Below are 115,729 nucleotides of genomic sequence, written 5' to 3'. Positions count from 1 at the left end.
ACGGGTGCCTTGGTGGCAACGGTACCTGAACACAAATTGCGTACGGGCTTTGGCTGGACCAAAACGTCACGAAACCGGGGAGAGCTGGGGAAAAAATAATTGCTTCAAAGAAAGATTTGGCCCCAGAGATGGAAGAAAAGCTTTTTAAATGGTGTGGAAATGAAAGCCAGTCGCTGGTGTGGGGAGCCAGGCTTAAGCGCCGGAGCTGCCGCACCCACGGGCCGCAGCTGAAGCGGGTCCAGGGCCGGCAGCGTCGGCGGGGCCCTTGGGCGAAGCCTCGGCGATGGCGCAGCAGCAGAAGGCAGGCGGGCGTCCCCTCGAGCAGAGGTGCTGAGCCCCAGAGGGAGCTGGAGCAGCCCCAGGAAACCACGGGAGCAGCCGGAGCTTGGGGAGCCCCAAGGATGCCCCAGGGAAACCGGGACGGGAGCAGGCAGATCTGCTCCTCGAGCGCCTTCCACGGCACCGGAGGCGGGGGGCGGCCGGCTCTCCTGCGCCCTGCCGAGCGCGGGCCAGCCGTCACCCTCCGGTTCCGTGGAAAGATCACCGGGCGCAGCTTCCAGCCGCCCACCCAGGGCTCACAGACGGCGAGACGGCTGCGGGTGCCACGGCAGCACGCCCTGGGGCCAGGCGGACGTGTGCTTCTCTTTATTACCCCAGAGCCGACGGTGGCTCCCTGGGAGCGGCCGACCCCCGGGGCGGCGCACACCAGCCTGGCACCTCTGCACCGCGCTACCACACCCGAGGGCTAAGTCAATCCTTCGCTTTCGGGCATCCAGAACAACCTCGAAAGACAAAGAAGAAACCAGCGGCTCCTGAGGAGCTCCCGGCTGCCGCAGCGCGACCGAGGTGCGGGATCCCCGGCAGCACCTGCAGATGGGAGAGACGCAAGGGCCTCCAGGTCGGCCTCGGCGTCCCCCGCGCCGCCCCGAGGCTGCCTACCGACAAAGGCGGCCTGGCAGCTTGGGAACCGCTGCGAAACGCCTCCCTGGAAGATCTTTGGGCTTTTCTTGTACCCGCAGCCCCCAGGAAACCCAAACAAACGCCGGGTGAATCTTTCAATACACCCAGTGCCGGCGTCCGACGCGTTCTGGACCATGAACCAAAGCACAGAAAGAGAACTTTCATGCGGGCTTACCTGGGGAGAAGGCAACGCAGAACTGAAAACAGGAAGACTGGATTTATTTGAAATGCCTTGATAAGATTTATTAAAAAATATCCCTTGGCAGTTGACAATCACCACGATCTACAATAGAAACCCGGCTGGGTAACACCGGAACGGTTTTCCCCTACAACAGAAGGCGATCACCCAGGAGCATGGCTTACGCACACTATTGGCATTCAGAACCTGGGGTGGCATCGAGGAACGCGGTGCAACCGCTGGCTGCGGGGCCAACCGCACCGCGACACGTGTGCTCTGATACTTACCTTGTCTTTGGGAAAAAGAAACCTCTTTAAAATATGGGGGAAAGCAATAAATCGGCACCTTTGGAGAATCCAGCCTCCACCTCTCCGCGGTTGCAGGAGGACAAAGCTCCGGGTGTGCCGCGGCCCGCGGGGAGAGCAGGGGAAAGGGAAACGTCCGGCTGGACCGGGAGAAAAGCTGCGGGGCGCAGGGCCCCGGCGTCGGCACGCGCGGAGAGGAGAGGTTTGGTGCTGCCGGAGGCGGTGGCTGCGGGTCTCTGGCCGGCAGCGGGCAGGAGGAGCAGAGCGCCGGGGCACGGATCCAGAGGAAACCTTCAAATCTTCCAGGTCAAAACCTCACTTTGCAAGGCCTCGGGGCTTCGCTAGGGATTTCCCCCCCCCCCCCCAGTGAAACCCAACGAACGTACAAGGGGGTGCTTAAAGGGGGGGGGGCGCGTGTGAGAGAGCGAGGCAGAGCCCAGGGCTCTGCCGCTGAGCCGCCTGCAGCAGTCCGACGCCTTCGGCTCCGTCGGCCGGACAGGTTCGGCTTTGGAAAGCATTAAGGCTCCTCTTCTCAGGCTCCTACTGCAGAATAACAATGCCTCACTCCACTTCCCGAGTGGATTAAGAGAATCTGAATAAGGCACTGGTATTCCAGAATAAACCATCCACGCTCTCCGCTAAAGAAAAAAATAACTATTTAAAATTCATCCCCACTTTTTTGGGAAAAGCTCTCTGCCGAGCCCTCCCGCCGGAGCCGGCGGGGACGCCGCGACGGCTGCAGGGGTGCTGCCGGCCGGGCTGCCGCACGGCCCCTTCCCAACGCTTTAGAGCAGTATGAAAATGAGGAAAAATTAGGAAGGAGTCGTCTTCTCAACTTGGCGTTGGGCAGCTGAAGATCATTTACCGCCAAACCAACACATCAAAGCGCAGCGGGTCTACGTGGCAAACTCCCTGTGCATTTAAAACGCCTTCTAAATACGCACCTCATCAAAAACTGACTCGGTGGTTTCGTGATTTATCAAAGAAACGTTGGGAAAAGCCCGATCCAAAACAAAGGGCTGAAAAAACTTCCGTTCCACACAATTATTCTTCGAAACAATGTGCAAACGGCATGGGCCTGCGTTTGAAGTCGTGCTGGAGCAAAAATAAAAAAGCAAACCCATTTTAAGTTGACATAGTGTATTGTGAATTACTTTCTCAGCTTTTCTACATCTAAGATAGCGTGAAATGATCTGCCATACAGTAAAACAGTTTAATATACAATTGATTACAGAGCCGTAGTAACGAGTCAGAGATAATACACGTTTTATCTATATACATATATAGCTTAATATTTCACAGATACAACTTTTTTTCCATTTCGGTTTTCTCCACGAAGCGTAGGCAGAATATTTACAGTGAAGCCGCCGCGAGGGAGCCCCGTCCCCGGGCAAAGCCCCGGCGGGAGCCGCCAGCTTCCCCAGCGGTGCGTGTAAACAGGCCGGTTCTCTCTCGTTTTGCAAGGGAGGGGAGAAGGTAGCGGGGACACGGGCTTGGCTGGGGCGGGAAGAGAAAGAAAACAGAGACGTCACGAAGAAACAATTTCCAGCTAACCTGGAGACTTTAAAATGTTCTAATTTGCCCTTTTTTTTCTTCTTTTCCTTCTTTTTAACTGGAAACTGTTCTCAATTAATGTTTCGATTCATAATTCAATAACGTTTCAATAACGTTCTCACAATTAACGCTTTCTGTACGATCTCCACGTGTGCTTCTGCAAGGCCAGGCAGCGCCGACCTCCCCGGTAATACTGCGGCAGCAGCTTTTAAAGAAAGCAGGGGATGGGCGGGAGGCCGCGCCGGCCCCCGGGCCGCCCCGCTGCCCGCTGACAGCGACTCGGTAAAGCAAAGCCAACCCTGACTTGAGTTTCTCGCTTCGAGAAGAATTTCTCGCAGGCCGTTTGTAATCGGGTACCGCAGCTCTTTACGCACAGCGATTGCGTAGACAGGGTCGCGCGTAGGTGCAATGCCGTAGAAACCGAGGCGGGACGGACCCGACCCCAACCCAACCCAACCCAACCCAACCCAACCCGCCGCGCGGCCCGGCCGTGGTCAAACAGCAGCGCCTCCGTTTCTAGTGCACGTTTTTTTAATAACCGGCTGAAATTTGCTCACCCGTAAACGTGAAACGAAACCACCAGGCCAGGAGGGAAGACTTATTTCCAAAGGCATCCGGCAGCCGTCGAGCTGGCCATGGACCAGCTCAAACCTCCGCCGCCTCACCAGCTGAGGGGGGACCGACCGGCCAGCCGGCGGCTGCCGAAGCCCGCTGCTGCCCGGGCACCGCTGCGGGACCGACACGGCGGCTCCTCCGCGCCGGCTCTCTGCCGGGTCCGGCTCCAGGGGCACGTCCAGCTCCTTCCCAGCTTTCCCACCATCTACATCTCTGCCTTCTCCTTCATCCCAATGCCGCAGGCCAGAAAGAGCCCGGGGGGTGGGAAAGGAGGAATCCAGCCCCTGCCACCAGCAAAGACAGCTTTTTACACTAAGTTAAAAATACTGTTTCACGGGAAGATTTTCCGAGCAATGCGATGTATAAAGCCACCACACCAGCCCTGGGGAGCGAGGTGACATTCCTGAGAGCCTGCCTGCCTGTTCCGCTGTAATTCGGTGAGGGTGGCCAAGGTCCGTATCATCTTTGGATACTGCCGCTGCCTCCTCGCAAAGAGGAGACGCCCGCCATCGAGCAGAAAAATTCCCAAGCATTCAGCGCCAGCTTGAAATGGTGTTTTGTCTCTCAGCAGATGTTTGGAATTGTTAAGGCTCTTGGCTTTAAAGAGTTTATTACTTTGGAAGTTTAAAGCTGTACTCGCAGTAGGGTATAACAAATCTCTGCCTCAGCATACATCTCTCTCTCTCTCAACATGGTCTCTGAAAACTAGAAGAAATTAAATGGGGGAGAAGGTTACTCTGGTAACTGTGGACTCCTGAACTACTACACATGAAGAGAAACGTCTGTGGTGCCGGCGGGACCGTGCCGATACCTGCACGCTGGCCAAAGCCTGGTTCAGGCGGCGATGTAGAGCAGAGCACTGCCATGCCGCAAAGCCCCTCCTTTGGACAACGCCTAGGGGCAACAGCGAGGTGGAGTCATACAGCCGATATTAGACATGATCACAAATGAAGCTCTGGTCTCACTCGAATAAAGGCGAAGTTTCAAAGATGCTAAAGAGGCATTTTCCCTCTGGGCATACCCGCAGATGTACCACACGCGGCATTTTCCCTGCCCTGAGCTTAAATCTTTCAACAACAAATCGATACAAACCATCTTTCAATTGCAAACTAATACTTAGCCAATGCATTAAGTTAGAAAGAAGCAAAGACACGAGCGACTAAGGGAGAAAAGAAGGAAAAACTCAAGAAAGTCGCTTTGTTTTGCCTCATCTGAAGGAGGATTTGAGAATCGACGCTCACGTCGGGGACGTGCGGGCAGCGGCGCTGGCAGCGGTCGCCCGCTGGGACGCTCGGCTCCGACTTTCACTGCGCGTGGCTGGATGACGAATTGGTTAGAGCAGCACCGGTTAGAGCTGAAACTGAAAATTTTAGCAAGTCTTCCCAGCCATGACCTTTCTCTGCAGTTCTTCAGATTCAGTGAACGCTGCAACTTCCAGAGATTAAAATACGTGTTGTTGCAGTGAGCCAGAAAAGAGGGAGAGAACAGAACAACCCACGTAAAGGCTAAGACGCGAGAAGCCGACCCAGCGGCCCCGGGGCCTTTCCAGAAGTGTAAAACATGAGCGACTGCTTCCTCGCCACCGATTCCCGACTTGGAGGCGCGCGCGCGGAACAGCTGCTAAAACGATGTTAAACGTCTTGCGTCTGGAAAAACACCGGGCGCCTGCCTCCTGCTCCTCGGGCTGGGCGGCTTGGTGAGGCCAGCAAATGTTTAGCAGCTACAATAAAGTACCAAGGGGAAAAAAAGCTTTAAATTATCTTCTACCGATCTATTTTTTCCAAAATAATCTTCTTTCTCAAAAGCTAACGTTGACTCTCGAAGGTAAGCAGCAAACACTTCTATATGCATCGTACAGCCCAGCCGCTTAGCTGGGCTGAAACCAGAAGTTTAGCTCGCCTGATAGACTTGAAAAAGGTTTTATACAGAAAACTTGCATTATTTTTTTTTCTACCAGAGCTTTACCCAGTGTCTCTGAAGCACCTCGAAACTCTTCCCCACAGCACCGCTCGAACTGAGCCGGTTAGGACAGAATATATTTCACCCCTATTTTATTTTCTACTTGAACCTCTTCAGAGCCTGACGTTTGATTTTAAATGAAGCCTAATAAGACAAAGAAAATAAACTCCTGGTGTCCGATTTTCACCGACAAAACTCCTTCTAATCACTCTGGACAGAGTTCAGAGGGTGGCGTTAAAGCAGATTTTAAAAAAATACGCCCATTTTAAGACTCCCTGATCCCACCGCACCCGAGAAACCTTCCCCTACGGCAGCCAGCAAAGGCATCACACCTGGAAACGAAAGATCAGCCTTAAAACCAACCCAACGCCGCGTTTCGCTTTCACCTTCTCCTTTTCTCACCGGTTTCGGACCTGGGAGCAGCCGTTGTCGTACAGAGCATCCCTCACGCCACGTACGTTCGCACGGCGAGCCAAAGCCCCAGCGTTGCGCTGTATCCTACGCGGCTGACGCTGCGTTTCTGCAGACCGTCGTCTTCCACCTCACCAGTTTCCTTTACATTATTTTGGTGTACTTTAGCAGAAAACGGTCCACGGTTTCACAGCTCGTGCCTGAAAAATCTTCGGACCACTGTACCGCTCAAACTAAATACTGGAGGAGCACGGCGTCTGCAGGAATTAGTGTGGAATGGTTACAATTTCCAGCTTTTTTACAGGACTTTGCAGAATCCTACCGCTGCTGCCTCGGAGGATAGTTTCAGCAACAGCAAACAGTAATTCGGGTTTATTCCCTTTAAACGTTGCTCCCCTAGAAATCAAAGCAAGGACTGCTACAGCCTGTATAGACAACTCGGAAGGAAAAAAATGCTGGAATGACTTCCCTGCCCAAACTGTTCCACACCCAGCCAGCCAAGGCTCGGGGTTACTCCGAGATCCCGGCTGGGTTTGGGCAGCTGCCGGGCATCGGGACGGAAGCACTGGGGGATCCCTGCATCTCTGCCTCGACTCCTCTTTCTACATGAAAATCATTCTGTATTTACAGTCAAACCACCCCTGAGACATTTCAGCCATTGGGAAAGCCACATCAATAAATAATTACTGCATTTTTAGAAGCTTTGTAACATTTAACTAAAAGAGGACTTAAAGGAACACTGCTTCAGCGAATCCCAACACTGACAGCAAACACTGGGATTTTATTTCTTACCCTCTTCTGCTTTTGCTTGCTAAAACTCAGGATAATAAAACTTTTTTTCCACTTTTGGTGTGATGAAAAAAATGTATTTTTTCACAGAATTCTTAAATTGAACTACTGGGATGTGCCTGCTGCTCTTCTGCATCTTCTGTCAAGCAGCTTAACACCACCACAAGGAGAAAGCTCCAGCTGCGACCGCTGGACCAAGATACCGGATCAGACGTGCTCTTCCCCTTTACACTGGGAAACAGAGAGGCGAACAGCAGTGAAAGCAGCACCTGAAGCCACGACCTGGCAGCAGCAGGGTTCAAACGCTGCCGCGCAAGGCGGAAGACGCAGTTTAGCAAAGGTGAGGAGCAGGGAGGCAAGAACCACTCGCGCGTCCCATCCAGACCGGGCAAACCAGACCACAGCAGGGAATAAGGGAGAAAACAGACAGAGTCTTTAAATTTGGCAAAAAAACCCACCCCGAGCTGCACCCTTAAATAGCTGATCGCATTATAACCAACCTCAGGCGCTCTCAGACTCTTGTGACGTTGCAAAATAAAGCCATGAAGTTAATAACTGCTCCCTTGCAACATTTTTTTTTGTTGTATTCAGAATTAAAGTTTTAGAAACAGGTTAGAGTTAGCAATTTTAAAATGCTAGATACCCTAAAAGCTTGGCTCTTTAATCAAGAATAAGCTCTTCTTTACCTGGTAAAGGTACCGGGTACCTGTTCTTTACCTGGTACAGGTACAGGGTTTGGTTTACAGCTCCTTTCATTTTTGCTCTGGGCGCCTCCTTTCTGTGTTTTAGCCCTGAAGTAAGAGTATCCAAATACTTATTTTTTTTATAAAGCCCTTGGGGAGTCCATCCTCTCCCCCCCCCCTCATTTTATCATGTCAAAAATCCTCCTGCGCTTTGTATCAGGACACAGCGGGAGCCGCAGCCGGGCAGCGGCACCGTCCCGCCCCGCTCGCAGCACTCGCGTTACCTCCAGCAAAGGGGAACGGCCCCAAATCCTGGGAAATAACAGGCAAATCTGTTCCTCTCAAAAATCATAAATGCCAGAAGGAAATCAATGGGAAGGCCATTTACTTGTTTTTGAGTGAGAAATCCGTCTCACAGAAGTAGCTGGGAGAAAAATAAGCATTTTTGTGTCTTAGCAGCAGATTAAGACGACACCGCAGAAAATATTCAGCCTATTCCTCGTTACTCTACGCTCTAAAGCGGCTCCCGCAAGCGAAGTGTGGCAGAAGGCAACACAGGGCTAGCAAATATTCAGCAATCTTCCCCCCCTCCCCTGGATGACTTTAAAATTATCGCCATTAAAACACCCTAAAAATAGGAAGCGCAGCAACGCACCGCCTATTCTTGCAGAATACGCCTCCAGCTACCTGGCCAACTCCTCAACTTTTACACCGTGTTCGACTTGTGCTGGCACTAACAGAACAAGCACAACAGATATTTTAATGAAATGAACTTTGATCAAGGCCTGCTGCAAGCGCGCACGTGTCGCGACGGCAGAACCGCACGACGCCATTAAAAATGCCACTAAAAACGCCTCCAGAGGAATTTTGGCGAGTATTGGGACATCGTTTCGAAGGGAAGGTGTAAAGCTTCCGCTCCCGCTGTTTTACAACAAACACTAAGCATCTCCTCGCTCCTTGCGCCTGGGAAAAACCTCCCTATCCGAACCGTACGGCGAGAGCTTCGCTTCTTGATTTCGTTACTACGCTGCGCGAAAGAGAAGATTTAAAACCTCCGAAAGAAGACCTGCCGTCTCTGTTGTTGAATGCTTGCTGCCGTCCTGGTGGCAATAAGCACACCGGGGTACCGCTCGTTACTCGACTTTTCACGACTGTTTTTCCAGCTTCAGAGTTAAGGCAGAGTAACGTCGCCGGCAGTTCCCAGAGCAGACAACAGCCCTCGATTTCAGCGTCCACTAATACCTCTGTCCTCAGTCATTTTATTTGCTTAGTGCCAACTAAGAAAAGAGGCCCTGGTATTTTTTTTTTTGGTATTCTAATCTTACCAGAAAACCAACAGTACGCCCGCAGCGCCATACCACGACGGCATGGGAGCGTTATTTACTTTCTAGGCTGGAGGATGAGGCTTTTGTATTCTGCAGTGCATTGCTCGAAGGAGAAGGAAGGCGCCCCGGGTCCGGGGCCCTACTCCAGCACCTTCTCCTTTCAGGTTTAATCACAGGGTGCAAACCTCTCACTGGATGCAGGGCTGTTGCTGGTGGAGGTTTAATTATTGTGCAGTGTCTCGCATGAGAGAGAAGCCGGCACGTCTCGACTCAACTCTGCCATTGCAAACAGCTGATCAATGAGAGAGAAATGCTGGGTAGGAGTCATCTCTAAAATTGGGAGAAAGAAGTGAAAGGGAGAAAGGTTTCAACGACTTCGAGACACTAATATAACACTAGAAGGCATGTAAACAATTCTGGACACATTAAATCCTCTCTACTGTAAGAAAAGAAATACTGACGCGCGCTTAACTGAAACGAGAACCCTAAAAATGGTTTCAAGAATACATTCGTCGGATACAAGAGGTATTTGCAGAGTTATACTACCTGAAAGTTGGAAGTACGGGGAGGGGGGCAGAAGGGGACGAGTTTTAATCTATGGAGAAGGAAGGCTGCTGTAAAACTGTGCATTAATAAAACCTTTGTGTTGTTGCTCGTCAGGAATAGCCCCCAAACAGGCTACAGCATCTGTGGCAGAAGGGCGGAGGGATGAGTACCCCCTGGTTTTTTTGTGTGCTGGCAGACTGAGCAAGTAAGATTAATTTTAAATAGCTTTCCTAGCAAACGCAATTTAGACGCGCATAAACAGCAGCTTTTGCGAGAACGGTGTGCAGAGTCTTGTTTAACTAACCGAGATCCAGAAATCTCACAGATTTGCATTTGACAAAGGCTTCAAGGGCTCCGTGCTGGCCGTGGAGTGTAGATGGGTCTCAAATAGCTGAATAGGAACTTCACCACATAGATATTTATTACTCAAACTCCAAAAATCACATAGGGAATAAAAAGAAGTATCAATATATTCTGACTTTAGTTCTGATGGAAAGAAAGAATTAAAACCCACACCAATACGCAGACAACACAGCATTGCGTTTCACCAGCTCTTCCCTGGCTAACGAACTTGTTTCAGGCATAAAAATTCTCTCCTTTTATTCGGTGTCGCAAGGAGTTAGCTGAACTGGAACAGGTGAATACTTAATATTATCCAAAGCGGGGCATCAAATGTAAGTGAAGGAGGTGATGGAAGCATGCAGAGGGCAAACTGGTATAGCCTACGGCCCCCGTCCTGCAGCTCCCTCTGCGCAAGCAGGTTCCTGCGCTCCCGCAGGTCTCCGGTCCCAGGGACCTGCACAGAGTCATCGGCAGGACTGGGAAATTATTGTGCTTCTCAGCTCACCAGAAAGGACATTTTTCCCTATTCCTGCTTTCAGCGGCACGCAGGGAGCATGCTGTTCTATTCCCTGCTGCAAAAGCACAGTGTAGGGGGGGGGGAAATCCTGAAAAATATTGTGCAGCACCATTGATTCAGTACAGAGGGAAGCTGGGATACTCAATTGCATTTGGTGGCTTCGGAAGTTTCACCAGCTTTGAAACAAATATTGCCTAGGTAACGTCCTCACAGTGGTTGGTAGTTCAAAGAGGCTGAAACACCATCGTATTACTCTTATCAAACCAATTAACAATTCATCTCTCCTGATCCCTTCCGCCCACGCACACAAAAACCCCCAAACAAAATAAAAACAGGAATAAAATAAATAAATAAATAAAGGCATTCCCAAAACATTTATTTCGCTTCTCTCTCTCTCTCTCTCTCTCTCAAATCAGACCAGCTTAGAGATACCAACTTCACCTACCTTCGCAAATTCAGCTAGGGTATGGAGTCACATGAAACTGCTTTAGACTGGTAAGACCTGAATTGTCACGCTCTCGCGGTCACTCGTTTGCTTCTGGAAACCTGTCCTGAGAGCTGGTGAAGTCCGAACCCTTATTCCATTCCCACATATCAGTAACTCATTGGCTATATGGAAAAGAAGTGTATCCAAAGCACACAATGGCACATGAAGGTTGGAGAAAGCATTGGTAAAGGAGAATAAAACTACAGCAGTTGTTCAGCCTACTCTAACTAAATGTTGAGCCACTGCAGAACTCCTCCTCCAGCCCAACACAAAGTCAAATTGTGTCACCCCCTCGCCAAGACATTCTTTTGTGGTACGTTACTGGCACTTTATGTCAGTCTCATATGGTAGATACATGCACATTTGTCTGTGTGTTTACATACAAAAGGTCTGATAACAGTAAAACATTGTTCAGAGAGATATAAAAAACCCAAGGAGTTGCATTAGCCAAAAAAAGTGTTTTGTGAGAAACAACAATAAAAATGATATAACCACAGCTTTTCTTTTCTTTAAAATTAGATAAATACCCAAAGCTATGATTTCACTTGGGGCCTCTGTACCTTGACAGGGAGTCCAATGGAGTATATCTGAAGGCACTTAATATCCTCTACTCAGCTGTAAGATGGTTGCACAGGGAGCTGGGGAGCTTGGGATGTGATTTGGGGCATGGAGGAGAGAGATGGATGAAAACAAGCCCTGAAGAGCTGTGATCCACACAGCGTCAGGCGCTGAAATGAAAACAAACGTACAACCCAGGTGTTGAGAAGGTCTCTCTTGAAAAAGAAAACTGCCAATTGCAAATGTCTTTATGTTTCTATTGACAGAGCACTTCATGCAACTCTGACAGTGCATCATACACTCTTAGAGATATTTAGCTTTGTCAGTTCATTGACCTCCTCAGCTCCCGCTTCCTCACAGCCAGTCTTCTCCGCGGCTTTGCCAAACCTGCACCTCTCCTCTGCTCTCACCGCATCTTTCTGGAGCTTCTTGGCGGAAGGAAGGATGTCCTTGGTTTCTGAGTTATCTGTGCCATGGGCTATCTTATCAGAATTCTGTACAGAAGGCACCAGGCTGGCAATCTCATCCGTCGGAGATCGCCCAATGCTGCCATCCACTTGAACCCGAATGTCTGGAGATATAGACAACTGGTGATGTGGCACGATCCCATTGTCCATGCATTTTGGGTAAAGGTAGGTCTTCATCTGACCTTTCCCCTTCACATTGACTGTCCCCCTATAGTCAAAGTCATACCCCATCTTGTTTAGGATGCGGTAGCTCTCCTCACTCACCTGTATACGACACTCGACGCCAGTGGTGTCCATTCTGCTAGCAATGTTCACAGTGTCACCCCAAATGTCGTACAACAACTTGGTGGTGCCAATGACCCCAGCAGTGAGGGGGCCGTGGTTAAAGCCAATCCTAAGTTTAAAATTAAACCACAGCATGTTGTTGTTGAAGTCATCCACCACTCGCATCATTTCTTTGGCAAATTCAAAAAGGGTCTGCAAATGCCCATGGGGATGGTTGTTGTCCTGACACTGCGAGGTGTTCAGTCCTGAAGCGGCCATGTAGGTTGCCCCAATTGTTTTGATTTTCTCAATGCTGCTGTAATGCGGTTTGCTGAGCAGCTCATCAAAATCCCCAATCAATTCATTCAGGACTCTGTAGCACTCTTTGCCTCCTTCGTAGTTCTCTTCGTAGAACTCGCTGAAGTTCACAATACTTGCAAAGATTACTCCGCCGCTGTCGTGGTTTTTGGAATAGCTCTGGGAAACCTTCAACTGCTCAGCCACGTGGTACGGAATAATATTCCTCAGCAACCAGTCAGCTTGATCCCTCATGCTCTGAATTTTGGTGCGGTGAAGATCAGCCTCCACATCTCCATGGTAGTGGAGGCGGTAACTGACCTCAAACTCTCGATTCAGAAACCAGACCAGGAGGAGCAGAAGGAAGGAAACCAAAATCACTTCCTGACCGATCAGGTCTGCTGGCCTCTTCGTGTCGTTTGGCACCGAACTGTTGCACGGACTTCTTCTGGAGCTGGAAGCAGAAGAAAGGGAAGAACATGAAAGGTGCATCTGAAAACACAGTTAGGGCACTGCCATTTCTGCTCCGTAGGAGAAATCCTTTTCTAGAAAGAAGTGTAGGGAGGGTACGTTACATACTAAATTATAAAATAGGCTTCGATAACTTTATCTGCTGTTAAGCATGCTAAAGAATTAACTTCATTCTTAAACTCACTGTGTACTTCCTTAAAGGGATATCATCAGGTTCAGCAACACAGAAACTGCCCAGCCTTTACGGCAGTCCTATTTTAAGGACTTCACCAAGGAAACAGTCATCGTTTTATCTAAATATGTAACTAAAAGCACCACATGTAAATATGTATATAAAAATGCCTAATAATGCCTGCGTGTGTGCTTAGATGTATACGCGCACATGTACATATGTATAGGAGGGGCGTGTGTAAGTTTTGTGGAATTTATCCTTTTTTTGTATTACCTCCGATATTCAGAAACATCTCCTTTACATAATCCCAGCGCTTTTCCCTTGTCTCCTCCTCCAAGACCAGTAACCTTTGCAGTGTGCCTTTAATGTTAACACATGAAGGTTTTGGAAGAAGAAAACCCTGTACAAGACACTTCATGGAGAACTGCATGTCTCCTGCATGAAAGCAGAGAGTATGGAGCTCTGGGTTGACATCTTTTGCACATTATAAGCGCTGAAGCTTTTTATGGTGGAGACAGAAAGTTTCTCAAAGTGCCAAGATGGAGGGAAAAAAAAAAAAAAAAAAAAGTCATGTCTCACATAGATCGAGAGTAATATTTCAAATCCTTTTGACAATTTGTCGACTGCCTGTGCAGATTATGAAGCACTGACGGAGGATGCTTCCAGTGCCAAACCGCCCTTAACAAGGAGACATCTGCAGTCTACAATCTCAACTTTCTGGAGAGATGCAAAGACACCGATTTAATATGAGAAGACACCACCTATGCGATCCTAGAAACTAAGTCTAAACCCAGACAGATTGGCATGCAGCGATTTCTGGAGTCATTTCACTGCAATTTTTTCTAGAAAATTATGCCAAAGCTTGAGGTTTGATATGAGCAGACACATGCTGAAGTTTTTCAAGTTAAGAGATGGCTTGATAAGGGAAAGCATCACATCAACCTTTCTCCCTGAAAAACAGAAAGGCAATCCGTACCTCAGTGGCTGTCTGCATTTCTCTTACGAAGGTACGTTATGAAGGGTCGGTCTCTGCTCCCCAGGAACAAGCGATGGGACGAGAGGGAACGGCCTCAAGCTGCGCCAGGGCAGGTTTGGGTTGGGTATGGGGAAAAACATCTTCCCCCAAAGGGCTGTCAGGGCCTGGCCCAGGCTGCCCAGGGCAGGGGCTGAGTCCCCATCCCTGGGGGGATTTAAAAGCCGGGGAGATGTGGTGCTGAGGGACATGGGTTAGTGGTGGGCTTGGCAGTGCTGGGTTAACGGTTGGACTCGATGATCTTAAGGGTCTTTTCCAACCTTAACGATTCTGTGATTCTGTGATACGTTAGCAAAAGAGATGAAAAGTCAAAGCACAACTGTAGCAACAGCTCAAGAAGACTAAATTTGTTTCTTTTTGTCCACGGGGGACACGCTTCCACTTCTGAAATCGAAGCAGACATTTTAGCAATTGAGCTCTATTACGGACCCAATTTCTTTTTCTGAACATTCATTCTCAAATATTTGACGGACAGAAAAGCTTGATGAAGCAAAAACATAGCACAGTTGTGAAACAGATGAATGTGCACAATCTCTGAAAACACTTGCACGCGCTATGGTCTTCGTTTATCTATTAGCTTTTATCATGGCAAGCCTATAGGAGAAAAAAGTTTCCCGTAAGTAAAATATTTACAATAGAGAGCTTGCAGGTTGAATTTCAGATTAAAGCTAAGACCGCATATTATGTTGGAAATCACTCCTTTTGTTTTCAACCATAAATATACTTCTCCCAGGAGAAGTGAAGGTATATTCGTTTTCTTGGTTTGATATTAAAAAAAAACCATGAGGGAAGAATGAAAGGAGGAGACTAGTCCCAACTCACAGAATAGGTCCCTACGATCAGGTTCCCGTAATTGCTGGCGCGTTGCTGTACTAAGACTCCTTCCTTTCTCCCTTACAACTACTTTTCTCAACAGAACCTCTCTTATCAACCTATTCATTTTCTCCCTAGAAAGACAAGTCAGAGACTTAAGACAAAGGCTAAATTATTAACTAAGACAAAGGCTATGTTATTATTAATGGTTGGACTTCATGATCTTAAGGGTCTTTCCCAACCTTAACGATTCTATGATTCTATTAATGACTAGAATGGTAACAATTCCTGAAATACAATACTTCCTACCTGTTTTGCAGATGGCAGAACGTTTGATGGGCTCACGAAACAAAACGAGGGGAGAATAAGTAAGAGAAAAGATCTTAGAGAACAAATAAGGCGGGAGAAGGTGAGGAATGAATCTCGGTTGAGGAGCACAATTCAGGTTCTTCTCAGAACGGTTCATTATTTTCCGTTATCTTGTGGGAAGAGATCTGCTAGAGGATCTGAGCAATGACATGTTACTCCTTTGAGAGGACGAGTTTGATCCAGATAATCTGCTCTAACATCAGACATCCCTGCCACAGGGATTTAAGTCATTAAAGGCTTTTTATTTACAGTTTATTGTACAAAATACTCCTCAAAGTACTTTAATTCCTCTTAAATGAATTAGGCAAGCACCACAAATTTTACGTTACAGAGAGCGGCTCGTGTTGAATGCAAGATCTGCCTCTTAAGAAAAACCTGCTGCCTCCCATTCACCACTCCTGAAGCACCGGCATCTGCGAGCTCTCAATCATCTCCTCGAGCGCTGGCTTGACCTTGTTTCCCACGTGGGCGTACAACCTTAGAGATCTGCATGTGAAATGAGTGACTCGCTTGTAAGCTGACCTGATTTCATGAATAAGGTAATGGGTTAGTATCTCAAAAAAGAAGGTGCAATATCTTTTCCAGAGCAGGCATTTTTGATCACGATGCGACTGCTACAAGCATTGGTACGAAAAGCCACGATGCCAGCCTGAAGGAGGGAGCAATTACATCTCACTCATTTGGAAATCAAATTTCTGGGCGTTGCAGTGACCAGGTTTCAGGACCTACAGGACTATAAATCATCTTACACAGCCGGTTATCAAAGACAACCTGAAGCTACCATTTAGAATGAAAAGAAAAAAAAAAAAAAACCCCACACCTATAACAGAAAGGATCACACGCCCCCAAATCTTTTTAAGCTCTACTTTTTATGAAGTGCTGCAGCAGAAAACTAATTTTAAAAATCATTCAAATTGAAATCTTAAGCCGACAATGTTCCTTTAACTCAAAGTGGTGAAGTGCTTCCTGGCACAGACACCCAACTATTAACTTGGCATCTTCATCCAGGCTGTGTGTTGAATATGGAACAAGTGAGAGCTCCGGAGATAGAATCTCCTTTGGCTTGATCGCAAATCATAAAGATAATGGCTTTCCACTTATAAAGATTTTTGGAAAGCCATTTTGCTTCTGAGCCAGTAACCTATGTTTGGATTTCGATATCTCGCTATATTTAAAGAGGATGCATGCCTGCTAAATCTTAAAAAAGAATGCAATGGCGGAACAGCGCAGAAAGGGGAAATCAAACAGCTGCTTTCGATGAAGAACATATAGTGGATGCATCTAAAAAACCCCCCTACCATCAAGCGATTTTAGTCTTCCACCTCAAGTGGCCTATCACCGTCCCTCCTCGAGCAGTCACAAAGTGGAAAACGATACACCTTACCTGCTCTGAGATAAGAAAGGAATGAAAACGGGAAATATTTCCTGCTTAAAAGACAAAGTTTATGGTCGTATCTCTTTTGGGCTGAAGAACTGGTCTGTCTGGAAAACAACGCAAATTCCATATTTTGATTTATTGAGCATAGCGTGGAAAGTCCAGAGATGAACTTCGTGCCAAGACTTCATTACCGTTACCAGTAACTCTCTTCCCATGGAACATTATTAATAATCTCAGTTCTTGATCAAGAAAAGGGAATAACCTCATTAGAGGCATGCAAAACAAATAAGTTTGCTTGGCTCTCTTAGAACACAGGAAAAGCTTTTGTGCTGACTGGGGTGAGCAAGAACCTTCTTTCTTTATTTATTTCAGTGAGAAAGGAACAGCAAAAAAGTTTGTTAGGATAAGGGAGTTTCAACTTTTTGTTAGTCCATCACCAGGAGAAAGGGGAAATTCTGTTTGCTCAGAACTCCAGATCTGTGGTATTCAATAATGTACATTAAAAGAGCCCTGAAAAGAGAAGCCAAATCCTGTTGCAAATTAATGGTAGAAACAGAATAGGATTAACTCTCTTTTAACTTCCAACACGTAGAAGCATTGTGTCAATTCATGAGTTTGTACAGCTTCAGATCAGTGGAGTCTGGACTGTTAACAGAGATCACGCTGGACTGATAGCGTTCCTGCAATAAGATGGAGACAGTGACCAACTAACCCGACAAAACTGCTGCCGACAGGCAGAACAGGCAGCGCTACATGGTGCTGACACACGCACGACATACAGGCAACTGGAAGAATGACAGTCAACGTGCAAATCTACTACATGTCATAATAAAAAGTTTAAAAAGAAGTTTCAAAATGTTTAGTGAGCCAGGCATTTTGGTCACGGCCTTATTTGGTATTGAAATCACAAGCTAGGATTTGCAAAGCAGGCTGAGAGCGCTCCACGCCTGCTTGCCATAACGCCTTCTGCATGGTTGGGTTTCTCATCCACTCTTACCTTTACTTGTCCTGAGTTAGAAGTTATACGATATATTTATGGAAGAAAAATATTTGCATGTGAACAATGCTTGATAGATAATATTTTTCCAGATTTCTAATAAATGATGATGTAGAAATAGTCACTGAACGGAAGACTGGGTTGTCAATTATTTGAGGCAGAATGAATTATTTATTAGTGATTTGCAGCTGCTCAGGAGCCTGCTAAGCTGTTGTCAGCGCTGGGCAAGACATTTGTAATTCTGAGTAACACAAAAGGTTCAGCAATTTCACAAACTAATAATAAGCCACTAAGGATCCAAACTGAGGCTAATCCTAAGACACACTTCCAGTGATCACCATGCTTCAATATTTCGTACGTCGCCTTTTCAGCAAATTCCCTTCAGTGTTCTAGTTCACAAAAAAATCGAGCCACCTCTGTGCTTTTGGCTTTAACTTTCCATTTAGCGAACTGGAATTCTGTTATGAAAATAAAGTTATCTTTCATGAATCAAAGCCATACAAAAAGGAAAACCTATGTTAAAAAAAAAAACAAAACCAAACAAACCAACACTGTAGTAAGTGCTAACTTCTTGGTGGATAAGTATCTAACATGAAAGTACAGTTACCATCTCTCTGTACTTAAAAACCACGCATTTTCTAAACTACCATTGCATTCATGTAGATGACATTTTTAAAGTAATTTTGTTTTGCTACATATTCCCAGTAAAAGCAACATGCTCCTGAATCCACATTTGTTTAGATGAATTACTGAGTCACGTATTCACAGGGTCATGAGTTCAATCAAGTACAACATCGCGCCAGTATTACTCCCAAATTTGTAATTAGCAAGCACATACTTTTCTGATACCAAAGACCAATAAAAACACTTAAAAATGGTATTGCAAAACTGGCAATAAAACCATGAGAAATTCAACACTGAAATAATCAGAGTGAATCTTTAACATGTTTATTTATAAGGGGCTAATAATAACCCAGGAAAAGATTTTTGTTTAGAAGTCTGGGGGCTAAAATTTCATTTGCTCTCAGTGATATGACTTGCTATTCCGCCTAAGTGAGCTCAGGGTGGCAGACAGCACCCAGGCTGTCATCGCCAGCATGTCTCCATCCCGGTGAAGGCAGCCGACTTCACAGCCAGCTTTTTCAGCTGAAGCTTCTCTACCACAGGGAATTCTCACCTGGCCAGCTGTGGATAGCATCCAACTCAGCACGCTTCTGAATGGTGCCAATCAACCAAGGAAATCAAATAATTAGCTCCTGATGTACAGATAATGCTTTAAAAACTGCTACTACTAGAAAAACAGGTGCTATTTTATATAGCTCATCCGTAATTCTATTTCCCAGAAATCAAATTTAAAAAGAAAATAGCATTACACAACTCAGTGACTGCAGCATCAGCTCTCTGATGATTTTTGGTCATACTTAAGTCCTCTGTAAAGGAAATTACGTACACAAGGAGCTTAAACACAACTTGCTGAACCAATTTGTTGAATTCCCAAGTGTATTACTGCATGTATTACTGCACTTTGGACGCAAAGTTTTGCTACATATCATTAACTGAAGATGTTTCTATCCCTAAACGTAAAGATAGTAATTTTATATAAAGCTTACCTGAAGTTCTGTGCCAAATCTAGATGCAAAGTTTCCACGGAGCTGAAATAAAAAAGCATTGATATCAGAAGGAAAGTTAAAGCATTCTGCCACAATTTCAATTAGCATTTTGAAGTTTTCTATTACGGAGACCGTAGGACCAATAATTGCATTGCACACTCGATCAGCTTCAGCCAAACTTTGTTTGAACACGACTTATCTGCACTTTTTGCTTGGAAGAAGCAACCACAGTCGGACACAGAGATGCAAAGATCTCTCAAGGGTAACTGATGATAACGCACTCAAGGTGACTCCTGGAATTGTTAAACAATCCAATCTTACCTTGGAAACAGGGAAAAGCAATTTCAGAACTCTAAAACCCAGTTACGCCTTCATCTTATCTGACCACACAATACAAAGACTTAAATAAAAAAAACAACCAAAAAACCAAACCCCACCCCCCAAAAACAAACAAAAAACCCCCAAACAAATATAAATCCTATTTTTGAAAATGCCATTACAGAAAATAAGTCAGTAGTTCAAGCAATTTTTGTGTTTACTTGCATTACAATTTCTCTACCACAATCAAGTATTACGACTTTCGGGATGAGTTACTTTTGGAAAAAGAAGTAAAGAAATCTGCAGGATGGATTTGCCTGTGATGCATACAAAGCTGCAATTACCACTGTGACAAAAAAATATTATCCAGACTAATGATAAGAGAGGAACAAAAAAGTTATTCTTAACAAACAAAAGTTATGGGTCTCACTAAATTTGACCTGTATTATTTTTGCTTGTGACCAATTCTATAAATCACTTTTTCAGATCTGCAGTTGAACAGCTCGGTCTATTACTTTAAATATTTATTTTTAAAAGATGAAATAACAACGTATTCCCTGACTTCTGTACTTTGCCCATTAACGGTCACTGCTATTCAAACCACAGGGGAAAATATGCTATCATTAGCAAAATTTCTTAAGATAATGTTTCTTTAACATTCATACCACCCCTTTAGTAGTCGGCAAAAGTTGATGCTATGAACCGATACAACAGCAAGGCCTCCACCTCTCTGCTTGGGAACGGCCTTCCCCAGTTGAAATACAGGGAAAATCCAAGTTTTGTGTCTGTCTTTCTGCTCAAAGTCTTAATAGGGAGCTTACGCACAAGCTGATTTAGTAATCACACGTGTAATTTGTTCTAAAATTTTGTCTTTGAATAAGGAATTAGGAGTTACAATTATGGCACCAAACCTTCAGGTTTTCTTCTGCGACAAAATGCCGTTGACATGGATGCCCAGAGGTCTGTTCAAACAATCACTCGAGGGAACGTCAATCACTACGATACCTTTTTCACGCTTTGGCTTCACTGCCTGCCTTTGTATGAAGACTTTTGGCACTACAAATACATTGTATTACCCTATTTTGAAAGGCTCTGCTGTGAAACAGCATCTACTTCTGCCACGCTAGCTCCATGCAGACACGCTAGCACGTGTGGGGCTGAATGAGCTGCAAGACCCCCTGCTTGGGGGGAATTATGGAAGAGTAGCCAGGGAGTCAAGAAACAGCATCAAAGGTTTGCTCTTCGCTGACTTCCCTGAGAAACCAAACCTGGGGCTAACTTCTCAGTGAAGCTGGTGCTGGGACAGTGAGTGTCAGTGCTGGAAGGGAAAAAGCCAACGGGTGGGAAGCCAGCTTTCTTAGAATCATGGAATTGTTAAGGTTGGAAAAGACCCTTAAGATCATCGAGTCCAACCGTTAACCCAGCACTGCCAAGCCCACCACTAACCCATGTCCCTCAGCACCACATCTCCCCGGCTTTTAAATCCCCCCAGGGATGGGGACTCAGCCCCTGCCCTGGGCAGCCTGGGCCAGGCCCTGACAGCCCTTTGGGGGAAGAAGTTTTTCCCAATACCCAACCCAACCCTGCCCTGGCGCAGCTTGAGGCCGTTCCCTCTCGTCCCATCGCTTGTTCCTGGGGAGCAGAGACCGACCCCCACCTCACTACAACCTCCTTTCAGAAGGTACAACCTCCTTTCTTACTGGGAGAAGGTCACTTCGTGTGCTGGAGGAGAGACGACGTGAGGTAAGCTGGACAATGAAAACCAACGGGACAAATCAAAGATGAGAAAGGGGAAGTGCACCCAGAAACTAAACACTACATCCCTCTGCTGAAGCTAGAAAGAACTGGCCCGCACGCCTTGCCCGAGTGCCCTGCAGAGAGACAAGAAAGGGATTTTTTAGTCTAATATGATTTAGAAACCATTTGTCAGCTGACTCCAGTTCCAAGTTATTTTTTTCCAAGGAAATACTTTCTTCCTACAACCCTTACAGCCAGTTCCAAATTACAGGTGTGAACAGGCGTTAAGGGGTGACTTTTATTCTCCCTGGTTTTTTTAATATAAATTAGACCAAGATTAAGAGAGACCACTGAAGATACCTGAAGAGGGGATTAAAAGCTAAATACTAAAACATGTATCTGCAAACTCTTTTTGGTTTGTTTGGGGTTTTTTTCATGTTTTTCACCATTACGACTCAACAGGCCTCCGAAGAAGGGTGAAAGGAAGGGCTTTGGAGAGGAACTAGAACAGTCTAGCCTAAGAAGTCCTTGCAAAGTCCACACTATGGTAAGAGTGCCAAAGGCTAAGATATTTCTTAGGCTTAAGAGCACCAAAGGCGAAGATATTTCTTAAGCCACTGAGAAATGCAAGTTGATTATAAAATTTTGATAATAGGAGTGGATGGCTGGAAGGACTCCCTTGACTCTCTGGGCAAGCAAATAGAAGGAGAGTACGGCAAACGAGTCCTCCTCTAGGGAAAATTGCTTATCAGAGGAAAAACTGAAAAGCCTTAAGGTTATTGCACAGAAACTGCATCAACTTGATTCCTCTGGTTACTGCCTTGCAGCGTCCTCTGAAAAGGCAGGAAAGTGAGAAAGGAAACGGGGTGTTAGAATCCTATTAAATCTAAGCACCCACCTTCCACAGTGGAAAACTCCTTGAGGAAAGACGGGGAACAAAGATATATGGTTCCTAAGGGCAGAAATAAATCCAGAGGGGTGTGGGGGAAACAACTGGGCTCTCTGGCACCATCAAATGCCTCAGAAATTTCTTAATAAAACAGATTTTCAAACAAACGGTGAAAGGTAATTCTATGGGTCTGATACGAATAAGTGTGCCCTAGAAACACATCGGTTGAGGACAGTGTCATTTCAAAACAGATTACAGGAAAGGGCCCCTCAGATATCGTCCTGAAATCCTGAATGCAGAACTCTTCCCAAATAAAATTATTATGTTTGAGATGCTGGAGAAATTCATGGCAGATACTAAAATCCCAGGCATTAGACCTTCACTTCACTGGCAGAGAAAACCAAATTTGTTCATCCAAACCACGGTCTGTGAGTGCTAAGGCATGATGCTCACCTGTCTGGACACAAGGAGACGTAGAGCAGAATGAGAAGCACTGCTCCTACTACGGTTGCCAACAGAGATCTCATCCAGGAGCTAAGCTGGCAGAAGTTACAGTACTGCACAATGGTGATCAGAATCGCGCAACACATAAACATGGTGTACTGCAACAGAGAGAGAGAGCGCGAGTTAGCTTCTTCTTGCTGGCTGGAGCCCTTCTGCACATAAACGCCAGCGTAAATTAAAGAATTTGTGATATGAAAGAGAAGGATCTAATTTCGTCCGTATTATATGCACAGTAAGTAATCGCTCACAGTGTCTGTATCAGGAGACAGCACTTGAAGATGGAGGTCTTCCCTTCAAAGAGCAAGAAAACTTTTAGCACAGGTAGTTTGTCACAATTTTCCCTAAATGGAGTTTTGTATTACTGCATTACACAACCGTTATTTCAGTAACTTCAGCTTACCTTTGCAAAAAGCTCAGTGCCTCTTATTAAAAGAAAAAAAAAAAAAAAAAAAAGGAAGAAAAAGGGAAGAAAAAGAAAGAGAAAAAAAGAAAAGAGAAAAAGAAAAGAGAAAAAAAGAAGAAAAGAGAAAAAAAAAGGTAAACATTCATGATAATCTCCTCTCAATTGCTGGGGTTAGACCCTGTCTGTTTTAAACTGAATGTTAAAATTCCACTGCATTGAAAATGTGGAACGCATTCACCCTCAAAAACATCACCCAGCTGCCTACCTTTAAAAACACGTCTTAGAGGACTTTATCGTACTGGCCAGCAGCAGGTGAATTCAAATAAGAAAAAAATCTGTTTGGATAACAAAAGGCAAGTATCGGTCATTGCCGACTGATGCTCAGTAACACCACCGCTTGTGCCAATTTGAAAGGACAATTTTGGATTTTCTGTTCCAAATGCCCTATCTCAAAAATCTTTCCCTTTCCACGTCTTTACTGGATAAAGAAAAGGGCGGGCAGGATGGATATATTGCCCAGAATGTCTTCATTTCCCTGAGATACAATCTTACGGTGGTTAAAACGCTCAAGCTGATGCGCAAATTTTGGTTTTATCAGGAATATTCATGACCATCCAAGCCAAAACAGAGACTCCACAACTGCATTACGGAGTTCTGTTTTAGCTATATACTGCATTTTACAGCATCAATGATCATTCTCTCCCTTTCTCTCTCATTTTACATTTCCTTTACAGCCAAAGTGCAGACTGCAGATTAGCAATACGGTAGCATAACAAATTAGCATGTGATTCAGAAGTAGACAGAGTGTATGGGAAAAAACCTTACATAATTTACCATTTTTAAACCACAAGCACAGTTGTTGTTTTTTTAAATGACTCAAGAATGGATAAAAGGAATTTCAGAAGAAGTGTCCATAAAAAAAACATAATTCAAACTTACTTTTTTTCCCCCATTTCAGGTCTCCTAAAGTGGCAGAGCACTGGTTCTCACTCCAAGTGATGCCCCAGCATGAAGCCAGCCTATAGAGGGTCAGTAAGTGCTGTGTTTTACTATGTATGCATGGCTTTGGAAAGTTTTTTTTTTCATTGCTGTTTTTGTTAATTTTGATTTTAATTATTTTATATCCAGGGAGGGTATAAAATGCTATGAATAAAAAAAAACTTCGCAAAACCATGTCATAGTAAAATATGACACTTACCTGACCCTCTATAGATTGACGCCATTTCCTAGAGCTCCATGACTGTTGAAACACTGAGCACAAGACGAGTTGGGACATCTCTTGGAGAGTGAGCCAACAGCCCCACGACTCTGGAGGACCTGCAAGAGGAAAGAAAGCAGAGTTCATTCTCAGTTTGGTGATGAACACCACCGTCTTACTGCTGCTGCCCGAAGCACTCGGACTAACAACCTGATCTGAACAGGTATCGAGAAGACACTGATAAAGTGGTTCTTCCAATGTTATTTTTAAACGTTTGGAGAGATGATCAAGGATGGTGATGAATGGGATGATATAAAAAAAAAAAAATCAGTGGACAGATTTGAGAGATTTGACAGTTTTCAGCTCCCTTCCGTGTGAGGAAAACATTCCTACAATTAGTTTACGGGTAGTCATGAGGGAGGAAGAACATCATTAAACACACACACAAAAATTTACAGCTTGAAAATAGTTAGTAAAATTCACGAAAGGTAAAAGCTGCAGAAGGATTTTAAACATGGGATGTGAAAGAATATCAAATACACTCTTCTGTGACTGTGATAACCATGAAACATACGTTTAAATCAGGAAGGACCAAAAAACGTCTGGTCCACACATTCCCATGGCACAAACACTTCCCAACAGCCAGTAATAAACTGTGATAGGAAGAAGGAAGAGGATCTGGTTGTTACCTACACCCAGAGCACTGAAATAGTAAGAGATTTGTGAAACAGGATTCCCTGAAGATCCCGGAAAGGAAGGATCGTACACTGTGCTACCTAAGAGAAACTTGCAGAGAAACAAACTTTCATCTCCGGTTCCAGTCCATTTTATTCACAAACAGTTTTTAGGCATTGATTTCATGCCACACTTAGCCTTCAAACTAAATATTCTTCCCCCTTCTCAATGTTTAACCCCTTGTTCCCCCCTTCTGAATGTTTTTATTAAAGGAGACACCAAATCCCCCGTGGACCTTTCTGTGGCTGGGCTAAATGTGCCAATTTCTTTCCGTTCCTTTTCAGAAGACGGCTATTGCGTTCCTTTAACCATCCCCGCAGCCCCTGCACTGCAATAATTTTTACGGACTGAGAGCTCTCTCCTTTGCGTTTCTCCATCTAACTCTGCAAAGAAAAAACATCCACTGCTAATACTGTTCTCGCTGTCGAGATTCGCTAATGTGCATGCAAAGTTTTAAGTATACAGAGCATCTCTGACGATAAACTCTAAATCAAAACCAGAATGAATGCAACGAAAAGTCTGAGATACACTACTTGCATTATCTAGAATAAACACTTGCAGAAGGGTTCGGTCTAAGAAAAAAAAAGTGTGTACGTAGGCAGGCATTTGTAGGTATCCCTTTCCTCTTTTGTATGAGGGTTTTAAAATAAGAAGTGACTGTATTTCCATAACAAACCAGGCATTTCATCATACACAAAAGCCCTATCCCTCTAAGGGATCTGTATCAAACAGATGTAAAGCACGAGGGAGGTGAAGGAAGACGGCAGGCAAGCAACAAGCTTTGTTAGATCCAAAACGTCAGATTATGAAACAGAGTTCGACAACTTACATGTATATTTGTTTCAAAATCAGAGGTGAAGTGTGAAAAAACTGCAAGAGCTGGGAGAGAAACCAGGATTGCACCAAAAAAATGTCGAGGCAGCCAGCCAGATATCACCTCCAGGAGACGCTTGGTGCAAGTCATCACCTCCTCCAGGAAGAACGCCATTCTGGAACAAATGAAATCACAGATCGAGGCATTAATTTCAGCACATCACTTCATACAGTTTACCTGTAATAATATCGCTTCAAATCCTTCACTTCAGACACTAGGAGCAATCACAGCACGTTACATGCCATAGCACCCGTTGGTAATTTTAGGAAATAATCCACCTTTGCTGAAAGATGACTTTTTTTTTTTGCTCCGGCAAGGGGTGTCAGCAAAGGGAGGGAGAGCAAGTGGAACGGTGGGCTTTGAGAAAACAAACCGAAACCCCAAATTTCACTTACTTGGAAGGTAAGCATAGGAAAGCATAAGCTTTTACCAGTTAAAAAAATTACTTAACACCAGAAATGTTTGAAAAGGAGGGCTGTATACCCTGCTAACAGATCAGTCACCCAGAGGCCGTACAAATCCACGCCATCTTAACATTATACTGCAATCAAAACCAGTTCTCCCAGTTACAACCACCCGGACAGAAGTTCCCGTCTGCAATCGGCCTCCATTCCCTCTCATTAGGGAAGGGAAAGAGGAGTGTGGGCAGAGAGCTGGCAGGCTCGGCAGGCAGCGGAGCCCGAGAAGCAGTTGCGACGAGCGGCGCGGAGGCCAGCTGGCAGCTGACGCGCTCCTCCGCTCGCCTGTTGGTATCTATCACAGCAACCCAGTTGGCTCCGCGCAAGGCACGCGGGAAGGAACGGTTCTTGCCTCAAGCTGCTGATAAAACGACGGCCCAAACCTGTGAAGCGCTGAAGGAGCCAGCTGGAAGAGCTCTGGAGAGCAGCTTCACGGAGATACTTCTTAAGTGAGAGCATTTCTAATTGTTAAAATGAATAAGGAAAGGTAAAAGGATGCTTAATGCTCGAGGACACTGCATAGAAAACTCTTATTTATCTACAGAAACAAATCCTCGGGATAACTTGCTGCTTAAGTGGTGGAGTCTCCATCCCTGGAGGTGTTTAAAAGAAGGGCAGACGTGGTGCTCGAGGACATGGTTTAGTGGTGGGCTTGGCAGTGCTGGGTTAACGGTTGGACTCGATCTTAAGGGTCTTTTCCAACCTTAACGATTCTATGATTCTATGATTAAAGCTTCAAAACATTAGCCACTCCAGAAAAATCGCGACTGCTGTTCAAGTTTCTAATTATTTTTATGAAGGCACGTTAGCTTCATTCAAAGCCATTTCATTGTAGGTATATGTAATTATCAGCATCAGTTTGGGCAGGTAATTCTGCTATCGTAACAGTGGAGTACAGCAGAGCCCAAACAGCAAATAATTACTATTTTTTGGAACAGAGATGCTCACAGCTAGTAAAAAAAAAAAAAAAAAAAGGTATAAATACAACATACACTAAATATGAAATTCACAATCTCCAAAGTTACACAGATTATTCCATATTACCAGTATCTTTTAAAAGAGAAAAGCTATCCACTGATTTTTTAACACTGTTGTCTAAAATACAAGTATTATGCTGGATAAAAGCCTGATACAAAACAGGACTAAATGTAAAGTTCTTTGTGTGAATTTGACGCTTATTCCACACCTTTAAATATGTATTGTTTTTTGAATGATATTTTAATTCTCTAGACTTTTGTGACTTTTTTGACCTCAAGCATTTTTTTGAAGCTTCACGAGCTCTCCTCTAATTTAATATATTAAAATCTGGAAATTATACTTAAATGCACAGAAAAAGAGAAATTTGAGGTAAGAGGATGGAAGACGCTGTAATACATCAGGACCCCACGAGAGGGTGCTCACAGATTTGTTAGTTCCTAGTTTAATGGACTTCCATTCACCCCAAAAACTACAGCTATATTCCATCATAGAAAAGAATTTCCAACAAAGCACAGAAATTAAAAAAATGTATAGAAAGCAAAATAAAATTAAAAAAAAAAAGAGCTCTATAGAGTAAGAACTGGGTTTTCTGAAGTGTTACATACTGTCCTAACTCAGTTGCCTCTCAGATCAACGGTAGACCTATCCTTGTCTCCAGCGGCGGCCAAGTTAGCCCAGTATCGAGTACTTCTGAAAATGCCACCCAAGTTCATGCCTCTAAAAATAAAGGTCGATTCTCCCAAAGCCTACGAATTTGGATTAACATTTACGAGGCTGAACCGTGAGAAAGGAAACCGAAGCGGGCTCCCCCCGGGCTCCCCCGTGGCAGGCGGGTGGAGAGCCAGGAGAAGCCAGATCTCCGCAGGCGGATCAGCGACACCTCTGCCCACGCTCTGCGTGATCTGCCGTGTCGCTCCCGTGTAGGCTGGTGCAGAAACCAGCTCCGTGGCATGCAAAGCCATGTCTCTCATGTCTCGCGTCTCTCACCCCAACCCACGCAACCGGGACTCCATGGTGCAGAAAGCTTTTTAATTTTTTTTTTTTTTTTTTTTTGCCAAGCCTCCATGCCAGGACAAATTCTTATGGGAACTATAGCAACAAATCCATCAGCGAACCCGATCAGTTAATCCTGTGATGAGGACACTTCTTTATTTAGGCAGCTGCGTGTTTCAAAAAAGCTAGTGCAAATTCCAGGACAACACTGATAATGTTTACTTTCTTTGATTTTTTTTTTTTTTACTTACTTTTTTTACTTTCATTGATTTTTTTTTTTTTTTTTGGTCCGGTATTTATCGCAATGCTCCGCACTCTGGAATTAAAACGATTGCGATCTCATCCTTCACAAAACGGCAAAAGCTTGTGAATACAGCCCAACCCTCCCATCGCAGGAAGAAGCGCATTAAATCCAGACAGCAATGAGAGCTGCAGACAGATTTAATGGCTACGGGGCAGTATCAGTAAATAATGCAGTGTCAGTGGGTAGCTCAACAGGGCTTAAATGTTAAAGCATCCAAGATGTTTACACAAGCTGGAGTTCAAATTAGTAACTTTGACATAAATGATTAATGGGGAATGGAGAATGTTACTATCATTTCTGTATTTACTGGCAGTTTAAAATCAATTCCCATAGTTCAAATCAAAAGCTTCTGGCACAGCAGCAATTTGGTGGGATATTAAATACCAAAGTCACAGATGTTAGAAATAAATAAAGGCAAACAGAATACATTGTTTTCCCTTGCATCAATACTCCGTTATCAGTCATGTTGTTAACAGAACCGGTTCATTAAGCTCTAGTTGCAGCAAACAATTTCTGTTCCTGGTCATTAGGAATTTAAGAAGATCCAACTGGTTGGCCACGGGGTCTCGGCTGGGGACAGACTGTGGGTGTCACTTCAGCAAGCCCTGGGAAGGTGAAGTAGCAGGCAAAGGGCAGTTTTAATTAGTCAGACAACAGCAGTTTCTACTGTTTTGATTGTACTTGCTTGCTTTCTCCATCCAGAAAATATTTCTTTGCCCTCTAGAAAGGCCCTTCTGAATTCATGAAGCAACTTAGCAAATGCTCCCACCTCTCGCTCTTTCGACCAGGGTTGAAATAGCCACTATTCTGCCCTCACCTCTTCGCTCAGCAGTCTTCCCTGAAGGATGCTATCAAAAGCAACTTATCTTTTTAAACCAACTTATTTATAACAAGTTTTACTCGAGAACAAGAACTAGGCGTCGAAAGTATCTAGTTAACAAAAATCCTGTATTTACAGCTGAAATAGCGGGCAGATGTCTTTCACCTGTATTCCTGAAGAAGCACTCCTAAGAATCCCAAGTGGAATCTCACACACTGCTCTATGTTCAATGACATTTCCCAAGGTATTTTTATAAAATAGCAGAACTTCAGGACCTCTTACACTTCAACTGAACTGATGAAAGTCAAAGTAGTCACATTTCAAGTGGGCAGAAGGACATTCTTTGCGCTACGTTGACAGAACAGGAGATGACATCTTCCACGCACTTACAAATGAAGCACCGTTTTTTGCGTGCAGCATTATACAATTAATTTTAGAGTGGCACTTGTGATAACAGTGGCATCCTCATTTATAGATACTCCAATAATTTATTATCAGACACTTCAGAGGAATCAAAACATCCTTCTCCCGTGTAAGCCTTGCTCCGTGAGGACTTCTGCTCTTCTAGAACTTAAAAGTTTTAACTCGTTTCTCACTGTACAGGCAGCGATTGTGCTCTCCTCTCCCACTCCTGCAGCTGGACTAAAGGCCTTAGCCACAAGAGCTGTAGCGAGGACGTCTTAGGCCGAGTTCTGGATTCAATTAAAAGTTAGACTGATTTAAAGGCAGGGTGTTTCGCATCACGATAATGACAATACAATGAGAAACTTAGGCAAGAATTTTCTGGTCCTAAAATAATCCCTTTTCCTGAAATTCTGGGATTGTGCCCAGCATTGTAGTCCAATCTCCTCCCTTAAGATATCTCGGTGGTATTCTGCGATTGTCATTTGGGATGACATTTCTGCACAGGAAGCTCTGCGCACAAGTTGCTGCGCGTAACGAGCGGTCAGAGCGAGCAGCCCTCGCTTTGAAGAGGATCTGAAGAGGAAAAAGATGATTTTCTTCTTTCTGCTCAAGGGAACCGTACAGAAGTGTCTGCCTCAGGTTGAGGAGACCACACTGGCCCAAAAGCGTATTTTAAAAATGAAATGTTTATAAATATTATAAATTAAAACCAACACCCCCCCCTCCAAGCCAAAACAGATACCTTTTCCTACAAATGTCCCCCCCCCAAATACGCCATTGCCATGACATTTAAAACTGAAAACCTACCAGAAAGCTTCTGAGATTTTCATCTACACAGACTGCTCTTTTTTGGTCTACAGTATGAGGTTATTTTCAAGAAGGTACCCTGGGTAAGATCCACTCAGATCTGAGATGATCCTGCTTTGTACTTCAAGAGATTCACTGAAGTGTTACCTTAGATGCAATGATCAGAGGTTAAGACAAAAAAATTATACCTCATTAGTAGAGGAAAGATCACGAATGTGAGCCCATGGTAGCAAGTTCCTGAGAATCAGTTACTTGTAACTGTGGAGTAAATACAGAGTGATTTGCAGACACTTCCCTCCCGCCAAAAGAAAGGAGCAGATATTTTTTATCCCATCTCTCACTTGCACAACAGGGGCTCCGGTAGCAAGGGCTACCTGGCGACTTGATTCCTATGCCCCTAGTCCTCAATGGCCACCTTGACGAAGGGCAGCAATCGCTTATCCCGTCCGGCGATTCCCGTTTCCCAAACTAACCATGAGAATTTCTGGGGGCTTGAGATTCACGGTCATCTTGACTCCAATGAATGCAGCAAGTGCTAGCGACCACCCATCATCTCTACCCATAGTAGCTGTGGGGGAATTGCAATATTCCCTGAAATATTCCACAATTTAGGGAAAATCTGGTATTGCTAGGCCAGGTGGGACTATGTGAGTTTTGACAGCTGGCTACAGGTGTTCTCCACAATGTGAGATGTTTCTCAACCTGTTTTTCAAATCAGAATCAAGCACAAAAGAATGATTAATATTAAAATATATGTATTTCTAAGACTTAGGAGTCATCCTGAAACACTTCCTTTTTAAATCTCACTGACTTTAAATGAGGCATCCGAGCCAGCTTAGAAAGTAAAATTTGGGCTTTAAGCCAACATAGTCTCATGAAAATATTAGAAATGTCAGTGGCAAAACCAAATAGTGTTAAGAAAACATTATAAAGCCACTTGAACTCACCTCGGTAACGGCCCAGGCTCACTACCAGAGGGCACGGCCCTCAATATAGCGCTGCAAGGAAGCTAAACCTCTGCGCAGCCGTACGCGGCTCAGAAAGACAAAACCACTTTGCAAATTCCTGACTATATAGATAGCATATTGAAAACAATTTTCCTTCTCCTTAAGAAACCTCAAAACCACCAATTACAAAACAGGACTGAAATAAAACCTTACGTACCTATATATAAAAATTTCTAAGATTATAGCAATATTTTTTTCTAAATGTACAAAATAAGAAAAGGCAAATGCAACGTAGCATTGGAAAAACAGTAACGAATTGAAAAATACTAAAATAGAGTATTTTGATAAGGTACCTGCGAGGTGAATGAACACAAATTTTCTCCAAATATATCTGCGTAGCAGAAACCAGCTCTTCTGCAAAGCAGTGGTTGAGTTGTTCAGAGCTGAACAAATACAATTATACAATGCCATGGCCACCAAACCCGGACTACCTGCTCACTGCTGCCTTCCTCCTCTCCCGCCCGGTGCGATGAAAGAGCTGCCTGCGCACCTTAAACTGCCAAAAAACCTCCCCCCCTCCCCCAAGAGCGAGTACAGAAACTGTTCTGCAAATGGAAAAATGCATTTCTGGTGCAAGAGAGAGGACAGAGCAACAGCTAATCCAGTTTAGGATGCACTGGAATGACAGCCCTACCAGTTCAACCATCTCCCAGTACAGGTCTTAACACTTTCTGGATTTCTAGATCTTCTAAAAACTCCAGAACTACACCACTATTCAAATCGCAACAATCAAATACACCTGCTAAGAAATACTATCCTTAAAAGCATTTCCACTGTTCATAAATTATAGCTCTACTCCTAAATGCCAGCTTCCACGTAAACACGCTTGCATGCATTTATACGCACGCGGAGTTACAAGCTTGCTTCAGCGACTAAAGGAGTAATTTTGTATTTTTTACCTTGACCCTGATAACTCAAAATAAGAGCGCAAACTGCAATTTCTTCTTTCTTTTGAAACAACAGCAGAATTGCTTCTAACTTGTAATTACAAAAGCGTTTTAGCTTACACGTACCTGATAGCTTTGCAGAAGTACGGGCGAGGCCACGCGTTTCCACACACCACCCTTATAACATGCTCTTGTATCAGAAGGAAGTGCCGTGAAAACGGGGGATGAGGAGGGCAGAATAAACGTGCTCTCACAAGTACAGACAAAGAAACAACTTCTTATTGGGTCTATCAGCTGGGTTAATAACAGATTACACGTGGTATCTGTATAAATCAGACAACACACCCAGGAGAGCATGAGCTTTACTGAATGTATTGAACAACGGGAGTCTTCTGCTGCACTTGAATGTGTTAGTTGCTCCAGCGTGCCTGGGGAAACCCCACGTTATGTAGGAACCGCACAGTAACGGCTCGCCAACTCGTTACAAACACCAGGGTAAGGCCCACAAGTGTCCTAGAAGTCCAGGACACACATCCTCTGGGGGACTCGGTACAAACCAGGAATGAGGAGTCACCGTTTTAACAAATATCGGGTATCTGCGGCCAAGCCTCACCTCCAAGGGCACAGGAGAGGTTGAGCCGCAGGGGTTGCAGGGACGGATTTAAGAATTCAGGGACTGGGGGTTCTTTGGTGTGGGCTGTGAAGAGGCAGTGTGGGCAGAGTCCTGCGAAGCCGCCCTTTCTGCAGAGACAAACCAGTGCCCCTTCCCTCCTCGAGCAGCTGCTGACTGTCACACAGCCCAGGGCCCGGGGGAAACGCCGAACACCAATTATGTGTCAAACAGAGAAAACACAAACTATTTGAATATTAAACCCATGAGACTTGAAAGAGGGATCATTAAGAAAACTAATTCTGTACAGATGCAATGTGACTTCAGCAGTTTTTTTCTTTTTCTTTTTGAGAAAAGGACTGCTTTTTGCATTTCTGATAAATTATTTCAGTTTTAACACCAGAATGGCGTACTTTTATCTAGGAATTTAAAGGCAGGGATTTTTTTTTGAAGGACAGATAAGAGTTTTCTGTTTGAAATCCCTCACTCTGATGGCCCTGTGAGGGGCAAAGATACCCAGTTGCGTGCGGCACCCCAAGGAACAATACGCGGGGGCAGGCATGGCGTGCAGCTTCTGTTTCCTTAAGTGGCCTCTATCAGAGTCACCTTTCTCTCCTCCAATTTCTGGAGCTAGATCTCTTTGCACAAGATCTGCCGCAAGCCGCCTTGGCTTCGCTAACACCGTTCTCCAAATATCACAGACCGTCCAAGTCAGTTCCTGGGATGCTGTCAAACAAAATGTTCCCCAGCCAGCCACCATTTCAGTTCTCACTGCTATTTCAAGACTTTCTTAGGCTTTATTTACCTAATTGAGATGACAAGGGACAGGACCTCTATCAGGATGGCGATGATGAACACCACGACTGCTGCAGGTGGTGGAGGGGATGCGACCATCCCGTGTTTCAGGAAACACGTGATAGAGAGTATGAGGAAGACTGTGGTGGAGAGGAACACGTCCAGGAGCGAGCTGAAGGTAGCGCTGGCAAACGTCTTCACTGGAGCGTTCCTTATAACCTGTGGGGAATACAGGGATTGAGGGAAGGGATGAAAATAAATAAATGCTATTTTGCTGAATTCAACTGTACCATAAACAGCGGCTCACAAAAACAAATAAAGGAAGACAGAACTTTTTGCCACTGCATTAATCCAATGTAAGTACTGTTTTGAAACAAGAAAGAGCAGAGGTAGTTCAATGGCTATCACAGTGCCCTGAGAATAACTCTGGGTTGAAAAAAAAGCACTGGCAGCATGGTCCGTGGGTATGGGGTGATTTTTACAGAGTATTATGACACAGAAATATACCATATGTAATTTGCCTATTCTATGCAAAGAAGCATAAAACCCATAATTACTAGCAGATAAAGCTATAAGAAGTTTACTTCAAGGATTTTCATTGAAAATAATAATAGATTTTACAATAAACCTTTTAGCTCCAGGGGTTCTTTAAGAAAACCCTCCAAACACTGCTCTACAGAAACAGTTACTTGCCTGTAGCAGAGTTCGTATCTCCCTTCCAGACGGGATTAAAAGCGGCAATTGGGACGCTATGTAATCGGAATTGATCAGAGCCCAGGACACCAAGTTCTGTTCTTCCGTCACCCTTTACCACACATTCCCACCCCATCTCGTCCTGGCCCCAGTGCTTGTGCAGCTGTGCTGCGTGCTGCTTTGGCCAGTCCAGCTGAAAACTCGATCAGGAGCTCCACGTCCCGGCTTACTCAGATGAGCCTGGCTTTATGAGTGTTTAGATCTGCCCAAGGGACCACAGGAAGCAAGTTCCAAAGAAGAACAAAAAGTATGTTATCGATATCGCCATGGAGTAGCCCAGTTGGAGTATTCTGGTTTAACTTGGAAATGTCGTTTGCTCCTCAGAACATGACCTGCATTCAGCAATACTGGGAAATGAACTTGTTCCTCATTTGTACCTCTCTGCAACCTAATAAATTCACCTAGCACCATTTCAGTGCCAAAATTACCTTTTAATCTGAACTGTAGCAGAATCCTGCTAGTCCACACAGAAAGTCACATCGATTGAATTAAGAAGAGCGGCACTGTATCCTAAAGTGACAGTGTTAAGGATGCCCTAACAGCATTAAATAGTGCCTTAATTTCCAAACAAGAACAGGTTAAGCAAGCTCTTGGGAAGTGGAGCCACTTACAGGGAACGATCACAAACCGAGCGTGCAGCTGGCACTGTGTAATTAGTGGTGAATTCAGCGGTGTTGGAAGTTACTTTCAGCAACAGTTTACTGCCAGGCAATTAAAGAACCAGCAGTGCTGACACATCATTTCACTCTCCAAGAGAAGATTGTTGTTGTTGTTGTTGTTTCGGACCAGTACCATGCTCATATTAAGGCTTTAACAGGTTTCTGCCCCAACACTAGGGATGCAGATTCACTTAGAGGGTGAAAAATCCCATTTACAGGGAGGTTTACATAATAATTTTCAAATTAATAGCTTGCCACTAACAAAACGCACAGACCACGTTCCTGCTCCTTCTATGAATTTCCTACATACCCACATTAATAGGTCAATCTGCATATGCTTGACTATCACTGCTTCACTTCTCTTGCCAATCTTTCCATTGGAAAGAATTTGATTGACTATTTTCTGTATAGCTTGTGCAAATTTTGCAGGCTGTATCCCACGGGAAGTTTCTCCCTGTTGTTCCTACGTGAGCTTTATTCAGAGAGATACCACCAGAATACAGCGCTGCAGGATGAGCACGGAGCTCCTGAACAAAGTGAACAAACTGAATTGCAACACAACTATGCTTCCCTTTGTTAAAAATAATAATAATAAAAAAGGTAGGTCTCATTTGTAAACATTGGAAAAGAAGCAAATAGGGGCTATTGCCAAGGACAATGTAATAACGCTGCCCGGAGCAGAGAGCAGCACAAGGAGAAATCCTACCTGCGCTCAGATGTAGGGCGTAGCGGGAAGAAAAGAAATCAACACCTACATTTATCACGATGCAATTCTGCCAGATGGATGACCCAAAATAATAGCTCAACGCTACTGGAAGGGAAGGGCCCATTCCCCTTTCTGCTGCCGGACACTTATCTTGCACTGGCTCTGGCACTTGCCAGCCTCTCTGTGAGCTGCTGGTTCAATGCAGCAGAAAACAAACCCAGATGGAAAAAGAAAAAGCCCCAAACAGAAAAACAAAAACATGACTATTTTATGCTAGGTTAGTAAAATGAACTGGCTCACAGCAGGGAAGCCTGATAAGTACCGGAGCCATTAGAAGGAGCAAGGAGGAGTAGGAACGAGGAGGGGAGAGCAATTGCCCTCTTCTGGCAGCAGCCTTTCAGCTACAGGGGAGAGGCAGCCCCACTTAGTACTGACACCTAACGTCTCCACCTGTAAACTTAAAATATCTTGCTAGTTCCTATCAACCAGGCAGGAATACTGACATGGAAAGCCTGCAATACTAATAGCCCCTAAGGGGATTAAGGACTTCTTACGGTCAGTGCAGAATCCTGAAGAAGGCACCAGGTTACTCACAATTTACTCGCTGTTCCTTACAATCACACAGTGTTTTGAACTGCCTGTTTCCGAATGCAGCACACTTACAGAACTTAGGACATTTGAGTTCAGAGCAGTTTTGGGTTCCACAGGGATAACCATGAGGCTGTGACATGAACAAGAATCACATTCAAAGTTATCATTCTCAAAGTTAGGATATTCGATGAGAAGGCAAGCAGCATTTGGTCCTTTACTTTCATTTTAGCGTGGTTCTCTGGCCTGCCTAAAGCCTTAAAACATTAACCTGAAAATGGAGAAAAGGCAGGTGAGAAGTAATTAGCCTATCTTGGTGGATTGTGGAAATGTATTTCCAGCCTAAATGTTGGACTAGACTCAGGGCATGGCACAAGACAGGTAAACCGAAAGGAGGCTGTTTTCAGAGGCAGCAATACCAAGCAGTAAATCACATGCAACGTTTCATGACGCTTGTCATCAACTGCAATGAAATGCGTTAAAAACAATGACAGACAGTTGCTTAGACAGACTACAGGAGGAAATTAACACCAGGAGTAACACACCTCTTCCTGATAGCTCGTCCTGTAGGCCATCTCCAAATCCTGATCCAAGAAGTTCAGGCTCAGCTTGTTAATAGGCGGTTTAAAGAAGTAGTCTTTCATGAGGCTAAAGAGAAAAGAAAGGATCAACCTCAGTTTACTCAGCTCCAACTCTCTCAGAGCCCCCCCGTTCTGTGCTTTCTGTATCTAGGGATGCTGGCTCTGAAGTTGCCGTTGCTTTTCTTCGCTCTCGGTCACCGAGGCACCCCCGTATCCACATTACTCGCTTAGTCAGAGGAAGTATTTTACAAAAAAATGAGAGAGCAAACATTCATATTTTTAGGAAGAGACTAACAAGTCCTTCCAGAAACTTAACAGCTACAAGCGCAGATGACTACAGATAACTGTAATATAAACCAGCAAATAGTAAAGGTTAATTGCTGTTACAGAGGCACAACCTTAGGAGATGCGTGGCTGTGGGATATTTGTGTCTTAGGTGGAATTCTGTCCTTCGGAGCAAGCCAAGGATGACAAAGGTGACAAATGGTTAGAAAAAAAATGTTGCCCATTTTAGAAAACAGCACTTTGTTATTTCAAAGTCACTAAAATAACTCAGTAATTCAACTGGGAACATTCCCTTAATGATCCGGGCTGCAGAGAAAGGGAACCTGAGGAGACAGATTGCTTAAATTTACTTCTGAAACAGAAGATTTGAAATCACCAGAATCATCAACAAAGGCACTGACAAAAAATGAAACGAGCTCCCTAGGACTAACGAACCGGGAGGCAGCATCTACCAGAGGGTGTTTATGCACTCCTTCACCTTATCTTCCAGTGTCAGGTGCAGAGAAAAAGCCCCAAACAAACCCAAACATAAGAGAGGCCTCAATCATGAAAAAGTTGTTTCTGTTCCCCACCCTCCGGAGCAAAAATAGAACATTTTTTGAGTTTTCTATTAGTTGTAAGACGTTTATGAAAGAAGTTTTCTACCGACATCTATGGCACTTGATCTGCAAACCTTTTCTTTCTCTAGGAGGTGTCAAAGAGCTGAAAGGACTCGACTTCCAGAGCACCGAGTGCTTTGTGCCCGATGGTCGCTGCAGAATGTGCAACGGGGCAGCTTCTTTCCGAGTGCTATTCCTACCTTGAAAACTGCACCACTGAAACAACAATTAGATTGGACTACTTTGCAGTTGATAAGTCTTAAGCAAAACCCACAGAGATGCACATGAGATCAAATTCGAAGCAGATGAAGAACTGAAAGGTCTTACAGAGCTCATCTGTGCCTGAATCCTTTTTGGTTGGTTGGTTGGTTGGTTTGGTTTTGTGTTGGTGGTGGGTTGTTGGTAGGACCCCTGGCAAAGAGGTTTTTTTGGAAGTACAAGCTCCCCAGCATGTGGGAAGCATTTTTTTCTTGAGATGCAAGACCAACCAAACACACACTCCTAGATTGAAGCTCAAGAAGACAAAAGACTTCAACCATGACCACGGCAGATACTTTATAACCTTTAAATGTTCTGAACTTGGCCAATATATTAAAAACATCAGAATACTCTGAAGGAATGACAGGACACGTTCACTTGAGTCCCCCTTCTCTATCATTCTTCCTTGTCTTCTGCCCCTCACCTCTCTTAGATGTTTCTAAGAACACCTTATAATACAGATTTTGCAAGGTTGTTTTTTTTATTTTTTTTTTTTTTTAAATATTGGTGAATTCACTTTCTTCCTCCAGGGAAGCTCAACAGAGTACGGTGATGTTGTGCTGGAGCTGCGATGGTCTAAGGACGTAGGAAGAACAATCCAGTTTGCCAGCACGGAACAGAAGGTATAACACGATGAAACCAGGGCGAAGGCAGCATTTCTGACGTCAGCCAGCCGTACCGCGTCAGACCAGCTCCATGTCAATAGTCGTCTGTCTCAAAGAGGAAGATCCCAGTTTAGTTGACCAAACACAGTCAAGTACATAATCTGCTTCCCAGGAGGTGCCGTGCCTCCCCAGCTCAAGTGATTTCTGTTTTCCCTGAATCAAGCAAGACTGGGAAGTGGGAGATGAAAGAAAGAAACAAATTTTAGAAGTATTTAAAGAGGAAGCTGACCCAAGGGGGGGATGAAGGCCTGCACAGACCCTGGCTTCTGCAGGGAGCTCCACATTTCCCTGGGACTCTGCTCTCCAAGTCTAAAGAGATCATTTCTAAGTATTGTCCTGATTAGCGCGCGAGTACTTCTTTCTTGTACTTCAAAAGGTTTACAACCTAAGGAATATCTAATTTTTCTTGGAAACAAAAATCTAAAAAGCAAGAATCCTTTGAGGGTATCCCCAATGAAATTAAGTTTAAACATTTTGTACTCATACACTACCGTTTTCTTTTAAAATACACCGTAACATGCAGATTACAACGAAGAAAGCAATGGTATTTTTATAGCGGTTGTAGTAAAGCCAGACTCAAAGCTCAAACTATGCGCTGTTTGCCAAATAGATATAATCAAGTTGTAAGAAGATGCAAACTGATAACTTCTATGAAAAAGATTCTTGTATAATGCAATAATACAAACATGCCACACTAACACTGGTTTTATTATTATTATTTTTGAAGACGACTGGAACTGTGCTGAGCTATCAGCTCCAAGGCACGCAGAGAGGCCACTCGTGAAACTCTCAGCCACACACCTAAACCCTAGAAAGAGGCTGGGAAATGAAAAATATCACCAGTGCCCAGCCTCTCCTCCAGGCCAGCCCCGGGCAGCTCCCTAACGCAGCGTACAGGCTCCTGAATCCGCCCCAGGATATGTTTAGCTCTTCCCAGCTGTGCGGGAAGCCTGCGTGATTAATTTATGGACCTTATCACCATATCTGGGTTAGGTACTTTCTGTTAATACGAATTTCTATCACAGAGCAGAACACCGGCGGCCTGCACCACAGTGGAAATCGCTGCCCAGTGCTAGGGGAAGCTCACGCTTTGCTGCTGCTGGGTTTGCAGTAAGATAAAACCAAAGCAGCAAAACTCCAGGATTATTATTGCGAATGGGGTTTCATGTAAGATGACAAAGGGGAAGAATCCTCCCTGAGAAAATTCAAATTTCCTATTCAAACATCCTCGGAGATACTACATTTGTCAAGACCAACAATATATTATGTTTTACAGTAGGGGATCAAGAATGTTTTTAAAATTACTTATTACATATAACTTCACGTTGAGGAACATTAGAAAGGATTAATGTAAAACGGTAGGCTTAAACCATTTTGCATAGACCTAATTAATCAGAAGATTATTTTTGGAAAGTTATGTTTACATGAACTGAACTCAGTAGAGAAGTTTCCCAGGCAACAAGAAATGGCCCACTTAATATGGTAATGATGATATTTAATTGAGACCAAAAAAAAGCTAGGCTTTGACTGATATCAAATCACGGTCCTACTTTTTCTTTTTTCCGAATCAGAAAGAATTATCCGTTTTTTAAGTGGATGAGGAAAGCACCAGGAACACAAGAGCTTGAGCGAGGTATCTTCAGCAAACCAATGGCATAAATTAAGCTACTTCTATAACTTAAAATTTGCAGCGTGCTAGTTACATTTTAAACAAAAATCCAATTTGTTCTTGCTGATTTCTGCCAACATTTGGACTTCCCCAATCCTTCTGTCTTCTAATATTTGAAAATATCAGCTAAACACCTATTCTCAGCCACTAATGACAGAACACACATAGAGGGGGCAAAAAAAAAAAAAAAAAAAGGAACCTAAATTTTAACTGAAGGTGGCCACAAGAGAAAAGTAATCTGAAAAAAATCTAGAGATGAGACTGGAGAGGAACTGGTGTCCCTCCCTCTCACTTCTCCCTGCTTTAGTCATGTTTTCAGTTAAGATGACAGTGTCCCTGCTCCAAGCAGCCTGGAGTCTCTAGGAGCATACAGTTTCAAGGATATTTAGATAAAATACCCCTAATCTGAGTGGAAGCAGCAAAGCAAAAATAAGAATAGCCATCAATAATAACAAACCCGAGTTATCTGGTTAGCTGATCCAGTCAAGTCACTGCCATAATAAGGGAGATACGGTTGTGTGTTTACAAAAATCACACAACACCGACATTTAGAGAACATATTTTCCTCTGCCCAAAATACAGGTTTTTTGCTTGAAAGAGAGAAAGAATCTAACTTTACAAAATGCTGTAGGTAGGCAGTAGGTCCATGAGAATTCACTCCTATTAATTCTGCTTCCAAGCCCAGTACGATTTCTAGGCATTAGTTAGTCACACAATGTCATCAGATGTTGTTCTTTTGCTACACAAAAATGCGAGGTTTGGGGTTCAGATTTTGTTACACTTTTAATTGCAGAGGAAGGAACATACTATGTGCATTAAGAGGACTTTTGAATGTAAAGATAAGAGTTCAACTTCATGACAAGTCATTTAAAGAGCATTTCTCCTTTTCAAAGACTCGACCACGGAAATGATGAAAAACCTGGCTTTACATATTCCTGAGCAGAATGCTTCTGACATCAAGTTCCTACTGTAGTTTAGAATATAGACCAAGATCAGAAAATATACAACATGTTATATGTTAACAATAATTATCGACATTAGACAAAAAGCACACAAATAAAGATTAAAGATACGGGACCCCTGCTACCACCTTCTCTGCTTTATACAATTTTACATTGTACAGCTCGATTTTCCTTACCTGTCTTCTTTAATCACATCCACAAAGTGAGCATCTGTCTTTTCTCTGATGTTTTTGAACCTCAAAGGAAGGAGAGCTGATTGATCCAGGCTCACTCCACCCCATCTTCCTTTCTCCTGCAACATTTCATAAAGCGAGGTTTGACTATTGCTGAGCTTTTCTTCCTGTGGAGGACTCAAAAGTCCATTTTGAGTCTTTGGACTGTGTCCTCCTGGAGCCTGAATGATAGAAAGCAAAACACACAAGGGAAACATTAGCGGTTGAGAAAGTAGACACGAGAGATTTCACGGAGCAGAAGTTGAAAGAAATTCTTCCTTCAACACACCGAGCTTTTACCTGATCACGTCAAAGACCTAACTCCGCCTGCCTTGTAGTCATTCGCATCTTCTGTAAGTGCATGCCTATTGAGCTGTTGTCTTTTTGCTTGTTACGTACCAAGTTTCCAAGAAGCAGAACACAAAGTACGTTTTCACACATGTAATGAAGACCAACCACAAGCCCAAATTTCACTTGCTCATCTTAAGGTCAAGATTTTTCTAAAAACCTTTTAAAATACCTACTGAAATGGTGCTATCTTTCCACAGGTCATGAGACAACTTACTCTGCCGGCCCTTGCTGGTCCTTCCACTGACCACTACAGCCCTGCTGTTTTCCCAGACAGAGCCTCCTCCTTCCTCCTACCTGTGGGAACAGCCCTTTTGTACGTCTCCTCATCGCACAAAAAAAAATTATCCTGCAAATTAAACTATGTTTCTTCACTGGCTAAGATATATTTCTTCTTTCTGGTTTTCTTTTGCCTTTGTATTAATTAGTACTGCATTTTTAAATTTTGCAACACAGCTTAGTTACACAGTGTTATCAACTCTGCTTTCATTCATTTGAAAACACAAATTACTTTCAACCAAAAATTATTCTATTTTCATGGAAACTGAAGTTCTTTCTTTTACATTTTCTTTGACCTAGACCAATATGGACTGAAGCAATACCAAAAATATTAGACAACTAAATATGGTTAGAATGAAAGTGCACTGCAGTTAGTCAGGAGCACTTTCAAATGCAAACATATATCAAACTTAGCATATTTGAACGCTCATCTCCCCCCTCCATGTCTTATCATGTATCACGTATCATTTATCCTCATCCCGAAACCCACTCATGACAGAAGTTTCTTCATTTCTGCCTGTACAGCACTCAGCACAGCAGTGACAAGCTCCTCCAGAAGACTATTCTTGGATGCCACCGCAGTGACCATAAATAAATACCATAAATATCATCACCACCCCAACACCACGCACTGAAATATCTTACTTAGATTGTAAAATCAACTTAGCTAAAGTTAAGAAATATCTGGTTTCTGGCTGCCCATGCAGAATTAATTCAACCTCCTTGTGTATCTATCCTGTAAAGCAAACGAGGCACATGAATATAGGGAGGTGTAATTGAAGGTGCAGATGGAACCAGTGAAGATACAAGACTCATGGAGCAGCAGGAGAACGTCACCTTGTGCAGGGAAGAGTCAGAAAGCACTCGGGCTTGGCTCCCCATCACTGCCAAGACCTCAAGAGCTAAAGCCATAACAAGGTGCGTTGGAACGGTTCCCTGGAGCTACAGGAAAAGCAGGAGGAAGGTGGGCTGTGCTTCCCCTTCCTCCCGCCCGGGAGGGACGCAGGATCCCCACCCCGCGGGCTGCCCCGATGGAGGTGTGAGCTGCTACAGCCACGTGCTGGGAGCCAGGAGAGGAAAGGATTCCCGGTCTAGTCCCTTCTACCACTGACAGCAGTTGTTTTGGCAGCTTGCAGGTGTTCACAGCCCAGTGACAGCAGCTGACGAAGTAGAATAGGAAATTTAGTAGTTACCTTGGTATGCTGCCAATGTTTTGCTAAAGAACGTAATCAACAGAGAGAAAGGTGATTTCAGCAACACGTATCTTAGCAAAAGCAGAGCAAAAACTCTTGGACCAGACAGATCCTTGCGTATGACAGAAGGGCACTCTCCTGGTAAGCCAGAGGCACAAGAACTTCTCACATAAAAGGTCACCAGTTTCTTTTCTAAGGGAAAAAACATTCAGCAGCTTCAGAGCAAGTCCTCCTGCAACGGTAACAGGTTATCTAGCCTACCCAGAGGGAGCACGGCGCCGGAGCAGGAGACGCACTGCAGTGCCAGGGTAACTGCTCCGCTGTCGAGATGAGGAGTACTAACAAGGCAAACCAAAGACAACTGTCCAAAAAGTTGCTAGAAGTGAAGTGTCTTCGTTGTTTGGGTTTTTTTTAATTTGTGCTAAAGATTCGATTTGCTCAGAGCACTTCCCAGAACAACTTGAGGCCAAAAAAAAATGAAGGTCATAGTTATAATTTTTTTTTTTTTTTTTGGTAAAAATCTGTCTCCTTTTCCTCACCCCTGCAGCAGATGTCGTTACTTGAAAAGCAGTAACCGAGAGAGCGCAATTTTTGCTCTGAGCAGCTCAAACAGAAGATACGGACTCCTGTGCACTGTTTGCTTTCCCTGTCTGTTCTTCAAGTTCATCTGAAGAATGCAGCGAAAATTTCTGCTCTTTCAGAGAAGGTCAGCATGGACTTCTCTTGGCCTTTTCTCTTGAGCTCCTTGGCAAAGGCTCAAATCCCTAAGAAAATTCTTCCTTTCAGTCAGCTCAAGGTTTTCTCATGCTGTCTCCACTCTGTTAATCTTAACAGGAGCGGATTAGAGTGGGAAACTGCTTGTGTGTAAGGAGAAAATCCCTATTTATTAAACGCTGTTAGCTCCAACATTACTGTGGTTTCTGATGGCAACAGGCTGTACAGGGTTTTTTTGAGCACTCGGAGATTTGATGTACCATGAGTTTCCTCTCATCAAGAGACAGGGAGGCTCCAGAGGCTGTTGGGACCCACGAAGGTCCAAGGACGCGGTGAACCCCTAAAGACAGGGGACACGAGTGCTGCAGGGCCAGGCGCAGCGACGTGGCATGGGAAGACTCCAGAGGTGGGTAGAGGCAGCTTATGGCTCTTCTTCCCAAGAAAGCTGAGACTGCAGAGGAGATGTGGAAATCAAATGCGATGGCAACTTTGTGCGCGTAGCTGTTCTTCAGGCTTTCGGTTAAACAAGCATCCCAGAGTTACCGGTAGCCACTTAAGTGGTCCAATTTTTGACTTAGCAATAACTAAACCAAATCAAAGAAGGACACGCAATTTGGTCTCCACTAGCATGTTCCTTCCAGTGAAATTACGGACATTTTATTCAGCACTGCACAGACCTCTTTTAAGCAAGGTTAGACGACTTGCTGATTAACACACGTGAAGCTAATACACCTGTAGTAGGAAGAAACTTCAAGGATGATTCTGATGAAGACAACACACGACACGAGGCAGTTGGTACCTAAGGAAAATCTGTGTTTGCAGTCGGTTCCTGGAGATCCCTGGCACGTGGGCAGAGGCAGCCTGGGGAAGAAGCTTCTCACGCAAACCATCTTGGCAGCCTGGGCACATCTCCCACAGTGTTTTCTGTCTTAAAGATCTCATGCTGTTCCGAGACCAGTACCTGCTGGCCACTCTGCTCTATCTCCCTCAGAGCTGAAGGGATTATTATTTTATTTATTTCCCAGGCTGTTTCCTAGGAACCCTGGCACAGAACATGGTCTACTGTGTTACAAACCATTTCGGTCCAGTACAGTAAGGCAGCCCCTGCTTCTGAGCTTACAGTTTAAGCATAGGAGACGACAGGTCAAATACAGGGAGAGAGCGGAGGGACAGACACAGATTAATGTGGTAGCTCAGCAGCAGAATAAATGCTGGCAAGTTTTTCCGTTAGCTCTAGATGCGAGATGAGTTGTAAAGACAGATGTGAAGAAAAAAAAACAACCAAGACAGCTATCTCTGAACGTGTTTATAAAATGATTCTCCCCAGCAAGGGAAAGCATTAGATGTGATTTGAAAATATAACAATCAGGTGATGAGCACTGGTATCCAGCCTACATTTAGGCAGGAGCTTAATATTCAGGAAGGAGTGGGAGGCGACAGGCAGAGCAGAGGGGTTACGAAGGGCACGAACAAGACGACAAACAGGGACCGCCGGGTATTGTAGAGAAGTAGGTGGCTTTAGCGAGAACATCTAAGCAACAGGCAAGGAAAGCAATCTTGGCAGCAGCATGCTGGATATGTACGACGCTGTATTTGTCGGTCAGAAAGAGGATGCAAACTGACTGAGATGCTGTGAATGTCAGCTGCAGGCGTGAACAGGAACGACGCTGTCTTAGCTTAGAGCTACGATGCAGAAGATGTTGGCAAGACATAGGTGTAACTTGTGGCTAGGTGACACACAGCCAACTGGCGTAAGGGATGGAGAGCGTGGTAGTGTTGTTTGTGCCTCTTTCTTTGGGTAGCCTCAACATGATTTAGAGAGTCCAAATTTTAGGTCCTTTTCGGTATCGAACTGGGCCCATAAAATTACTAATTTTGAATATTTGGGGGGGGTGGCTCAACTAAATTTTAGAATTCAACTGCTCAAAATCAAAACTAGTTCTGCTGCTTAAGAGCTTGAATAAAGGAATAGCAATAGAAAAATGAGAAAGCTAACTGATGCAGAGAAATAGGGGAGAAGAAGGGATAATATGATAAATACTTAAATTACCTTTGTACTGTTTTTATGCTCATCCTGACAACCATTTTGGATAGCTCCTTCATCTATGCTGACATCGCAGTGGGGAGCAAGGGTGGTACTACATGAAGGGCAAGGCTGCAATGAGACAAAAAAAATTTAGCCAGGAACATTCTGGTGTCCTCGTAATATTATGCAATTTATAATTCGGTCCACTTGGATACTTGCGGCATGGTTAAAAGATAAACAAAGCTACAGAATGGGAAGCAGGGAGAAAAATTTGCCTGGAACAGAATGCATAATTTCAAAAATAAATCACAGATTTTCTATTTACTGAAGCCAGATCTAACCCAGGAAAGCTTTACTAGTGTAAGATCACAGATATACTGTAATCACTGCATACTAGTAAAGGACCTCCCCAAGAAGAACAAAATACTCTTTCGTGAGAGAATTGCAATTTTCTTGTTTGAAAACTGCCTGCAAAAGTATCTGAATGGCATTGAGTGAAGACTTGGCACAAAAGGCAGCAAAATTCAAAAAAAGCACAAAACACCATGATGCATTATGAACAGTACAGGGAAATGGAAAGCAATACATCTGAAACTAATAAAGGGAAATACTTTTTTCGTACAGTGCTCTAAGACAGGAGAGTGGAGCTCGGGCTGTCGTACGTTGTTGAAGCCAAACACCCAGCAAACGTCACGCGAAACAAGGAAACGACAACAGCAAAAACATCAGGACTTGTAATAGTTGCAGGTTATGCATTTTAGGAGCAACCTAAAACATCACACTTCAGCTTTTAAAACAACCTAACCCCTTAGAGTTAAAACGTGATCTTCCTAAGGGGAATTAACCCCATATCTGTATCTTGCAAGTTTGTCATACTTCTCTCCAGTCCTGGCCGTGTACAGGCAGGACGCTGCACCAGAGGGACCCCGTGTCTGATCCCTACCGGCGATTCCGCTGCTCTGGAGGTGGCCAGGCTTCCCAGAAGTCTACGAATGTGTACAGAGACACCAGTCACCGGGAACAGCAAGCTAAATTCAGCGCACTATACTCAATGGCGGCAGACGATCCACTAAACTCCTTCACAAACTTTCCAAAAAGCAACTTGAACCTTTTGTCCCAAGCTCAACACCCCACATCCATTTTATCTGTTTATTCTGGACTGGTTCAGGCCCCTGTAGTGTATCATTCCCCTGGTCCAAAAACACGGTGACAACTGCCTTCAGGTTCACTCCCTATTTCAGTGATCAGTGTCTATGAATTTTTCAGAACTGACTTTTCCGTCCCTGGTGTCACACCGACATTGAATCAAGCAGCATCTTCAATTTTCAGGTTGTGACGGCGTGGCACTTCTCCCAGCCCACTCTTCCTATGAGTGCTGGTCCACCTAATCCCTCAATAAAGCCTCTCAAAGGCTTTCACGAAGACGCTGAGCCTTCTTAGCAGCCAGCAGAGCATCATACCCGCTGCTCCTCAGGAGCAGGGTCCGGGTTGGGGCACTGAAACGACTGAGTTTCCTAATCTGGCATCAGATAAGCAAGTTCCATTCAGTTCTGAACCTGTACGGTCTGAACAAATACCAGCGTACTTGAAGAAACTACAAAGTCGGTTCTTAAATGGTTTTGTTTAAAGCTAACCTAGGACTAAATGTCATTAATGCCTTGGCCACTCTGTGGAAGGCAATGTGAGATGGCTTTAAAAACTAATATGATGATGGGCTAATGAGCCTCCGATGCTCCTAGAGCGTTAGCTAGTTAGCAAAACCAAATACCTCTAACATCAAAACCAAAGCAAATACTCCCTGTTTGATCTTGCTAATAAATCAGCAAGGTCACCTCAAACGCTTAGCTCCTGGGGTTGAATGAGAAGAGAAAAATCTGAGAAAAGCAGCCCGACCTTTTGGGAAGCGGCAGAAGTCCATCTGACGTACCCCACGTGCTCAAGTCAGTGCCGTTAACTTCATTCTCTACTGCAGACACTCGCACGACCTCACTGCCTCTGTGACCTCATCGCGATGAATAATGCATCAACGCGCTTTCAGCAAACACCAAGACAAGCAAAAGTACTTTCTGTTTTCATACCGAGAGATGATTAAAACGTTTTTACAACAGCTTCTGATTCCCAGTCAAGTAATGGATGTTATAAAATATGATAGGGAAAATAAACGGATACCAAAACCGGTTAAGCAAGTTACAATGTTTTCATTCAAAAAATCAGCTGCTATTATAGATTTACTTATCGTTTTTAGCCTCTATCTTCACCATTTTAATTATGTACACGCATTTTATTGATATCCATACTGCAACAAGGTTTGCAATTAAATGAACTACAGATACACTGGAGGAGCGGAGGAAATACAATTCCTTCCACGGATCAATTACTGTTGCGTTCTCCTTCCTGACTTTCCTTAACAGATCTTGTCCGCTAGAACATCCGCTCAAGCCCAAAAATGTGAAAGTCATCCTTTGCATCCAATATGGCCACTCACTCCCTTTAAAACAAAAATATTTCAACTTGCCTGTAATTTTGCCCCTCCTACTTAGTCTCTTCTGCAGAGCTGGAGTCATCTCCTCCTACACTGACACTGTTTACAGCTTTGTATTTAAAACAGTTGGCATGTAAGTCATGATTCTTTTGCAAATTATTATCTCCAGACCCTACCAGCAAGCTGCAGGCTTTAAAAAGAAAAAAAACCCAAACCCTTGTAAGAAAGAAACCCACTCCTTTTCAAAAATTGTGCATGATCTGTGATTAAATTGCACAGTTGTTCTTTGTGGGGATTTTTTAATGTACACGTATATTTATTTATTTAACACTGTAAGACCTACTCTAGCATGGCTGGCAAATTTAACGTTCCTTGAAAGCTTGACCCAGCCTTCTCGGGGCCGCAATCACTCCAATAACAGACTACCCAGCAGAGAGGAGGCTGGTGCACATCTACGCTCGGAGATGCGCTGTGGAATTGGGAATACCTGCACCTCGCCACCCTGTGAGAAGCAAGCACGCTTTGCGCTCCCATGCTGCAACTACAGTTGCAGAACACGTTTCTGAGTAAGTGCTCAGCGTTTGCATGATTGCTTCATCACTATGGTATACGCATTCTGACACGGTCTGTGGCGTGCGTTATACAGATGCTTATCAGACCGCAGGGGAAGCTGACTTTGGGGTCATTCAAAATTCACTCCAGCATCCGTGTATTTTGGGGAAGACAGGCACGCTATTTTCAGAGTTGTGAGGCTGCTTAGGAAATCGCTAGCCAGACCCGCAGTGCTCATGGTGATGAATAAAACCAGGTACCTCTAAGCATAAACTCGATGCGGTAGCTTTAGCACAACGGTGGAGAGGGTATCCAAGAAGGCTGAAACCGAGCTGGTGCTTGTCCTAGGTGCTCTTCTGAAGCAGCTTTTAGCTTCTCCTTCACTTACTCAGGCAGCCACTTTTGCACTGTGCAGACCATCATTCAGCATTTAAACAGCAATTAACACCCAGCCAAGACGGTCCCAGAGCAGAAAATCGGGGACTAGGCAGTAAACAAAACATCGTGGGCCAGCAGCATGCCTCCGCATTGCATACTAGCTGTTTAGGAATAGCGGTGCATCTGTATCCACGCTTCTGCAGAGTAAGTCACCCCGTGTTTTAGAAAACACATACCATAGCTGAGCCTTAACAACAGATTTCATCTGGGACTTGAGTCATTTTAACAGCGCGTAGCACAAGTTAATACATAACAAATTTTATCAAATCCTAGCTGCAGTCAGGTCAGTCCTGTAGCCTGCTGCAGTTTCACCGTCCTCCAGTTACAGCTTATTTTGCTGTCTGACCTTAAGAAGGCATCCTCGCTTTCTCTCAGGACGGCAGCCTTAGTTTTACTGCTTTAATCCCTCCTCTCTCCCTTCTGCTCCACGGACAGGCAGCTCAGTAACACTGCTTCACTTGGTACATTCTGCTTCTTTCACTGCTGGAAATAAAGGAGTTTCTACCCCTTACTGTCACATCTGTACCTCTGCGTGGCCACGCACTGGGCCGCACAGACAGGCTTATTTGCACAGACACCCACTGACTGCTCCGAGATGTATTTTCCTACCTTATTTGCTAGTACCTTTAGTGAAAGACAAGAGAGGAAAGGTGGTGCCTGAGGGATGCCAAATATATTCTTTCTTACACGGGAGAAGGAATGGAAAAGTATCACCAGCAACCTGGATGCGGTCAAACCACACACAGCGCATATTTTGGGGAGGAATAAAGATGGTTACAGCTACCTTCTGTAGTTAGACGGTCCTGGCTTGCTCTGTAAGGAGCTCACTTAACTTTGGACCATATCTTTGGGCTAGCCTTCCAGCTCATCTCACTTGCAATCCAGTGTTTTTACTCCAAAATTAAAACCTGGCACAGAGGCAGGGTAAACGTGCCCAACTCATGTCCTTCTAACCCAGACGACCAACATACAAGCAGCAAAAATGGAGCAGCATGGAAGTCACCCCCTCGTCCACTCCGTCAGCTAAATCTCAGACCCGTGGTGAAGAGGTCCGCCCGGGACTAAACACACTGAAGCCTAAGGACAGTGACCTGCAGATGACCACCTGTGGTTCTGACCTTCGTGCCCAGCTCAGGCAACCCAGGACGAGGAACTCTTTAGCACAAATGAAAATAGAGAACAGACATCTGTTGTTTGGGAAATCTGTTCTGAGCTGGAAGGTGGAGAGTAACAGCAAAGCTTCGAAGCAAAGCACATTGTTTCACAGATTTCCTTGTCAAGAGATCTTGTGAGAGGTGTGAACATAACAAAATGTCATCATTTCTCTAAGCTGAATCCATACAAATCATTGCCCTCGGTTCCAGATATAGGTTTCTAGAGCAAGCAGATAAAACACAATCTCATGGCCTGCCGGAGCATTTTCTCCCACCACACAAACAATCCCGTTATCTTTTTTGGGGGGGTGTCTGCTATATACTCATATGAAAAGGTTCACGGGTACATGACCTGCACGGTAGAGCAACAGCAGAAGCAGGGTGCAGCAAAAGCAGAAATTCACAGAAGTTACAGTAGCTGCTTAAAGCATATTCTTTATTCCCCCATAAAATCAAGACCATTGAAAAAGCAGCATTGACCTCTCAGTCCTGAAATATATTAAAAAATAATAATAAAAAAGAAATCTTTGAATCCACCTTTAAAAAGTGTTCACCTTACTTTGGGGATTCCTCGTCAATTGGCGAGGCATTTTACTTTGTAAATTTTTGTGTCCCTCAAACTATATTTTCTCACTATATGTATATACACACGTATACATACATATATATATACACAAATATATAAAGCAGTGCATAAACAAACCGGTAAGGTTTCCCTATCCACACATCTCTCCCTGGTTTGCCCAGTTTGAGATCCATGCTGCTTGGGTTTGATACAAGAACTCACCTTAGGTTTTTCGGCAGGTTTGAGAGTCTTTGTCAAGTCACCGGCGTTCTCGGCTGACGATGCTCCCTGTATCCTGCCTCCGTCTCCGGCCTCCAAGCCGGGAAGCAACGCTTGTGAACAGCTGCAGTGAGGCTCCTTCACCTTCTGACCAGAGATCAGGTAGGTCTTCAAACCTACAGGAAAAAAAAAAAAGAAACGAACAGTCAGAAATGCAAGGAAGACAAAAATAACACTCCTTTGGACTTCTCTAATATGAAATAGGGTAACTATCAAAGCACTGTCAAGGCTTGGGAATACAGCACGCGAAAAGGCAGTGGCTGGGAACAAACACCAGGAATATAAAGATGCTCTGTGTAAAGCGGTGGCAATGAGGACTGCCCAACATCTGCTGTCCCAGACACAAGAGACTGCTCTAACACACAGCAACAGCCAGGACTCACGTACTGCCTTTACTCCCTTTTCACTCATCTACTTCCGAAAAACAGAACTAAGACCTTATGTATTCACTTCCAGGTTGTAATTTGAGGTCTCGCGTTAACTCTTTACTTCTGGAAAGGATTTGCAGCCTGTTTTTCAGCGATATCTGTGTTAATATTCTACTTCTGAAAAAATCAGCATGTATTCCTCCGCTTGCACTCTCCATTTGACAGTGAGATGTCGTGAAGATCGCTGAACGCTGGCAGCACTTTGAGAAAGGAAATGGCGTTTAAGTGCTAGAAATTCTGATGGGTTTTCATAGTTAGTGCAGACTTCACATTTTTAAAGAACAAAATCAATCTCTCGCACGTACGCCCACACACGCTTTCTGCAACTGTTGTATGAATTGAAGCATAATTGGAAAGCAGATCCAATATTAAAGGCCAGGCTGGTAAATACCATGCTGCATCAAGCTGAGCTGTATCAAAAACCTGTTCAAAAAAAAAAAAAATCTGGATTTTGTTTAGAAGATCGTTTATTTTACTTCCTTGAAACTTTGCATTCTGAAGTTCTGGGTTATTTCTAGGCACAAAGACTAAGAAGGAGGCACTAATCATGCTGCTTTCTGAATTCAAACGAGTTCATTTTATTGCCAGCGTATGGGAAATCTCCCACTCAGCGAGGAAGGGCACTGATGCGCTCCGAAAAGCGCGGAGGTCATCAGCTCGCAGAACTGGAAAGCGCTCGTTATTTTGCGGTACCAGAGACTGCTGTCCCCCGTGATTCTGCGGCCGACCTCTCGCTCACGGATGGTGGCTGGGTTTGTATTTGGGTCGGCCGTGCATCGCCCCCCTCCCTTTTTCTGATATTTGTCACCCAGTTGCAGCCAGACACATGACCGTCACAGCCATCGACTGCGCTCAACCGCCTCCGCCCGCAGGACGAAAGCTGGAAATAACCACGTCAAGTTGCCGCCCTTGGAAGAGGGCAGGTTTCTGTTCGCGGCGATAAGGTCATTCTCTCATAACCTTTGTTACAGACAGAAAACCGTATTCTATAAACCTTTTTTTCGCCTGCAATATGTAACACAGGCAGTACTTTGTCTATAACCTTTCCAATAAGTAATATTTATTTATTGAATATTTATTATATTATTATGTAATTATAATAAATATTATTAAATATTTATTACCAACAGCAATTTTGCAGTTTCTCTGTTTATTCCGCCAGTAACTTCAGCTCCTGAACACTTCTACAACCAACGCAGAAACCTGCTTCTGCCTCAACCATTTCAGCCTCAGGCTCCAAAGCCGCCGGGAAAGCGATGGTGTTCTCACAGCCTCTCCGAGCTCCGAGCGCTCCCTCTCCTATTTGAGATGTTATGCTATAAGCCAATCTTTATTTTTATATCGCTTATAGTAGCGCTCGGATTTTATTTGGCAGTGCTGCTTAATAAAATCCTGAGCTGCTGCTGGCTTCCAGATGTTGGGCTGTCTCTTTAAAACTTATATTGATGGGGGTTGTCACTTAAGGAATTCACCACAATCAGCTTACAATTATATGTTTACCATGGTAAAAGCTAGAGCATTAAGCTTACTACTCCTATTTTTAAAAGCTACCTTAAAGCAACAGGATTATTTTACCACTCCTATTAGTCCCCTATTTTTTTTCTAGACAAATGTATTTTCTTTGTATTTTTGAAAAGGCACTTTTTATGCCTTACTGCGCTGCGTAGCGTAATTATTTCATCTATCTGTTGCATACAGTAAAATTATCTCCCGGTTGAGCTGCACACCGAGGAAAAAGGGAAAAGGCTGCGGTACGCCAGTAACTGAAAAGGGGTTTGGGAAAGCGGAATCCGCCCTCGCCCCAACCTGAAACGGCAGCGTGCCGCGGCTCCTCGGCCCCCTGCGCCCCTCGTCCTCCCCTCCCCTGGCAAACCCGCCGCCGCTCTCCCCGCGTTTCGCATCGACGGCCGCTCGCGCCCGCTCTGTCCCGCAGGCTTTAGCTGCGAGGTTTGAAGTTGGCTAAAATGGCTGGGCGTTGGCACTGAGAACCGACTATAAACATCTCTTCATTACCTCCTTGCGCTCCCCAGCCCCGCCACGTCCGCCGAACAGGGAGCGTTACTCAAAATGGGTAATTTGGAACGGGACGAAGAAAAGCCAATTTCCTGCAGAATGGCAGCACACGTTTAGTAAGAAGTCAGCAGGGCTTCTCCTAGCGCTGAATGCAAGGTCAGGGTCTCAGGAGAGCACGTAAAAAAAAAAAAAAAAAAAAAGGGCTATTTTTGGAAACTTTTGGAAAATTAGGAGGTGTAAAAATCTTTCAGCTTTACAGAACTTGACGAACATTGCCTACCTAATACGTTGTTTGTTCTTAAATCCTTCTTATGATAGGAAAATTCGATTTCCTTTAGTACTCCTTGCAACTCTCTGACACTTCACAAAGCAACTCCCACCTTCGGTCTGAAATATTCCGGTATAAAAGAAGGGATCGTTAATTCAGTAGAACTGTATCGATGTAACTAAAATGTATTATACGAGAACAGTATTCTTCCTCCTCCAGTGAATTAGTACAATCCACACTGTCATTTTCCATACAACGGCGTACGGAGTGAAAAACATTCACACCAGCACGCAGCACGTTTAAATCAATTAGGTAACGCGACAATATTAAATGAATAAGCCAACAATGGAGGAGCTGCTATTTTATGTGAAAACCAGCAAACACGGTGCAATTTTTGGCATGTGTTGCTGCGCAACGATGTAAAGTCAAGGCACGGCAGTGAAGAAAGTGTTATGAGATGCTTATAATGCCATTTATAAAGGCAAAGCTCATCCTTTCTTCCCCTCCTGCCATTCTTAATCTTATACTCGTTCCCTTCCCCCAAATTTATTCCAAATAAATGCTGAAAAATAAGACAACCTCAAACTGCCTGATAGCAAATCTGTACTCTGGCAGGCTTTATCCTGCAGCGCGTTTCTGCTTTTTCCAGAGATGGCTCTTGGAAGCAAAAATGGGGAACCAGCTACAACAACCCGTCCCCCAACGCACTAATTCAATGTATATAGTATTTTCTGCCCTGGGGGAAAAATGAGCTGGATCATCTATCTTTGAGAAACACAAGCCATTTCCTTCACTTGTCTTCAAGTTGTGAAAATCTGTAAGCGTTACAAAGAGTAACAGCTCCCGCACGCTGAGCCAAACCACTCGCTTCTGGAATGCAACCATTTTGAGTATTGACATGGCAGTGTCTGTAAAGTCGATTTTTGACAAAATAGTTAACAGGTGAGATCTCCGTACAACTACAGTGGGTTCATTAGTCCCACTAACGCTGAATTTTAGAAGCATGAGGGAATTGCTATACTTGGCTCCTTCAGTTAGCTTTTCTTTTTATCAGTGGCATTTCTCTGAGCTTATAAAAACAGAAAACCATCCCAAACCCTAAAAAATACTCTTAGCAACAATAAAAAAAATAACATGCATGCACTCACACACAAATTATTTTCTGCATGCACAAAAATAAACAAAAGTATAAATAAGGCTGTGCATAAACATCCCAGTCTTCAACCTGGTTTCCGTAGCGTGAGAAAACCCGGTCGTTGCAGAGCAACGGGGAAGTTCAGTAACACGGGCGCAGGCAGCGCAGGCAGAGACCGGAGCTCCCTGCCTGCGCCCTGCCTGCACCCTGCCCGCCGCTGGCTTATACCGGGGTGGGTCAGGCTGGAGCGACCCTGCCGTCCTCGGCTGTAGCTGTGTTCGCAGAGAAAAACCATCTCAGGTAACTGGTGGGAAGTCACTTGCGGGGAAGGAACGGGGAAAGGGAGAGCAAAGATGTTCTGGTCCTTCGAGTCCTTAATTAAGTTACTTATTTCCTTTCCTTCAGCTCATTTATCCTCATGACTTCAGGACAGAAGTTGCTGTCATGCCAATCTAATCCGATTTTTAGATAAGTAGAGGGCATCCCTCCATGCATGTTTTAAAGACGGGATGTCTTCTCCTGCAGGAGGTCTCAAAAGATGGGGGATTAATACAAACACTGATAAGCAATTCCTTGGTAAGACAGGATTCAAGTTTCAATTTTTGATGCTTCACCTGTATGGAATTAAAACTTTTTAGCCCTCTATTGACAGCAGACAGGAAAATTACTTTCTGGCAAACGGAATGTGTCATACTTCTCACGGCTCTACCTAACAAACTTCAAATGCTTTTGAAACCCTTTCCAGCACTGCTTCTAAGAGACACCAAAAAACGACGGCAATATTTCAGGCACGGTCTTACCGATTCCTTTAATAAGAACGTAATCCCACTTTTATTATATATCCCTGTTCCTCCCCCCATGAGTCGCTTCACCTTTTTGGTTGCAGCACGGGGAAACAGCATTTACTAACAGGTGACCTTCCTTTCAGAGTAGCTGCTTGCCAGTAGGCAGCCCTCTGTTCTGTACGACTAGTAATATTCCTTGTAGTGATGTAATAAAATCCAAATTCTATTGATTATGCCCCCTTTTACCAAACCGTTTTATATTAATGCTCCTCCCGGTTTATCTTTCCACCATTTCCCTTAGTCTACATACTTTAATCATTGAATCACATCTCCTTCCAAATAATTAAGTGTAAAGCTATAAAACGAATCGAGCTCTTTTTTTCACAACCCTCTACTTTTGCAGTATCTCACCTCACAAAATTAGAATTTGCATGAAAACCGTTCCACCGTGCGAACCACAGCGACTCTCACTCCCACGCGAGAGCAAGAATTACTTTCCAGCTAGAAAGTAATTTTAATCACCTGCTGCAGTCTGCCCTGATGAACAATATTAGCTACTACCTTTCAGTAATTTAATATCTCATTTTATATAACTCTGATACAAGTAACTAGTAGTGGTTTGCAAGGTCATTATAAAAAGCTCTGCGGTTCAGGACTGGCTTTAGCCCCTTTCCTTCTGAACCGACGGGCAGTAACGCGCTTTTGGGTTCTGCTTCCCTGCAATCAACCAGCTCTTGCTTTCTCTTTTTAGAAAGCCAATAAAAAGTTTTCTCCGCACCTTCTAAAGACATCATCTTTGCACTTTGCCAAAAATCTGGGAGTGAAAATACTGGTATTCGGCCACTGCCACTCCAAGGAAAGGAAGCAGAGACCTACAGTCAGGTTTCAATAAAATATGCTGCTATACAATTTCATTAGACTCCGACTTGCTGTGTAAAATAAATTATTAAGTGCAATTTCTGGAATGTAATATGACAGGCAAATAACAAAAAGCCCAAAACAAAACAGAAACGTATTTACTTCTTCTAATTGCAGTTTCTTTTTGGCATCTAACTTTTCCATGTTGCGTTTTTTTTTCCCTTGTCAAAGCTTAATTTTTCAGGTACTAACCTAGCCTCATGTTTATGCAAGAAATAATAGAGCGTATACCACCATTCCAGGAGCTTCAGTATCCTTTAGGTCCAAGTTGTTGCTGAATCTAAAGATGATTTTCAGTAGCAAATACTCTCCCTCATTCTTAAAATTCAATAGCTGCCAAACGTGTATTTATGGGGACTATTTTCTCACTTTATCAGACCCACTCTTGCACAGAGAGTTCCTGCAAACCCCTTCCTCCCCCCAGCACAAGGCTCTCACCTATCGCACCGGGAACGGGTCCCTTACACCGCCACGAGGAACCCCAGAACCAGCAAAAGCCACGCGAGGCCACCGACCCCCGAGAGCCCGACGGCGCGGCACAGCGATCCGGACGCGCGCTGGTAACGCGCTTGGCTGCTCAAGGGATCGACTGCCCACAATATACACCTAGAACGTGAAATGCTGCTCAAAGTACATAAGCATCAGGAACTGAAGGACAGAAACTTTATTTCACTAGAAAGGAAACGTGAAAACGGGTGAATATGAAATTTAAAATCCAGAGGTACCCAGTAACCGAGCTCAACGCAGTGCCAAGAAATGTGCAACTTTAAATGTAAATAGGGGTCATTGCTTATACTGCTTTTTTTCCTATTTTTCAATCTTATTTTGGCAAAATTTCTTCCCCCAAAGGGCTGTCAGGGCCTGGCCCAGGCTGCCCAGGGCAGGGGCTGAGTCCCCATCCCTGGGGGTGTTTAAAAGCCGGGGAGACGTGGTGCTAAGGGACATGGGTTAGTGGTGGCCTTGGCAGTGCTGGGTTAACGGTTGGACTCGATGATCTTAAGGGTCTTTTCCAACCCAAACAATTGTACGATTCTATAAAAGATTGTTACACTTAAATAACTTCACAAAGTTTTTCCCCTTGAAGCTTCTAATAATTTCATGATTAAAGTACTTTTGTAGACAGAATTGAAGAGAGAAGCAAAAGCTCAGAGGAACGTCCTTACCTGGGCACCTGGTAAATACAAACTGGGTAATCAAAGGGGTTGCGATATCCCTGCAAAACATCTTTCGGTCAGTTGACCTGTCATAGCGGTGAGGGTGGAAAAGCCACGCGCTAGTCGTAATTCTACATCGGAACTCGCTGGAGTCGCTCTGACTTTGAAGCGCAACTTTAGGCTTTTGGTTTTCAGAAATTTAGGCATTTAAAGGCCTATAGGTGCATTTTTAATTTCAAGCAAGCCGCTGCACTGTAATTAGATCACCTGGAGAGAAAAATCTCAGTTGAGCATTTCAGTAACTGGGAAAAAATAATAATAATTAAAAAAAAAAAAAAAATTCTGCTTGAACCTCTGAAGCAGCCCCCAACTCGTGGGACTGTGCAGCGCCAAAGGCTGTGCAAAGAGGCCACGTATGGGACAAGCGCTCGCAGCACCTTCCTCCCCGAAGAGGCACGGGCAGATGATCAAACATCTGCTTGCCCATGCAGAACAGGAGAGTGCAGGGCTTCCATGGCAGAACCCCACAGGTCCCCTCCAAGGCATCAGGCCCAGGATGGGGAGTCGTTAGCCTGACCTTTGCCTGCAAGAGGAGCGGCTTTTCCAGCAAGTTTACAAGATCATAGCATGCTTTGGAATGGAAGGGCCCTTCCCAGGCCATCCCGTCCATCCCCCTGCCAGGGGCAGGGACAGCTTCACCCAGATCAGGGTGCTCAGAGCCCCGGCCAGCCTGGCCTTGAAGGTTGCCAGGGATGGGGCATCTCCCACCGCTCTGGGCAACCCCTGCCAGTGCCTCACCACCCTCAGCGTAAACAATTTCTTCCTTCTATCCAGTCTGCATCTCCCCTCTTTCACTTTCAAACCACCCCCCCTTGTCCTGTCGCTACAGGCCCTGCTAAAAAGCCTGTCCCCCCCTTTCTTGTCGGCCCCCTTTAAGCACGGCAAGGCCGCAGTGAGGTCTCCCCGCAGCCTCCTCCTCCCCAGGCTGAACCCCCCCAGCTCTCAGCCTGCCCTCACAGCAGAGCTGGGCCACCCTCGGAGCATTGCGGTGGCCTCCCCTGGCCCCGCTCCCACAGCTCCATGTCCTTCCCGTGCTGAGGACCCCCGAGCTGGACGCGGGGCTCCAGGGGGTCTCCCCAGAGGGGGCAGAGGGGCAGAATCCCCTCCCTCGCCCCGCTGCCCACGCTGCGGGGGATGCAGCCCAGGAGACGCTTGGCTTTCTGGGCTGCCAGAGCACATTGCCGGCCCATGGCCAGCTTTTTGTCTATCAGTACGCCCCAATCCTTCTTGGCAGGGCTGCTCTGATTCTCCAAGAGTGGAAGCACTTGCCTAACCCAGCCTGCTAGCTGTGCCCGACTGGCTGGGCCAAACGGAGTTTAGCTGATTGCCTGAAGGAGCTACCAGCAGTTGTGTTCAAACACCACTAGACACAGCAACTAAGAAAGTGCTCTTCTCCCTCAGTCCTCAGGAAAGATCAGAGAGAAAGGAAGGAGTACTTAACTTGATATTTTGTCTTTATGTTTAATCTTTACTCCAGCTGCGAGGCTGTGATAGCTCCCACCCCACACGTACCCATGGGGCGCTGCTTTTGCTTGCTTCCGACTGCAAACTCACAGTTCCCTCATTTTTCCTTTTTCTAGACCTTCACCTTTTTCACCACCTTCCCAGATAAATTAAACAGGATTTTCAGAGAGGAGGAGAACATGTTTCCATAGCCGTACAGCAAATGCAGGTTTACTTTCTTCTCTCAGCTTCCCCAGCATCACTGAGAGTTACTTCTCTCTTCCAGGCACAGCATCTCTCTTGCCGTCCCTCCTCCAGGTACTAGGGGCAGCAGTCCCTTCCTCCTGTCATCGTCACACCTGAAAGCAACCCCGTCCCTGCAGAGCCCAAGCCAGCAGACTTCTTCACAGACAAGTAAGGAGGATTTTAATGTTAATTCTTATAACCCCCGTACAAAATGCTTGCAAATTTCTACTGCTCCTGCGTGATGTCTGGTTTGTGTGCAACGTGACACACCACAGCGGTTTATTGAACATTCAATATTATTAAATACAATCTAAAAACCTCTGCATTATGATATCCATGCTTCTTGAAAAATAGCGGTGGAAGTGCCAGGAAGGTCAGACACAACGCATCCCACCGGTCTGGTAAGTGGCTGTGTAGAATGACATAAAAATATTCCATGAGTTTTGTTTTGTTTTTTTAAAGCCCTAAAAATACTCTTAGGAATTGTCCTGCTGTGGTCTGGAATTTGAGCCTTCAACGTCCAGATATTTCAGCAATATAGCTGGAAAGCAAAAGCACATCACTGCCTTGTGTATCACCAGGCATTTTCTGTCACTCACACTGCAGGACTGTGCAAGACGACACTGGATGACTCCACGTAAAAGAAAAGTCATTTTCTCCAACCTGCAAAGCTGCCTTTCCGATGAAGCAAGTCCCACCCTCTAACCCATAGAAATCACTTCCAGCTCAGCGCAAACAAAAGCACGTAACCCAAAACGCCTGGGTTCTAACAAACCAGCCTACCTGGAAAAGCACTTTGAATGTATGGAGCAGCATTTCCCGTGGCTAAAATTAGAAAGGGAATTTATGAGCCAACTTGTTATCTTAGGTCTCTGGAAAGCAGAAACAATCATAATAAGAAACAGGACTTTAGAGACTGGAAACACAAAAGGAACTCCAAAAAAAACAAAACCCCAAACCTATCTTCATAATCTGCAAAGAACTGCAAAGAGCCAGAGAAACCAGAGGCATCTTCTGTATTATGGAAAAGCATTGTTTTTCTTATGCCTCTTTTGTTTAGCAGAAAGCTTACTTTTGATCAGCTAACAGACAACAGTGGGTTTGCAAAATGCTGATCAACAACATGTGTGTAATTTTGATATTCAACATCTGCCAGTTTTAAGTGGGGAACCCTGTACCCAAACCCACGATCTACATTTATAGCTAAAATGCAGAAATAAAGTTGCAGGCTGCTGGCCTATCCTCCTTCAGTCTCTTTTATCTTCTTCTCACCTGTGGGGGAAAAAAAAAACCCAAACAAAAAACACGGGGGAGAAAAAGGCCTAGGCATGGACAGGCAGCTCAACACAAAGGTCTAGCTACCACTCTTGGCTCGGGAATATATTTACATATGTATTTTTAAATTCTACTGGCAAAATGGAAGCTGGGATGACGAGCGAGTCTGATCCCCATCCTGGGGTTTACAACTGCCCTTATTTACTTTCTGCTCCATCAGCTTTGCCGGTACCAGCGTGCCACCGACTGCGGCCTGGAAACAAACGGCAGACGAGCCCATTCCCTGGAAAGACTCTTGCTTTTGAACTCATTTTTTACTCAATACAGCTCACAGCTTGACACCTTAATAGGAAAGAAAAGGAGGTTTGAGTCAAAAGGTAAGCCTGGGATTTTTCAGTCAGAAATAGCGCGCGCCACAGGAGAAGCTTGAAGTCCAGCAAATTTAGTAACGTGTTGCAGATAAAAGATTATCTCTGTCCTAAGGATTCCTCACAAAACCTAAAGAGATATATGATGTTCCTATGTTTAAAGCAAAAAGAGGGCCTAACTCCAGCTCTAGGATATTTGGGATCAACGGGTAAAGGTACTGTCTGGCTTCCACTCGCACTGCTCGATCCCGTAAGCTCTCCTGCAGTCTTGGTCTCTGTAATACCTTTGTGAAAACAAGTCCCGTGCGCGGAAAAGCACCTGCTATTATCTTATTGGCATTATTTTTCACGTTTACTGACTATCCCTTTGCCCTCTGTGTCAATTTTAACAGCTGGGAAGGAATGAGCACGATGGGAGAAAATGAAATTTTTGAACAACGCAGCTGCCAAAGCAAGAGTCAACCAAGCCACACAGGGGCACGGCTTTTCAGGGGGTTCAAACTTCTTCAAAAATTATAATATTCCTACCACAGAATACATCTTCTGAAATGTTCGGAAAATATACCTAAAGAATAATGAATTAGAAATTGAATGTAACTACAAATACAGCCCGTTTAGAACTTGAACATTTGCTGCAGCGGCTGGATTGTGAATGAGGCGCCAGCACGGAAGAACCTGCAGATGCAGAGGGGCAAAAGGGATGCTTTGCAGCAGGGATGAAAACCGAGCAACCTTGGTTTTGCAGCCGAGTCCCAGTAAAGCCACTCTCTGACACTGCCCTGCTCACCACTACGCCCACTGTAAACTGGGAGCTATGGTATGGAGACATACAGCCTGCTTTGCATGGCTGCAGTGATGTAAAGCAGATGTAAATACATTTTAGATACAACATGCCTGTTTTGGCATGCTAGGGACTCCGCTCTCTGAGAAAAATGATAAGGTCACAACACTGTAAAGTCTTCTGAAGACATTAAAGAGAGACATTTTCTTCAAGTTTCTTGTTTAGGGGGCAAATGTGGGTTTGTTTTCTTTTTCCCCCTTCATAGTTGACAAGAAAATACCTCAAAGTTCAAAAAGAGATGGCTAAGGCAATAACCAGCCTTGACTTCTGCCTAGCCTTCCATTTAACAAATGCTGGACCATGTACTGAGACCAGGAGTTCCTCCGTACCGCACCTGCATTATGCGCACCCCTGTACTTACATTAAATTACTGCTAGTGGCCAGGCCACGATAACGGCATGGCAGTCAGCAGGATCACTGGGCTGGGGCCAACTGGGTGAGGGTCAGCAAGGCTCAGGGCCGGGTCCTGCCCTGGGGGCACAGCAACCCCAGGCACCGCTGCAGGCGTGGGGAGGAGCGGCTGGGAGCTGCCCGGCGGGAAAGGGCCTGGGGGTGCTGGTCGACAGCCGCTGAACATGAGCCAGCAGGGTGCCCAGGTGGCCAAGAGGGCCAGTGGCATCCTGGCCTGTATCAGGAACGGTGTGGCCAGCAGGAGCAGGGAGGTGATGGTGCCCCTGCGCTGGGCACTGGTGAGGCCGCCCCTCGAATGCTGTGCTCAGCGCTGGGCCCCGCACCCCAAGGCGGCCATGGAGGGGCTGGAGCGTGGCCAGAGCAGGGCAGCGAGGCTGGGGCAGGGGCTGGAGCACAAGGCTGGGGAGGAGCGGCTGGGGGAGCTGGGGGGGCTCAGCCTGGAGAAGAGGAGGCTGAGGGGAGCCCTCCTCGCTCTCTGCAACGGCCTGAAAGGAGGCTGGAGCCGGGGGGGTCGGTCTCTGCTCCCCAGGAACAAGCGCTGGGACGAGAGGGAACGGCCTCAAGCTGCGCCAGGGCAGGGTTGGGTTGGGTATTGGGAAAAACTTCTTCCCCCAAAGGGCTGTCAGGGCCTGGCCCAGGCTGCCCAGGGCAGGGGCTGAGTCCCCATCCCTGGGGGGATTTAAAGAACGGACAGACGTGGTGCTTAGGGACATGGGTTAGTGGTGGGCTTGGCAGTGCTGGGTTAACGGTTGGACTCGATGATCTTAAGGGTCTTTTCCAACCTTAACGATTCTGTGATTCTAAGATGGTGGAGGAAGCCTTTGGGAGTTGTGTCCCATACGGTCTCTTCAACCCAAGCCCTCAGTCAGGCATTTGTCAACATTTCCCTGGTGAATTTGCACACGTGGGAAGTTCTGACATTCCAGATCGCTCAAAGAGTGCAACGGTCCTCTGGGGATATGTAGCATATACTTCCAAAACTTCCTTTTATTATAAACAAAAAAGTGTTTCCAACTTAAAACTACATTTTACTGTGGGAAGGAAACAAGCGATGAGAAAACTGCACGGGGGATATCTCCAAGGCAAGGACTTCAATCTATTGAAACAGCGTTATAAAACAGAAATCTATGGATAGATGAGGATTTTTTCAAGAAAAATTCCACTCCTCTAGACGGGACAATTATACAAAGCCACAAGCATTCCAGAAAGACATCCTATATATTAAATTTTCTTCTGCCCACATACTGGCTGGCATACCTCAGGAACTACAGATGGCCGTACCAGCCTCTGCTAAACCCAGGCGGAATTTAATAAGTCGAAGAGAAAGAGGCTCCAAGTGAAAGTTTCGTCAGCTCTAGGCACTCGGGAATGGGAATTTCTTCATTTTAAACCAAAAAGGCACGGCCAGATTGAAAGCGGTTAAAAGTTTATTAGAATTCCCACCCAGGAAAATTTCACTCGGGACCAGGAGATACCACCTCTCTTTTGGATTGATGCTTTAGAAACGGGGCCTAGCAAGCGTGCAGGACGCACGAAAGGATTCCAATAAAAAACAATAGTCTGATGCAACCGGAGCCTGCTCCGGCCCTTGGTAACAGAGTGAGCTATTGTGGCTCTCGGTACTAACATTTTTTTAATAGAATCCAGACAAGAGCACGCACTAATTTAAACAAGACTTTAGAAGTCTATTTTGTTATACTGGTGCAATCTCTTTGTGTTGACAGGACTACAATCAGGCAAATTCTTTCCCTCTTGCATAATGCAGGTAGTCTGGATTTGACATGCTAAATCAGCGTTTTATTTAAGCCAGGGCAATCCTGCAGGCTAATTATGCCCTCGCGCAGAGCCGTGCAACTGCACCGCTCTCTACGGGCTTGCAGGCAAGTAAACCTAAATCAATTAATGCAGGCAAGTAAACCTACACCAATTAAGAAGCGTATGCAAACCTACTACAAGCCGGTGGGCTCTGCACGTGGGACTTTTTTTGGTTGGTCATTGTTAAAAATTCACGGTCTGACATATAAAAGGTAAAGTAAAACCCAAACACCATACTGACACCTGCAGTTTTCACAATTTTTTTTTTCCGTGCAACTGATCAAACAATATCGAAAACACAGAGCAAGCACCCACACTTTCACTGAAGTCAAAATAAAAACATATCATCTCAGACATCTTTTGTGACCACATATAAGAAAACTAGCACATACGTTTCCAACTATCCATCACATACCAGTAAGAACGACCCTTCTCATTTAACCTTTCCTCAGTATTGGATATCCACGTGCATTCCTTGTCACCTCTTCCTATTACAGAAAGCAGTAACTAAATAAAAGCAATTATTTGAGGAGGTACGGCAGGGCTATAGGAAAGGCAAACCACTGGTTCTGCTACTCAATCAAACTTCACTACAAACTTTGGCCAGCTTTTCTCCACACCTGCTTATTTGCACGGGGGCATCTTTGTAAAGTAACCCTAAATACTTAATTGAAAAGAGTGAGATGGAAATGTTCTCCAGATAATGAGAACGTTTTGCGAAATTTTACCAAAGTACATTCACTGACGTTACCTTGAATAACACATCATTAACTTGATTGGCCTAAGTCACACTCAGTGAAAATAAAGGATTTGTCTTTAAGGGGCCAAATCAAAAGAAATAAATTTGCGTGTCACAGATAATTCCTGCATTAAAAATAAGAGGATATTAATTTTTTAAATTACATCTCTGTATCAGTTTTCAAAGTAAAGAAAAAGATAATAATTTTTTCACCTGTCATCAGAGCCTACCGGCACAGTTTGAAGAACTAATGTTGGGATCAAGTGTTTGTTAAATACATTTTATTATTGTTAAATCAGTTCATAATGATTTTTTTTTTTTTTAAATTGTCCCCCATCCAAGCTCTGTTGCTCTTCGGTCAGAACCGAAGAGCTACACAGCAAGCAAGCACAGCTTCTACAGAGCCTGCAAAAATGTTGCTCATCACGTGGTAGATGGATGGGAGCGAAGCCAGCGTATTTCAACAACATGGCAATCCAGCAATCCCCCTACCAGGATCGCCGGCTGTGGGAATCGTGCGAGCATCAAGATATTTATTCAAATGGGCTACAAGAAACCAGATAAATAGAAAAGATGTTGCACTACTGAATTCAGGCGTTTCACAACTCCCCCAACGCGGTGCCTTGTGCAATACAAACAGGCAGCTGTAATTCAAGGTAAGTTGTTATTCATAACTTATGCACCGCTTGTTTACATGTGGTTGACAGTTTTAAATGGTTACTAATTCAGTACTGAAAAATAAAACTAATGCAAATAAAGCTGCTGCAGGAGGCACTTCAGAATAACAGTATATAGTAGTAGTATAAACACTGGTAAGGTGGTGAAAAAGAAATCCCTAAGTGCAGCCACCACGTAAGTATGCATCACTATACAGCTGTATTTTTAATTTAATTGGCAAACCTCAACCACAGAGTATTTGCAGTGTTTCTAGCACAAAAGATTAATTTGAGAGCCACTGCTGAGAACAGCTACTGAGTGTTGTCTCCCCCAAGCAGAGTATCATCTTTTCACACAGTTTATTTCCTCTCCTTAAGTAACGTATATAAACAAGCAATCCCTCCCCAAAATAAAAAGAATTTGGAAGTTGCAAAACAAAGTTAAAAAGGAAATATTTCCAGAACTATGTTTACTCACGCAGTCAAAACGTTTCTGAAATTCCTTCCATTTCCTCCGTGTATAACATTCAGACAACCTCTAGTCCTGACACGACACGTTGACTGCACCCTTCCTCTTCACGTGGCAGCCGCGGTTTCGGACTCCAGGTCGGATCCCCAACACGGATCCCTTTTACCCGGGACACGGCACTAAACCCGCCGTGGAGACCGACCGTGCGTTGCGACACATGGAGGAGACCCTCAAGGACACGATGGCTCCTGCGATGGCTGGTTGCAAGATGGCACTCGCCACCTGGCGCGAAGGGTGCCGCGCTCTTGGCTAGTTACGCTGATGAGAAAGGCACAGCCAACCTCTCCACTGGAAGAGTCTTATCCAACAGCCGATTTGACTTCCAGTTGGTTTCAGCCTGTTATCCTTAGACTCTGTGAATTTATGGAGTATTTGTTAGGGGTCTGTGAACGAAAACCAAGGGAAACGAGCCTGCTGAGAGCCGGCTTCGTGTCTCTAAGCGTGCCAGAGCACCCAGACTCACAGGAGTCTGCAAACCAGAACAGGTTCAAAACCACCACAACAAAGGATCTTCTAGGACATCTTCTACTGCCCTCTCCCATTGTACCACTGTCCAGTGGAGTACGCTGCATCTCTCTTTACTAGAAGACAACATGATGGGCAAGAAGGGTGATGACCACCCCCAACTACAAGGACAGAGAACAAACTTTCTGCCACATGAGTAGCTGTTGAGGGTCTTCATCCCACCACTCAAAGCTCCCAGCACACAGGAGCCAAACACCTGGGTCAGGAGACATTAGAGCAAAGGGGTATCTCGTGCCAGGACTTAAACCATGCTACCTCTGGTCCTGTGCATTCCCTTCAAACGCTCTATCGCTATCCAGTTTAGCAACTTGTACTTCACCAAATCCTGTAACATGATAGATTAATCATAACTTAGCTGAAACATGCCCATAAAATATAGAACATATGTAACGAATTCTTTCATGTATCCAAATGGTAAACCGCCTGATGAAATGAATATTGAGATTTGTCACTTGTTACTCAACAGATTTGCTTGATCATCATTACATCACGTCACTAAACCTACCTAATGTGAATGACATTAAATAACATGCAGTTAAATAATCATTCTCCAAATGCAAGTCCGCTGACAAGTTCCTTCGGCTTGTTACTGGGTTTGAAATGAGTTCATCCTCGTACTAAGACCAACAAGTCTTTGCCCAGTGCTGATAGTCAAACCTAGTTTTAAGACCAAAGGCGATACTACCACCACCGGCTGACAAGCAAGTAGAAGTCTTTCAAGTGACATAAAACAGAGGTGGGTACAATCAGCACTTCTGTTGTTCCAAGGTTTGAATATTCCATAAATCATCTATTATTATTCTCCGCACTTGGACCAAACCTGGCAGCCCGCTTCATACCCAGGCAAGCCCCCAACAACCAGCTCCTCCGTCAGCTCACGTCCCATATTTGATTTCTTCATCCTTTGCGAAAACATTCTCAGACTTCGTGCTAATAACTAGCTGATTACATTTCAAACTTCCCTCAGGCGAAAAGTTATTACTGGGGAGTACAGGAATGTGTCTGGAATGCAAAAACAACCGGGGTGAAAATCAGTGGGCTCTGAGCTGGTATAAATATATAAATGCTGCTCACTACAGCAATTCATCTCCTCTCAACAAACCAAAACCGCAAGACAGTGGCCCACTATCTCCTCTAGTTAATCTACTGGTGAACTGATTCAGCCAGTCTCCTAGCTCTTAGGAAGAGGCATCTCATATCTACACAAAATACGATATAAATAATGCTTCTGTTATGCTTGCATGCTAACTACCCTGAGTAATTTGTTGATTAACTGATGTAAGAGACAGTAGTTTCAAGATATGCCAAATACTTCACATTTTGGATAGAAATGGGGAAAAAGTTCTTCTTGTGGAAGCTTTCTTTATGGTTAAATGATGCCACGCAACAGGTTTATTAACAGAAAGTTTCAGTTATGAAAACTTACTTTAATCCATGCAAATTCTTCCATCACCGTGCACCTTGTAGGGCCCAGGCGGAATATTAAACCATGAGATCCGCATACACAGCATGAAAGGCTTTTTCCAGCCTCTCTGCAAAGGGTGTTATAGCACATTGCAAGAAAGTAGCCCTGCAAGGTACCTATATAAATAGGCCCAGGTATTTATGGAAATTAGGGGATCAGCCCGCCCCCCCAGCTTGATTTCTGGGGCTTTGGGCTGGTGGTGTGCTGTACCTGCAGAACTTAAATCCCTTCTCATTTAGACATGGAGTTATTAGAAGTCGCTTAATCACTTTGAAGTAAGGTGTAAAGGACACTGGAAAAAGTAAAGATCGCATTTCAGGTCTCCAGAAGAAGATTCTTGTGAAAGCTATATACTTAATTGTAACCATACCATTAAAAAGGGAAAAAAGCTAGAGACCCTAAAAAACTAAAAATCAAGTAAAAGCACAGAAATTAAATAAAGACCCCCTTCCCTATCAAAGCCTAAAAAAGGGCTCTTGGCTACACTAAGCAAAATTGAAAGAAATCTAAAGGCCAAACATTGCCCCGACCCCTGTATTTGCTTCCGTGCTGCTGCTGCCATTTGCTGTCAGAACTCGGTTGGAATTGGAAGGGGCGGCCTCGCCGGTGCCATCTCCTTGCACTTCTACCGAATCATTTGCCTAATGAAGTCTTTCCTGATTTATTTGAAGATCCAAGCATTCAAAACCAAAATTCCTCAATGAAGACTGAAGTATTTTGTGGGATTACTCTTTCCCTGAGGTTAGGGATCAAGGTTTCTGAGAAACATGATGAATCACAGTGGTTTTAGCTTACTCATCTTAAAAAGTGTTGTTTTTTTTTTTTTAAACTGATAAGAAGCAATGCTTTTTTCAAAAATATCCAAGAAACATTATGAGCTTGTTTGAATAAGAATATGCTTTTTGTTACTCTCCCACTTGTGTATACTCTTTTACGTAAAGGGAGCATTTTATAACCAACTGCTGACACTTTTTAGTATCACCCTGCGATAACCAGTATTACCCCTTGCTGGTTTAGAAGCAACGGCGTATCTGGAGTATAGACGGCAGCTGCAAAACTCAGAGACACATAGGAAGTTTCAAAACAGAAAAATCGACAAGTGTTAGAAATCACCCTTCAATTTGCAACGCCTTCCTTCAAGGAAACTGAAATTAAACAACCGACGTAACGACATTAAATATGCCAATATCATGAAATGGTTTTAACCAGAGTGCATGACTTCCAGGTGAGTTCAGAGGTTATTCAGTACATATATTCCCCGTCACTAGCATCAAAACCTCAATCACACAAGTCTACGTCACAGTTTTCACATCATTTTTGTGTGCAATGAGACCTCTACTCTTTATGGGTATTTTGCCCTTCCTCCTGGGTGCACTTCACTCCTCCTGTTGCTCTTGCACACTCTCCTTTCTTAACCAGCAATACAAAAATTATAGACGAATTTTAGGTCAAAATAAAGAGAGATTAAATCTAAAAAGCTTTAACAAACTTGTTTAATGAAAGTTTACTTATTAAAACCGGTTAAAATTAAACACTTTGTGTAAGTATTTTTTATTATAAAGGAAGACATGTCAGTGCTGTGGGTATCATGCAGAAGTGAGAGATTTTTCTCCCTTAGAAAGCATTATTATAGGATATCTTAGAAACACCAGGAAAAATCAGAATTATATTACAATATATATGAGCATGCAAATATGCATTACTAATACAGCAGTCTTCCACTGGAGCTTACAGAATGATCGCTTCTTCCACGGGGCGGGGGGGTGGAAAATCAAAAGTTGTACCTAACCGAGCAAGTCAAAATTAAATGCATAATGCAGCTTAGAGTTTTTAACGAAGGCGTCACTGCTCTCCCAGCGCAGAGCTGCAGCGCTCTGCTGAACAGAAAAAGGCCCCGCAGGTCACACACGTGGCCAGCAGTTTTTGTTCCACTTGAGACACTTCCCTAGGCTGGAAACCTCCATTCATATCTCTTAGGAAAATGAAACTTCAAAATGAACAGCGTTACCCTCCTGCAGAGCACAAAATCCAACCTAAAACAACCTTTTTGCGCTAAACCCATAATTCAATGTCTTTTTTTCCAATTAGCTGCCTCGTCCAAGAAAGGACGCTTTAATTTCTCATTGATCCAGGCCACTGGAATTTCATGCAAGAGTTCACTTGGGAAACTGGAACGGGAGCCTGTAAACTTACAACTGAGAAAGGAAATGCTTTTCTAATAGTTACTGGAGGGCTCCACTGAGTCATAGCCATCTACCGAAGGCATTGCCCAACAGCTGGGTGTCCTCTTTGTAAAATACGAAGAATATATAGAATATAGAAATCACATAGTGTTTCCTAAAAAGAATTTCTCATAGGAAGCATATACAATCTCTTTTTTTTTTTTTTTTTTTTTTTTAATTTATGAAGCTGCCACAATCTTAAGGAGCAAGCTCTGGTTTTAAAAGGAGGTGTGCTTTTCATCTTTCGTGTCAGAAGCTTAAACGTTGTTTACTTTAGAGGAAAACTGATTATGTTAAGTCTGCTCTCCCGTTAGCACCAAAGCACAAGCAAAGCATTTGTCTTTTCAGCTGGAGCAGCATGGTGCACACATCCAGGGTAGCTGCACTTTCTCTCTGAGGCAAACCAGCAAGCACAGAAGCCTGGAGGTAAAAAAAAATTAAAAAATAAAATGTAGCTGTGCTCAGTGAAGCCCGAATCTGATCTTTTGGTGTGAAGCCTGTGTTGCTTTTAGATTGCCACTTTATCTACCGGTGGGTACAGCAAGTTCAGGAAAAGACTTGCCAACTCAAACAGGGAACTGTTGTGAGGACTATCGCAACAGCTACACTTTGTTCAAGATAACAAGGTGATTTCAGGAGTTCAACTGAGGGACCCATAACAACATCAGAAACCAAATAAGATCTCACAGGAAAGAAAAAAAAAAAAAAAAAACCAACCACAAAACCAGTATTTCAGGAAGACACAGAATAGCTACTGTGCTCAAAAGCAATAAGTAAAAATACTGGGTACTGAAGTAAGGCTAAGCCCATTTTTGCCTGATGCACTAAAAATGCCGGGCAAAGATGCTGCAGGCCGCTGATACCAAAAGAGAGGAGCGTGCAATTCAGAAGCTGCCCTGCAAAACCAACCCTTCTAAAATACTTCAGTTCATATACTCTTTACTGGGAAAAGAAACTTAGAGGACAACATCTTCTTCTAATCCAAAACAAAGAATCCACTGACCTCCCCAGAGGCTCTCCGTCGTCGTTAGTATCTGTGACAACACGTAAGGAGAGCAGCACCCCGGACCCTGCCCCCGGAGCAGCTCCGCGCGCTCCCGCAGCTCCCGCGAGCGCCGGCAGCGCTGCTGCTGCTGCAGCTCCGACCCTGCTGACGGCCAGCATCTCCTCGGGCACTCCGGGGACCCACGCGGCTGAGGAGCACAGGCTGACGCTCTGCTTGCGGCAGTGCCTCCAGAGGAACCCCCTTGTTGCACTCTTCTGAAAATGAAAACAAAAGATGCTCCTTTCCCTCCCTCTACTTTTGTTTGTAACCAGATGGACCTGCACATCTCTAGCTGCACGTTTTTATCCCCTCAGCTTCTCTCATTCTAATGAGAAGGAGTCAATCTTGTAATTACATTTTGGAATATTTTTCCTGAAAAAAAAAAAGAGGGGTGAAACCATGGATTTGTGTTAAACTGAGCGCAGAGTGGAACTTCCAAGTCTTGTGCTGCACTCAAGACACAACACAAGGCAGGTCCCACGAGAGAGGACTCAGGATCAGGCTCTAAGCCTGGCAGTCCATGGGAACTTCTGGACAGCTTCTTCCCCAGGAGACAGAGCTGAACCACCGACAGACCAGACAGACATCAGGACATGCTTCACAACCAAGAGTGGCAATGGCCTCCGAGGATCGCTTAGGAAGCTGCATGTTGCCTTCTCTAGATCCTTTCTGCAGACTCCTGTAGCAGTACTATAAGGAAAGCTCCTTGATGGTCAGAAATCAAACGTGTCAGACTGGCTCCAGCAAACAGGCGTGAAAGTGCCCTACTTTCCTGAGTAGGCTCAACCCACCCTTCCACTGTAGAGAAGAGCCACCGACCGCATCAAGTGCAAGAGGTTTTGTGATCAAGTTCTCCAGCTGCATTCTGGAATCTCTCCTACGCAAGGAACCAGGCTTCACCGAAACATATACTAAGGAAGAGCCCAAGCCCTTGCAAAACAGCTAAAATCCTCCACACAATTTGCAGGAAGGGGGCAGGAGACTGATTTTTTTCCTCTCTCGGCCTCTTCTGCTATGCTTGCCTCCACAGATAACCACGCAGTGGTTATGGAGAAAGGAGTCCTCTCTGCTCCTCACCGTCTCAACATGACAGCAAGGTTTGGTGCTTCCCCCTCCCCATTCTGCTGTGCTTTAGAAACAGTCTGTTTTCTTGAAGCCAAAGAGGTAAAAATACTGGAGATCTCTCAGATGGAGTTACTTATTATCTCATGGTGGTACACAGGTTCGGTCTGCCTCCTCTACAAAGAGCAGGAGCTCCTCAATTTGTAGATCTTGTTTTGAGTAAGAAAACAACTCTGCGTTACCATTGAGTTCGTGGCCAACACCAAACTGGGAGGGACAGGACACGATGACGTGCTGGGAGCAGTCAACAGACTGGTAGACCAGCCTGCTATTCCGCGAGACCTCGGTGATGAGAGCATACCAGCGAGCGCTTGAGATGGCACTTGGAGAACCATGTCTAGTTTTGGGTTCCCCCCAGACCAGACAGACACCGGACGCAGTGGCATGATGCCCAGGAGGGCCACCACGATGATGAGGGGGCTGAAGCACATGATGGGTGAGGACAGAGTTGGGTTTTGGCAGCTTTGAGAGGAGAAGACTGCAAGTACCTAACGGGACGGTAGAGAGAAGACAGACCCAGGCTCTTCTAAGAAGCGTGCGGTGGCAGGACAAGGGACAAGTTATAGCTGGGGAGATTCCTAACGACCAGCTCTAACTAAATCTCTTTTGAGCACGAGTTTGGACAAGACACCTTCAGAGGTCCCTGAACAACCTATGTTATCCTGTGAAGCCAAATGGCTGCCACACAGAAAACTATAGGAAAAGCTTTGTTTGTCTCAAAGCTCTGCTATGTGCCTGTTTGGTTGAGATTTTCATTGATCCAGCAGAAAAATACATAGCGAGGAGGAAGTTTTCCACGTTTTCGGCATATTTGATTTAAAAATTCCTCTTCATGCCCTAATCTTCACAAAGAAAGGTCACACTAGATGAATTTTATCAATTCAGGTAAATCTGAATTCATCGCGAATTTTGTCAGATTGACAAAAACCGCAGGCAAACACCGCTCAATCATCACCACCGTTCAGAACAGCAGCCCTATAAACATACCTGCATCTGATACGAAACCGGGTGCTGCAAGAAACGTTATAAGCCTGTACGTTATTAAAATAAAAAGAACATATGTATCTTTTTCACTTGAGATTTCTATACGTTTCCTTCAACATTTTTATTGCTATTTCTTCAGAAACACTGTTTAACATCAAGTGTACTAGAAATTCCCACTCTGTTCTCTGACTGAGGAATTTCCACCATAAGCTCACATGGCCTTGGAAAACGCTGACCACGTATATTGAAATTGTATTTATGCACCGAAAGCTTCAAGAAACATCTTCAGTGAGATGCCTATATGGGGCAAGACCTTCCCAATCACTCCTGATATGCAGCGATAAACCAAATTTCAAGTCTTGTTGTTGAAAGAAGACAGACTGAAGAGATTAACTGGTTCACCTGACTCAAACATGAAGGTTACATCTGGAAAGTACCAATTTTAAATGCTAAAGTAGTTATTTTTGTCACTCCCACTCATTTAAATTTAAAGCAGGACAGCGCTACTGATATTGTTAGGTGCTAATGTTGCTGAGATGCAATGGGAATCAATAGTTTTTCCAGGAAGAGAGAGCGCGGAAAGGAGACGAGCGGTTTCAAGTCTCCTTCACCTCTGCCAGCAGCAGCTTCAACCACATCCTGGATACTGAAAACCCAAATTATCTCCAACACCTTACTTCTGCCAAATACATTAATTTTTCTCTCATCATCTAACAAGTCTCTAGCTCTCACATTCTCAACAGCTCTTCCAATACGAGCTAACATGATGAATAAAAAGTATGCGGCATATTGAATTAAAAAAATCTGGGAACAGCTCTAACAGCTCTAAATATGCCATACAGATTTTATTACTCTTTTGCACAGTGAGGCAGAGCGTACTTGCAGCAGCCGCCTACTTTCCCGTTCAAAAGTACATGAAGCTCTTATCAAGCACCACACTCCACATCTCCAGGTTGAAGGAGAGTCCAGACCACAATTTAATGCAACACGATTCAGATTCTCACTCCTTGTACATACCTCCATAAACTTCCCACTAAGGCCATACATCACAGCAATATTCTTTTGGTAAACAATTTAGTTCTTGCATTTAAGTTGGTTTCCTTTAGAAACTTGCAAAATTCTTGTGCGTTGGAGGGGAAAAAAAAAAAAGGTTAAAAAAAACGGGAACGAGAAAACTGCAAACAGTGAAGTCATGTAAAGCCTTCATGGTAAAATCATTTTGAATTCAAATTTAATTGGAATATAGCAGCCTAGGAAATTATGGTTCTAAACCACAAACAAGCGAGGGAATGTTTAGTAACCCCAAGCAAAAATCCCCTGGCCTCTCTAGCAGCACAGTTCAAGCCTGAAGCTTTCCATCTATTTATAGACCTCGGGCACATATCACTACAATAGTTGATTGTGCTTTGCAGCTGTTTTGTATATCTAGAAGGGCAGGAAAGAACAGACTGCACTTTGATCTTTCCCTTTTTTGGAGTAGTAAAACAACAACAACAAAAATATGCCATTAGAAAGGACTCAATATTTTTTTGAATCGCAAGGGTACATGTTCCAAAAGCCACAGCTTACACTAAAGATGTAGGACTTAGAGCTAATACATTCAATTGTTTACTGTTATTATAAATATGGGCTGCAGAAAATATTTATTCTAGAAGCATGCAAATTATTTCACCTATCGTGAAAACACATGCCAAATTTAATTACAGGAGTCTTTACTCCCCAAAGCATCTGTTGTTAAGTGACACACACATAAAATTAAGATTCAGCCTGAAAGCAACTGCAGCATAAATGAGCACTTAGCATTTCTCGGGCAATAAAAGAAATTAAGCATTTGCTCAAGATATCATTGTGGGATAAGAATTAACTACATACAACCCGTATGTAAAAAAAAAATTAACTCCATACAACCTTTAATACCTGTTGGTATTAAAGCTTTATAAATTACAGAAATTTATTGGAGCTAACACTACTAAAGGCAGAAATCTGTATTATTCATGAAAGTCAAATCAGCGATTCCTACCTTACGAAGCGTGCTGGCCCTTTCTGAGCCCTGAGGTCAGGGAAGGATCTATCGGCCACTCTTATATTCTTTCTCTCTGTATCACTCTAGCATTCAAACAGCTGGACGATGGTCAGTACTATGGTGAGAAAAATCTAATTTTTTTAGCAATAGAAAGGAAATAAGCATAAAGCAAGCACCTTCAGAGAGCTGACGGTACCGTATCTAGCCTCCCTGAAGAACATTTCTAATCAATTACTGTTAGGATTTACAAATGGCAATAAAATGTAAAATGGGATATAAATGTACAGCTTACAATTACTATCTAAATGAGTTTGGATAGCTCGTTTCCAAACAGCCATGTGGACTGAAGTACCTGAGTATGTTTAAAACACAGCAAATGAGCTGTCTGTAGAAGGGATTTAAAAAAAAAAAAAAAAAAGGAAGGTAAAAAGAGCTTGTGGTGAGCCCTGTAGTACCACAACCAGACCTTATCGAGTGCGCAGCGTGCCTGGGATCTTCCTGCTGTACAGCAGGCTGCAGGGCAACCTTACTCTTCCACGCTTTCCAAATGTTGATTCGGGTATGCCAGAGAGAGCAAATAAACAAACTATTGAATTAGTGAGATGGGAAAGTAGCAGTAGGATGCAAGAAATGTGGCAGACCAAATGGAGAACAATTCTGTAAGAGGAACGTTGGCAAGATCAGACTTTCGTTAAGTGTTAAACAGCCTCAGAGTTCTCTGTATTGCATGATCAGCACAGCACATTTGATGATGATGAACAAAGCTTTTAGACTTTTAAATATATAAGATAGGACATTAGATAGTGCTTTATAAAATGTCATTTTAAAACAAAATATTTAGGTATATTCATATCCTGAATACAGATTTATTTCTGCTGTGGCCTGTATCTCTCCGTTGCATCTATCTTGCTTATTTAAACCAGAGTTCACAGGGATAGAGATTTTTTTTTGTTTTTAAGAGCACTTAAGAGAATGTTCTTGATTTTCATTAGCATTATTATATAATTATATATTTGATTAGAAACTAATACATAAAATAATAATTTACTAAAGAAATTATTTATATTAGAGTAATAATAAAACTGCTACCACATCACCCTGATCACAGGTGTGGGAGTGGTAGAGCACGTATTTATTGCTAAATATATAACCATGTTTCACTGTACATATTTGAACAACTACTGAAAAAAAAAAAATTGGGTGACCTTTCTCAGCCACAAAAGCTTTTATGAACCATTTATTTTTGAATGAATAAAAATTACTGATATAATTCGGTCAACGAAAACACAGCTACGAACATTACTTGGGGACATGTTTGTGGTGTTCCCCGTTGCCTTTCCTAATGCTGTGACAACCAGGTGATTTAGGTGAAATGGAAGCAGTTGCCCTTAATCCTCTGTCTCCTCTTGCCGGACCCACCCAGCAGCATGAAAACACCCTCGCTGTGAATATTATAATCCCATCCTGAGGGCAGCCAGGTAGAAAGAGAAGTTGTCTGGCCGCCGTCCCTGTGCCGCTATGCAAAACTAATCGTGTATTGGGCTACTCGGACCAAAAATTCCACGCGAAGGCTGCAGGTGGCTCAGGGGGAGAACGAGGGGATATGAGTTACCACCAAAAGAAGTTTGGTGGAATTACTTTTTTTTGGGATTACTTTTTAGAGAAAGTAATGCAATAGAGCGCTTCACGGCTCGTCGTCCTGGAAAGGCGTCTCCAAACCACAACTCCAAAATATGACTCAGTATTAGCAGGCAGTATTAAATATAGAATAAACAAGAGAAAGCATGAGCTGACAAAGACAGCAGCAGCATCTATGGAGACCATGATAATTAAAATTTATAACTGTGCCTATCGCTGACAAATTATTAATCTGGTCCGCGCAAGCTACATTTCAGAAAGGTAAGAAAACACTCTGAAAGCCTCCAGTGTATTCACATTCTGCAGAGCAATCCAAGACTGAATTTTTGCATTTTAAACTCAGTATTTTAAGAGCTGGAAAAGTTGAAATTTAGAAAGAGCTCTTCACACTATTCCCTTTTAGAAAACTTTCAGTAAAAACATGGTTTACATACAAAACGTGAACTTTCCAAAGCGGATTTAGCTATAATTATCAACTGAATTCCAGGCGAGTGCTACCTGTTATCATAATAACTCTCTTCAATAGAGGGACACCTCCCCATAGGATTATTTCTACAGTAAAACACGTTAAACGTTAAGTTCAAATGTCAGGCTGGCTCAGTCTGAGCTAAACTTTAGCTTTAAGTAGTGTACAGCTGTTGTGTAATGTCAAAGCACGCTAAAAGCTTCCATCGCACTGGTTTCGTGCCCGCGTGGAAGCCAGCCAGTCTTGATGACACAGATAGGATACAGTAAAGCTTGTATAATTACTGTTAAACACAAGAACTGTGCTAAAACAACACTTACAATCTTCGTTAAATCCGCGAGAACGGGAAATCCAGAGGAGAGTCCCTCAACCGCGGCCATGGGACAAGGCACTTAAGACACAAGGTACCATAAATACCCTATTCTTGCAAAACACAAGGGCTAAAGATCAAGTTCCAAGGAGAGGGAGCAAAACCAAACTCCGCTTGCCTGCTGAGACGTCCGAGATGAGAAAAGTTAATTAACAGTATCCGTAAGGGGCAACGCAAGCATCCCCCGAAGGAGCTTCCCCAGGGAGCGCTGCACACGCCAGCGGCCCCGGCCTTTGAGCTGGCCCAACGCTGGCGTTGGACGAAGCCACCTCCCACCGCCTGACCATTTTCCTCATTTTTGGATTAGGCAGCCGGCTCCAAATCCAGCCTGGAATATGGATAAACCTCTGAGAATGATAAACTTCACCGCCCGTTAATTTGCGTTTGCTGACAAGCGGATCAGACCTTCCCAGGAGACGAGTGACAAACGCGTAAGGGATTTGAGGCACCGCAGCTGTCAAAGATGTATTTGCGACCAATTTTAGATAGACTTTCCAAAATATAAACGCAACTTTTAGAAAACACTATCAGTTTAACAAGCAATGGTGCATACTAACAGATCTCGAGAAATATTTTTATAATTGAAACATTACGCAGTAACCGTTATTTATACTGCAATACGTCAGCCTTAAATATTTACTTTTCCACTCGCTTAGTTTACATTATATGCCAACAGAACACTTTCTTGCATCATTCAAAGAGCCTATATAAATTTAAAATTCTCTGAGCAATTAGGGAAAAGTGTTATAAAATAATTAAAATTAAATGATGCGGAAAAAAAAAAATCGTTGCTACTTTTTATTCAAAACTGAATCGACTGCGAAGATGCATGATTTCTGCAAATAATTACTTTGCTATATGCCTCCTGATAAAATAAGAGACTTTTTTTAAAAAAAAGCAAACAGTTTTGAACTTTAAACCTCTCTCTAGGCTTTACACCGCAACACGGCGACCATTCATCAGTCGGCAGCATTACGTTACTCCCCTGCCCTATGGGTTCTGAAAAGCCAACGATTCTAGTTAAGAGTAAGTAAATGTTTATACTTTTAATCTGCACATCACAAGGCTGTATCAGCAGGGTTACTGGACATTTTTCCCAGAAAGCAAGCAGGCTGGGCAGCTGTATTTTGACAAGAAATGTTGTTTCCTTTTATGGCCCAGGGAGTCAGCGGCTGTGGTCTGCGCGGGGGGGAAGGCGGCGAGCACCCTCCGCTTCATCCTATGGCGCCGTTATCCCTGGGCAAGCTGCTCTTCCCATAGTCATCCTGATCCTTCCCTTCCCAGTACTTACTATTTTCAAGTGCAAAAGAGATGCTCCAAATGGGATATTGTATTATTTACTTTCCGGTTTGCTCGACTGTAAATCCCATAAATCCAGAGTTAAAACAAACTACTTGGATTGAGAAAGGTTTATGGGTGTTTCCTAGCCCACCAGAGATGGGCTCCTTTCCTGCAAAGGAACCAACAAGGGGCTCGGCTACTCTGCCATTTCCATCTTTAAATTTTCATGTTATTAAAACCAGCTAAAACGAGTTTTGAAGAATGAATGGCCCGGAGATTCGCTGCCAATTCGTGAACATCGAGACTGCATAATGTTCCAGATCACGGCCCGTATGAAATTAAAAGGATGACTATGACCCTTTCCAATCAAGTTTTTGGCTGTTTCTTCGGGAATCCCGTCCGTGGACGGGACGGGCACATTAACCGGACAACTGCAGGGAAGAAAACAAGAGACCAGAGGAAGTGGGAAAGCCCTGTCGCGGATCCGCTGCAGACGGACGAGGAACGCCTGTCCGTCAGCAGATCTGCTGCACGAGTTTCCAGCCATCCCAACCCAGCTACTTACTCCCATGACTTCATTTACTCCCTTTGCTTCAGCTTTTCACTCCTTCAGTTGTACCAAACTCTAAATCAACCCTTTCTTGTGGCTTCAATCTCAGAGTGGAAACCTGGAAGGAAGGACTGGAAGGAAGGGAAGGGGCATGGGGAAAAGTAAGAAGCTGGAGGCGGGGAAGGAAAACATTTCTAAGATTTTATTAAAGAAGGTAAAACAAGTTTTCCAAATGGCAACTGGAAATTCAACAATTCTAATCTACGTGGAGGGGAGAAGGCCAAGAAACCACGCAGCCACGTGAACGCTGTCTGCATCCCATTACAAGCAGCAAAGCCTCATTACCTCTCCCACTTAAAAACCCTTATCTCGCTTTTGCCCCTTTCCTAAAACAAAGCAAAAGCTGAAATTTTGTGTGAAGGCAAACTCCAAGCAGCACTTAACAACAAACACTGCGCTAGCAGAGAAGAACCAGCCTCTTAAGATGAATGCATTTTCCCTTGTGTTTCCCTAATTTAATTTGAATAAAAGTTACATTAATGAGAGGAGAAGGAGAGAGCTGGCAAGGGAGGGAAGGAAAAAGCGCAAGTGAGCAGCAGCAACCGAGGGATACGGCCTGAGGAGCACTAACACCAAGCCTGGAGGTCGATTTGTAGGGATGCAGCTTTGCTGGTTAGTTATTTGCACAAGCTTATGGACGTGGGAAAACGGCACAACGCCGAAGGGAAACACGTAACCTCCTGAAATGGAAAATCCTGCCGAGAGAAAGGCAGCGTGGCCACCGCCAGCGCAGGCTGAGCACCAGCCTGGTAGGCATTCTCTTGTCCTGCAGCAAACGACGTCCAACTCCAGCAATCCTGGAAAAAATCCTGAAAAAAACCTGCGTTTGGCAACTGGATGGAGAATTTGAAAGGCCTGTTTCCTCTGTGTCAAAAGACAGGATTTAGTTTATTGGACTAAATCTCAGGTCTATCCCAACTGCATCAATCCCCAACGAGTGGGAGACTGGAGAAACAGGCCACCGGTTCTCCTTGGTGCTTCTGGGGAAGGCGCTGTACCAAGTAAGGACGGACTTCAAATTGCTCGACACAGCTTGCTTTCTAGTAAAACAGCCCCAGTGAGGCAAGCAAAATATATTTATACTTTGATTTTTTTCCCCAGTCTGAGCTTAAACCTTCATTTCTGCAACTTGTAGATAGATAGATCCATGTGAGTCAGAGACAGAGCTCCCACTGCGATTACAAATTGCAAATTAAATGCAAGGTATAGCCTGGATAAGTTCAAGACTTGTGAAAGTTCAATGTAGCAGAAAATGTTTAAATTGTAAGGAGATTTAAAATAGGAAATTTAAATAATTAGATCCGGCACTGTTACATCAGGCTTGAACAAAACCCAATAAAAGACTCAAGTTGCAAACTCAAAAAGAGAACAAATTATTGAGGAAACTGGGTAAAGACATACACTGGCAGCATTTCTGTATTAAACACGGCCCTGTGCACTTCAACAAGAAAATTAAAGATACATAAAAACTAATAAAGATGCAAAGAAATCCTTAGGTAAGAGCCCTGGCATAAACTGATTAATATAAACAACACAATTCCCTAAAACTTCCTGAGACCCTTAAAAATATAGTACTTCAAGGCAACAATTTTCCTGATTATGAAAATAAACAGAATTGATTTTAAAAAAACAAAACAAAACACCAACCAAAACCAAACTGGGGAGCGGGGGGGAGACGGTCTCAAGTTTTCGGTACCTAAAAACAGCCCTTGAAGTGATCCTCCCCTAAGGATATTTTGATCTTAGTCACATGTTTTTTCTAAGGTATTTTTATTTAGTCTCCCTGTAGATAACTGCAAGGAGAGAACGGCTAACGTGGTATTAATTTAATTATTTGATGTCTCCCATCATAGCTGAGAGAGGCATTAAGTCTGAAATATTAGCAATAAAGTCATCAGGCTCACCGACCTCAGAGATGTTCTCTCGCACTTACGTGTCGTTTCCACCACTTGCCAACTTTGTCAAAATCAAAAAAAATCAAGTTTATTTTCTTTATCTTTGATACGGGGACTTTGATACTTACCTGCTTATCAATAAGCAAGCCTATACAATTGTAGTCGTAGATAAGAAAAGAAAATAAAAATACAAAGAGAAAATATTTGAGAATGTTTCATGATACACATGTGCCCTTGTTTACACAAAGCCGAAGGGGAAATGAATCTTTTGCTATTCGTGGCTCATACTTTCACCCAAATCACCTATTTTTTTCACTTTCATCTTACTATTTGCATTATAAATTTGGAAAATATACAGAAAGAACAGCTCACACAACAACCTTTCCAAATAGTTACGTCTGGTTTGTTTTTGCAAGTTTAGACAACATGAGTGAAGTTTCCAGTTAAACAGACCTGGGAATGTTATGGCAAGGCTCGCAGAGCAGAGCAGAATAAATCCCAACAACAAATACATTTGTAATCACAAAAACTTATCATACGAACGTACCTACAACAAAAACACCTTCAGACCAGGCATCGCCGGCGCTGCAAGCCGAGGCCTGGCTAACTGAAGTGGAATTGGACGCGGCTGGTCGAGGCAAACACAGATAAGCACAACAGAGAAGACACAACAGCCAGATCGGCTCAGGCGCAGGCAGCACCGACCCGGACCCTCGCACCTACCTGCCGGGGCCACGGGCTGCCTCGGCAGCGCAGGCACCGCTTCGCGGGCAGCCGGAACGTTAATAGATATCCAGCTTCTATCCTGGCATTTTATATGGCTGCAGCATCCAAAGGCTTTCACGTTCAAAGCAAAAACCCCCCCCCCCCAAACATTAGTTTGCAGTATTTTTTTTCAGTTCTGAACTAACAGAATCAATTTATAATTCAATAAATCAATATAAATCAATATTTATCAATAGTACATAAAATATATTTATATTTAGAAATATATTTATCATACATACTATATATATTTAGAAATATGTTTATATTTTTATATAATATTATATATAAATAATATAAATCAATATTTATACACCTACATGTGTGCATATAAAGCTAAAACTGAATACCCCTGCATGCTGAGTTTCTACCAATAGGAAAAACTTCAGTAATGAGAAGCAGAGATGGATTACATGTTAAAAAAAAGAAAAGCGAAAAGGAAGACTCACTCTATGAAGCACCTCGCTCTGTTCAGCAGCTGTCACAAGCGTACAATTCCCTGTTGCAACACCCACACTTTCGTTCCCGAAATGGGTACCACGGTACCAACACACAGCTGGGTCACCATCGCGCAACCGGTGTGGGCAAACCTGCACCCGTGTGCGCCCCGGGCTCCTCTGGGAACACGCTATTGGGCTGGGCCACCAAGACTCCCAGGTGCTAAATTTTTGTAGAAAGGAAAGGCATAGCTTTAGCATTACAAAAGATCATCTCTATCCACTTCAAGCGGAGCAATTCTCTTTTATTCTGTGTCCTGTTCATGACAAAAAAAAAAAAACCAAAACAACACTCTCTCCCCTTCAGTAAATCAGCAACAGTTTTCTACCAAATTATTCAAAAAGAGGATTAAAATTCTTTTAATGCCATCTTGCTGAAATACTGCATCCTTATTTACAGCAGCAGGACTACGCTGTTACAGCAGCAATCGATCACTATTCAGAGCTTTCTGATCCTTTCTAGAAGGTGGTAAGTTATCTTCACAGAAGTAATAAAAGATAAGGCTCGAAAGCCTGCTGTCCGGTCCAGGCACTCACCTGCCCCAAGGCCAGACATCCACAACAGTCCCTGCAGAGAGCTCCTTACCTTCTCCTTAAGCTGTTTTGGTTGCTCCCCATCACACCTAGCGCTTTTGCAGCAATTTAAGCACAGGGCTTCTTGCTCTGCCTCCTCTCCTCTCCGCAGGCGGCCGTCGCCACGTCTGAAGACCGTGGCTGTCTCCCCCACCCAGCTTTTCACTCCAGACTAAACCACCTGCAACTCCATTACTCTTTTCTAGACATCCAGCTACCTCGGTTGCTCTCTTATGGACTCTCTCCATTCGGTTCACATCTTTTTTTTTGTTTCCATTTCTTCTATTACGGAAACAAAATTGACGTGACTTAAGGACTAAAGAAGAAACACCCCACAAAAAGCAATTCAGGTTAGTTTTCTACAGATTTCAACTTCTTATAATCTCTTCCCTCGCACTGTCACCCAACATCCCTTTGATTTCCACTTCCCCGCTGCCTCCCAGTTTATCCAAATACCATCACAAAATTCCTCTCTAATTTACTTCTCAGAAGATACAATCTAATGGGTAATTAAAAATACAAAAGAAAATTTAGGAATAACTGTTTTCCCTTAACAGCTTCCATTCCATTAAAATATTTTGCTGCTATAATGCCTACAGGGCTTATCTTCAGTTGCAAGAGAACAAAGAAAACAAACACTGAAAATTTATCTAAATAAGCCACAGTATTTAGAGAAAAGCTACCATGGTGCTATGGGACCTTGGAAACTTGCAGCAAAATATGTGAGATATTGCTCAGAAGTAAGTTTTGCTCTTCAGTTCTAGGGCTAGAAACCATAATAATACCAGTATCTGTAAATCCTACCTTTCCCATTTCACAACATATTTCACATCAGCAAATTGCACTGGAAACGCGATTACAGCTCCCACCACAAAGTCCACCACTACCTCCAGTTGTTTATGCTTTTGACTTACTAGCAAACAAACATTAAAGAAAATTAAAGTAAATCAAAAGGGGGAAATAAACTACAGCATTAACATATGATCAACTACATTAAGTTGTAAATAAAAGTACTGAGACATTTTTAAGGAGGGGGGGCTGCTAAGTTTGTTTATAAAGGAGACTGGTTCTCTTCCAAGTTTCACGTTCCAGCCTGAAAATAACTTCTTAAAACAGCTGTCAGGTTTTTTGGGGGGAGGGAGAACGATCTACCAGCAAATACGATCTTTCTTTAGCAGCGCACAAGTTACCATGGGTAGTAGCTTGTGCTTCACTGAGAAAATTCAGCTCCTATGCGGCCCCTAAAATCTGCAGTCAAGAATGCAAAAGAGCATCCAAAAAGGAAAACCAACCTCCGCGCAGAGGCCCCAGCATCTGAGCTCACAAAACAGAGAAGCACCATCATCTCCGTGCTCAGAAGACCATGGGAAATGATCATCTCCCACTGGACCAAAAATCAGCCATTAATCTTCCTTTCACTTCAGGTTCTTTTAAAAGATTTTATTTTCCCCTCAACTAACTTCTTAGTTACGTAGATTTTTTCCTTTAAATTTAAAATTAAAAACTGCAACATATTTAAAAATTACGTAGTTAAAGCTCCAAATCTCCTACCAGTATATTTTAAAGGCAAGCATGAAGGAACTCAGCAAGCTACTGACTGCGCTGTAAACGTTCACATTAGCGGTTACCTTTCAGATTTTCATGTGTTATTATTACACTTGGTCTCTCTGCTGTCTTGGCTGATAAAACCGCAACTCAAAGTACATAATTTTTTTCGTACGATGTATACTGATAGTTCAAAAACTCCCATTTCTCCACACATGGAGACACATTCACAACAGAAGAAGTATTCACATAAACAGTCATGCTGAGTAGTCTCTGTTTTCAAAACAGTCAAATATTAGCTGGATATATTTACTGAATACACTTCTACACATGGGACAAGCAGAGGCTCCTCCACGTTTTAAAGGTCTTGAAATTTACTTTGGGCAGAGCTTATTACAGATGAACAACAAAAAAAACCATCTTGGATATACTGTTGCTGCTGCAGTAGGCTCTTTCCATCTCCAACATCCAAAAAGTGAAATGCTCTTTCAGGAAACAGCAGGAATCGCCCCAAATGCTAGGCAGCATCAGAAACTTTAGATCATTAAAGAATCACTTCCTTCCTCCCAAATAAATGTCCCTTAAAAATCCTCTCTTCTAGAACTACCGTAACATTGCAGTGAGAAAGCTAAATCGTTATCTGTTTTGTATTAAGGAAAAAAAAACACTACTGAAAAATATAGTTCATGACAACTTCTCCTCTCTAAGTCTGAAGGCACAACACTCGGCTCCAACCGCAAGCGCAGGAACTGAAAACCAAACAAAAAGATGCAGACGAGCAACTGGGAAAACACGGCTAATGAGTCCCCGCCACCCAAGCAGAGGGGAGCCAAACAGACGCCGGGCTGGGCGGTGAGAACTTAGTGGGGAGGCGAGGTGGGCACCCCTCCTCGCCGGTACTGCACCCACCCACGCCGGTGAAGGCGCTGAACCCGCAATTTGTCACCCTGGTTTTGAAGCAGCGATGCCTGGTATCTCCACAGTCCCCCTAATTCTTCTCATCCTAATGTCCGAATACAGATTTACCTTTTTAAGACCCAAATTATTTTACAGATTATTTATACTGCCATGCTAAAAAGCAAAAGTAGAATTCTCCCCTATATTCCCCCTTACTTCAACATGAATACTATGGGTAGAAAATGCGGGACCATGATGAGAAATATTCCCATCTCAGCAGAAAAAGAGTATTTGCAGACAAACAATGTTCACGACAGGATTATCAAGCAATACACCCTGTGACCCATGAAACAATAATACCTTTTAACTACTCACTATTTAGACTATTTAACTCAGCTACAGTAGCAAGCACCTGGATGTCAGGACACACCTCAATTACAGCAATTTGGGAATCACCATCAACAAAGCATTAGCACAGCTTCTTATCAATAAATGAGCTCATTACCCAACCTCGGCACGTACCAGCGCTTCGCGTCGCTCATTCTACCGCAAATACATTCTAGAAGTAAGCACATGTACGACTGCTAGGGATTTAAACCCGGCTTTAGGAGTCACATAGTAGAAGGTACAGGAGAAATCTCAGTTACAGCAAGCCAACGCTTCATCGTCACATTTTCAGGATGTGTCTGGTAAGCTTTGCATAAAAAAAAACCGTACATTAGCATTAGTTACACTTCACAGCACAGGAAACTGAAGTAAACTATTCCAGAAGCTTTATTAGAGCAAGCAGGAACACCACAGAACACAAACACCGAGACACCTGACAACAGCTATAATTGGAGTTTGATTAGGGATGACTTACCTCCCCTGGCAGATTATTCAGTGGGCAAGTCAGAAAAAGAATACATTCAGCCAGTTAAATGTCTAGAAAACAGTTTTTCAGGAATGGGCTACAGATGAGGAGTTTATTCATTAAGAAACTAAAGATAGGGACTTTACACAGAGTTTTCAAACCAAGCACTTGGCTCACTCTTAACCACAGTATCCATGTACAAGGAACATACATTTAATCCACACTAGTTATTCAAATACTCGGTGATCTTTCCAGTTTGTGTACTGTGCCAATGTGGTAGATTTTTATCCCCTGACAAGGGAAAGGGAAGAGTAAACACTACAGAGTAAAATGTCATCCTCCATTTGTTATGGTTCAATTACATATTAGTATAAAAATATCCAAATGTATATATATCAAGACATTTATTTTAAGCTTTCTTGAAATAAAGGCATTTGGAAGGGAGTTTTCTTCAACTCACGAGACATGGCAAAGTTACATCACGGAAAAAGCTAACCGTCCTCAAAAAATGAAAACTATTTCTTTATGCTACAAGGCTCTAACAGAGCCATTTCCAACTCAAGCAGAGGGATGGGATCCTTGCTAGTTTGGCCAGATGACGGCCCAGCACTGAGTTGAAGCTGCCATCCCCTTCTTTCCTTGCTTCCATAACGCGCATCCCCTCTGCCGCGCGGAGTGGACCGGCACATCTGGAACAAGTTATCGGCGTTACCGGCTCGCTGCTTTCTGCCTTCACTGCGCGAGAGTGCACCTCGCTGGGGCTCAGCGCCGCCGGCTCCTCGTCAACCAAGGAGCCCAGGTAGCAGCACAGACTTCTTAATTAATTCAATACCGCTTCTTCTCTGAGAACTGCCTCATTCTATAAATAAAGATCAAAGGATGAACCCTTTCAATGACCATCTAATAGCAGCTACACTTCACTGGCTCATTTTCCCTAAGATCATCTTCTAATAGTCATTGAAGCAGAGTTGTAATTTTACATATGCATTGAAAGGGCAATAAAAGCTCGTATAAATACTCCCAGCCATCCTCCTTCTGATCCCAGAGTCTGTATTTATAGTTTTAACTCTTGTACTCTGTGTGCATTTTATACTGAACCACCTAAATACAGCAGCAGGGACTTTTAAAACACCATTTTGCTTTACTTATATTTGTGAAAGTCATTTGCTACATTTAAAGTTGTCTTATTTAGATAAACTACAGACATACTCAATGTATATTAAACGCATTTCCTGAATTGAGTATTATGTATTTCCCCCCCACAGACTGCTGTGTTACCATAATGTCCCGAAGATCACAGTTAACACACACACACAATCACGTTATTTCCACAAATCGATAATTCTGGTGTTAAAAACAACCGGCTCGTCTTTGAAATGAAACAATTATAACTGTAAACTTTAAGACAGAGTGACATTTGAATTAGGAGGATTTAAGTGTTTAAAAAGCTGCACCAAACATTGGTGGGGCATGGTCCAACTCCCGGGCTTACTAAGCAGTGCAAGAATTAACAAATCCTTTACTCCAAACGGGTTAGACAAATAACACACTGTCAGCACAACCTAACGCCGCAAAGCCTTCTCCATTACAGCGGCGGCGGAGCAACACCCACAAATTTATGACCGTATTTGCTGCACGCTTGTCTATGGCTGATACTAGACTCATACAAGTCAAATAATAACCTAAGTCCCAAAACACATATGTAATGCAGTTTATCTACGTGTTTATCAAATATACTACTTCAGTGAAGTGCTGGTAAGTGCAGAAGCCTCTCAGGCAAATATCCTAACTCAGAAAAAAAATCTTAATCTAAATTTTAAGACAATTTCCAACTTTGTCACCTCCTGAAATCTTGGAAAGAATTAAATGCTTAACAGATGTACTACATTTTATATATAGCCACATCACGCACGCGGTTTTTTTTTGTAACACTTAGAAAACACTGTGCCTGATCAAAAATGTCTTCCGTATGGTCTGATTCACTTTCAGTACCCGATTACGGACACAAAAGCATCACCAACCCCTGAACAGCAAATAGCCATCGCCAAACTGTCTCTATCTCTGAGCAGGGGTAAGCAACAAAGCACAACAGTTGTCCCAGTACTTCACCAGGGCTCAGAAACCAGCACCTTCCCCTCCGTAGTCTTTGCCTGCACATTAAAAAAAAAAAAAAAAAGAAGGCATCCTTTATCTCCTTTTTTCCCATCCCCTACATCAGACAAAGCAGGTGGCCAAGAGGGCCAATGGCACCCTGGCTTGTCTCAGGAACAGTGTGGCCAGCAGGAGCAGGGAGGTGATGGTGCCCCTGCGCTGGGCACTGGTGAGGCCGCCCCTCGAATGCTGTGCTCAGCGCTGGGCCCCGCACCCCAAGGCGGCCATGGAGGGGCTGGAGCGTGGCCAGAGCAGGGCAGCGAGGCTGGGGCAGGGGCTGGAGCACAAGGCTGGGGAGGAGCGGCTGGGGGAGCTGGGGGGGCTCAGCCTGGAGAAGAGGAGGCTGAGGGGAGCCCTCATCGCTCTCTGCAACGGCCTGAAAGGAGGCTGGAGCCGGGGGGGTCGGTCTCTGCTCCCCAGGAACAAGCGATGGGACGAGAGGGAACGGCCTCAAGCTGCGCCAGGGCAGGGTTGGGTTGGGTATTGGGAAAAACTTCTTCCCCCAAAGGGCTGTCAGGGCCTGGCCCAGGCTGCCCAGGGCAGGGGCTGAGTCCCCATCCCTGGAGGGATTTAAAAGCCGGGGAGATGTGGTGCTTAGGGACAGGGTTTAGTGGTGGCCTTGGCAGTGATAGGTTAAGGATGGGACTCGATGACCTTAAGGGTGTTTTCCAGCCTTAACGACTCTATAGGGGGTCGCAGGCTCAGTTACCACGCAGATGGTATTCAAACACACCTCCACTACAGCAGCAACCACCCTCCTTTTCCAGAGGTGCTCCCCTGCAAGCCGCGCTGCAGAGCTGGGCAGATCCCACGCCGTCCTGAAGCCGTCACGGCTGACGACCAGTGCACTCTGAAAACCTCTCTTAGATGTGGCTCCCACCTTCTGTTATCAACAGGTAGGTTTTATGATGCTCCCTATTAAATATAGATAGCTAAGCAAAACTCTTACTAAAAAATGCCACCCATTTGATGAACATCTAGTCATTCATGCTACAAGAATTAAGCACTTTCCAAGTTGATTAAACATGATTCAAGCATCTGATTATTCAGAAATAACAGACTGCAAAGGCAACTTGGAGTATTTTCACATAAGAAACATCCTAAGGATGCACACATTTACTGAAATGCTACGTATACACTATATACGTATGTCTAAAAAGCAAATAACAGCAGCTTTATGTAATTAAGACTTTTGGACTGATTTGTGGAAAACGATCATCAAATACCAAATGAAAGTATCTGACACAGGTAAGAAAGCGTGACTTCAGTGAAGACTAGCAGACCTTTTGTTTACCTCTGTATCCACAGCAAATTCCGGCAGCGGCAATGTTTCATAACCTAAGACGTATATGTTATTTTAACATCCTCAGCAGAAAAATTCAGTTACTGTGGATTCCAGAACCTGGGGTGAGGCGTGGGGTGTGTGTGTTTCTCTTAAATGGTTTATTGGGATTGTGAAATGACTTATAATAAATTTTCTCATCCTCACATGGTATTTTTAAGAGTCCTTGCTGCTTCTAGTTGATGCCACATTGCCAGGAAGCAAGTAAAACATTAAATATTATTCATATTGTCTCATTAATAACTTCTATGTACATACGAGAGAGAATCCCTTTCATCACCTGTATCTTAGTAGCAAGGTCAGTGCCACATAAGGAGTCAGACGGAGCAAAATCCTTTTGCTTTCCTACATCTTGTTATCAAATCAGAACCAAGTTTTAAAAACTGGAAATAGATGGGAAAGGCTACAAAAGTCTTGGATCCAAGTCTGACTATCTGCTGGTGTCATTTCACTGCGGGCGTGTGCGACACTGCAAAGTCTCCATCTTTTTTCTGGAAGCCTCTGGCCGCTTCTTCCCTTAGTGCAGTCCAAACGCAGACCTCCCAGAGACACGGACAGCTCTTGCTAAGCATCACGCTGTCTAAACAAAGGAAATTTGGAGCTCGTGTTGTACCTGGTCTCTTTGCAAATAATGCCCTTACAGGAACATTTCCTCATGACATCCTGCCATTAACACCGGTCCTGTCAGGCCCTGAGCATTTCCAAAAGATTTATCTGTTGTACTTTTGTCCAAGTCGGTCATAGGTTAAAGACACTTAGTGCCTCACCGGACAGACTTCACATGGCCGTTAAACGAGAGTTAAAGAATGCAAGAATTTGACTCCACAAACTACTGGAAACAGCTATGCAAAACCTTCCCAGGGAGGCCTTTTGAAAATAGCATACCTAATGTAATACTCTGTAAAGAAAAAAAAAATTAATTTCTATTCCTTATATTAGGCATGTGCATCTAAGCCAAACATCAAAGCTGCACATTTAAAAAATAGTAAGACTCCATTTCTGACTCAAATATCCTGGTTTATCTAATGAATGTAAATAATTAAGCATCCAGTATCAGAAGCAGTTGTTTTCCTATGTTTCCTTAAATACTTAAATAAGTATTTAATAGCATGTTTGATTTCAATTATAGACTTTTTTTTTTTTTTTTTTTGCTTATTGTGCAGTTAAGCACAGTCAACCAAACCACCACCATTTTGGCTCTTAAAACACACCAATAGTTGTTAATATTGTTGTTACTGATTATCGATTGGCTTTGCTTTCCACTTTCTCCTCCTCCCTCTCTTTTCAGGAGGAAAAAAGGAATTTTTCTAGTAAGGCCTATAAATTACCAAGACTGGAACGAAACTAAGTCTTAATGGACTTAGCTATAGACAGCTGGATTTGGATGGTTTTCGGCTCTTTCCCTGCGGCCCCTCTCCTCCCCTTGCAAGGGGAGGGCCTCTGGTTTAAGGCATCACGTGGCCAGCAGGAACCTTCCAGCCCACGATGACACCCACACAAGTGAATTTGAGTTAACTTCAGCTGAAAGCAAAAGGAAAAAGAAAAAAAGAAAGCAAATTGCTCTTTGACTAGTAGATATTCAAAAGACATTTTCCTTTCTTTCCATGTTTCCGCATATGGTAAGCAGCAGACAGAAGGAAAGGTCCATTAGCTAGCGGACTTTATTCCACTAGTTCCTCTGCACTGTTCCAATTTTGGAGATTTTATAAGTAATGCTATTTTATGACAATAACATGATTTCTAAATTTATCAAGTCAAGTTGAAGACAATAGCTTTAAAAGTGCAACAAGAGGAACAGTAAGTGCTATCAGTGAAATAAAGACTTGCAATATAATCATTGTTATTTATATGGTTTGCTAAGAATTCCCACATTAAGTTACTGTAGCAAATACAAACCCAAAAAGGTTGCAGGCAATTCTAAGGGGCATTTTGAGTCCGAGGGATGCTAGCTGAAGAAATATATCTAGAACGTTTTGTTCCCTCACAAAGTAATTTCAGAACCATGAAAAAAGTCTATCCCTAAAGCTGTATATCGAGTAGGCCCACTGCTCTGGGTTAAAACATTTGGGGGGAAAAAAATTAAAGAGAATATTCATTTGACGAAAACAATTTGACTTGGAAGGGCAGTACGGATTTCTGGTACAGTCCAATACTGACAAATGCCTAGCAAGATAAGCCTAACCAGGCGAATCTGTCCGATTGCCTGAGACAGTACCAGTGCCCCAACGTGACGGCTGGGTGAAGAAAAAGCTGTCACGCTATGGTACGATCTCCAGTCTATACTTCTCCTCCAGCTGCCACTGTAGATTTTCACAAATTACTACTTGGGAGCAAGCAGCTAGGCTTTCCAAACCTGCATGGCTTTGTTTTAAATGGAGTTCCAACAATTTCCGACAAACCTATGAAACAGCCATCGGGATAACGCACGCTTATATAACAGAACCTGTTAAAATGTGTTAATGAGACTCTATTGACTAGCTGCCTTCTTTGCAATAGCAACTCCCACTGGAAGTTACAAATTTAAAGGCTAGGAATTTTTTTTTTTTTCTTTCTTTCTTTTCAAAGGACAGAAATGAGATTGAAAATCATCTAAAAATAGCAAAGAATTTTCAAGTGTCAGCTGTAACAGAAAGAGGAATGGCTGTCTCTCCTTACAGAGCCAGGATGGATGGAGTGAGCTTGCGATTCAGGACCGAGAGAGAGATCGCTTACACACAAACTGTAGATGGTAGAAAATGATTTTCATTTACTAATTTTAGTAATATTCCAGGACAACCTACGGCAACTTGAAATCCAATGAAACTGTACTTTGTTTTAAAGTGGTGAATGTAAATTCTTATATACCTTGCCTGCCAGAAGGAAGAGTGGAGTACATATTATGAAATAACTGCAAAAAGAGTTTTAAGCAACCCATTCAAATCATGCATCCTCCTCCTGACAGAGGATGAGTATAAATAATGTGGTTTTGACTTTGTTTTGTCTTTTCCATTAATCTTTCTCCCCTAAAAGCCACAGTGTCAAGGCTTTTATTTAAAGAAGTTCTCTTGCATTTAAATAGTCCCTCACCTACCTCTGAAGATCTACTGATGTAAAGGGGAAGAAGGAAGAAGAGAGCTCAGATTTGTTATTTGTAGCGTACCTGTTTACATTGCAGCACCTATATTTCGGGTAGCCAAAGAGAGAAACATAAACGAAAGACTCTGCAGATGATGAACACTGAATGCAGCAGAAGCCATGGCGTCCCTCCAATATTCCAGGACCTCGGATTTCAGCGCTCATCTTTCCCATGCTCTAGAATAAAGCTCCACTCCTGCCATGCTCACCACAACTCTTGTAGGCTGTCTTAAGGTCTATCGAAACTGTTACTTCACTCGACAGTGCTTGTATAGGGCTTAAACAGGCAGAGCTGCAACACTTTACAACCAGACTGTCAGTACTGCGTTGACTTATTTGTTAATTAGTGTCAGGACATGCAATAATTGACACTGGAGCCCACGCTGTTAAACAAAGCGTATGGTTAGAGTCAGTCTCCATCCCATAGAATGCGGAGAATCTTACACAGATACTAACCGTGCTTATAAATTATTTTTCGCTGTGTGCAGTCAAAGTAGCCCTGAAGTATGTTATCAAAACTCAAAGCCTCAAAAGCCAACATCCAAGTTTCCCTCAAATAATAAAAACCGCTTAAGTGTGAATATTTTTTCATTGGGATATTTGTCGACTCGGTCTTGCACAAACAAAACCAAGAGCAACTCAACAAATCTTCCTCAAAATTTGGAGAAATTGTGACCTTCCTGCAGAGGTCACAAAACCTACCTGGCAATAAAGCTGCTCGGTACTAATGTGCAAATACACAGGTTTACTTTCAGCAAAAGTTATGTCATTGTATCACGTAAAATATTTGGAAAGTTCAATAATCACTACGTTTTCACACAAAGTTCTTTCTTTTGTTTATAACTCTGAAACACATCTTCACCAAGTGAAGACTTGACAAGAACCAGGTTGAGCAACTATATTCACTATTTACCTCCTTTTCGTTTTGCTATTACATGGTAAAATTACAGATCACGTCAAAATGTTAAATCAATGTAGAATTTACTTCTTCCTGGCACTATGCCTTCATGCAAATTACTTCTAATTATAATTCTTTATCTGTCACTGAATACTTTTCATTTTTTAAATACAGGAGCGCAGTCAACCTGTGTATGACATTTTATTTTCAGTCTCATACTTGAAAGTAAGATCATGAACCACTACAACAGTTAATAGGTCAGATTATGCAAAATTGATAAACTGACTATTCACTAAGATTTTCTGCCTCAGTCAGCACTCAGAATTTTGGTTTGGGGAGAAGTGAACATACATACGCATGCTTACTTCATTACCACTTGAAAAAAAAAAAAAAATTGACATTTGTTCTATCTATCAATTGCTGCCTGACCGTCAGACTCGTATCGGAACACATGAAATCCAGAATTACAATGTCTGTCACAAACAATTTCAATAAATATAAAAAGCCAGTATCTAAAGATTTACATTTATTGAAAGTGATGAAACTAGAGGTTGAACGGGAAGACCTGCGCCACAGCGGGCAAGACACAAGATAAGCACCCTAACCTCCTCACTCACCCCAAAACCACTCACTAGTTAGAGACTAAGGCTGCTCTTAGCCAAGCCACAGCACAAAGCTGAATCTGCGCAGAGCGCTCTGCAGAGCTGCCTGCTGGCACAAGCACAAGCCTTCTAGATTTACGCTATGCCCAGCAAGCTGGGCTCAAAAGCTAAGGAAAACTTTCATCTTATCTTTCATCTACCTATGAACTTCCAGAAGCACATGACAGCTACTGGTCCTCTGTGCGCCGGCCTGGTAAAAGACAGAAAGACGGAGCAGGCAGAGAAGACGTCACGGCCGTCAGGGTGTAATTGCGGTCTCCCCTTGATCGGCCACAGAGGGGAGGAAGGGAAGAAAAATTCAGTGACTTATCTCTTCATAACCTTCTCCGAGACTTTTGTCTTTCAGGAACACCCACACTGTGCTCCCTGTAACCCAAACCTGAAGAAGCAGCAAGTATCAAGTCACCAGGCAGAGCTGTATCCCATGGTCTGCCAAGGGAAAAGCATCCCATCGGTCGCAGGTTGCCTCCATGTAAAGAGCTAGGCTATTTACGGAGAAATAATAGCCTTAAATTACATTAAAAGGTTTCAATATCAAGCCAAACTGTGACTTTTATAACTGATTTGCTTTATTAAAAAAATGTTTAAAAGTAAAAGCAGATATTAAAAGAAACATGGAGAACAGTGAAAGACAATACAGTAAGCTGCAGACCTTTGATATGCTTTATCAGGAACGGCCACCAGTTGCTTAAAACAGGTGAACCAGTGGATTTTCAGTGCTGTGAAAGCTGACCTGCCCTCTGAAGCCATCAACGACTCGGTTTGGTTAGCCAGGTGACACAAGAGCCACTATGTTTTTTCCACCATGAATCAAACTACAAAATTAGAGAGAAAAGCATGGCTGTATCTTCAAGGGCTTCTAACAGAAATTCAGCGATAAAGCCCTTCCTTGAGGCAAACTGAACAAGGAGGTCTCTTGTTGCAGAAAGTTCAGGAATTATTTTAACGGGAACTTCAATAACAATGATTCTTATTAGTATCAGCATACATACAAATGTCCCAAATGAAATCATGGTTCTGCTGTGCTATGCTCTATAAACACAGAGAAAACATTCTTGCCCCAACATGCTTACGTATTTTGAGTATTCAAAAAAAGATGCTGGTGACCCTGGTATTTCTGGAAGGGTTGCTGGCTGGCTGGCAAATAGCAATATTGTGACCTCCTAAGTAACAAGAAAGAGAAATGCAAACAACCAAGAAGAACAGAGCAAAACAAAAATATTTCCACAAGCAGAACTTTTTATATCCTGAGAAGAGATCTCCGACTCCACAGAGTCCAGAAGGGACACATTAACATGTATTATGTGGCTCTCGGCATCTCATAGTCTTCAATAAATTTACTTGCTAGGAAGTTCAGCAAGAAAACAGAAAAAGTAAATTGTCTCAAATCCCATGGCAAAATTATTATGGAAGACATAATTGAACCGATGTCTAGGGTTTAGCTGGGGACCTAAAAAAAAAAAAAATCACCGCAAGGTTGCTCTCCTGCGCTCCCCTCACATCCGAGGGGATCAGGTGCTGTGAAAACAGATGGCCTAAGCAATCCTAAAACAAACAGCAGTCAGAAACAGGCAAAACCACTGTAAGGTCATCAATGGCTCGCGCTCTTTCTTGGTTTGTTTTAGACACCATTTACTTAATTCAGAAATCGGAAACAGGAGGGGACGTACCAGGGCCCCACTTCTTGCAATAAGGAGCCGAGGAAGCAAAGGAGGAAGAAAAGATATTTCCATCCTAAGATTTCAGTGAACCACAAAACAGCACAGGGAAAGAAAAATTTAGTTTTACCTCATCTATTCCAAAAAACAAGGAGAGCAGCACTAGGACAAGTCAGGCTACGTCTACATTAGTATTTCAAATGGAACGGAGAACACTGTTTTGAAGCAGTTTGCCCAATTCACTCCTACGTACCCCGCTTCGCTGCGCACTGTAGAGTTGTACCTGGATTCCTCTTGGGTGAACCGAGCCAGAAGACTCGCTCCAGGAGCACGCAGAAGTCCTGAAATGCGCACAACGTGGACACCGAGTCCTCGGCACCTCCCATTTTGCTCTATAAAGAGTTTACTTGATCATGTTGACTTAGCCTCAGAAAGATAGCTACGACTACTGCGGCAACTCAGACAATTAAGAGATAATATACTAGACAGACAACATAAAAAATAGGATATCATTAAGATACCAGAGGTTGAAAGGAAGCTGCGAAGTGAAGTACCAGTAGGGAAACAAAGCTTATGTCTGTTATCTCCGCAGCACTTTCATACTTGAAAAGAGTATGACCTAATTAAACAACCACAACAAGCTTCCTCTTCTCTATCACTACTATCAACGAATTCTCAGGGAAAATAGCAAAGCAAAGCTTCCTAACAGCACCTCCGTTCACAAAACTGAGCAGGTGCTTGGCAGCAGACAATTAATTAAGAGGTGAAATCTCAGTTTACTCTGTTAAATCTCCAAGCTGCTCCTTAACAAAACCTTCCCCTGCAGCAGGTTCTAGACACCAGCCTGTGGCACTGCCCTTAGATTGCTTTTATCATTGCCTTTTTTTTTTTTTTTTTCGCCCCGATGCCATCTACCTATCAGCCAAGGAATCTGACTGCGGAACAAAGTACTGAGAAACAGAAAAAAATGGGCGACTCTGTAGCACCCACCATGTGCCCCTGAGGGTCCGGGCAGGGGAGGGAAAGGGACTACACGTGCCATTGACCTGCGGATAAAGGTGGCCACGTCAGAGGTCTGCTTGGTTTAGAAGTGCACACAGACTCTGATTTCTACAACTATACAAGACATTGATAAGAAATGGAAGCTAATTACAATTCCACAACAAAACACAGAAGGGAAAGGGGGGGAAAAAAACCCAAGCCAACCCGTATTCCTCGTTAAAGTAATTCTTACCACATGCTCCAGTTGCTTTCATAGCTAGGTTTCAGGGTAAGAAGAGCCCATTAAAATGTCAGTCCACAAAGCATACTTCATCTTATCTAGATTGCATTTCAGTTTGTTCACCTGTAGTGCCCTGGCTAAAGCGGGACCTGCGAAAGGCATTCAAAGCTGCAAAGTTCGAACCACTGTACTGACGAGCCACAGCAGCCTATGCCCTCCCGCAATAAATGAAACCAAGGACAGAACAGAAGTCTGAGAAAGACCATGAAAAAACCACTCCTGGCATAGGGTGTAATTGCTCTGCACAGTGCTCTTGTGATCTCCTGGAAAATATAAACAAATTAATAAAAATACTTAAGAGCAGGACCATCAGACTCCACAAGTAACTTCATGTCATTTTGTGATTAATGATATCGAGTACCGTTATAAATTTAGCAAAAATACTTAATTTCATTTGTTGCCACAACACGGCCTTCACGCTGCATCTGGCTGTAAAGGTAGGTGGAAGAGGGAAATATCGCAGGGTTGTTTCTCTACAACCTATTCAGTTTCTTTTCACCAGAAAAGCAAGATTCAGCTTAGAGTAATGGAGAGATTATGTCCGGTCCTTTCTTTTCTTGCAGGAACACTTCCACTGAAATACATCCGTGTCAACAGTTTTCAAAGAAATTAACTGAATTTGTATTTTTAGAAGCTAAACAGAAAGCCGAAGCCCAGGGACACACATCTGCTTCAGTTCTACGGCCTCCAGCCACCAATGTCACCGTCGATATTTTTCCTCCCCGTAAGCCTCTCATTTCAGCCCTGTTGCCATATGCATGCAGACAGCTAGCTCACCAAAAATAAGTATTTGTGTCACATCAAAATAAGCACCTGCCACAGGCGAGCGGCCTGCCGTTACCGCTTCCACCCCTGTTTTGCAATACTCTCCCCCCCGTCCTTACTCACTGACCTTTCTACAACCATCCTGGCCTCGTTTTGTATTTGTTGCAACAAATATCTCCTTCCTCCATCACAACGCTGTCCTGTGACTCCTTCAGTTTCTTCCACTCCGTTTTCCACGCTTTCTTTATAAAAATGGGTACATTTATAAACAGAACGAACAAACTCACATAGCACAAAAGGGTTTGCAGCATATTCCACTCCCATTTTGATTCTGCTGCTCCCCACCTTGGGCTACAAGCACTGCAGACAACCCTACCTCCGCGAGACAAAGGCACAGCACCAGAGACACAGCTTTTACTAAAGAGACAATTAAATCCTCAGCGTGTACAATCCTCCTGCACGCGCTTCTAAGTGCTGCTAGAAAGCAGTCAAGGGTTTCATTTCAAAATGAATACTCTGTAGAAAAATGAAAATCGGACCCTTAGCCAAGCCGTAAGGGGAGCCGAAGGATCCCTCATTTTCTTTTCTGAAAGGCAAATTTGCAGTTTCATCCCCAAATCCTTAGAGCTGCAGAAACGAGAGCCTCTGCCAGCTCACTGAACCACCTGAGTAACTTTTTCCACCCTAACTTCAAACTGTAACAACTTGCCATATCAAACTGCCAAATCTACAGTGCTCATTTCTTTCTGTGAATCCAGCTGTCATTTTTCCCAAATGCCTTCGCAGTCCCAACTCTCCCAATGCCAAAAAAAACTTTTCACAGATACACATAATTTCGCAAAACACATATGCTCTATGTATGGCACATGAAGTCAATTAACAAGTTTACTTACTGAATTAAAGGATGACACACAACAGTAAAACAAAAACCTCTTGCAGACAGCAAACACATTAACCTTCTCCTCCCTCTGATGCGATACTCTCACAAGGAGCGCTAAGGAGTTTTGAAGTCTAAGTACGTTTTGAGTACCACAGAAGATCTTTCACGCTTATCTCCGTGGCATCTTTTATTCCGTAATTCCCACGGTGTTTCTGATCACCAGCACGCAAAGTTAAACATAAAACACCTTCAATTTGCAAGGCAGCAAGCACAAAACATGCACGAGGGAAAATATATTCCCTCATAAAAGATAAAAAAAAAAATTCCGAGCACAAAATAAAAGCACGTACCTTTTAACTGGTCGGCTACCACGCTCTGACCAACTCGCTCAGTCACCTTTCCATCCTCCATCTCGTAACGATCATCCAAATACTTTGCAGTAGCTTCCGAAATATGGACTTTTCCAGCCACCCCAAGCTGCTCCATCAGATTGGCCAAATTGACATCATTGGACCACACATCGAACTTGAATCTCCTCATTCCCAAAATGCCACACAGGACTGTCCCGGTATGAACACCGACTCTCATGTTCACCATTTCTTTTTTCTCTTGGCAAAACTGCTCAATGGCTTTAATCATACCTAAGCCCATCTCGATGCAGCAGTAAGCGTGATCTGCCCGGGGCTCTGGGCAGCCAGCTACGCAGTAGTAACAGTCTCCCAAAGTGCTTATCTTCTCACATTTAGTGTCCTCGCACAGACGGTCGAAACGTCCAAAGAGGTCGTTCAGGAGTCCCACCAGAGCGTGGGCAGATTTATTGGCGCTCATTTTCGTGAAGCCAACGATATCTGCGAACAAAATGCTCACTTGCTCTATCTGCTGCATTTTAAAGGGACGGAATATTATGGGGGTTTTCTGTATGGAGGGCTTCTTCTTCCTGTTTTTGGGGCTTGAGGTGGAATGACGTTTGACGGAGTTTTCACTTTCATCATCCCCCTGCTTCATTAAGTCATCGGCTATTATCCTTGGCATAACAGAATGAATCATCCTCTCTTTCAGGGCTTTTTCCACTTCCAAGTCTTTTCCGTGCATGATAGATTGTCCCACTTTCAGGAATGTGCTTCTCGATCTGACTTCGGACATGATAAATAAGTGAATACCGATGGCGTGGATGCAGATGTGCAGGAAGGCTTTACTCAACAGCTCCCAGTAAACCGCACCGGCTCCGAGAGGCGTAAAACAGTTCTCATCGCGGAAGTGATAACCGAAGGTCTCGAAGAGGACCGAGTACAACAGTCCCAGAAACAAGCTTAAATACAAGGGTAAGTGCATCACCGTGTAAAGCAACAAGAGCACTTCAATACACATAGAAAAACTGCCTACTTGAGAAAGACAAGTGTCGGTGGGATCTGCCGGGGGAGTCCGATTGGACATGTCACCACTTCCTGAGATAGGTTTCAGAGTCTGGAACTGCGGAGCGAGAGTCAAAGCAAAAACCAGGAGGGTGAGTATCAGCGAAGTCCATACGTAATGGCGGGCGTAAGTCTTGGTGAAAGTGAACACAAAAAACGCTACACAGACCAAGAGGAAGCACAGAGCCGGCACCATGAAAACAATCTGTTTCTCTCTCATGTGTATGCCGAAGTAGATGCCCCAGAGAAGGCAGGCCACGCCGATGTAGAAGAGGGCATAGCGAAACCTGCGCTGGGTCTGCGGGAAGCATCTCTCCATGCAAGCCTCCTCCAGGTTGTTGGAGTCAAACTTGGGATTCCACCACTTGGAAGAGGCCCTCTCGAAGAGCTGCGGCAGCTTCTTCTGCCGGCGGAGGCCGGGGCCGCTGCCGCCACCTCTGCCGGCTCGGCGGGTGCCCCCCGACTCCCCCGAGCTGCAGCTGGAGGAGATGCTGTACTTGCAGTGCTTGGAAGAGGAGCAGCCCTGGTGCTGCTTGGGGTTGATTTTCACCGTCACGCTGTTGCTGTCCCCGCTGGAGTCGCAGCTCACCTCGGTGCTGTGGTGATGCAGCAGCTGCTGGTGCGGTGGGGAAGCCATGTTGTCAATTCCTCCTGAAGAGCCCGCTCAGGAGTTGGGTCTCTCGGGCTGGCAAAGCCACCGGCGCTCCTCGGAGAGTCGCCTCTAGTCTCCTCCCGCCACCACCGCCGCCTGCGCGGAGGGGAGGCCGGGCAGCGCCGCGGCGCTCCGCCGCTCGCCGGGCCGGGCACGCAGGGCGCTGGGGCGCGGGCAGCCCCACATATTCCCCCTCGCCTCGCACGCCTCCGCCGGCCGGGCAGGGCCGGGGCTGCCGCCCGCCGCTGGCCCCGCTCCCGCAGCCCCGCCGGCTCAGTCCCGCGGGGGGGACGCCGGGCCCCCGCCGGGAGGGGACCGCTCCTCCATGTCGGCTGCAGCTGGCCGCGGCTTCCTCCCCGCGCCCGCCGGGCAGCGCTCCCCTCACGGCCGCCGCCAAGGGGGCCGGCTCCCGCCGCGCCGCACCGCCCAGCCGGGACGGCACCGGCGGCCGCCCCTCGCCGGCCTGCGCGGCCCTCCCCGCCAACGGGGCCTTGGGCCCTCCGCCGCCCCGCGCTTTCCTGGCGCCGCGGGCAGCGCCCGGCCGAGAGAGCGAGTGCCCCTGCGGCGCCCCTCAGCCCCCGGCGCGGGGCTCGGCCGCCGCCTCCTCCTCCTCCTCGCCTGACCGCGGGGCCCGGCGGGGCTGGTCCCGTCCCCGCTCCCGGCGGGGTGGTGCCGCGCCGCCGCGGGGAGCTCGGTGCCCTGGCGGGGGCCGGCCCGCCCGCCTGCGCGCCGCCGTCTGAGGGGAGGGGAGCGGAGCGGCGGGGGCGCGCTCAGGCGCGGGCGGCCGCCACCATCTTCCTCACGGAGAAAAAGCGGGGGGGGGGCGTCGGGGGGGAGGCTGCGGGTGCGCGCCCGCGCTGGCCAATGGGGCGCGGCGCCGCGGCGGGAGCGCGCACCCCCCCGCCGCCCGCCCGCCTTCTTCGCGGCCCGAGGGGCGCGGGCGGGCGCCGGTCCCCTCACACGCAGGCAGCGGAGCCGGGCGCGTCCCCTCGGAGGCGGGCGCGGGGGTGATTTATTCCTCCGTGAGGCACCGACGCCCCCCTCGGCGGGCTGACAGGGACGGGACGGCGCGGGGGGAGCGGCGGCGGGAGCCGGGCGGGCCCCTCACGGGGTGTCCTCCCCACGGCGGGTGGGTGCCTCCCGGCGGGCCCCGCCGCCGCCCTCAGGGCCGGGTTTGCTCCGGGGGGGGCCGGGGAAGCGGCGCCGTTGGCGCGGCGGACATTTGCCATGCGCGAACAACGTGCGCTTCAGCAAACAATTCAACCTTTCCGCATCCCCGCAGCCTGCTGGAAACTTGCTGCCTTATTTTCCTCTTTCCTCGCTTGTTTATAACTGACGCTGCGTCGCCTGCACCGCTCCCTCAGTTTGGTTATCTCTTCCTCCCAGCTGGCCCGTATCTCTCCCTCCTTCGCCGCGCTTCTCTCCGCGCTCGCCTCAGCTCCTTCCCCTCCTCTCCCCGCCTCCCCGTCCCTCGCCCTTCCTCACAGGTGATGTTCCCACCAGTTTCTCCTCAGCTCCTGGCCCTGCTGCTTGGCCGGTTTCTCCCCACGGAAGCCCGGGCCCTGCTGTGCCTCCTGCTTCCCTCAATCCATCATTTACTCTTTTCCAGGTGGGCCTTTCCCGCAAAGCGCTTGGCTCCAGCGATCCTCCACCAGTGCCTCCTACCCCGCAGCGAGTCCCTTCTCCTCTGAAAATGACACTGTTTGGTAAAATGTATTTTTTTTTTTTTTAAATACTAATAGAAAATATGTGGTCGCATAGTTACTGGAACTGAAACCTGTATTTTTTTCCATTTCCTTTGTAAAGATATTACTGTGCACTAACCATGCTGTACAATGCATTTTTATTACTACTATTTTGAAGAATTTTGTATTTCCTGGCATACTCCAATACCAAAATAATCTATAATAAAAAAAGTCCAATTGACAGTGATAATTGTTTTGGTTTTGCTATGACATAACCGTCTCTCGACTTCCAGCTAATGGCTCGGCTGATCAATATTTTATAGCAAGTGCTGCTTACCGTGCCACTCTTGCATAAACATTGTTGGGAAGAAAGAAATCCCTTAGCTGACGGAGCAGAAAGGAAGGATGGCCTCCTGGGCTTGGCTATTAATTGATAAATTTACTAAGGCTTCTTTGCAACCTTTTTATTGATTTACCTAAATGTACTTGAAGTTACATATTTACTTCATAAAGGATGATGAATTTATTTAATCTGGAGGATTAAATAACTGCGACAGCTTCTGAGGATTCAAAGATACTGTAGAAATTTGGTGGAAAAAGGGAACAAGTTTTTTACCTCAATAGCAAAGAATTTAAGGTAAAACTACCTGTGTTTTTTTAACTTTCTTATGTAAACCTGTAAGATGTACGTAGTTGCAGAGGCTGGGTGACTTTGAGATATAAGAGGCACTGAAATTCCAGAATAAATTTTTTTAGCCTTGCTTTATGACAATATTGGCTTATTATTATTGCTTATGACGTCCTTACTCAACTGCCAGTCTGGGTCAGCTGCATTTTCTTAACACCCCTCCAAAAAGGGTAGAAACTACAAAGAGCTAAAATCTGGTGGGGGGGAAACAGGAAATATTTTAAGCCTGTGTTATTTCTAAGTAAATGAGGATGGCGTTGAAAAGAACACTAGGGTACATTTTCCTCTGGTTGAAGATGTGAGTTTTCTCTCTGGTATCAACAAAGTCATGATTTTGTTCAGTTCCTTTGGTGATTGAGAGTGCACGGGTGGTAAATAAGTAAAACGTGGTTTGCCTAGAGTGTAGTAAAAGCTGAGGCCCTTCACATTGGTATTTATTACTGAAACCTGCTCGGGTGGGCTTTAATTCAATTTTCAAGAGTATCTAAAATGAAGACATGGGATTGTACCTTCCTTCGAAATAGAACTCTTAGGTTTGTGTGTGTGCGGCTGTAAGGGAGAGCGCAGGAAGGAGGTGCTTCGGGTGCCTGTGTGCTGCCCGGGGAGTTCACGTGCCCGAGTGTGCTCGCGCAGGAGAGAGAGGCCGTTCATATGGATTTCCCTGCGCGCGCACAGAAGAGGCCGGCACGTCAGGCGTGGAGGTACGTGTGGGCGGGAGAAGGAGGACAAGCAGAAACCAAGCTCAGACTGAGGAGCAAGAGAAGTGCGTCTTGTTCCCCCTGTGCTCAATAAAGCAGGACCGTGTATGTTCGTAGAACAAACAATCACATCAAAGATACTGGCTACGTCACAAGTTTTAATTGAGTGACCCACATGATCCCAAATTTTGTCTGGCTACTAGTCCGACTGCTTTTGATCTCCGCTAATGAAGTAGTCTCCTCTTTCCCAGCTTTCCGTACTGGTTCCAAGGACAGTGAGATGGGACTGAAGAAGACATCTGGCATGTCAAAACCCTCCTTTGGTAAGCTTCGGATTTTGATGTCGAATCCTTTCTTCCCCGAGGAAGCTCCTGCTAGGTTTGTTACTCGTAGACCCCCCATCCTGCTCCTCCTTTCGATCTTCGGGTGAAACAGGCGCCCAGCGCTCACCAGCCCAGCCGTTCCCCCGCCTCCTCTCTCATGAGCAAGTTCTGTGCAAACACAAACCACGCGTGCAGTAGGGAGAACCGTTACCTTGTGTTGACTTCTGTTGGCTCTGTACCGGCTCGGAAAAAACTAGTGCTGCCTCCCGAAAGACTGCATTTTTTTAATTGATTATTATGTCACGGACACTATTCTTTCACTTTGCTTTTATCGTGAAGATTTTTCTCTGTTCAATTCCAGAAGCAGATTAAATACATGTAAGCAGTATTGCTTGTATTTATTTCAAGTGTGAGTGAAATTTGTCTTAGAGGGCAAGAAGTGGTTTAAAGTTATATCCGTTATTTCCCCCCCCCGCCTTCTGATTTGTTTTTATCCAGGATTTGTTTAACCCCACGGAATATAATACAGTCAGCGTGTCCCTCTAAGGCAGCGTCTGCGTGGGTAATGTTTGTAGCATCCTTTAAGGAAGATGCTTCCTCTGGGTCACTTTCTTAGCAACTACAGTTAGCACATCTTACTACCGTGCGGTATTGATTTTGAGTCCCGGGTTCGTTTTAGTGTCTTAGTAGTTCTGGGTTGTGCTGTTTTCCTGCAGAGAGCTCTGACTGCCCTTCCAAAATCCTCCGTGACTGGTTTCTGTTCCCAGACACCGAATTAAAGGAAATAATACTTTTCAGTGCAATAGCTGGGCAAATGCATATCCTACTCGCACATTTCTTTTAGCTTCATGCCACTAAATATACATATTTAGTCTATAGAATTGAATTTACTTCCCTTCTTGGAGGCACAGCTTTGTCAGCTCTAATGATTAGCTTTTGTTTGACGTTCATAATATTGTACTTCGCTGCTTACCTGATGGAGCTGTGCGAAACTATTTAGGGGGGTTCTGAAATGTGACAACCCACGTGGTGCTTTTTTAGACTTCACAAACCGCCTTCACGAGGCAGAAGAATACGACATGGGAACTGCTGGCTAGAACAACAGCGTACGTTAATGCCAGTGGAGTTGGGGAGGAGGAATGTGATTTAGAAGCTTGTGGGGTTTTTTGTGTGCTGTCAAGGGAAAACTTGCAGCTTGAAAGAAAAGGCATCATGGGTGGAGACTGCTCATCCTGTCTGGCTCTGGAAACAGCGTAAATATTGGAGGAAAATATGTTAAAACCTGTTTTGTCCATCCAGAGACAGAAAGATTCAAGGGAGGCAGCCCAGGTGCCCCCTTCCCTACTTTCTTACCTTAATAAATAGCAGGATCCCACTTTCTGACAAACTTCTGCATCTGCATCCTTGCCGACGTGTGCAGCATTCGTCATGAGCTTTGTTTTGGATCCCGGTAACCTCTAGGTGAAAAAAGACACGTTATGGATGTAAAAAAAAGAGCAACTTTTCTGACTTCTGTTCACAGACTAACAGGTAAACACTAGGAGATATTTTGGAGGTTTGGTTTTTAAAATTAGAAAAGTATCACGATGCTTATTTCACTTTTCCATAAAAGAGCAGCACAAGGATTACCTTTGACATCTTTTCCGTATGAAGCCACGGAAGCTGAGTAAGTGGTGCATTCTTCTCGCTTCCTCGGGGCAGCCAGGTTGGGTTTCTGCTCTGTATTTTCGTCCTTCTGAAACTGCAGTTCAAATTATTCATGTGACTGACAGGATTTCGTATCCCAGATGAGATGCACCAATAAAATAAGCGAGTAAGCAGCACTTTTTATGTGACTTGGACCTCAAGAGGGAGGATAAAACCTGGTCCAGCTGAGTGGGAATCACTGGCTCCCGTAGGACCGGGATTTTACTTGCGGGCTTTCCGGTTGTCTCATTCGAGTGCCCTTCTACGCTGAAAGCAGTGCAGGCTATACCGCTTATTTGGCAAAATGTCCGTCACCAGGAGGTGACTTCACTCAAATATACATTTCTGTAAGATGAAGACAAACTTAAAATTTATTGCTCATTCCATTCATAACCAGAAGTTCTCCTGGCTTTGCCAAGCTGCTGAATCAGCTTGGGTACCTCACCCTTGAGTCAGCAAAGCCTGAAATAGAAACTTGCTCCGTTTCCGAAGAGAGGAAGTACCACTGTCGTCTGCAAACACAGCCACATCTAACCTGCTTTTATAACTGCGAACGCTCGGTGGAGGAACTTGCATGACACTCTGCTGCTTTTAAAAAAAAAAAAAAAAAAGGAATAAAAAGGCATTTTCTTACTTGAAATAGGAGTGTTAAGATTGCTATGAATGGGACTGTCGGGGTGTGGAAGCACCGAGGAGTAAACAGCAGGAGAAGGACTGTACAAGCGGCAGTCGTCGATGTCACCTCGATTAGCCCGGCCTCAAGCTCCCACTCCACCACCTTGCAGCTTCTCAGGACGTTGAAATTCGGGAGCCAAGGGACCGGCCACAACCAGGCTAAAGCAAAGCCGTAAGCCATTAAGAAATGACGGCAAGAAGATGGGTGTAAGCTATAAAACACTGATTGGAGATCAGCTACAGCGGGGCTCCTCCGCCGTTCCCAAAGTAGGGTCGAGTCACTCTCGCTGCCGTGCCGTAACTCTGCTTTATAGCACAGCATAAAATAGCAAAAACCAGTGAAAATGACCAACAGTTGCAATCAAATAGTGGGAAGTGACACTGTAAAGTCATCGGCAGGACTTCCGTGAGTAGGTGGAAGGCAGTGAAAAGGCGTGTAAAAATAGTCCCTATACGATATAAATTAGGGAGGAGTTGCTATGGCTCCAAGTCAGGCCAAGAAGTAGAAAAATAATCCTAGTGTTAATTCACCCCTTCTCGAGTTGCTCAGCGTTTTATTTTGCAGATGTAGCAGCAGTCATTTTTAGCATACTACAAAAGGACACCCATGAAAAATAAAGTTTCAGGAGGCTGTCAAGCAGGCCATTCTCACGGGCAAACAAAAAAAACCCCTTTCGAACCCTGAGCAGATGAGATATCCAACCGTTACTGGGCTGAGGGAGAAAAACCCTTTGACTTAGGGAAGAACTGATGTATTTTACTTTCTCGGAAATTTTTTCTCCGTCTCCTCCGAAAGAAGGGCTGGATGCCCCTGTGCTCTTCTCCTGCTCCCCTCTAGCCGCAAAGATCTTATGTATTCTCCTTTACCTGCATGACATCACAACTTACGTGATCTTGCAAAAGAAGGTTTATGAAGCCAACGCTATAGAGAAACCGAGAATAAAACCTTGCTGTTCTCATTTAGACAGCCTGTCTCCATAGCAAGAGTTTCTGTGGGAAGATCCTTATGGATAGGGGAGTTCTCTTTTACGGGAGCAGCAAAAGGACCCTCAGAAGTGAACTGTTGTAAACTAGGCTAACTATTCAGAACTAAACTAGTCTAAACTATTCATATAACCTTGCAGGCAAGTTTCCTCGGAGGGAATGGGATTGGATTGGAATGGGATTGGCTTGGTATGGGATTTTTCTGCAGTACTGTGGAGGAAACAATAGAGATTTGGAAAAATTGTTACTTCTGCCATGGGTGTGAACGTTGCAACGCACAACTTTTTACCATTTTCTGATTTTTGCAACAGTGCAGTTGCAAATTGCAACATGTTTTATATTTAGTATTTTGGATTATTCAACCGAAAAGAGGTGGGGATGAGAATTTACCGGCACAATTACAGGCTGATGCAATCATCTTGTGCACACGCTGCAGGTTTGGAAGAAAGACCTGCTGCAAATCCACAGAAAATCCTGGCTACAGCGTTGTAAGTGCCGCAAGGAATTACACAACGTAAAACTTACTTAGTAAAATATTTGCGTTGCGCGTACCGAGCCCTTTTTAAATTTAGGTTTCTGGGGAGAAGAGGATTGCTGTGGCATTTCTGTGACTTGATCCCTTGTCTCGGTTGATCTGCGATAGAAAGGTGACCCCGAGCGCTGCTGAGCTGGGAATGGATATGGCGAGAGCCGTGGCTGGCGGAGCCGAGCGTTCGCTTTGAGAGTAGCAGAGCGTTCCCAACCGCATCCCTGAATAGATTCACTTTCTCTTTCCCTGGCTCGGGCTGTCACAGTGTATTTTAACTACAAATCTGTTATTCGGCACTGCGGGTGCCAGAATCATTTAAAAAAATAACCCAACTCAGTAATACTGGATTTTGGGGGATTTTCTTTTTTTTTTTTCCCCAGAAAGGATAGAAGAGAGGATTCTTCTCAGCTGTACCTGAGATTTCACCCGCGTGGCTGCGACTGCTGTGCTCTCTGGGAGTAGAGATGACCCCTGCTGCTTCAACGGGAGCAAATATATCTGAGCAATTTAGCAGTGATGTGACAAGTGTGAAGTGGAAGGCACTGAGAAAGCATTATATCAATTTTTCGTTTGTTTTTAAGGCGGTTTCTACACACTTGTGTTCTCTAAGCTCAGGAAGAGTACCCTTCTCCTTTCTTCAAACACGGGAACCAGACATTATTTCAATTTATTGCTGCGGTGGTAGGATTAAGCCTTTGATGAAACAAGAAGAAATTATACAGCGCAATTTGACCCCTGCTACGTTAGCGTGGGGGCTGAAATTGGGGTGGCCCAACGCAGGGCACTGATTCTACTGCTCGGGGATATCTTTTGCATTTGTATCGATTAAAAACCGATTTCATTCTAAACCGATCGCTGCTGCACTTCACACTTTGTGACTTAAAGGTTTTATTTACGCTGCACAAAAACAAGACTACAGTAAAAGAGTCTTGTTGGGCCTTCAGAATCAAGGACTTAAAAATTACGGAAAGATTACATTTTAGCATTTTGACACTCTTTCTTGAATAATATCCACGGAGCGCTTGATGCTCTCTGAGTATTCAGGATTATCGATGGACCGTGAGTGCAAGACGAGCAGCACGCACCTTCCAAACAATCGCGTTTACAACAGAGCGTGAATGTGTGTTTCTGCCGCGCGCCTGGCTCTGTTTCCAGGGAACAAGATGGGAAGAAAACGTTGCTGAAAACACTAATGCGTACCGCTTTGGCAGAGATGGTTATCGCGTCTCCTAGTCGTTTTTACCTACGTTGCTGCCCTGACGACTGCGGTATATTATGGAAATAAAATGTGAAGTCACTCAGGTCTGGGTGCTGCTGTTTGTGGACCAGACAAAGACATTAAATACCTTTTGATAGAGGTAAGAGAAAATGCATGCTTCTGTGGCGAAGGAGAAATATCGGTTCCGGGATATGGAAAACACAGCAAATATTTGTTAAAAAGAGAAGCTGGGGGGCAAAACAAAGTGGTATATAGGACGCAACGAAAGATCGCCGAGGGAGAAATGATACAATCCAGCAATTATTGGCTAGATGCAATCAGGATTTAGGAATTGGGCCCTAATCCTTTTATAGACCGGGAATCTCCTTGAATTGGATAACGGGAGTACCGGCAGTCGCACTTGACAAGCAGAAATCAAATAACCCTCGTGCTTCGTGGCGCGTCTTGAACTCTTCGTGACACAGTCGGGGGAAAAACACAACCCATCGCAGGCCTTTCGGTAATTTCCCACCAAAGGTTTCCTCCAGGCTGCAGCTTTCGGAGGCTCTGCACGATTTGTACCTGCGAGAACGGCTCAGAGGTTATGTTTCGGTAGATTTAGACGGCTGAGTTATTTACTGAAGGATATCTGGAAAAGGGAACTTGGTGCAGACCGAGGTGGCTGCTGCGCTGCTGTGTGTGACCCCATCTTGTCACCGCGTGCCTGAAACTGTCCCACATACTGCCTGTTAATTTGGTAAATTATTTCCTAGAACACTTAGAAAACAAAAGGAGCTGAATTTGCCTTTCAGTATTTCTTCAGTCCAAACAGGCAAAGAAACAATCAAGCAGATTGTGTGTCTTATGTGTTTCATCAAAACATCTCAGTTATTGACATTAAACTCCTGGGTGCCTGGAGAACCTGCTCCTGAATAAGTTAAAAAGCTGAAGCATGGCTGAAAGTATTAAAAAAAAATTATTCCACCATCTTCCACTGATGTTTCTGCAAGGTAGCACGAGCAACCTCCCCTCTCCCCCATAACGGTGGGGCACGCTGTGCGGCAGCAGAGACGTGCCGTTGCGCCGGTGCGTGGCAAACGCGCGGTGCTAAGTGCTGGCTCCTGCGCCCGCACCTCCCTCGAGGGCTCCGGGTCTCAGAACCAGACTGCCGGCTCCTCTGCGAGGACCGCTGATGGACGTTACGCGCTCCTGCCAACCCCTGCGGTGGATTCGGGAGGCGAAGGCGCGTGGCCGTAGAGAGAGAAAAGGCTCTGGCCATAAACCAGGCAAGTGGGGGCTGAGAAGCAGATTTATTGGGCTAAGTGGCTTTTTCCTGTCTGCTCATTTCTCCTTTACCATCCTCATTTTGGTTCCTTCCTCCGCTTTGGCTCCGTGGAAGAGCAAGGAAAATATTCTGTTCCCCCTCCACGGTCGTAACGCGTGTTTATTAAATCCTAATTTATTATAACCCAAATAACGATTGCCATGTTTTATTTTTTATCTGGACTATTTAGGCTCTTCATGAAGGATTTACCCTTGATCTGGATCTCTTGCTTCCTTTTCTTGCCGCGCTCAGTTCAAACTCGAGGCACGTGCCATGTTCCTTCAGAGGCAGCTTGTCTTGAATGGAGGTGCCTTGATTTTTAACCAGGTATTTCACCCTGCCCTGTCTTCCCTTCGCAGCCGGGCTGCTTAGACCAGGAGACACCGAGTCCATCGCTTTGCTACAGCCTCCAACTTCTTCTTACAAGCCAGAAACACGGGCAGGGCTCTCGGAGAGAGATTATCATCTTCCTAACCTCAGCCAGACTGCAAACCAGCCCGCAACCCACTTTCTTCCCCTAAACGAGCGGCGTGCTTCGCTAACCACAGAAACTTCAGCAACACCCAGTCGCTGCCTTGATTTTTTTTCCCAGCCAGGCAAGGCATGGCAGCGATGATTTAGCACCGTTCATGGGCGGACGTCTCTCTCCTTGAGAAAACAGAGCTTAACCCTGGAGCCCACTGCTTCTGCGCCGCTCAGCATCCTAGAAGAGGATAAACACGTAGAGTTTTGGGGCTGAGGTCTTATTTAAATTATATATTAGCCTGAAAAATTAACACCTCGTTTATAGGAATAAGGGATGCTCCCAGTGCCTACAGATTCTGCTTTAATTAGCAAAAGCAGCCAAATCTCCCGGACTGTGGTGTTAGAGGACTTTTATGTATAGCAAATAATAATTGTCTTTAATTAGCTTTATTTACACAATGGATATCAACGTTGAGCTCTCTAAATTAAAAGGGCAGAATGTCCTTGGTGGGAAATGTGATTTTTGAAGCCTGACAACTTAAAAACAGCGGGAAGGTTTTTGCTCAGACTGCCTGGGGAGAAAAATCACCTTTGGCTCAACACGACGGGAAGAACTTCAAGCCCACAGTCAAAGTTTTTTCAAGAAACTAATGAAAATGGAGGATTACAGTTTAAACTGTTTTGCAATCGCTGGCCTGAACCCTGCAGACACTTTTCACACGCGCTTAACTTTACATACGTGGTTAGTTCTGCTGACCTGCATGGGATTATTTACATGTGTAGATATAAGTACATGCCTGAGTGTTTACAGAGTGGAGTTTAAACTATAGCATTTGTTACTGAAAAAAATGACGTTATGTCAAAATCTCCAGAATTGGCTCATTGAGATTCTTTATGTTAGGGGAAAAAAAAAAGCTGAGAAATTCAGGAATTAAGATTCCTGTGGCGATCTCAGATCTGCTCCCTCGTGTGAATAGGATCTTTTGTTGTGCCGGATCACAGCATTAGGCCACAAAACTTCTTTAGCAGCTATTAAAAAAAAAAACAAACCACCTTTATATAGTTTGAATCTAAGATATTGTCTGCATTTCTTTCCGCTCTCTACTGTATATCAAAGCTAAAAAAAGTATGTTTGGCCACTAGCTGAGACTGAAAGATTTCTCCTCATCGATGCGAAGCAACTAATTAAAAAAAAAAAAAACTATAATTTTTTCAAAACTTATTTTATTTTTAAAATTTTAAAAATTTTTATTTTTTATGTCATAGGAGTATATTCTACTTGCCATGAAGTGACTTGTTGAAACCCCCTAAAACAGGAATAAATCACCTCTGCAAACTGTAGTTCTGCCATTTATCGGCTTGTTTCTGTGCGGAAGCCAAACTGCCATTAAGCTGACTCACATTTTGGCATTTTGTGTTTATATACAAGATGACGATGTTTGCAAGCAATGGGAAAAAACCCCTCCTTCGTCGGCACTGCAGTCCCAGCAAAGTCTTTCCCTTCTCTGCCGCGGTGGCAGAGCCCGGGGCTGTGGCCGGAGCCCCGGTCCGGCGCGGGGATCGTTGCTGTCGCTCTTTGCCATCCGGCACCGGGTGAAGCCGCGGCATTCCCGCAATCCCCTACATTTTGTTTTGGGGTTTTTTTGCCTTTCCCCAGGCAATGCCAGGGGTTTAAGGACCTGCTGTGGAAGGGACGGGGACACCGGCCACGCCGTTTCTAACCTGCCGTGGCGTGGCATACCTGGCTCTGCGCTGCTGCCGCCCTGACCTGTCTCTCCTGGCGTTCCCTAGATTTTAACCGCGGCTTTTGGCTGTGTTGCAGTCCCGTCACAGAATCATAGAATCACAGAATCGTCAAGGTTGGAAAAGACCCTTAAGATCATCGAGTCCAACCGTTAACCCAGCACTGCCAAGTCCATCTATACCATGTCTTCAAGCACCACATCTATCCGTTCTTTAAATCCCTCCAGGGATGGGGACTCAACCACTTCCCTGGGCAGCCTGGGCCAATGCTTGACCACCCTCTCGGTGAAGAAGTTTTTCCTAATATCCCAAACCTGCCCTGGCGCAGCTTGAGGCCGTTCCCTCTCGTCCCATCGCTTGTTCCTGGGGAGCAGAGACCGACCCCCCCGGCTCCAGCCTCCTTTCAGGCCGTTGCAGAGAGCAATAAGGGCTCCCCTCAGCCTCCTCTTCTCCAGGCTGAGCCCCCCCAGCTCCCCCAGCCGCTCCTCATAACACTTGTGCTCTACTCCCCAGTCAGTCACTGGGGAGAGGCAGAGGAGGGTCCCCCTTCAGCCCCCACCGGCGCGGCTCCCCTCGGTGTCCTCTGGCAAAGGCTGACCCATTGCTGCCAGCCCCACGTCCCACCCCACGGCATCCTGCCTCATCCCTCGCCCGGGGAGAACCGCAGCCAGAATAAACCAGGCGGACAATGCCGTGGGAAAACCCTGTCCCGGGATTCAGTAACCACCACCCCGGGGTTCTGCTTTGCCCCATGGTCGCGCTTGCCAGCACGGCTCTGCCGCAGAGCTCGGGGCTGCGCCGGGCCCTGCGGGATCAATAGCCAGGGCTGGCTCTTGGGGAGTGTTCGGCGGAGGTCAGTCACCGTTGACTTGAGCAGGAGCAGGACTCAACTGCTCAAAATCCCGTCCAGATCCGCTGGAAAAAAGTTGTTAAACCCTTTCTCTCGGGGCAGTAGCAACCCTTCATCAAGCAGAAAGCACAAGGCGTTTGGTTTTCCGCTGATGGAGGGGAGGGGGGCTCTGCAGGCACCCCCAGAGCTTCTAAACGCTTCTTCACGGTTTCTGAAACCCTTCAGTTTTCTGCTTGAACGCGACAGAAAGATTTGTCAAAGCAGGATGAAATGTTTCATTTAGGGTGCTGGCAAGCCCGGTGTGCCACGGCGCTGCCTATTCCTGGTGTCCCCGGGGGTCTCGGGGTCCGGTGGCACCTCCCGGCTGCGCTGTGCTCCTCCGGCTGAAGGAGATGCCGTGTCGTGCCGGGGGAGAT

General features: G+C 44.6%; 1 protein-coding gene and 1 long non-coding RNA gene across 8 annotated transcripts; one reads left to right on the top strand and one right to left on the bottom strand.

The window, feature by feature from the left end:
- Positions 1–1,287: 1,287 nt before the first annotated feature.
- Positions 1,288–102,623, bottom strand: ADCY9 (adenylate cyclase 9). Of its 5 annotated transcripts, XR_014228171.1 has the most exons (12): positions 100,752–102,621; positions 51,733–51,905; positions 46,344–46,448; positions 41,724–41,941; positions 37,074–37,176; positions 33,833–34,041; positions 25,714–25,873; positions 22,498–22,646; positions 19,101–19,142; positions 11,232–12,711; positions 2,388–2,538; positions 1,292–2,081 (listed from the first exon to the last, which is right to left on the bottom strand). XR_014228171.1 is itself a non-coding variant. In XM_082311961.1 (10 exons), exons 1-10 carry the CDS (start codon positions 102,448–102,450, stop codon positions 11,523–11,525), a joined length of 3,945 nt encoding a protein of 1,314 aa, XP_082168087.1. In that variant the 5' UTR covers positions 102,451–102,622; the 3' UTR covers positions 2,643–11,522. The 5 variants fall into 5 exon arrangements, 3 of the variants coding, with proteins under 3 accessions (XP_082168087.1, XP_082168086.1, XP_082168088.1); XR_014228170.1 differs by having other exon boundaries at positions 1,288–2,538; XM_082311961.1 differs by lacking the exons at positions 1,292–2,081; positions 2,388–2,538 and having other exon boundaries at positions 2,643–12,711; positions 41,724–41,839; positions 100,752–102,622.
- A 356-nt stretch (positions 102,624–102,979) lies between these two features.
- Positions 102,980–113,853, top strand: LOC309590629. 3 transcript variants are annotated; one of them, XR_014228172.1, is made up of 4 exons: positions 102,980–103,952; positions 104,075–105,859; positions 110,114–112,217; positions 112,446–113,853. It is a non-coding gene; the product is annotated as an uncharacterized lncRNA (long non-coding RNA). The 3 variants fall into 3 exon arrangements; XR_014228173.1 differs by having other exon boundaries at positions 102,980–105,859; XR_014228174.1 differs by having other exon boundaries at positions 102,980–105,859; positions 112,615–113,852.
- Positions 113,854–115,729: the final 1,876 nt, after the last annotated feature.

Source organism: Platalea leucorodia, assembly GCF_965183815.1.
Source record: "Platalea leucorodia genome assembly, chromosome: 5".
In the NCBI taxonomy this organism is placed as follows: Eukaryota; Metazoa; Chordata; class Aves; order Pelecaniformes; family Threskiornithidae; genus Platalea; species Platalea leucorodia.
Note: the sequence above shows the minus strand (reverse complement) of the source record. Positions and strands in the feature narration are given on the sequence as shown.

Bases quoted from the DNA above. Each gene is read 5' to 3' on its own strand.
- ADCY9 (XM_082311960.1), bottom strand. From the start codon at position 102,450: ATGGCTTCCCCACCGCACCAGCAGCTGCTGCATCACCACAGCACCGAG. The intron at 22,647-25,713 runs GTAAGTTGTCGA...TCTCTGTTGCAG, and splicing joins ATTTTGAAACAAATATACAT to TACACCATGTTTATGTGTTG. The intron at 12,712-19,100 runs GTAAGCTTTATA...TTCTGCTTCCAG, and splicing joins GATTTGGCACAGAACTTCAG to CTCCAGAAGAAGTCCGTGCA.